Source organism: Myodes glareolus, chromosome 27 (genome assembly GCF_982192425.1).
Source record: "Myodes glareolus chromosome 27, mMyoGla1.1, whole genome shotgun sequence".
Taxonomy (NCBI): Eukaryota; Metazoa; Chordata; class Mammalia; order Rodentia; family Cricetidae; genus Myodes; species Myodes glareolus.
In genome coordinates this window covers 40,282,586-40,425,590 of record NC_142052.1, presented here as the reverse complement: position 1 = coordinate 40,425,590, position 143,005 = coordinate 40,282,586, and the positions used below count along the sequence as shown (strand labels likewise).

General features: G+C 45.1%; 3 protein-coding genes and 3 pseudogenes across 8 annotated transcripts in view; 3 read left to right on the top strand and 3 right to left on the bottom strand.

Moving 5' to 3' along the window:
• Positions 1-11,274, bottom strand: part of Coq10b (coenzyme Q10B) — a 12,038-nt gene extending 764 nt beyond the window's left edge. Inside the window, exons 1-5 of one of the 2 annotated variants that reach the window (XM_087902208.1) lie at positions 11,126-11,274; positions 5,653-5,802; positions 4,091-4,283; positions 1,589-1,690; positions 1-468 (exon numbers count right to left, since the gene is read on the bottom strand). The exon at positions 1-468 is cut by the window's left edge and continues 764 nt beyond it. In XM_087902208.1, coding sequence (XP_087758334.1) covers positions 301-468; positions 1,589-1,690; positions 4,091-4,283; positions 5,653-5,802; positions 11,126-11,235 — 723 coding nt within the window. In that variant the 5' untranslated portion in view covers positions 11,236-11,274 and the 3' untranslated portion in view covers positions 1-300. Of the gene's footprint in view, positions 469-1,588; positions 1,691-4,090; positions 4,284-5,652; positions 5,803-8,316; positions 8,499-11,125 lie in introns of those variants that run through there. The other variant, XM_087902209.1, reaches the window with a different exon arrangement.
• A 12,557-nt stretch (positions 11,275-23,831) lies between these two features.
• LOC148117703 (mitochondrial import receptor subunit TOM20 homolog pseudogene) lies at positions 23,832-25,445 on the top strand (annotated as a pseudogene).
• Positions 25,446-33,060: 7,615 nt separating this feature from the next.
• On the top strand, positions 33,061-80,633 carry Sf3b1 (splicing factor 3b subunit 1). 2 transcript variants are annotated; one of them, XM_048456084.3, is made up of 25 exons: positions 33,062-33,218; positions 44,923-45,089; positions 46,410-46,514; positions 47,091-47,205; positions 49,009-49,088; positions 50,753-50,923; positions 56,747-56,984; positions 58,155-58,367; positions 58,731-58,852; positions 63,152-63,349; positions 63,432-63,533; positions 65,343-65,522; positions 66,949-67,035; positions 67,126-67,396; positions 67,660-67,805; positions 67,907-68,053; positions 68,168-68,293; positions 69,614-69,835; positions 70,196-70,378; positions 70,467-70,578; positions 71,851-71,971; positions 72,704-72,835; positions 76,164-76,436; positions 77,794-78,010; positions 80,159-80,633. In XM_048456084.3, exons 1-25 carry the CDS (start codon positions 33,191-33,193, stop codon positions 80,315-80,317), a joined length of 3,915 nt encoding a protein of 1,304 aa, XP_048312041.2. In that variant the 5' UTR covers positions 33,062-33,190; the 3' UTR covers positions 80,318-80,633. The 2 variants fall into 2 exon arrangements, with proteins under 2 accessions (XP_048312043.2, XP_048312041.2); XM_048456086.3 differs by lacking the exons at positions 50,753-50,923; positions 56,747-56,984; positions 58,155-58,367; ... (15 more) ...; positions 77,794-78,010; positions 80,159-80,633 and adding an exon at positions 48,648-48,703 and having other exon boundaries at positions 33,061-33,218.
• A 13,990-nt stretch (positions 80,634-94,623) lies between these two features.
• Positions 94,624-95,293, bottom strand: LOC148117702 (mitochondrial import receptor subunit TOM20 homolog pseudogene; annotated as a pseudogene).
• Positions 95,294-96,012: 719 nt separating this feature from the next.
• LOC148117701 (translation machinery-associated protein 7 pseudogene) lies at positions 96,013-96,315 on the bottom strand (annotated as a pseudogene).
• A 25,016-nt stretch (positions 96,316-121,331) lies between these two features.
• The window catches only part of Ankrd44 (ankyrin repeat domain 44), a 239,073-nt gene continuing 217,399 nt past the window's right edge, over positions 121,332-143,005 (top strand). For all 4 annotated transcript variants that reach the window (XM_087902417.1, XM_087902416.1, XM_087902418.1 and 1 more), the window contains exon 1: positions 121,332-121,463. In XM_087902417.1, the coding sequence (XP_087758543.1) occupies positions 121,437-121,463 (27 nt within the window). In that variant the 5' untranslated portion in view covers positions 121,332-121,436. The remainder of the gene's footprint in view (positions 121,464-143,005) is intronic.

Here is a 143,005-nt window from a genome sequence, read left to right as displayed (position 1 = left end):
CTTTCATGTAAGGGGTTTTTTACTGCCCTCAAGTGAGGGATGTGGTATCCTAGCAACAGCGATGGCACCATTATTACAAAGGCAGAACCTGCAAATGTACACATTACTTTGAGTTGCACTTGATTGAAGAAATAATTCTATGTACAGGTGGGTCCGTATTCAATGTACAAATTTTCAGTGGAACAGGCTTAAGATCCAGGCAGGTTTAACAGATGCTTTCTGACTTCGGAACAGACAGTAAAGGGACTTCCTAAACAGAATAAACGAGTCAAAGGAGGTGGTGCCGGTTCGTATTTCATTTTAGGTATGGTGGATTTCATGAAGCATCAGCTCCCGAGGTATACTTGTTTCTGGACCGTACAATTTACACGCTCTTCTTTCAAAGGCGGCTACCATTTGTTTCACAACTTCATCAAAGAACAATGTAGCAAGCTGGGAATGCAGAAGTGAGCGGAATTCAAAAGAAATCTGTAAGGAAATGTGAGACATTATTTTACACATATCTGCCAGACACAGTGACACACCTCCACCCCTAGCATTCTGGAGACTGAGGCAAGAGTACTGGGAATTTAAAACTAGCCTGGTATATACAGCAAGTTCCAGGACAGCCTGGGCTGTAGAAATAAAGGGCTGGGTAAAGCTAGCCAAGGTGTTACAGGTCTGTAATTCCAGTTATTCGGGAGATCCAAGCTCAAGGCTTGCCTGGGCTACAGCGAGTGCAAGGCCTTTTTGAAAGGTCTGGGGATGTAGAAACATACTGTGTATCTAATGGCTTTTCAACTTTGGAATTTCTATTGCCCTAATGTTGAAAATTAAAATACACTTTGCTTCACTAAGAAAGTCATCCTGAAACATGATCATGACTTCATTCAAAATAAGTACTGGAGCCAGGAAGTGGTGGTGCATGCCTTTAATACCAGCACTCAGGACGTCTCCGTGAGCTTGATCCCTCGTCTACAAAGCAAGTTCTAGGGCAGCTAGAACACAACAAAACAATCAAACAACCAGAAAAGGGCATTATTAGCTTTGAGTGGCAATATCGGCTATAATCCTAGCATCTGCGAGGCCGAGAGATGATAGTGAAGTCGAGGCCAGTCCAGGCTGTGGAGCAAACTGTGGTCCAGCCACTCTAGTTGGCCATAGAGGCTAGGCGGTGTGGTGCATGACTTTAATCCCAGCACTAGAGAGAAATGTAAGACAGGAGGAGACAGGTCTCGGGTCAGTCTCAGTTCGAGGCTATGTAGAAGCACAGGATCGCCCATTTCGGGCTGAGGTAGAGGTAAGAGCCAGTGGCCGGCCACTTTGCTTTTCTGATCATCATCTGGAACCCCAGTATCTGTCTCTGGGTTTTTATTATCCATGCTACAGTCCAGCCCAGGTTACAGAGTAAAACCGTGCCTCAAACAATGCATAAACTGAGGCTGGCAAGATGGTCTGATGGCACTTACCACCAAGCCCGGTGATCGGAGTTTAATTCCCAGGACCCACAGAACAGGAGGATAGAACAGACCCCTGAAAGCTGCTCTCCAGCCTCTCCCTGCGTGCTGTGCCGCACACACTATAAACAAGAACCTTATAACAGACTTACTGAAAAATCCAAGGTACAAGTTCTCGGATAGCCAGGAAGACCTGGGCTAAAACGCCAAATCGTCTCCAAATGATTGAAAAGTTTCCCATCGGTACAAGATGCCTAAAACAAAATGGAAAGAAAAAATAAACATCTTTCATATGAGCAAGAATCTACCACGACTGGGGCTTATTTCCTTGAGAAATAATTATCTTTATCAGCTCAGAATACAAGAGATGAAGACGGCTAGTAGCTTGGAACAAGGAGTCACTTTCTCTTCCCGTGACTCCGCATTGCCGGCTGTTCCCTGGTGTGCGCTCACCCACTGTGCTACTCTATTGGACTATTGGCTCTCCTGGACCGCACTCCTTTACCGACAGATCAGTCTGCAGGGGGTAACTGCTCATGTGTGTTGACCATAGGTCCTCAGTCACTAGCCATCTTTCTGAGCCTGGGTCTCTGTGATGTAGACCAATCTCTGGTGTCTACACAGCATTAGGATGGGATGAGGTCCACAGGAAGGTCTACCCTAAATGTGGGCAGCATGACTCCTATAACCAGTGCCCTGGACTGAAGAAACAGGAAACGGTGACGCACCAGCATCTACCACCCTGACTCGAGTGTAGATGCAGTGTGGTCAGCGGACCAAAGCTTCCGCCCCCATGACCTCACCAGCTGCCATTTCTCTACCATAATTAAAGGCTCACTTGAACTGTGAGCCAGCATAGGCCCTGCTTCCTTATGCGGCTTCATGTCAGGTGCCTGGCCACAGCAACAAGTGTGGCAAACAGCCTCCCTGAACCTGGCCTCATCCATCTTGCTAGGCTGGCTGACCAAAGAGCTGCCCCTGCCCTCCAGGACTGGGGAGCCACACTCAGGGCCTTAAGCCTTAAGCAAGCACACAGTAAGTACTTTCCCAAATGGGCAATCCCCCAGCCCCGAGGAGTGCTTTTTTAAAAACCTCATTTCCAGTTCCGCTACTTACAGGCGACCCTGTACAAGTTAAATACTACACATTTCTTTCCTTTTCCAAGACAGGCTTTCTCTGTAGCTTTGGAGCCAGTCCTGGAACTAGCTCTGTAGACCAGACTGGCCTTGAACTCACAGAGATCGACCTGTCTCTGCTGGGATTAAAGGCGTGCGCCACCAACACTTGGCTTTACATCACATTTCTATAAGTTGTAAGGTAACATACTTTATACCATCACTCTGAAATGGTCAACATGTTCATAAGGTATCTGGTACATATTTCTAGGGCGAACTGGCTCGTCTGCCTCAATGATTATGCAGGACATGCATACCCTGTACCCACAGAAGTAAGCAGAGGTACCAGATCCCAGCTGCAAGCCATCATGTCGGTGCTGGGAACTGAACCAAGTCCTCTGAAAGAGCAGCTGGAGAGATGGCTCAGTGGCTAAGAGCATTGCCTGCTCTTCCAAAGGTCCTGAGTTCAATTCCCAGCAGCTGCATGATGGCTCACAACCATCTGTAAAGAGATCTGATGCCCTCTTCTGGCCTGCAGGCATACATGCAGACAGAATACTGAGAATACTGTATACATAATAAATAAATAAATCTTAAAAAAAGAAAAAAAGAAAAAAAGAAAAAAAAAAGAGCAGCTGAATCCCTGAGCCATCCACGCTTCTTTCAGCTTCCTGGACCCTCTCACTGTCTTACTACTTCTCCCAAAACTTCCAAAACAAGCGTGCCAGTGGTGGCGCACGCCTTTATTGACAGCACTCGGGAGCAGAGGCAGGCGGATCTCTGTGAGTTCGAGGCCAGCCTGGTCTGAGTTCTAGGACAGCCAGAGCTGTTACACAGAGAAATCCTGTCTCGGGAAGAAAAGAGAAGTGTGTGCACCTTAAACAATTTGATCTTTTTCCAGTGGTAAAGTTATACGCTGAAAATAGTAAATGTGTCAATTTTTCTTTCTTTTTTGTAAAGACAGGCTCACTTTGCAGCCCAGGTAGCCTCAAATTCATAGTCGGCTTGCCAAGCACCTTCACTGCCAGCGTGTGCTACAGTACCCTATCAGGACTGCAGCGTGTGCTACGGTACCCTATCTTAAGAGTGCAAAGATGAAAGTGTCTCCCACTTCTGCAGTTCTGTAGTTCTGTAGTCTTTAGAAGGGAAGCTCAAGGGGCTGGAGAGATGGCTCAGTGGTTAAGAGCATTGCCTGCTCTTCCAAAGGTCCTGAGTTCAATTCCCAGCAACCACATGGTGGCTCACAACCATCTGTAATGGGGTCTGGTGCCCTCTTCTGGCCTGCAGGCATACACACAAAAAGAATATTGTATACACAATAAATAAATAAATGTTTAAAAAAAAAGGGAGGGAAGCTCAAGCTTCCATTTGGAGAGAATGATGCTGATGCTGTGTAAATGAACACAATCAGGACACAATATACGGCTCCCCCTGGCTGACTACAAGGATCTTTTAAGCTATTACACGTGATTTAACTCATTTAGTATAATAAACATCTAGGGCATATTAAAAGAAAACCAAACACAACAACAAACTTACCTTTACTAAGTGTGGTTTGACCAAGGTTACGATTGATGTGTATCGCTCCAAAACGGGTGGAAACCCAATTTCTAATTGAGTTTTACAATACCCAGCTCTCCTAGATAGTATGTCTGATTTTTTACACCAAGGGACGAAATGCTTATAATCTTCCATTCCTGCTACCACATCATACATTTCTTGCATTGAGTATCTTAAAAAGAGAGATAAAGAAAATAAAGGACTGCAAACACACATGGGAGGTCACAGTGACTGCAGGGATTTAACACGAATGTCCCCATAGACTCATACTAGGCACTGAATGCCTAGTCATCAAGAAGTGGCACTGAGAAGGAATAGAACAATAAGGAGGTAAGGTGCCTTGTTAAGAGTAGGTGTGACCTTACTGGAGAAGTGTGTCACTGGGGCTAGGCACGGGCTCTCTCTCTCTACCTGCAGACTGGGATGTAGCTCTTGGCCACCTCTCCAGCACCATGCCCGCCATGATGATAATGGACTAATAACCCTCTGAAAATGTAAGCTGCCCCCCCACCCCATTAAATGCTTTCTTTTTTAAGAGCTGCCTTGGCCACAGCGACAGGACACTGACTAAGAAAAATGACCAAATAACAAAAATGAAACTCTCTGAATGTATGTAAAAGGCAACCTGTCTGAGAACCAGACAGTTACTAGTCTTTCTCATAAAGGCAAGGGAAGCATGGAGCACGTGCCTACAGCCCTAACACTCAAGAGACTCTGGGAGGAGGATCGCCAAGAGTTCACGCCCAGCTCGAGCTATTTAGCAAGTACCAGGCTAGTCAATGCTACAGAGTGAAACCCTGTCTCAAGACCCAATAAATAAATAGATCCTGAACACAGTTAAAATATAACCCACCATAAAATTATCATTAATCACAAATTACAAAAGGATATTTTGGGCGGAGTGAGGGTGGCACACCTTTACTAACCCCAGCACTCAGAAGGCAGAGGCAGGCAGATCTCCTATTCGAGGCCAGCCAGGGCTGCACAAAGAAACCCTGTCTTGAAATTCACCACCAAAAGAGGGAGGCATTTTTGGAGACAGTTGTAGCTGTCCTGGAACTAGCTCTGTAGACCAGGTTGGCCTTGAACTCACAGAGGTTCACCTGCCTCTGCCTCCCAAGTGCTGGTAAAGGTGTGCGCCACCACTGCCCGACACCTTCATGTTTTAATTAATCTTTATAATCACGAAAGAATAACAAACAAGGGCTGGAAAGATGGCTCAGTGGTTAAGAGCCTGCTTTTCCAAAGGTTCTGAGTTCAATTTCCAGCAACCACATGGTGGTTTACAACCACCTGTAACGAGATCTGGCATCCTCTTCTGGCCACCACTGCATATTTAATAAATAAATCTTACACGTTAATTATATCCTATACAGTTAATATAATATTACAGTCTTTCAAAAATATGTATAAATCAGTCAGGGTTGTAGACAGGTTAAAAGCAGTTTGATCTACAGGAAGACAATCCAGAGAGAAAGCTGCATGCCACTCCATAGAAAAGTAGAAGTATGCCTTTAATAAAACCACTATTCTATACAAACCCGATAATCCTTCTCTCTGAATACTCTTTCCGTTTATTTACTAGTGGCACAGTCATCTTGAAGAATGTTCTTGCGTGGATCTCTTTAGGCCGAGCTGAGGCATGCGGTGGAAGCGCTCTGTTCATCAGTATACCACAGGAAGCCAAGTGTCTAAAAACAACGGACAACAGCTAAGACAGAAATCAAACACAAACTATACAGGCATTATAAAAGGCAATCATATTTCAGAAGAGTTTGCAACTTTAGAGTAGTGCTGAAAACACAGCATAGATTCAGAAAGATAAACCAAGTGCATAGAGAAAACAAAAACATGCCAGAGAGATGGCTTGGCGGAAAAGCACCGGCTACTCTTCCAGAGGACCCAGGTTCAATTCCCAGCACCGCATGGCAGCTCATGACTGTAACTCCAGTTCTAGGTGATCTGACACACTCACACAGACTTACATGCAAGCAAAACACCAATGCATGAAATATAAATAAATGAAAACAAAAACTAAAATTAGAACAACAATTGACAGTGTGGTTAAGCTTCTGGCACCATTGCTCTCTTCACAGAGCTGGCTCTCAGCTGTTACTCTGGATCACAACACAGTCTGCCATAGGCTGGCTTCTATGTTCTCCATCCAGTACTCAGTTCACCTCAGACATCCAAGCTGTTCTCAGTGGGTCTCACCGAGCTGGCTGGATTCCTGCCCATATCAATAGCCCTGAGAGCAAGCCTGAGTCTCAGATCTGGAATCTGGCGTGTTAGAGCTGCTACTCCCGACCTCCTCCTCATTTATTTCAGCACACACGTGTTACAGCACGGCCCTGTTACAAAGGGATAGCTGTTTGAGGTGAGTCTATGTGCAGACTCCAGCTAGGCTCCTCGTCACCTTCTTAAACCATGTCTTCATGAGTGCCGTCTGCATGTTCACCTGCCTGCCAGAAGGGGGCAGCAGAGCCCACGATAGATGGTTGTGAGCCACCAATCACTGTGTGGTGGCTGGGAATTGAACTCAGGACCCCTAGGAGTAGTCAATGATCTTAACCACTGAACCATCTCCCCAGCCCTGTTCACCTTTATCTAACAAGCTGACTGAATAGCTATTTTCACTATCCCCGCCATTATTAGCCCACACACACACAAGCTGATCCGGTCTTGACTTTAATCACTACGGAGTACCACAGTGAATGGTATGCGAGCCTTACAGAGACGACACCGTAGCTAAGTCCCCACACACAGATACAGACACATGACTAAAATTAAAACTCTTCAAAACACTGTGTGGGCTGGAGAGATGGCTCGTCCTTTAAGAGTGCATACTGTTCCTACAGAGACCTGAGTTCAGTTTCCAGAACCCAAACTGGGCAGCTCACAACAATCACTAACTCTAGCTCTAGGGGATCGAAACCCTCTTCTGGACTCCGAGAGCACCTACATCCGTGTGTGCATACTCACCCACCCACCCACCCACATATATACACCAAGTTAAGAAAAGAACAAGGTGTCAGGGAACCAGAAAAACACTCCACAAGTAAAGGTTCAGCAAGTAACTCAACAGCCTGACAATCCCAAAGTCCTAAAGGCAAAGGGAGAGAGTCAACTCCACCACACTGCCCTCTGACCCCACACACTGCCCTCTGACCTCACACACTCACCAGACATCACAGACGCAAGCAGAGTACCACGTGGTTGTTTAGAGTGCTAAAAACAAATGGGCGTGGAGTTATGACCAAAATCTTCAGATAAGGTGTACCTGGAAACCTTGGAATTGTTTTAGTGGCCACGTAATAAGTAGGGCTGTGCTTAGTGTACAGGTCTGCAATCACAGGCACTAGGTAAGGCAAGATCTTGAGTTCAAGGCCAGACTGGGAAACTTAGTGAAAGTCTGTCTCAAAATAAAAATGTCTTGGGGCTATAGCTCGATGGTAAAATATATATACTTATGAATAGAGAAACACACTCACTTATATGTAAATAATGTAACTAAATGGGGCGGGGATTCCAGGCAGAGAGTTGAGCAATATCCCGAAACTGAAAGACAGCCGGGCACAGCAGAACACGCCCGCAATCCCAGCAGAGAGAGGCAGGAGGATGAACAAGACTTCAAAGACAGTCTGGTTTCCTCACAGTGAATTCCTGGAGGCCAGACACAGGCAGACTCTGTGTAGCCAACTAACAAGCACCCAGGTTCAGGGGCAGACACTTGGTAATTCCACCACCAGGGAGGATCAAGGACTTAAAGTCATCCAAGGCTACAGAGAGTCTGAGGTCTGCCTGGACGACATGAGAGTCTGTCTCAGACTAAACACACTTAGCAAAGACCAACGCTGTAGGAGCAGCGTAACAGGCCAGAGGACAGTATTAAATACTGTGGGCTGAGGAGATGGCCCAGTGGGTCAAGCTCCTGCAATGAAAACATGAGGACCTCAGTTCTCAAGAATCCGCATAGAAGTCAGATGCAGATAGCATGCTGTGTTCCTCCACACTTAAAGGGAAGCCCCAGGAGCTTGCTCACTCGCCCTCTCCTCCCCACACACGCCCCAGGAGCTTGCTCGGGTGCTCTTGCTTGCTTTCTTTCTCTCTCTCTCTCTCTCTCTCTCTCTCTCTCTCTCTTTCTCTCTCTCTCACACACACACACACACATACACGCACACACACCCCCCAAAGCAGGAAACTACCTGGTTGCAAGAAATAGAGAAATCAAGCCGGAACTGAGCTGGGAGCTTCCTCTCTCTGGTGGCAAGCTTCCACAGTCCAGGAGGCACTAAGGCAGGTTGCTATGGATCAGGTCCTTACAGCTTAGCAGGCGGGCTGAGCTCAATGGTGTACTACTGGTATGACTACTGCACGGGAAAGGGACTGTTTTCCTGGCTGGATTTGAGGCCCATGACCCAGGAAGACATTCACGCCTGTCCTGTGAATCTGGGAGGTCACAGGCCTTAGCATGGAGCCTGTTACTGTTGTTTTGTGAAATGGACATGTTAAGATATATTTATTTATTACGTATACACCATTCTTTCCATGTATGCTTGCAGGCCAGAAGAGGGCACCAGATCTCAATATAGATGGCTATGTACCATGTGGGTGCTGGGAATTGAACTCAGGACCTCTGGAAGAGCAGCCAGTGCTCTTAACCACTGAGCCATCTCTCCAGCCCTCTAGCCTCTTTTCTATGGGGGGGGTCACAGAGATGACTCAGCAAGTAAAGGTACTTGTCACCAAGCCTGGTGACCTGATTTGCTCCCAGTGACCCACGGTGAGAGAACTGGCTCCCAAAAGTTGTCCTGTGACTTCTCCAGGTACACACACCATACTGCAACATAATGTATACCCACACTAACACACACAGTAATTAATAAAAAGTTGACAAAGCTGTGGCATACACCCTCAATTCCAGCAATCAGGGGCAGAGGCAGTTGGATCTTTGTGAGTTCAAGGCCAGTCTGACCTACAAAGTTGAGTTCCAGGACAGTCAGAGAGAGATACATAGTAAGAACCTGTCTCAATAAATACATAAATAACAAATAAAATTTTGATAATGAAAACTTACAAAAATAACTTAAAATATGTACCAAATTAGTATATGGCCAAAAAAAGAGAACCAAAACCAACAACAACAAAAAGAACAACAACAAAAAAAAAAAACAACAAAAAACTAGTATGCAAGATGCCTAGTTGTTTATTTTCTCTACGTGGTCCTGACTAGCATGGAACTTCCATGTACACCAGGCTGGCCCTGAACTAGCAGAGATCCACCTGCCTCTGCCTCTTTCCTTGTGTTACTTTTGTTTCTGAGGCAGAGACTCACTCTGTGTAGACCAGGTTAGGCTTGAGCTCAAAATCCAGCGTGTGTGCTTAAAACAAGGAACAGATCTCCTGCCCAGTGTCCTGCCTTGGTTACAGCGTCCTGGACCACACATCTGTTTTCACACCCTGCTAAGGGCTGGGGATATAGAGGTAGAGCTGGTGAACATGTTCACAGCCCCAGGGCTGGCTCTAGCACCTCTCCCATTCACCTGACCATTACAAGATGGCAAGCCAAACAATTAGCTGTTTACGCAATTAAACCAATAAATGAATACTGAAACACGTGGCAAACACACGTTTTACCACTGACATTCCAAAGCCACGCTTTCATATAACCTATTATAACAAAGGGCGGCACAGAAGCTGATGTATTCTCAAGTCATTTCTGTTTTCTTTTTTGTTTTGTTTCTTTGTTTTTGAGATCCAGTCTCTTATTATTTTCCTGGCTGATTTGGACTTCCTGAGCACAAGCGTCAGACCACAGGGAGCAAACGGGCACCTAAGGAGTAATATAAGCAGGTCTCAAGTATGAAGAGATTACATCCCTCTCGGACAGCTACCTGTTGAGAAGAAGCTATCTGATTTCACTTTAGTTTGGAGGTGGAGCATTGTTCTTACTTTTTGTTTTGCACTTTTGTTTCTGTTTTTGTTTTTTCGAGACAGGGTCGCTCTGTGTAACAGTTCTAGCTGTCTTGGAACTCATTCTGTAGACCAGGATGGTCTCGAACTCACGGAGATCCGCCTGCCTCTGTCTCACGGGTGCTGGGAGCGCCACCATCGCCCGGCAGTTTTTGTTTTTGAGGCAGGATCTCACCCTGTAGCTCTGGCTGATCTGGAACTAGCTAGCTAGGCAGACCAGGGTGGCCTCTCAAGCACTAGGCCCCGCCTCTTTGTTGCTATTTTAAAGTCTTCATTCAACTTCAAAGTCCTGGAGCTCAGCAAGATTTGTGCTTCTCCTCTGTAACGTACACACTTAAATAATTCATTTCAAATACTAATTTTGCTTTGTGGTCTTGAGTCAGGGGCTCACTTTGTAGCTTAAGGTGGCCTCGAACTCACAGCATTCCTCCTACCTTTGCTTCGCGGCCAGGATTACAGGTTTGAGCCACCACGCCCAGCGAATTTTAATTCTTGAGACTAGTATTGCACTATCATTCGTAACAGAAAACTGCGTGCCAAACTTACACTACCCTTCACGTCTCGACATTCATCTCCACCCTGAGCTTCTTAAAGGGGCAAATCAGGAACCTGGAGGCCAAGCCATCTTCAAGGTTACAGGACCTCAGAGTGCAGTGAAAAGCAAAACACAACAGGTCCTCTGTGTTGGCTGCGTTTCATTCTGCGAGGGCCGAGTGGCTGGGGTCAAAGAACTCGGCGGCGAGTGAGACAGCGTCTGCCGGGCGGTTCACCGCCAGGACACGCACTCCCACGGCCCCGGGAATCGGTGGCCGCCCCGGGCCATCGCCCGCCAGGAGACCGGAAGGGCGGGAGCGGGCGGCCGAGCAGCAACTCGGCCGCTCCCACGGCCGCCTCGTCGCTGACTCACCCCGAAAACACGAGATGCACGCGGGCCGGCCGTCTGCGGGCTCCGCCGGAGCCCCGCGCCGAGCCTACGATCATCGCCCAGGCCACAGCCCCGCCTCGCGCCGGCCACCCGCCCAGAAAACCTCCGCTCGCTACCTGACATTGCGCGCAGGTCCCCGCGCCGGGGCTTCCGCCACGGTGGTCGACTTCGGACGGCACCCCGACGCCACCCTGGCCAGAGCCCTCTGACCGGTCCGAGCTGCCATGATCGTCTGGCTGAAGCCGGTAGGCGACGCCGGTACCGGGGCCTGAGGCACCGCCCTCAGGCCGGCCCGGCGGGAGGGCTTCTGCTCCTCTCAGCCAATCCGCAGGCCCTCTGGGCAACGGGATACGCCCCTTCTGCGCGTTTCCCCGCCCCCGCCCCATGACGCCAGGCTGACGCCAGACTGACGCACGCTCCCGCCAGCCAATCAGAGGGGCGTGAGTCGCCGGGACCTGCGCCGCCCCTGCCACGCGCCTGCGCATTTACGTATTCTGCGCGGCGACCTCCTCCTGAGTTCGCCCGCGGTCCTGGCTGTAATCTGGAGCAGGGAGAGAGAGCTCCGGAGCCGGCGTGTTATGTAATCTCCCCCCCCCCCCCTCCGTCCGTCCCCCCATGCTGAGCCCGGCACGTTCTCGTGCCTGCCGCCAAGCCTGGGGTTGTTCCGGGTCACGCTGTCCTGGCGGGACCAGGCCGTTCTAGCGGCCTTTTTGCAACGTTGGAAAAAAATTGTATTTATTTATGGGGGGGTCACACTTGCCAAGCGCGTATGTGGAGATCAGAGTGCATTCTCTTTCCATGTGGGTCCGAGGGAGAGAACTCACGTACCAGGCTTGCACAGCGAATGTTTTTAACCGCTTAGCCTCTTGCTGCTTCTATATAATTTAAAATGTTTAATTATGTTCTACTTTATGAGAGTGTGTTTGGGACTGCTGTGTGGGATGTGTCCGGCACATGGAGGTCAGAGGACAGATTTGTGGAGTCCCTTTCCTCCTTCCATCTTCGTGTGGGTTCTGGGGAAACAATTTGGTTAATAGAGTTTTGAGGAATAAACGAGATTGTCAGTTACACGTAGGCAACGAATGTTTATGAAGAACTTACTAGCTGCTGGAGAAGGGAATGAGTCTGTCTCCTCAGACAGCTTATATCCCAAAGCAGAAGAGGGATATTAATATATAATACAGTATCAGATCGTCTAGAATAAAAAAATAAAATGGAGAGTAGGGCATAATGGCACATGCCTGTAATCCTGGCACTGGAGAGACCGAAAGAAAAGGCACTCCGGGCTGGATTGAACTACTCAGTGAGTGGACTCAGGAGTCTGTGATCACGCAGGTCAAGCCCTCCTGCTGCCCGGCAGGAGTGACTAGCCAACAAGGTGTGACTCTTGACAGAGTGATACTGAATACAGTTATACACATATGCGTGTGTACACAAATATACACAAACAAATACATGTAAAAAAAACCCACAAAAGCATGTACTGGATTCCTTGTCCTCATTTCCTAGGCGGTCCAGTGTCTATCCTCCCCCCTAACCCTTTCACCTAAGCCCTCTTTGTCCTGTAAGGCTGGCCCAGTGTTAGGCTCCTCTGGTCATCTGTCTGTGTTGTCATAACAGAATATCTGGACTAGGGGTTGAAATCAGTGGTAAAGTACTTGTCAAGGGGGCATCCTGTCCCTCTCCCCCAGAATAACATCTGAGACTGGGGAATTTATGAAGGCAAGAGGTTTATCTGCTTCATTGTGGCAGCTGGCACCCACGTGGAGAAGCTGGCACAGGCAGAGAGGGATCTCACGTGGTAAGAGAAGCAGGAAGTCAGGTGTGGTTGGAATGAGAATGACCCCCACCCCATAGGCACGTAGGTTTGAATGAGCCCTGTTTTGTTCTTTTATGATAAATATGATGATGGAAAGTCCCGGGCGGCTCACGGAGTCCGGCAAGGATGGCCGTGAGTCCCTGCAGTGCCATGCGGCGGGGGAGTCAGGTGGGCGGTTAGGCGGATAAAAGGCTCATAGGACATAGCATTATTTAAAGAAGAGGGAGACATTTATTGCTTAAAGGAGAGAAAACAGAGAGAAAACAAAGACACAGGTACATGCGAGACGAATACACACACATACATACACACACACACACACACACACACACACACACACACACACACACACACGGGTGCGCACGCACCCACACCCACACACATACACGCACCAGAGAGAGAGAGAGAGAGAGAAAGATGGCGGCGGGGGGAGGTCCAAAGTGGCTAGGGTGGGCGTGGTTAGCTCTTAAAGTGAGCCAATGGAATAACACCCTGTCCATAGTTGGTGGAAACCTTTTGTAAGGATTAAAAGGTGTGGCATTGTCCTTAGATCTGGGCTTTGCAGTTTTAAAAGCCCACACTGGTCCAGTTAGTGTTCATTCTTTCGCTCTCTCTTCCTCTCTCTTCCTCTCTCTCTCCCTCTCTCTCTCTCTCCCTCTCCCTCTCTCCCTTTTACTTTTGGATCAGAGTGACAAGATATGAACTCTTAGCTACTGCTCCTGTGTCCTACCTGCCTGCTGCTGGACTGACCCGAAACTGTAAGCAGCTAAATGCTTGGCCGTGGTGTCTCTTCATAGCAATAGAACATTAACTACAATACAATAAAAAAGGTCAGGCTTTTTTTAAATTTTATTTTATTGGTTTTATTTTGTGGGTGTGTTTCATGTATATTTGAATGTTACCCGTAGAGGTCAAAGGACAACCTCAGGAGTCATCCCTCTGAAGCCATAGACCCTGGTTTGGTTTTGTTTATGTTTTTTTTATTGCTTTATATTATTTGTGGGTGTTTTGTCTACATCTGTGTCTGTACACCACCTATGTACAGTGTCTTTAGAGGCCAGAAAAAGGCTTCGGATCCCCTGGAACTGGGGTTACAGACAGTTGTGAGCTGTCATGTGCTGGGAATTGAACCTGGGTCCTCTGGAAGAGCAGCCAGCGCTCTTAAACTCTGAGCCACCTCTCCAGTTTTGTTTTTGCTTTTTGTTCTAAAATAAGTTCTCTTACTGATTTAGAGTTTTCCAAGGAGTCTAGGCTGGCCAGTGACGCCCCAGGAATCCACCTACACCTTCTTCCTTAGCACAGGGATTAGAAAGGCTACCATGCCTGGCTTTAAAAAACAAAATGTGAATTCTGGGAGTGTAACTTAGTTCCTCATGCTTGTGGGCCAAAAGCTTTTATCAATGGAGCTGTCTCCCCTTTGAATGTGTGTGGCTAAGGATGACCTGAATCCCTGATCCTCTCACTCCTATATCTTAAATTCTGGGATTTCAGGCATCAACCACCACATACTCAGTTTATATTGTGCTGGATTGAAGTCAGGACTTTCCTTCCTTCCTTCCTTCCTTCCTTCCTTCCTTCCTTCCTCCCTCCCTCCCTCCCTCCCTCCCTCCCTCCCTCCCCCCCTCTTTCTTTCTTGGTTTTTTGAGACAGGGTTTCTCTGTGTATCTCTGGCTGTCCTGGAGCTCACTCTATAGACCAGGCTGGCCTCAGACTCACAGAGATCTACCGAACTCAGGACTTCTTGCATGCTGTCAACATCCCTAGCCCAGTAACCCACCATAGCCTACTCTACCTCTCCAGCATTTGGGGAGGGAGAGCAGGTGGGCTAGGTGTTCAAGACTCGGCTTGTTTGGTTGGTTGTTTTTCAGGTGAGTCAGTGCAGTGACTCAGCAGGTGAGGGTGCTTGCTGTCAAGCCTGACAACCCAAGTTCAACCCTCTTTACCTCCACGGTGGGAGAAGAGAATCAGCTCCGCAAAGCTGTCCTGTGACCCCCAAAGGTTTGCCATGGCACATAGACATACGCACACACTCACAAACACAAACACACACACCCAATAAATAAATTTAAATTTAAATGTCAGTGGTGTGGTCATAGTTTCTCTTTGGAGTGATAGTTACAATGGTTACACGAAGTCTGAATACGGGCCGGGCATAGTGGCACACCCCTCTAATCCCAGCGTGGCAAGAGGCCAGCAGATCTCTGGGAGTTCAAGGCCAACCTGTTCTACAAAGAGAGCCCCCGGACAACCAGGACTACATGGTGAGACCTTGTCTATAAATAAAAATGATTAGAGTGAGGGTTCAGTCCCGATTGCAAAGAGAGAACACAAGCTCACTTGTCTAGCATGGATGATGGCCCCGGGTTTGGTTATCAGGGGGAAATGAAGATGTTTGGGAATGGGAACATACGCCTGCAATCACAGACCCGAGGAGCCCGAGGGAGGAGGCTTGCAGGGTGAAGACTAGCCGGAGTGATGTGGGAAGAAAGCAGCAACGACACAACAACTTCCAGAGTGTGTCGGATTCTCTGAGGAAGCCTGCATGCAAATTCTTGCAGATATGAGACTATAAAGGTCCTTTGCCTCTAAAGGGATCTCTCTCTCTCTCTCTCTCTCTCTCTCTCTCTCTCTCTCTCTCTCTCGTTTTTCGAAATAGTATTTTTATGTAGCCCTGTCTGTCCTGGAACTTACTCTGTAGACCAGGCTGTCCTCAAACTTAGAGATCTACCTGCCTCTGCCTCCTGCATGCTGGAATTAAAGGTGAGCACCACCACCTGACTTGGATATCTGTTGTTGACAGTCACCCTTAAAATAGGTTAAAGGGGGTTGGAGATTGGTTCAGCAGTCAAGAGTAGTTGTTCTTGCAGAGGATAGCTTGTTTTGTTTGGTTTTGGCTTTGGTTTTTCAAGAAAGGGTTCTCTGTGTAGCTTTGGAGTCTGTCCCAGAACTTGCCCTGTAGACCATACCGGCCTCGAACTCACAGAGATCCGTCTGCCTCTGCCTTCCGAGTGCTGGGATTAAGGTGTGGGCCACCACTGCCCGACTGAGAATCTGGTTGTGATTCCCAGCGGTGCACCAGGGGATCTGAAGAATTTGGGGATCTGAAGCCCTCTTCTGGCCTTCAGTGGCACCAAGCAAGCACATGATGCTCATATATACACATAAAATAATAAGGTAAGTAAATCTAAAACAAATCCTTTCTTTTTAAATGAAAATAAAAATGGACTGAAGGGGGGCTGGAGGTCCTTAAGAACTTCCTGCTCTTACCGAGGACTGGGATTCGGTTTCCACCCTCATATCAATCCCAGGGCACTTGATGCCCCCTCTTTATCCCAGTGTAGGCTGCCCTCACACCCACAGAGACATGCACACATACACACATGGTATTGAAGTGGCACACGCCTCTAATCCCAGTGCTCAGGAGGCAGAAGCAGGTGCATTTCTGTGAGCTCAAAGCTAGCCTGGTCTACACAGAAAGTTCCACACTATATAAGGCTCCATAGTGAGACCTCATCTTAAAATAAAAATAATAAAAAAGGGTTGAAGGTTGTTTGTTTCTATGGTCCCAGAGAGCAGACTTTGAGCTTTTTTTAGGCAAGGTGAGAACTACACCCGTCACCATGGTGAAAGTTTCAGCTACAGCCGGGTGACTGTTCAACTTCTCTGCCCAGTCCTGCTTCTGTGTTCACCAATATGGCTGGGAAGGGCATTCCCACAGACATCCTACATCCAAATTTTTTTTAAGGTTTATTTATTTATTATGTTTACAGTGTTCTGCCTGCAGGCCAGAAGAGGGTACCAGATCTTATCACAGATAGTTGTGAGCCACCATGTGGTTGCTGGGAATTGAACTCAGGACCTTTGGAAGAGCAGTCAGTGCTCTTTGCCGCTGAGCCATCTCTCCAGCCCCCCTACATCCAAATCTTGACGACAGAGACTAGTGCACAGGAAACCCAATATCAAATTACTGAGTTTCAGGAGTGACCCTAAAAAACAGGCTCTAAAATAAGGTTTTTGTTTTGTTTGTTTCGTTTTGTTTTGAGATGGGGCTCATGAAACACAGGCTAGCCTCCAACTCACTAGTTTTTCTCAGCCTGTGGGTCATGACCCCTTTGAGGTCATCTATCAGATATCCTACATATCAGATATTTACATTACAATTCATAACAGTAGCAAAATCACAGTTATGAAGTGGCAATGAAATAATGTTATGGTTTGGGGTCACCACAACGTGAGTAACTGTGTTAAAGGGTTACAGTATTAGGAAGGTTGAGAACCAGTGGGCTGGGTCGTGAAGCTGTTCATTATCCTGGTCTTCCTGCGTCCCATCTACCAAGTGCTGGGATCATGGGGCCTGGGCCACCACATCTGTTTAAAATGCGATTTTTAGGTCTGGCCGCTGGCCGTCTAGCTGGCAATGGCGGGTGAAGCACTAATAGCCTCTACAGAGATCCTGGAGAGAGACTTGAAAGGTTGGATGTGACTAACCGCTAATTAAAGCTTAAGTGGAGAGGCTGGAGGGCATCCCTGGCAGCTCAGAGTCTCATTTCCGGCACCGGGGACCAGAGGAGGCTGATGATCAGGTCTAGGGTTTGAGAGGCAAAGCTCCGTAATGGGGAAGTTTCCAGCTCAGCGTATCTATTAGACGCCATTGTCGTCCTGGAAAAGGACATGAACAGCCGAGGTCCCACATTCTCTGCACCAGCGGAAGCGGGCGAATCCTCTTTGTGAAAAATCTTGTGTTTTCCTCCTTAGCGTGAGGATGCAGAAACCTCTCTGTCTCCTAAGACGAGTGTCCCATTCAGAAACTCACTCCCCTTACTTCCCTCCTGGGCACCAGACCAACAGCCGGGGGTTAAGTCATCCACTAGGTAGCCAAGAAAGTCCTGCGTGTACTTGCCAGGAGGAGGGCAACTCAAAGACGAAAGACCTGGCCAACACGTACTGCTGTGGTGGAGTAAAGCCAGACGTAAATGACTGGGCAGTGGAGCAATAAGGGGTTAAACCCCCACTTGAAATAGTTTACATTTAGAGCTAGCAGCTCAGAGAGGGGAAACATTTTACCACCGTGGCTGTCAAGAATAAGGGTGTTTTTTTTTTTTAAGATTTATTTATTTACTTATTATGTATACAATATTCTGTCTGCAGACCAGAAGAGGGCACCAGACCTCATTACAGATGGTTGTGAGCCACCATGTGGTTGCCGAGAATTGAACTCAGAACCTTTGGAAGAACAGGCAATGCTCTTAACTGCTGAGCCATCTCTCCAGCCCCCAAGAATACGGGTGGTTTTTTTTTTCCTTTTTTTTTCAAGACTTATTTATTTATTTTGTTTACAGTGTTCTGTCTGCATGTGTGCCTGCAGGCCAGAAGAGGGCACCAGATTTCATTACAGATGGTTATGAGCCATCATGTGGTTGCTGGGAATTGAACTCAGGACCTCTGGAAGAACAATCAGTGCTCTTAACCTCCGAGCCATCTCTTCAGCCCCAAGAATACGGATGTTTTAACTGCTGGCACAGGAACTGCCTGGTGCTTCTCTAACAATGAATAGAAGAGCCTTTGGCCTTGGCTATGTAGGGAGTTTAATGCCGGCCCCGACTGCAGGAGAACCTGTCTCAGAAGCCGAAACAGGGCCGGAGAAACGGCTCAGTAGTTAAGAGCACTTGTTTTGTTTTTTGAGACAGGGTTTCTCCGTGTAGACTTGGCTATCCTGGAACTCACTCTGTAGACTGGGTTGACCTTGAACTCAGAGATCTGCCTGCCTCTGCCTCTGCCCCTTGAGTTCTAGACTTAAAAGTCTGAGCTACCACACCAGCCTGAACACCTATTATTCTTACATAGGATGTATTTTCTGTCCCCCAAACCCAAATAGGATAGGGAGCCAACACTTTTGTGACCCCTTGGGCCTTGCAAGGCACTATTCTCACAAACCCATACTCAACACACACACACCCCTACACACACACTCCCCCCCCCACACACACATAATTAAGAATTAAATCTTAAGTGTGGCAGTTGTGGCACACACCTCTAATCCCAGTACTCAGGAAGCAGAGGCATAAGATCTCTGAATTAAAGGACAGCCAGGTCTATAGAATGAGTTCAAGGATAGTCAGGGCTACTGAGAAACTCGGTCTCTAAAAAAAAATTAAATCTTAAAAACCAGCCATCTAGGGGTAGGTGGCTCAGTAGTTCAGATCTCTGGTTGTTCTAGAGGACCCTGGCTCAATTTCTGATACCCACATGGCTGCAGTCATTTCATCCCCAGGTGATCTGACTCCCTTTCTGGACTTTACGGGTGCTGCATGTTAGGGGTACATTGATATAGATTTGGAAAAAACATCCACACACACAAAATAATATTTAAATGAAGGAGAGGGGGTCATGATTTAAGTGTTACAGCCCTGAGGGGAGAGGTTTCCCCAGTGGAAGTGTTCCAGCATCATAAGTGTGAGATCCAATATGAGCTGTATTTCTTTTTCTAAAAAAAAATATTTATTTATTTATTATGTATACAATATTCTGTCTGTGTGTATCGAACCTGATTTTTCTTAACTCAGAATGAATCCACAGCTACTCATTTTCTGTGGAAACAAAAGCAAAATCTCTTCTCCAAAGTAACATACCTTTTGACTTCAGTTTTGAAGCCAAGGTATTTTCAAAATGCTTATCTTGGGTTAGTTCAGCTGCATTTATAAACAAAAGTCCTTTAGCAGCTGTTGCTCCTTCCTCAGCATTGAAACAATTCAAAGAGAGCATAATAACACACAGTATCAACATTCTCTGTTTATTTTCCATCTTTATGTGGCTTTATTTCAACCTCTATTTCTTTTATTTTTACTTTTAACTTTTGGCTTTTTGAGACAGGTTCTCTGTATATATCTTTGTCCTGGAATAATTCTGTGGACCAGGCTGTCCTTGAACTCACAGAGATCTCACCCTCTCAGCCTCCCCAGCACTGGGATTAAAGGTGTGTGCTACCTTTAAAGACAGAATAGCTTCAGATCTATACTGACAGTGGACTCTGATGTAAAATAATTTCTCATAGCAAAAATCCTTAACCTAATTGGCATACAAACAGACACATGAATCAATGGAATTGACTCAGAGGCATTAATCTACACACCTATGAACACCTGATTTTTGACAAAGAAGCCAAAACTGTACAATGGGAAAAAGAAAGCATCTTCAGCAGATGGTGCTGGCATACTGGAAGTCAACATGGAGAAGGATGCAAATGAGATCCATATCTATCGCCATGCACAAAACTCAAGTCCAAGAGGATCAAAGACCTCACATAAATCCAGCCACACTGAACTTCAAAGTGGGAAGCAGCCTTGAACACATGGACACAGGAGACCACTTCCCAACCATAACCCCAGTAGCACAGACCCCGAGAGCAACAATAAATAAATGAGACCTCCTGAAACTGAGAAGCTTCTGTAAGGCAAAGGACATGGCAAATAAGACAAAATGGAAGCCTACAGAATGGGAAAAGATCTTCACTAACCCCACATCTGACAGAGGGCTGATCTCCAATACATATATCAAGAAACTAGGCATCAAAATACCAAACAATCCAATTTAAAAATGGGGTGCAGATCTAAACAGAGAATTCTCAACAGAAGAATCTCAAATGACCAAAAGACGCTTAAGAAAATGCTCAACATCCTTAGCTCTCAGGGAAATGCAAATCAAAAAATGGGAGGGGTAACTGTAGTTGATATGTAAAATGAAAAAAAGAGATTTAAATAATCTTTTTAAATCTTTAGTGTAACAATAGACTCAGAGAGACCGAGTGGTGGTGATACACACCCTTGTTCCAGCACTTAGGAGGCAGAGGCAGGCGGATCTCTGAGTTTGTGACCAGCCTGGTCTACAGAGCAAGTTGTAGGACAGCCAGGAAAAAAGAAACAAAAAAAAAGACCCCGAGAAATTTTAAACTACTTACCAAATGTGGTAATACTTGATATTCTTGACATGTAAGGCAATAAACTTTGCTTTTTAGCATTGTGTTACATTGTGGTTTTTTAAAATGATGTTTAAACATATGTTCATTTTAGCAAGCTTCCATGAATCTTTGTGAATGTTTGCCACACAGCTATCATGGTTCCTCACTGGCTCGGAATGCTGGGTAGTCTTTCACAAAGTCTGTATATATAAACTATTATGTTGTGGAATATTATTTTAACTGTGTAATGCTTGATAGAGCCAGTGCCTGAGGGAACAGAATTCCCACCTTTCTGTGGTCCCTGCAACCCAACTGCGGCTGGTAGCTGCAAGAATTGCAACCGCTGGTTAGGTCAGCAATTGCTTCAGGGGCAGCTACTGTATTTAATGTAAAACAACACTACTATTTTAAAATTTGTTCTGAAAAGGGTATGAGCCTTTTGTTCTTGCAACTATAAGAAGATTCAACATCACGACCACTAAATTCATTCTGTGTGACCATCCACAGAGGTTAAGTAACACTTTAAGACCTCATGTGGAGCCCGGGCAGCCTCAGGGACTCATGGGTAGGATGCAGCTAAGGATGACCTGAAGAATATAAGATGTCTATCAGGTTATGTGGAAGGGCGTTTGGAGAAAGAGCTGAGGGGACTTGAGGTAGCAATGGGGCCAGGGTCCTGCATTTATGCGATACCAAAAACCCAAAGGTGGTTGAGGCCAGAGTGTTTCATGGCTCAGGACTTCTGTCTGTGAGTCCAGGCGACAAGCATTACCCTCAAAATGGCCAAGTTTAAAATTTTAAAAAAAAATCATTATTTTTCTTAGAGATAACTAAAACGTACTAAATTCTGGGAAGGCTGAGAAGAGAGGGATGGGAGAAGGTTTCTGATTGTCTAGGATGCCGTTGAATATGAGGAACAACATCTAACATTCTCTACAGAACAGGAGGATGGCAGACAACAGCCAATGAAATGTTTCACAAAAAGCTAGGAGACAGGCTATCAAACGTCCCTGCACAAAGAGATGGTAAGCAGCCGTTTCTTACCATCTTACCATAAATGGCCCAATGATTATTTTTAGATACTTTAAATCAATTTTCCTCAAGTTTTGAATTCTGGCCGATACCCAGGTATCCTCATGTGACCGTCAGGCACTATGCTTGTGAGTGGAGCTGCCACATTCTGTCCCACATACACATACAATTAGCACAACCAGGGATAGAGCCCTGGCCCCGTGGTGAAGGGTGCTCCCTGCCAAACCTACCAACTCGGGTTTGATCTCCAGAATCCACACAATGGACATAACCAACCCCCCCACAAGTTGTCCTCTGACCTCCACACATGCGCTGTGGCACGTGTGTGTATATACGATCCAACGGTTTTAGTTTGAATAAATCATTTTTTAATGCAATGGAAACAGATTGTGTCACGTGCCATCCGTTTCCCCTCGGTCGTCTAGATCAGCCACCCTGCTTAACTCTGTTATTCCTCCCTTCTTAGTCTATTGGCTAGCGAGCATCAGAAACCCAAGGTAACGAGAGATGCCTGCGCTTCCAGTTCTGTGGAAAGTTCGTTGTCTCCTGGCTGGAGCACTCTACCCTCTCTCCGTAACTGGAAAGAACAACTTTTCAAGTATACACGGATCCCCTGAATTTCCTCCTCACAACTTCACGCTCTTTGGCCACCATCTCCCTAGTGTCTCTCCTCACCCCGTTTTGACCTCTGCTTCCTGGTGAGCACTCCTGGTGGTCATTATAAAGCGAGGAGGCAGTTCAGGCACACACGTGGAAGAGCAAAGCAAGCCACCCTGCGCATGCTCACACTATCCGTGCCCACTGGACGGGTCTGTGGGTGAAGATAAACAGGGCAGGGACTCCGCACATCCCGCTCGCTGCTTACCCCAGATCTAGAGCAGGGCGCTGACCTGCTAAGTCCTGCGGGGCGGCGTAGTACTCTTTTCTAGAAATGGAGCCCCAGGTTCTATTTTTCCCACGAAGCAACTACAACAAAATGAGTTTCATTTTGCTTGAATTTAGCAGGAGGGGAAGGTTTGCACAGTAGGCAGACTTCCTGAAAAGATGTCCCAAGGCAGCGCTTTCCAGAAAGAGGTAAGTGGCTCTGGGACTCTGGGTGTAGCTCGGTGGTGGAGCGCGCAGTTAGGGTCAGAGACCCTGGGTTCTGCCCCCTAGTACCATAAACAACAAAGTGAAATAAATGGCCCAATGATTATTTTAGACACTTTAAATCAATTTTCCTCAAGTTTTGAATTCTGTCACTGTCCCTTAAAAAAATAAAATAAAATAAAATAAACTTTAAGTGGCTGGACGTTCTACATGTAAATGTATTTGTGGCTGTCTGGCCCATTCATGCTGCTATACACAAGTATCACTGACTGGGTTTTGTTTAATAAACTATAGAGCTTGATTTTTTTTTTCTTTGTTTTGGAGGTTGGGCAGTCAGTCCAACAGTAAGGTGATCATGGTCCTGGGTCTGGTGACTGCTGTCCGTAGATTCCAACATGGTAGCTGGTAGCTGCACCCTGCACCCCCAGCAGGAATAGCAGAGGGCAGAGGCCCAAGGCCTTTGAGCTCCTGGCGTGCTGGCTGGCATACATGGCATAACTACCCAAAGGTCTTGACTGTAATACTCTTAACACTGGGATTACACTGAACCTAACTTTTGAAGAGGGCACAGATATTTAAACTGCGCCTGTGACAAATTGACAGTCTTATCAGACCCATTTTTAATCAAAAACATGTTTCTGGGGGGCTGGAGAGATGGCTCAGCGGTTGAGAGCACTGACTGCTCTTCCAAAGCTTGGGAGTTCAATTCCCAGCAACCACATAGTGGCTCACAACCATCTGTAATGAGATCTGGTGCCCTCTTCTGGCCTGCAGGCGTACACACAGATAAAACATTGTATACATAGTAAATAAATAAATATTTAAAAAAAAACATGTTTCTGTACTTATACAGGTCACTCTAACTCTCAAATTTGGATTTGCATTTTAAAAAAATTGCTACACACACACAATGACAGTGAAAGCAAAGATGGTGGACCGCAACAGTACCATCGCCGCGGGCGTGTGCAGTGCCCTCTTCATCGGCTACTGCGTCTACTTCAATCGGCAAAAGGCGAAGCGACCCCAACTTCAAGAACAGGCTGCGAGAACGAAGAAAGAAACAGAAGCTCGCTTAGGAGAGAGCTGGGCTTTCAAAGTTAACTGCCTTAGAAGACGCTGAAGCTGTTCAGAGATTGTTCCCTGAAGAGATTCAGCTTGGTGAAGAGTTATTAGCACAAGGCCGTTACGAGAACGGTGTAGACCACTTGACAAATGCAATCGCTGTGTGTGGACAGCCTCAGCAGCTGCTGCGAGCGTTACAGCAGACTCTTCCACCACCAGGGTTCCAGAAGCTTCTGACCAAGCTTCCAGTCATTAGTCAAGAAGTGTTAGTGCTCAGAGCTTGGCTGAAGATGATGTGGAATGAGCCAGATAGCAACACTATAAATTCTGTTAAAAAATGATTTAACCATTAGCTTGGAAGCTGCTCGGCCCTGGGGGAATAAGGGCGAATGTGCCTGTCATGAACTGTCCCACACTGACGTCGACCAAAGCGAATGTGTGCTTCGAGTAGATCCATTGTCTGTTCTATTTAGCTTTTCCAGTGAAAAGTATTTTGGTAGGACTTTTCATTTTATAAATACACTGAGTTAACCAAAATGGATTTCGTTTATTCTGATGACATGGAGTTCAAATGTAAATACAGTAAGGAGAGTATTACTGAGATTAAAAACGCCTGGTGGTGAATTTTGAGAGATTGGAAGAGAGTATGAAGGGTAGTTGAATAATGCCCCTTTTTAAAGACTAGTACATTTTACTGTAAGTCCTAAAGTTGGATAGAAACATGTGTTTGCAGAGACCGTTAAAAAAATAGTTTCAAGGGCTGGAGAGATGGCTCAGAGGTTAAGAGCACTGGCTGCTCTTTACCAGAGGTCCTGAGTTCAATTCCCAGCAATCACATGGTGGCTCACAACCACCTGTAGTAAGAGATCTGGTGCCCTCTTCTGGCCTGCAAGTATAAATAAATAAATCTTTTAAAAAAATAGTTTCAAGCATCTCTTTTTGGCTTAAGACATAAACAATGGCATAAATAAATTGTAACACTTAATGCTTTAAGAGTCAGTGCAGCAAGGAGCACTACACATTTATGGAGATGGTGAAAGTCGGTGATAATCTCAGACCTATCATTTTCTCTTGAAAGACTATATTCTGAGATCCTTTCATTTTAAAAAAAGCCGGAGGCACCAGGATGCTACTTTATTGCAGGACTCTTCATTCTGAGAAACGCTGGAGTGACTCGCGGCAAAAAGAGAAATGACGTGTTCACGCAGAGAGGAAGGTCGCAGAGTGCGGGCCTCAGGTGAGGGCTGTAGAAACCCACAGCACCCGGGCAGCAGCTCTCTACCTCTAGGTGGGCTGGGAGATGAACAAGTAGCCTCCTACAACAAGGCAGGGCCTTTTGCTTCTGCTGTGCCTTTCCCTGTTTGCTGCGGCTCTCCTTCTCTGGTATCTAGCATGGTGTGAGTCGACGTGGGGAGATCTCCACTGCCTGTCCTGTAATATAACGTGTTCCTCTCTTGGAAACATCCCATTCTGTTGGGCATTTTTACCTGTGGATTATCAATAAAATGACCCCCAGGTGTTCTGTCTAATTTGGTAATAATACTGTTCGCTTATATAGAGTTTTGATAAATAAAATTAAATGCTAGGATATGTTTCACAACCAGGGTCTGTGAGTCTCACCTCAAAAGCTACACAGATTGTAGCTCAAGTTAATGAGTAACAATTGAGTCCCATTAGCCCAGCTAGCTTAAATTCTTTTGATCTTAATGTTGGGAGATGTACTCACAGGTTTCAGAGTGCATCATAGCTGAAACAAGGCTTTGAAAATAGCAAAGTTGGGCTAAGATGCTTTTGTTAAATAACTTTGAGATGAAAAACCCAAGAAGACAATCTAAAGTTTTAGATAAGGTCAGGGAACAAGAACAAAGCAGCCCAGTTACTACTGGCTGATGTACTCTCCTTGCTAGGTTTGGTTGATGACCAAAGGTGATGGTTGGTTCCTTATACCCATTTCTGCCCTCAATTTCCTGTCGGGATCTGATGCTCCAACAAGAAAATATGGGCCTACAATCTCTTGATAGAAAAAACTATTAATAAATGGATATGTACCCTAAAGATTTAAAGTAGAGCTGACTGATTCTTTTTCATATATAAACATTTAGGTTTGTGATTCCTTTAAGATTACATTTCAAGGGGGCTGGAGAGATGGCTCAGAGGGTAAGAGCACTGGCTGCTCTTCCAGAGGTCCTGAGTTCAATTCCCAGCACCCACATGGTGGCTCACAAACCACCTGTAATGAGACCTGTTGCCTTTCTTGCCAACAGTACATTGGATGCTTAATAAATAAATAAATAAATAAATAAGTCTTTAAAAAAAAGATTACATTTCAAGATAAGTAATAAAGTAATTCGTTCTTTCTTTGTAACTGCAAAATGCAGCCTGCCAGTAAAAGACCTGACAAAAACACCTTGCTTGCCACATGGTTGATCTGTAACACATTCACTCAGGTGGTGTCCCCTGTGCCAGATATGATACCCAGAGCAGATTAATATGACCTCGAATACGTGGTATTAAGCTGTCCTGTGAAGAGTCCTTCTGTGTTTTTGATTTTTTTTTGTTTGTTTGTTTGCTTTGAGACAGGATTTCACATGATCCAGGCTGGTCTCAGACTTAATATATAAGCAAGGTTGCCTTCTGCTTCCCAGGTGCCACTAAGGCCTGGCTAAGAGTTCATTCCCATTTTCAATAGTGAGGACTTAAGTCTACTGTGCACGTTCTCTTGAGCTGAAAAACAGTATACATGTTATTATTGTATTTCCTTTTCTCATTTTTTTCAGATATAATATCATGTAGCTTGACTTTTAAGATTTTCAAATTTTTAAAATTTTATTTGTATTGGTGTTTTGTCTGCATGTATATCTGTGTACCACGCCCATGCCCAGTGCCTACGGAGGCCAGAAGAGGGTTCCTGTACTTGGGTATCAAGACAGTTGTGAGCCACCATGGAGGTGCTGGTGTAACATGAGGGCCAGCTTGTTGGGGTTTCTATCCTGCCTGGTACCCCACAACCAGCAAGTTCCAAAGAAAATCAATCACACAGAGATCTCTATAAGTTATAAAGCTGATTGGCCCATTAGCTCAGGCTACTTATTAGTTCTTATGACTTATCTTAACCCATTATTCTGTTCTATGTTAGCCATATGGCTTGGTACCTTTTTCAGCTGTCAGCTTACATGTTGCCTCTTCAGTGGTCAGTGCAGGAATGGCGGAGGGAGCGTTCTCCTCCCTAGCCTTTTACTATTCTCATTGCCCTGCCTCTATTTCCTGTCTGGTTGATCCGCCTATACTTCCTGCCTGGCCAATCAGCATTTTATTAAAATACATGATTGACAGAATACAGACAACTCCCACACCATTTCCCTCTTTTTTTTTTTAAACAAAGGAAAATATCCATAGTCCATTTTGGGGGAATGTGGGCGTAGTATTTCAGGCTACTTTCTGCTGGTTGGGGCCGCTGATGATCTTATGGGGACCTAAAGAAAACTTAGAGTTATAATCAAGTCATGATTGGAGTATCCTGTGAGTCTCGATCATCTCAGGCGACAGCCTTGAATCTGTTCTGGATGTAGAATTTAGACATCTGGGCCATCTGTTCCTGTCAGAGATTTTTTAGGTGGCCTTCCTTGATCATACTGGATTTTTTTTTAACTCAGAATGAATCCACAACCTCTCATTTTCTGTGGAAACTAAAGCAAAATCTCTTCTCCAAAGTAACAAACCTTTTGACTTCAGTTTTGAAGCCAAGGTATTTTCAAAATACCTATCTTGGGTTAGTTCAGCAGCATTTATAAACAACAGTCTTTTAGCAGCTGTTGCTCCTTCCTCAGCATTCAAACAATTTAAACAGAGCATAATAGCATATAGTATCAAGATTTTTTGTTTATTTTTTATCTTTATGAAGCTTTATTTCAACCTCTATTTCTTTTATTTTTACTTTTACTTTTTGAGACAGGTTCTCTGTATATCTTTGTTCTGGAATAACTCTGTAGACCAGGCTGTCCTTGAACTCACAGAGATCCCTCTGTCTCTGCCTCCCCAGTGTTGGGCTCAAAGGTGCATGTTACCACACCTTGAATTTAGAGATCCTTTGGTCTCTGCCTCCCAGGCACTGGGTTTAAAGGTGTGTGCTATCACACCTTGAAGTCACAGAGGTCAATGTACCTCTGCCCCTTGAAGTCACAGAGGTCAACATGCCTCTGCCTCCCAGGCATTAGGATTAAAAGTGTGTACCACCACAGCCAACTACTTTCTTTTTTTTCTTTTAACTTTAAGAACTTTAACTTTTAGCCTGCATATACACACTGTAAACCATTTAGAGGTTTTTTTCAACTTTGAATCTTTTTTTTTACTATATATCTCTCTTTTTTTGACCACATGAGTTTTTAAGGAGAGGACTAAAACTGTGGCTTTTACGGCTGGAATGAATCCATTTTTTTGTTTTTCAGCCTCATGGCTGAGATATCAGCCAGAGCTGTAGTTTACTGCCACAACTCTATGGCATTTCAAGGTCCTTGCTAGCAAGCAAGCTGTAGTATTCTGCTCACAGACCACACTTAGTCGGACTGCCTACCTAAAAGAGTCAGAGTTTGCCCTGGCAGGACAGCCCAGAAAGTCGGCATTTTAAAACAGCGCAGCATTTTTCCTGCTACGGCTGAAAGCTGAAAAGTAGCCAAGTGCTCTTAACTACTGAGCCATCTCTCCATGTAGGAAGAAGGCCTCTAGTTAGTTCCCAGCCGCTTAGTCCCAAAATAATCACACAGAAACTGTATTAATTAAATCACTGGGGCTGGAGAGATGGCTCAATGGTTAAGAGCACTGATTGCTCTTCTGGAGGTCCTGAGTTCAATTCCCAGCAACCACATGGTGGCTCACAGCCATCTGTAATGAGATCTTGTGCCCTCTTCTGGCCTGCAGGCAGACACACAGACAGAATATTGTATACATAATAAATAAATAAATATTTAAAAAAAAATCACTGCTTGGCCCATTACCTCTAGCTTCTTATTGACTAACTCTTACATATTAATTTAACTCATTTCTATTAATCTGTATATTGCCACGTGGCTGTGGCTTACTGGGTAAAGTTTCCAGTGTCTGCCTCCAGCGGCAGCTCCATCACTTCTCTCTGATTCCACCTTCTCTCTCCCAGCATTCAGTTTAGTTTTCTCCACCTACCTAAGTTCTGCCCTGCTGCAGGTCCAAAGCAGTTTCTTTATTCATTAATGGTAATCACAGCACACAGAGGGGACTTCCACATCATCTCCAGCCTCTTTTTTAAATTTTATGTGAATAGGTATTATCCCGCATGTATGTCTCTGCACCACATGTATGTGCCTGGTTTCTTCATAGGAACTGACTTACAGTTGGTTGTGAGCTGCCGTGTGGGTGCTGGGGAATGGAACCCAGATCCCCCAGGAAAGCAGCCAGGGATCTGAGTCACTGGGTCATGAAACAGTTTATTCTGGTTTACGTTTCCAGAGACCTAAGAGTTCATCATGGCCACCACCTAAACATAAATTGTGACCTAGGAGTGGTGGCGTTGTCCCTAATCCCAGCACTCCAGAGGCAGAGGCAGATGGAACTCTGTGTTGGAGGCCAATTCCATTTTCAGTGAACTCACAGTTAACAGTTACAGAGAACTTTACACTCTCTCCTAAACTGGGGGTGGTGGTGGTTCCTCTTATTTCAGAGAGCTGTTAACTACCGTCCCCCCAAAGCTACTCCCCTGCCTCTGTACTCATTATTTGAGGCTCTTTTCCTAACCCATAGACTGGGGCGGGGGTTATGCTAGTATGAATCACTGAAGTCCCAGCCTATAGGACAAGGGGCAGGGATTTCTCTTTCCACCAGGAACTTTGAACACTCCCCTCCCCGGTTTTGCTGGGTGTGGTGGCACATGCCTTACATTCCATGACTAGGGAGGCAGAGGATGGCAGACTTCTGTGAATTAAGGGCCACCTTGGGACTCTTGGGACTCGTAGAGTTCCAGGAAAACCTCGGCTTCAAAGAGAGATCCAGGACAAAAAAAAAAAAAAAAAAAAAAACAACCCAAATAAATAAAAACAAAACAAAACAACAAACCCAAAACCACAAAAAACAACCACCCCCAAACAAAAAACAACCCACTGTCTTGCACCAAATCAGCATGCCAGCCAGGTTTGCTTTTTCTGTATGCTTACATCCCCTTTCTGCAGAATGAGTATGTAGTTGGCCCAGTGGTCAACTCGCTAGTCTAACAGAGAACCGGGGTTCAGTTCCCAGCACCCATATGGCAGTTCCCAAGCATTCCTAAGTTCAGTTCCAGGGGAGCTGAAGTCCTCTTCTGATCTCAGCATGATGCACATATATTCAGATGCGAAACATCCACACACATAGAATAAAATAAAAATAAAAATCTAAAAAAAAATTTTGGTTTTTTTTTTTTTTTTTTCAAGACTGGGTTTCTCTATAGCTTTGGAGTCTGTCCTAGAACTAGCTCTTGTAGACCAGGCTGGCCTAAAACTCAGAGAGATCCACCTGCCTCTGCCTCCTGAGTGGTGGGATTAAAGGCGTGTGCCTGGCATAAATGCACAAATGTTTAACACCAGGCATGGTAGCACATGCCTTTAATCCCGGCACTAGGGAGGTAGAGACAGGCTGATTTCTATGAGTTTAAGGTTAGCCTGGTCTATGTAATGAGTTCCAGTGAGGGAAGAAGAAATAGTAATTTTTTTCTTTTGATTTTTCGAGACAGGGCTTCTCTGTATAGTCCCGACTGTCCTGAAACTTGCTCTGTATACCAGGTTGGCCTCAAACTCACAGAGATCTATCTGCCTCTGCCTCCTGAGTGCTGGGATTAAAGGCGTGCGCCACCAGTGCCTGGCTGAAATAGTTAATTCTTAATGGGTAGATAGGTAAGGAGAGAGGCCCTGGATGGGACACAACAGCTTAAGCTCTGAGGGCCTCTACTTAAGAGTAGAGACCCATTCTCTTGTCACAAAGAAGCTCCCTCCTTACCCTGGGCCGTCACTGGGCTACCTTTCTCTGGAATTCCGGGGGATGGAAGGGGGCATGGATAACCCAGGAGTGGGCTTGGCTGAGTACCCCTCTGTCAGAAGGCTGATGCTCTCCCACCCTTGTGGGCCTGAGGACTTCGTTTGCATGGGAACTTTCTTTCTTTTTTTTTTTAAAAAGATTTATTTATTATGTATACAACATTCCTTCCATGTATGCTTGCATGTCAGAAGAGGGCACCAGATCTCATTATAGATGGCTGTGAGCCACCATGTGGTTTCTGGGAATTGAACTTAGGACCTTAGGAAGAGCAGCCAGTGCTCTTAACCTCTGAGCCATCTCTCAAGCCACCTCCATGGGAACTTTCAAAGGTTCCCCCAACCTGTGTTTCAGGCAAGCCCTTGCTGCCATTAAAAATGACCCTACCAGCTAAATTCATCTTACCCAGTCGAATTCAAGAAGGAGAAACAACCAGATTGGTGTAGCTCACGCCTTTCATCCCAGCACTCAGGAGGCAGAGGCGGGCAGATGCTGAGTTTGAGGCCAGCCTGGTATACAGAGAGAGTCCCTGGACAATCAGGACGACACAGCCAGACCCTGTCTTGGAAACAAACATAAACAAACAGAGCCACACTTTGCTCCAAACACTATTAAAAAGCATATAAACTCAGACTCCTCAGGCGGCAGATGGTGCGTTCCTCCATCCATCCTTCCTTGTGTTCTATAGGGAACTCCGGTTTGCGGGTTACTGTGCTTATAGACCATGCTTTTATACTGTCTTTGCTGCAAATGTCTCCATCCTGCAATTCTTTCACGTTTTAAAATTTTATGTGTATGAGTGTCTTTCCAGCATGTATATATGTGTACCATGTGTATACCCATTGCCCACGGAAACCAGAGAGGGCATTAGCTCCCTTTTGACTGGAAACTGAACCCGGGTCCTCTCGCTAAAGCAGTCAGTGCTCTTAACTGCTTTAAAAAGCATAAATGCTTTGCCTGTATTTCTGTATGCTCACCGCATTCTTGCAGTGCCCACAGAAGCCAGATAAGGGCATCAGACACCCTGGAACTGGATTTAAGAGGCCATGTGGGTGCTGGGAATTTGGGATTCTCTGGAAGAGCAAATAGTCTTTAACCTTTGGGTGATCTCTCTAACCTCTCCTAGGTTTCTCCTGGTGTCCCATCTGTCCTTTCTGTTTTCCACTGTCTGCAATATGCAAGTTTTTTTTTTTTCTTCCTCCCTCCAGACAGGGTCTCTCAGTGTAGCCTTGGCAGTCCTGGAACTCGCTTTGGCCTCAAATCTAGAGTTCTGCCGGTCTCTGTCTACCGAGTGCTGGGATTTAATAATGGTGTGCACCAGCCAGCCACTACACCTGGCTAATTTACTGTGTTTGTGTTCATGCTTGGGCCAAGATTTACAGCAATCTGACCTGATCTCCCCGGACATTCAACTTTCCAGAATCAAGTGGAAATTGGCTTTTGTAGGTTTATTTATACTTATTTATCTTTTTAAAAAATATTTATTTATTTATCATGTATACAATATTCTGTAGGCCAGAAGAAGGCACCTCATTACAGATGGTTGTAAGCCACCATGTGGTTGCCGGGAATTTAACTCAGGACCTTTGGAAGAGCAGGAATGCTCTTAACCACTGAGCCATCTCTCCATCCCCCCCCCCTTATTTATCTTTTTAAGGGAGGTTTCTGGGAGCCCAGGCTGCCTTTGTACTGGTTTCACAGCAGAGGCTGACCTTGAACTCTGGATCTCCCTGTCTCACTGCTGGTCCCAGCATTTGTGAACTGCCTGAGTAGAATCCAGTCATTTTCTCTTTCTTTCTTTTTTTGGATTTTTCCAGACAGGCTTTCTCTCTGTAGCCCTGGCTTTCTCGGAACTCGCGTTTACAGAACAGTCTGGCCTTGAACTCACGGAGGTCCAAAGCCGGCTGTTCCAGGCTGGAGTAGCCCTGTGGGGGCGGAGCAGTTCCGGGTATTCGCTCGCCCTTTAAGGAAGCCTCCGGGGGCGGGCCCTGGTCCCGCCCACTCCCGCCCGGCCCCGCCCACTCCCGCCATGCATCTCGTCGTTCCATCTAGGTGGCAGTCGGCTTTCGTGCCAGAGTGCGGCGCGAGTTCCGGAGCGCGCACGTCGGGCGCGCTGCTCCTCCGTCGGTGGGCGGCGGCGAGCGGAAGTGCCTGGGAGCGCCAGTTCCGTCTGTGAGTGTTCGAGTGGACAAGATGGCGAAGATCGCCAAGACTCACGAAGGTAAGCGGCGGCTGCCTACCCACGCGCGGCGTCGGCTCGCCAACCCCTCCGCGCATGGCCCTAGCCCTAGCGTCCTCTCGGCGGCTTCGCCTTTGGCCTCTCCGGTCCGGACCGGGTCCCGCACAGTGGGGCCCTTGCTCGGCTCCTCGGCGCAGGCCGCAGCCCGCGTAATGGCGTCCTCTGCCTCCCCGGGACCGGCGCTTTGTTCCGCCCTGTCTCCCGCCCCGACCCGATGGCCTCCCTCGGGGACTCGCCCTGGAGGACTGCGGGGGAGGCAGGCGGTGGGAGGGAGTCTCTCTCGCCTCCCCGGTCGCTGTCGTTGGCCGTCGGCAGCCGGGAAGCCGAGATCGGCGGCCGCTGTCGGGCCGCTCTTAACGGAGCCGGCTCCCACGCAGGCCTGTTAGTCCAGAGCTCGGCGTTCCGGGCGTCTCCGGTTGTGTGGTTCTTGCCCGAAACGATTCGGGCGTAAAACCCGGTAGCTTCCCCCTGGAGTCACTTTCAGGGTAGCGTTTTTGCTTCGAGGGCTGATTGGCGGAGGAAACAGACGGAAGAAAGAGAGGGCAGGTTTTAGCAGTTGCCGAAGCTTGCAGAATAGTTGATCATTTTATGGCACACAGAGGAAACACGACTAGGAGCGTCCTGGAACTAGTCCGAATTCCATAAGAAAGTCAGCGGGGAAGACAGGAAGGAATTGAAGTGTGCGAAGCTGAAACCGTATTTCTTGGTTCCGGCTTACCAACCAAAATTTGCGCTGACAACATGGCTTCTCGGAGCCGCTAAACACAGCCTTTCTAAGTGTGTGGTCCGGTGTTGGGAAACAACTAAGGAGGTCGGAAACTTGACGGCGTGATAGGGAGACAGATGTGGGGCTCTTAATTCTCTTAGAGAATCAAAGGCGAACGTACAGAGAAGTAAGGCCAGTACTTTCTGAGAAGCTTGGTAACGGAGCCATTAATTTATGCTTTAGTTACTTTGAGAGGCGGTGTCAAGGCGCTGATGTAAAAGGATCCATCAGTTTTAAATTAGGGGAGGACGTCTGAGCCCGAGGGAACATCTTGTCTCGAGGCAGGGAGTGAGTCGTGCAGGCTGTGAATGAATCGCTGCCGTGGTAGGAAGAGGCGGTGTGAGGAGAAATTCGGGTATGAATCCAGAGTGAGGAGGACCAAAAGGTGATAAGTTGGGTCATTGGAGGAACTGAAAGTACCAACACTTTAAAGCCAGAAATGTTCCGGCCTTACTCTTCTGTCTTTAAACCTGAAAGTACAAAAACGCCTTTTTGTTTTCGTTTTCTTTTTTGAGATGGTCTCACCATGTACCCTTGGTTGCCCTGAAACTTACCACATAGACAAGTCTGGCCTCGAGAGATCCATCAGCCTGCCTCTGCTTCCCTAGTCCTGGGTTAAAAGGCCCGTGTGCTACAATGCCGGCCTAGCCCGACACTTGAAAGCCAGAAATGTTTTTGGTCTTATTCTTCTTTCCCCCTCAGACATTGTTTGCAAAATAATTAGAAAATTAAAAATGGTTCTGTTTTTGTTCTGTCAGAGGCAGTTATTTTGTTTTTTTCATTCTGGGAACCAATGCGTTCATTGGGCTTACAGAGCGTGGGGTGAGGGGGAGCCGTTTACTGACAAGGAGCATGGTTGACCCCAAAGCAGCCAGCCCCACTGGAAAGTTTCCACAGCCCACGGTGGCTTCCCCTTGGCTGCACAGAGGGAGTCCCACCCCTAATATGTCATTTGTGTGTGGGCATTTGTAGCTTTGGTGGCTGACCAAAGCTTGATCTTTTGTGTTGCATACCCGTTGTTGTTTGACTTTGTAGATCAGCTAAACTTGTTGGTTGATTGTAGTTCATTAGCAAATTGGCTATTTCATTTGGGATTATTTTATCGCTAAATTAAGTAGATGCTATAAAAATGTACAAGTGCCGTTTGAACTGCAGGGTGGTGTACCCCACTGTTGGGTGCTAATCAGAGGTGATTCAGGGTTTCTCTCTGCCTCCGAAGGGCTGGAATTAAAGGTGAGCTCACCACTGCCCGGCTGAGACAGGCTTTATCTATGTAGCCTTGACTAACCCTGTTCTGTAGGCCAGCCTGGCTTCGAACTCAGAGAGATCTTCCTGCTTCTGCCTCCAGAGTCTGGGATTGAAGTTGTGTAAACTATAGATCAGGCTAGCCTTGAACTTTGTTTTGTGTTTTTTTTTCTTTTTTTCTTTCTTTCTTTTTTTAAAGACAGAATCACTTCTTTCTCTGTAGTTCTGGAATCCAAGAACTCTCTGGTAGACGAGGCTGGTTTCCAGGAGATTGACTCTGCTTCCCAAGCACTGGGATCAAAGGTGTGCACCACCATGCCTGGCTAAAATAGTTTTTTTGAATTTTTTTTACGTTTATATTTGCTTTGCAGAGTTCAGAGGATAACTTGAAAGTCTGTTCCCTCTTCCCATGATGTAGGTTCTGGGAGTTGAACTACTGTCAGGTGTGGCAGGAGCACATTCACCCTTAATCAGAATAATGTCTAAAATCTCTCTTCTCTAATACACAGGGATTATTTATCCCTCGATAGCTCTAGGGTCTGCTCCATAATAGGGAGTCAAGTGTTAGATCAACAGTTATTTGATACGTTGGATTTATTTTATTACTTTTGGGGAAAAAAGTCTCTGGTAGTCGAGGCTGGCCTTAACTCCTGATTTTCTGCCTTTTTAAGTGCTGGGATTGTAGGCTTGTGAATCCACACATAAACAGGATCATATTTATTCTTTATTTTAATGTTGTATTATTATTCATTGTGTGTTTATGTATTCTTGCCTCTGTAACCATGTGAAGTCAGGACTGTGTCTTGGGATGGACAGGTCATCAGGCTTGCTTCATGTGCCTTTAGATTCTGAGCCGTCTCTCAGGACTTCTCCTTTGTTTTGAAATGAAATTATTGTGTACCCCTAAGCTGGCTGGCTACTTGCTTTGAGTCTTTGGTTTTTTTTTTTTTGGTTTGTTTTTGTTTTTGTTTTTTTTTTTCCAAAACAGGATTTCTTTGTGTAACCCTGACTGTCCTGGAACTCTGGCCTCCGTCTCAGGGATCCGCCTTCCTCTGTGTTCCTAGCGCTGGCATTAATAAAGACATGGCTTGGCCTCATTTTGTGTCTTAAACTGGTCTCAAACTTGGAGGAATTCTTTGGCTCCTGAATGATAGGATTTTGGCCTGTACCACTATGTCTTTGAGATATCTCCCTCGCTCTTCTCTCTCTTTAAACTAGGGATTGATCCTCAGGATTCTGTAACTTCTGAAACAGAAGTGTTTGCCATTGTCCTATACCCCTCACTCTGAAAAGGAGCATTTTAAAACTCAGTTTTAATACATCTCTTTGGTCAGATAGGTAGGAAATGGCTTATTGCTTTGAGAACCTTCTTCATTAAGAGGAAAAGTTGGTTTAATATCAGATTTGGAAGGCTTGCAGCGCTGCAAGTTTTTGGTTTTGGTTTCCCAGTGAGTATAAAGTGCCACCTTCCTTCCCCCATGTAACAGTTACTGTGTGTGTGTTTGCATGTGTGTGTATATGCATCCATGCATGTATGTATGTTATATATGTGTGCTTAGGTACCCCCACCTGTGCACACAAGTGTATGCTCGCTCATGGAGGTCAAAGGAGGCAGATGGGTTTATTCCCGTGAGGCAGAGTATCTTACTGAGCCTGGAGCTGTGCTGTTGACGGCAAGCCCTAGCATCCCCCTTCCTTCTGCTTTGGAGTTACAGAGGTGCATGACTATTCTAGTCTTTTTAACACGGCTTTTGGGGATTTGAATTTAGATTCTCTGCAAGCATTCTTATTGGTTGAGCCATCTTTCCATCTCACAGATGATTTTTGTGTTTTAGCAAAGTCTTTGGATAATTTCATTGTATAGGCAGTCGTTCTTAGGTTATTGGGGTAATTGAGGATGGGACTTAAATTTGAATGTACTGGAATAATTTATTTCTCAATAATAATGGTTTCTGTATTCTTAAGCATTTGTTGTGTCTTGTTTATTTTGTTTTTGGTTTTTCGAGACAAGTTTCTATGTGTAGTCCTGGCTGTCCTGGAACTTGCTTTGTGGACCCAGCTGGCCTTAAATCTTCCTGAGATATGTTTGTCTCTGCTTCCCAGTGCTGGGATTAAAGGCATGCACCACCACCTATTTTATTTTTTTATATTTTGGTTTTTTTTTTTTTTTGAGACTAGTTTATTCTATGTGTACCTTTGGAGCCTGGCCTGGAAGTAGCTCGTGTAGATCAGACTGGGTTTGAGAAGAGTAATCTGCCTACCTCTATGTCCCGACTTTGGGGATTAAAGGCGTGAGCCACTGCCCAGTGGTCTTGTTTATTTTTAAAGTAATGGCTACCACTTGAATCTTGGAAGGTAAATTACTGTTTTTGTATAGAAATAGGTTATGATTATGTTTTCTTTCTGTGGAAGTGTTCTTTTTTTGTTGTGTTTTGTTTTGTTTTGGCCTTTTTTTCTGTTTTGTTTGAAGGGTCTCTCTCATTGTCCAGGTTGTCTTCAGTCAAACCTGCCATGTAGCTGAGTTTGTCCTTGGATTTCTGATCCTCCTGCCTCTGTCTCAGAAGTGCTGCCATCTCAGCTACTACCGTCAGGCCTCACTTGCTTGGTTCTCTTCTCAGTCTATTGATTCCTAGTATTGAACCAGACTGAAGATTTTTCTTGTTTCTTTTTTTTTTTTGGTCACCCCCCCCCAAACATTTCTGTCTCTTTGAGATATGAGGAATGTTGCCCAAGGTGACCTTTAATTTTCTTTTTCTTTCTGTGTTTTTCTTTTTGTCACATGGTTTCACTTTTGTGGCCTTGGCTGATCTGGAATTCATTATGAAGACCAGGTTTGTCTTGAACTGATAGAGGTTCACCTGCCTGTCTCCTGAGTGCTGGGACTTCGTGTGCTATCGTTACAAATGGCTGACCTTGAATTTTTGGTCTTCCCTAATGGGATTATAGGATGAACAACAATGCCTGGTTTATGTAGTGCTGTAGAGGAAATCTAGGATTTCATGTATGCTAGGCAGCTCAACAATAGCCCATACTGCTTTTCAAACATTTCTGCTAGAATCATCTCTCTTTAACCAAGTTGATTTTTTTTAAAGATGCATTTTATTCTTTATGTGCTTGTGTTATGTTTTTCTGTGTGTATGCATACGTGTGTTCGGTGGCCGTAAAGTCAAAGAATTGTGTCCAGTTCCGTAAAATTGACATGGGTGCTAGGAACTGGGCTCTGAGATTCTTAACTGCTGAGCCAGCTCATGTCCCCAAACTGATTATTTTCTTAATGTGCCTTCTGTTTTCCATGATTGAAAGGTAAGAACTAGACTTAGTCACACCAACTATGATCTTTTAGGCATTTTTGCATTAAATTCTGTATACTTATGAGTGAGCACAGTCTTACTGTCTAGCAGTTGTGAGATACGGCTGTCTCTAATTTTTTATGCAGTTATTGTTAATGTATGTGAGTGCAGTGCCTTTGGAGGCCAGACGGGGCATCATATCCCTTAGCTAGAGAAGAGGCATTGCCATTCCTGCCGTGAATGCTGGGAATGTCTGTCTGTCTGCTGCAGGAGCAGTACCTACTCCTAACTGCTGAACCTTCTGTGTAGCGCCTGTCGATAATTGCTTGAGTTAGAGTATCACAAAGCTGAGAAAGATTTCCCGTTTGTTTTGTCTGAGTAAATGGCTGAAAAAGAGATACTTCGATGTAATGTTTTCTTTGGTTGCTAGTCAAAATAAAAAGTTACACTAGTGTAATGATTTTGAATTTGTTTTTCTGTAGAATTATTTTGGAATTGATTAAGTAGTCTTCTGGTATTCAGTAAAAAATACATACACTATCTTTAAATTTTTTTTATTAGCCACTCGTAATGGTGTACACCTTTAATCCTATCACATGGGAGGCAGGCAGGTGGACCTCTGAATTTGAGACCACCTCAAATTTGAGACCAGCTTGGTCTCCATAGTGAGTTTCAGGACAGCCAGGGCAATATCGTAAAACCCTGACTAACCTGCCTCCACCATACCAATTTTTTTTCCTGTGCATGAATGTGCACGCATGTATGTCTTTGCACCACTTGTGTGCCTAGTGCCTGAGGAGGCCTGAAGAGGGTTTCAGATTCCCTGGTGCTGGAGTTACAAGTGGTTGTGAGCTGCCATGTGGGTGTTAGTAACCATAGAATGGAAGAACAGCCAGTGCTCTTAACTGCTGAGCCATCTCTCCAGGTAAATTTCTTTTCTTTTTTTTTTCTTTTATTGATTTTTATTGAGCTCTTCATTTTTCTCTGCTCCCCTCTCTGCCTCTTCCCTCCCTCTTCAATCTTCCCCCAAGGTCCCCATGCTCCCAGTTTACTCAAGAGATCTTGTCTTTTTCTACTTTCTACTTCCCATATAGATTATATCTATGTAAGTCTTTCTTAACGTCCTCATTGTTGTCTAAGTTCTCTGGGATTGTGGTTTGTAGGCTGGCTTTCTTTGCTTTATGTTTAAAAACCACCTATGAGTGAGTACATGTGATAATTGTCTTTCTGGGTCTGGGTTACCTTACTCAAAATAATGTTTTCTGGCTCCATCCATTTTCCTGCAGAATTCAAGATGTCATTTTTTTCTGCTGTGTAGTACTCCATTGTGTAAATGTACCACCTTTTCCTTATCCATTCTTCAGTCAAGGGGTATTTAGGTTGTTTCCAGGTTCTGGCTATGACAAGCTGCTATGAACATAGCACATGTCCTTGTGGCATGATTGAGCATCCTTTGGATATATACCCAAAAGTGGTATTACTGGGTCTTCAGGAAGGTTGTTTCCTAATTTTCTGAGAAATCGCTACACTGACATCCAAAGGGGCTGTACCAGCTTGCATTCCCACCAGCAATGCAGAAGTGTTCCCTTTCCCCACAATCTCTCCAGCATAAGCTGTCCTCAGTGTTATTTGGTCTTGGCCATTCTTACAGGTGTAAGATGGAATCTCAGGTTGTTTTGATTTGCATTTCTCTAATGACTAAGGATGTTGAGCATTTTCTTAAGTATCTTCTTGCTATCCTGGTCTCCCTTTTTTTGGAGACACTATGTATCTCTGGTTGACCTGTAACTCACAGAAATCTTCCTGCCTCTGTCTTTTGAGTGCTGGGATTAATAAAGGCATGCAACATCCTGTCTACCAAAGTGTACACTTGATCTGTAGGGACCTTGGTTAAAGAAAATGGTGAGAGTTTGCAGAACAGAGGAGCTCTCTCTGGGGTGCCTTTTCAGAGTTGAGAGATTCCATGCCTTACCAATTGCCTCCTTCTGGAAGAAAATAGCTGTTGTAGGTCAGACCAAAAGAAGTCAGTGAACAGCTATGGTAGTGGACACCTTTAATCTCAGCACTTGGTCATCCAGAAAAAAAAAAAGCCAGTGAAATTAGCACCTGGGGGCCTGTCTTTGTAAAAATGAAGAGGAGGCATCAAGGAGGGCCTGCTGCCAGTTGGAGTCAGCAGTGTTTCAGGTGTAGGAAATAGGAAAGCTTGGAAGGGCAGCCCAGTGAGGAGCTCTAGGTGTAACGGAAGAGTTTGCTCTCCTGTCTTGCTTGAAAGTTAGATGTTCCCGTCTTTTTTTTTTTTAATTTATTTAGATTTATTTATTTTCTGTGTACAGGCGGTTGCCTATGTGTGTGTGTGTACAACTGTAGTGAGGAGCTGCAGGCAGGCCTGCTTTTCGCCTCACCCGGCTCCCGCACGGCTAGCTTAGTCCCAGAAATAACAACACACAAATTGTATTCATTTAAGCACTGCCTGGCCCATTATCTCTAGAGAGTTAGTTACTGACTAACTCTCATATCTTGATATTAACCCATTTCTAATAATCTGTGTAGCACCACGAGGTGGTGGCTTACCGGGAAAGATTCAGCATGTCTGATCTGGTGGCTGGCTCCATGGCTTCTGCCTCACAGCCCTCTTCCCAGAATTCTGTTCTGTTTACTCTGCCTACCTAATTTTCTGTCCTATCAAGGGGCCAAGGCAGTCTCTTTATTGACCAATGAAAATAACACAATAGACAGATAACCCTCCTCCATCATACAACATATGTGCAGTGTCCAGAGTTCAGAAGAAAGCATCAGATTCCCTGGAACTGGCTGTCAGCCTTCATGTGGGTGCTGGGAACTGAACCAGGGTCCTCTGCTACAGCAGCAGGTGCTCCTAACCAGTGAGCATCTCACCAGCACAGATGTTTCCCATCTCTTGTTTGTTTCTCTGGTGCTGAGGATTGAACCCAGGGCTTCATGAATGCTAGACAAACCTGAGGCATATCCACAAAGTATATTTAGAATAAATTGTCAAATATTCCGGGCAGTGGTGGCGCACACCTTTGATCCCAGCACTAAGGAGGCAGAGGCAGGTGGATCTCTGTGAGTTCTTGGCCTGTGAGTTCTGGTTTTCAAAGCAAGTTCCAGAACAGCCAGAGCAACATAGAGAAACCCTGTCTAAAAGCAATGCCAACTATGTCAGTCACCCAGATAATTCACAGACTCATTAACACTGCTCACATCAGTCTTGTAATTTCTTGGGAAGGATGTGCTTCTAATAGGTATGTCAGGAATCAAAATTCCCCTCCAAACCAAAAAACATCTTGTTGGGGTTTCAGTTGAATGCCATTTCTTTGTACTTCATTGGAGCAGATCCTGCCTTTTAGACATTTGAAAAACATCTTCACTTGTAGAAAACTATTACCATCAAGGAGAAACCAGTCAACTGGGAAAAGTGATGGTAGAGGGGCAGAGGAACTGGAAGCTAAGGATGGCGGACCGTATCTTTAATATCGTTCTCAGGAGGCTGAGGCAAGAGGATTGCCAGGAGTTTGAGGTCAGTCTGGGCAACATTGAAAGGCTTTCTCAGAAATAAAAAAGCCACACATGTTAGTCCAAGGAACTTGACCTGTAAAAAGTAAAGGGACCGGGAGAAAGTTTTCCAGTGATTGTTAGTTAATTCAGGTCCTGAGCTTAATCTTAAAGGAGGTTCTGAGTTCCTGTGTGTGAACGTCAGGACACCAGTCTTTTTACAGGTGTGATGAGGTCATCTTGACTGAGGTCCTTCTACTGATGCTGTAGAACCTTCGCAAGCTGCTCAGCTGGCCTCGGCTGCCTGTGTCCTTCCTGAGTCCTGATAGAAGTGGTGGTTGTGATTCCTTCCGAGGCTTAAATCAGAGAGAGCCACACTCATCTTTGATTCTAGCACTTAAGAGACAGAGGCAGGCCAAACTCTTGAGTTCAAGGACAGCGAAGGCTACATAGTAAGACCCTGCCTCAAAATAACCCTTTTCTTCAGAAAAACCAACCAACCAAAGCAACAAAAACCTGGTGGTTCTGCTTGAAACCCTAGTATTCGTGAGGCAAGGGAAGGAGGATTACACACAAGTTGAGGCCCACAACCTGTCTACATTGAGAATTCCAGGTCAGCCAAGAGTTACCTGTCTCAAAACGTACACACAGAAGCAAGAACCACCACCCCACTAAAGTGTTAGATGCATATTGTAAGGGAGAAAAGCCTTAAATAGTTGAGAAAAGCGTGCTCACACGCTAACCAGTTCTAGCTACCAAGAGGCCTTCTAGTAACCCTCTAGGAGTAGAAGAGTGCCAGACATAAGAAATCTAAATATTCTCTGCTCTTCTGTACTTAACTACCCTCCCTGTTTTCTTTTTCTTCTCTCTCTTCCTCTCTCTATTCTCCTCACTCCTTCCCTTAAGTTTAGGGCTCTCTACATAGCTCTGGCTATCCTGGAACTCACTATGTAGACCTGGCTGCTGGCCCCACACTCAATAGAGCGGCAGCTGCTTCTGCTCCCGCCCCCCCCCCCCCCCCCCCCCCGCCCAAGTGCTGGAATTAAAGGCATACATCACTATGCCTGGCTCAGTTTTTTGAAATAAAACCTTAAACAGTTAAAAGATATAATAGCAAAAAATAAACCAGGAAAATGTAGCTGAAATTAGGGTTATTCTGACTGTGCTTATCTACAGTTTTAAAGGACATAATTGATACAGGGGGATTTTGAGGCGTAAAGAAAAAAAAATGGAGACAGCAAACCAATTACTTTTTTAAAGATTTGTTTATGTGTATGGGTGTTTTGCCTGCATGTATGTCTCTGCAACACATGTTGTGCCTGTGTAGGCCAGAAAAGGGTGTCAGATGCTCTTAGCTGGCGTGTGGGTGCTGGACCATACTTGGTCTTCTTAACCGCTGAACCATCTCTCCAGCCCCTCGTGGAGTCACAGATGCTCCTCTGTATATCTCTGTATATACAGCCTTGACTGTCCTGGAACTTGCTCTGTAAACCAGGCTGGCCTCAAACTCAAAGAAATCTACCTGCCTCAGCCTCCTCAGTGCTGGGGTTAAAGGTGTGTCCCACCACCTCCTGACTTTCTGGCTTTTGTTACCTCGTTATTTCCTCGGGCCTGCCCCTTTCTTACCGGGGTCCAGCTCTTCTTTGGACTACATAACTTGTGTCAATGGGATAATATGATAATTTATATCTACCTTTTGATTCCTGTAACTAGTGAAGGAGCGTGTCTCTGTTCATAGACTGTAAGACCTACCCATAAACTACCCAAGCCGGTCTTAAAATTATGATGTAGAAAGATGGTCTGGAATTCCTCTCTTCTTCTGGGTTTCTGGGGTTACATATTGGGAGTTATTATACTTGTCTGTACAATGCTGGGGAGTTTGTTTTCAGTACACCCAATATAGTATTGAAAAGAAAACTAAAGAGTGCTGGTCATGCTCACTGATACATGTAGTCTTAGCATTTGGAATTTGATCCCTGGAAGTCATGTAAAAGCTAGATGTGTAAAGAGTTAGGTGCATAAAACTGTAACTTCAGTACTCTGACTGCAAGATGGAAAATAAAGAAATGCCTAGAAGGTTTTGGGCCAGCTAGTGGACTCTGCTGTACAGTTGAGAAGCCGGAGAGGCCCTGACCTAGGAGGTAGAAGGAGGTGGCTCACCAACAGGTTCATTACCTGCTGGGCTCTTTTGCTGGCCCCACTGTGCCCAGTTCAGTCCTGTTTTATACTTGATCTTAGCCAAATTCAGGGAAGTGATTGATGTGTTGATTTTATATCTCTGACTGTGCTGTGATACACGAGGCTGGACATCAGATACACAGTGCTCAGCAGGTGATGCTCCACCTATTGTCTCTGGATCAGCTCTGTAGCGGCAGGTTTAGATAACTGAGGAAAGCCCTGGTTCCTGGTCATCAACAGTTTTATTTTTTCTGGCTGGTAGAGATGGCTCACCAAGTCACTTAAACTCAAACTTAGTGACCTCAGTCTGATCCCTGGAGCTATGTAAATGTAGAAGAGAGTTGTTTCCCGAGTTTTCTGACCTCTGCACGTGCGCCACACATGCAATAAATACATATTTTAAAGTGACTACTTTTTCAGTTGGGAAGGTTCAGTGTTTCTCAGTTAATTTTGATAACGCATTCTAACAGGATAAGTTGTAGTTGATGGCATAGTAAATCAGATCTTTGAGTTTCTGTCATTTGTGGAAGGAACTAAGGAGAGGAAATAGATGTGTAGATGTACAGCTCTTTTAACCTCCTCCATGGCGAAATTACATAAACTTTTCTATCATTAAGGTTATTTTGACAAGATCTAAGGGCATGCATTATATTGAGAGCTCTTTGGAATGTGAAATTGTATTCCTTTCTTACAGATATTGAAGCCCAGATTCGAGAAATTCAAGGCAAGAAGGCAGCTCTTGATGAAACCCAAGGAGTGGGCCTTGATTCCACAGGTTATTATGACCAAGAAATTTATGGTGGAAGTGATAGCAGATTTGCTGGATATGTGACATCAATTGCTGCAACTGAACTTGAAGATGTAAGTTGTAAGAGGGAAGGTTTTTTTTTTTTGAAAGTTAAATATAGGGGATTTTTTTTTGTTGTTGTTTGAATTGCATGGTCAAAAAAAAAACTATGTAAAATTTACCCATTGAGTCTGGTTTGTGTGCTCACATGCTCAGGGAAGACCATCCTTTGGAGTGTGCAGTCTACCAGGGCCATACCTGTAACACCCTCCCCCCAAGTCATCACCTGTCAGTGGCTCCTCAGCCAGGGGCTGGAGTTGACCGCGTGCGGGCAGCCAGAGCTGCTGTGAGTTGGTGGATCCAGCAGCCGTCTTTGTACAGAAGACACTGCTTCGCTCCCATCCTCCCCGCCTGCCTCGTAAAGCTTCCTTCCCTTCTGACATGGTTCCTGAACCTTGGGAGGAACGCGTGTATAGACGTCCGTTTTGGTGGAACAAAGTAGAACATCAATCTTTTTGTGGAAATTCCACATGACTTTTCTTTTCACCGTCTCCAAACATTCAAATTTGGTAAAATAGCTATTGAGTCAGTTATTGCATAGTTGCAATTAGACAAAATTTATATACATTATCAAACTTGTTGATGATTTTTTTTTAAGACAGGATCTCACTTTATAACCTTAGATGGCTTCCAACTCACCATGTAGATGAGATGATTGGTCTCATTCATAGAGATCCACCTGCTTCTGCCTCCCAAACACTGGGATTGAATGTGTGGCCCCACCCCATTCCTGGCTCAAACTGGTTATTTTTATAAAATTCAAACCACATATTTTGTCACTGACACGTTATCCCCTTTATAGAAAGGTGTTTATGTGATTGTCCCTAAGATGAGGTTCTAGAAGCTGGTCATAGACTAGTGTTTGCAGAGGGCATTCCTACCCTCTGTGTGCATGTGCATGCCTGTGTTCTGAGACGGGGTCTGATATGTTAGTTCACGCTGCCCTTAACTCAGAATTGTCCTGCTTCTGCCTGACCCAAGTGCTAGGCTTAGGAACTAAGTGTGGCCTGAGCACTAACCACGTTCTCACCTAGGACACGTGATAACTGTGTGTCTAGAAGTCAGGGAACAAGTTACTTCACCTGGGTGTCCTGGAACTCACTTTGTAGACCAGGCTGGCCTTAAGCTCACAGGGGTCTGCCAGCGTCTGCTTGGGATTAAGGTGTGCACCGGCTCTGGTACACTTCTTGTACTAGAAAAGGAGCCGTTTATGTTTGCCATGTAGACATGCTGTGAAGTCTACACAGTAGATAACTGAGGAGGTAGCTGCCAGACTGCAAATCTGTCCTGGTAATGCTCTGTCTGACGTGTGTGGCTCTGGTGTGTGATTGCAGGATGACGATGACTACTCATCATCTACCAGTCTGCTCGGTCAGAAGAAGCCTGGGTACCATGCCCCCGTGGCACTGCTTAACGACATACCACAGTCGACAGAGCAGGTGAGTTGAAGGTTTGCTCGGCTGAGGGAGCACAGAGCGACTTGGGGGAGCCAGCAATAACTGTTTTTAGAGGTGATCCTCTCAGGAGGCGTTGACTTCTGGAAACTGATCAGCCACAGGCACTTGTTTCTTTCTTTTTTTTAATTTTAATTAGATCACTTCATTTATTTATTTGGGTTTTTGAGTACAGGTTTCTCTGTGCCTTTGGAGCCTGTCTTGGAACTAGCTCTGTAGACCAGGCTGGGCTTGAATTCAGAGATCTGCTTCTCTCTGCCTCCTGAGTGCTGGGATTAAAGGTGTGTCATCACTGATTGGCTTTGTTTTTTTATTTTTATGTCCATTGGTGTTTGAGGGAGTTGGGTCCACTGGATCTTGGATCCAGCTTACAGTTGTGAGCTGCCATGTGGGTGCTGGGGATTGAACCAGAGTCCTCTGGAAGATCACCTAACTAACCGCTTGAGCTATCTCTCCAGCCTCTACACTTTTTTCTTAGACAGTGGTTTGTTTCTTTGATGTGTCTGGCAGGCGTTGGTTATAAAATAGAATGGGTATTAAATGAGACATGCCTTTTTCCAGTACGATCCATTTGCTGAACATCGTCCTCCGAAGATTGCAGACCGGGAAGATGAGTACAAAAAGCATAGGCGGACCATGATAATTTCCCCAGAGCGTCTTGATCCTTTTGCAGATGGTAATTCTTTCCCACTTTTCCATAAGTATTCAGAGATTTATTTTCATTAAGTTGTCTTTAGCCCTTTGATTTTTTTTGGCATGCTTATGAATTTGCTTTTCGTTTTTAAAGACCCCCTTATAGATTTGTATAGATTTGGTTGAAGTCACAGATACCATATTCTTCATCTTTATAATGCAAGTTTTCTTTCCAGGTAGAAGGACAAGAAAATAATGAGCCAATGCCATAGAAACGCAAAGGGTTAAAGGTTTTTCTTTTACTTTTGTTTTGGGTACTCTTGGTATACTTTGAACAAATGTATTTTTCTACTCAAAATACTTTCAAATTATTGCAAGTTTTTATTCCAAATTCTATAGTTTTGGATTGTTACTTTTGAGAAACTGTTTCTCACACTAGAGTCCCCTCAGATTGTTATAGCTTAGTAAATGCACCTACTTTGCTTTATGCAAGTTTGTAGTTAAAACAAAAGTTATATACAAAGACTTTGGTGTTTCTAATAGTTGGAGTCTGTTGTGCTAATTGTAGTGTGCAAGGGGCATAGTGAGCCTGATGGAAGCTCTCCTCGGGTGAGTGAGTCCCACCATCCAAACTAAGTGCCTGTTTGTAAAAATAGATTCTGCTGCAGGTTTACACATTAGATTTTCAGCCTGCATGAATTAATAGGGATATTCTTTTCTTTACTTGCATAATTGTAATTGATTTAAACATGTATGTCAGAATTCACAGGCCCATACTAACTGTCCTTAATTTCTCTCCTACAGCAGTACTGCTATATGCCAGTCCTGTCTGCATTCTTAAGGGTGCAGCTCAACACATCCTCTCTAGATTATGGTGAAAAAGTATTCCAAAGGAAGTCCTATCAGAGCTAGTGTCAGAAAGAATGGCACTACCAATTGGGCATGATCGTCAGCATAGGAGATGTCTTAGCGTTTTAATATTTTGTCCTAAATTTTAATGCTATACTACTCGTATAGCTAATTACCACATTTCTGAAGCATAGTGTGCCTTTGTTGGTCTTGTTATATACTGTTTGGGCTTCTTTAAGATATTTTGCAGTTTGAAAAGCAAATAACTGAAACTTAACAAGAGACTAACACATCTCTTTGTACACCACTTGTCTTTGTGTTCATTGTAATAACTGGTAGAAATAATATATCTGAAGTAGTATGTTTCCAGTTGTAATTGTACTTTCTCAGAAATAGAATTATATTTTGGGTCAAGAAAAAAAATCTCTTAAAAAGCATGAAGCCCTTTTTAGTAATGTGACTTGAGTAAGATTGTAGGTATATTAGATTTTCTCAGTTACTACTATTTAGATCATTGTATGGAGAACTTATGTAGTCAGTTACTGCAGTCAGGATTTTAACAGCTTGCAACAGGTAATGTTTTGAATATAAATATCTTTCCAAAGTGTTACTAATGGTAAAGAGATAATTTTCTAGGCTTCTATTCTGCTGCTTGAAGTCAGAACTGCTGATGGAGACAAAGGCACGAAAGTGTACGTATTCCGGATTAGCAACCCAGGAACCCATCACTTCTGAAGACTAAACTGTGCTGTCATTTTGCTTTATATATGCATTAAAATAATTGTTTTAAACTGCTGTAGATATGTTTGTGTTCAAACAGGTTAAAATTGATCAGCAAACTCAATAAAAAGTAAGATGTATAATTATCAAAGTTTTCCACCAAAAAATAAATTAAATGATTATGGAATAATGTAATATTAGAGCAGGGCAGAGAAATCAGCTGACCCTAATACCTTTTATTTATTGTGCTCTTTCCTGTTGCTGTTCTTTTCTGCAGGAGGGAAGACCCCTGACCCTAAAATGAATGCCAGAACTTACATGGATGTTATGCGGGAACAGCATTTGACCAAGGAAGAGGTACGTAATGGTCGTGCGACGATGTCAGAAAACTTAAAAGAATTTTATATTTCAGTTTTTATTGTATAGCCCTGGCTATATTAGAACACACCCTGTAGATCAGGCTGGTTTTGAACTTACAGAAATTTGCTTGCCTTAACCTCCTGAGTGCTGAGTTTAAAGATATGTGCCACTGCCAAGCATTTTTTTTCCGTGGGGTGGTTAATGTGGAGCTCCACCTAGCCTGCTTTGGCCTCCTAAGGGCTAGAGTGCCAGGATTAAAGCATGTGTAACCATTGCCAGGCATTTATTTTTTTAAAGATGGTTTCGTGTAGTCCCGGCTGGCCTAAAGCTCGGATCTGCCTGCTTCTGCCTCTAAAGTTCTGGCACGGTGGCAACAAGCATGATTGGACTGTAGTATTTCAGTTGTAAAATTTAATTACCCCAGAATTGTATCACCTGTAAAACTTGACGTTTTGAGTTTTTGGAGCTCTTTGTAGGTGCAAGCCCGTGGAGGAATCTAGTGGTCACATTAGTTCTTAATCCCTGCTGCACATTTGGTTTGATTGTAGGTGGAGATTCTGAGTAGTTCTTTAGCCTTACAGAGGTAATTCTGTTAGCATGGATGCAGTGCTAGGAAGCCAAACCTCAGCTGTTTCTTTGTAGTTTTTGTTTTTATTACATTTGTGTATCTTCCTGCCATGGTATATGCCGTGTTGTGCCTGTGGAGGGCAGAGGGACAGCTGGCAGGAGTCGGTCTGTTCTGCCCAGGAACTAAATGTAGGTCATAGGCTTGGTGACAACTGCTTTTACCAGCTGAGCCATTTTGCTGTTTCTGGTCCTGGTCTTTTGATTGTTCTTTGTAAGTAGGGTCTTTCTCTGGCCCAATCTAACCTAGAACTATTCTGTAGCTCCACAGTCACAGACTGGTCTCTAACTCACTGGAATCCTCCTGCCTCAGCTTCCTGAGGATTAAAGGTGCACACCATCATATCTTTATTAATAGTGTAATTAAGTTTGTTAGATGAACCTTATTTTAAGATGAAACCCTAAATTAAATGCATTTTTATGACACTTAAGTTTTATTTTTACTTTTCTTGTTCCTTTTTGGTTTTGAGACGAGTCTTACTATGTATTTCTGGATGGCATGGAAGTCACTCATTGATCTTGAATTCAAAGCAATATTCCCGCCTTAGACTATGGGTCACAGGCATGTGCCACTGCCTGTGGCTTATTTTGTGTCAGTGAGTTTTAAAAGCTTTCATTTGCATATTTTCAGTTCTCTGCTGTTAAGTGGAGACTTTATTTACAACTAGAGATTGTACTTTCCAGTAAGATCTGTTTCACTAGCTTCAAACTGTAGGCTGTCAAACCTCTAGAGCCGCTTCTCCGCTGTCTAGAAAGAAGACGATGCTGTAGAACTGCAGGTGCATAATAGCAGAGAGAAGGGACAGGCCGGGCCTAGGGACAGAAAATAAAGAAAACAAAAATTAAATAACTCACTCAATAGAAATGAGTATACTAGGGCATAAAAGCTTAACAAAGAGTTTTTCTCCTTCCCATTTTCTGATGCTGGGCATTCACTAGGGATGCAGGCGTGTTTGGTAGGCATAAGCTACCCGTGAGTTCCTTCTGTTTGTGAAGTGATGTGAGAGATAAGTGTTCTGCTCTTTCGTGTTTTCCAGAGAGAAATTAGGCAACAGCTAGCAGAAAAAGCTAAAGCTGGGGAGCTTAAAGTCGTGAATGGAGCAGCAGCGTCCCAGCCCCCCTCAAAACGAAAACGGCGCTGGGATCAAACCGCCGACCAGACTCCTGGTGCCACTCCCAAAAAGCTGTCAAGTTGGGATCAGGCAGAGGTAACTTTATTTTTATTGCTCTTTTTATATTTTCCTCTATGGAGCGTGTTTGTATTGGGTTTCTAAAACAAGTTACCATTGACTGGTAGCTCAAGTGACAGTATTTTCTCATTCATGCGGCTCAGAGTCCAGATCTCACCAGCTAGCAGGTGCTGTCTGCTGAGAACACTCCTCACTGTTTTCTCATAGCGTCTCCTCATTCATTCATTCATTCATTCATTCATTCATTCATGCGGCTCAGAGTCCAGATCTCAGCAGCTGGCAGGTGCTGTCTGCTGAGAACACTTCTCACTGTTTTCTCATAGCGTCTCCTCCCTTCCTTCCTTCCTTCCTTCCTTCCTCATTCATTCATTCATTCATTCATTCATTCATGACAAGGTTGTGCCTTCCTGGCCAGCCTAGAACTTGTTATATAGGCCAGGGTAGCATCAAACTCTGGGATTGACCCACCAAATGCTGGGGTTAAAGGATTGCATCATGCCACCACTCAGGGGTGGAATAATAACTTATTAGCATATTGTATGTTTAATAGTGGAGATTGAGTACAATATCGTAGTCTTCCTTCCTTTCTTCTTGGATAGCCTTTGTCCACAGTTAGTGATCGAGTGACACCGTTATATTTTTGGCTACCTTATACTCTGTTGATCTCTCTCTCTCTATTGACATAAGGTTTCTGTCCTGCCTGGTCCCAAAGAAACACACAGGGGTCTACATTAATTATAAACTAGTTGGCTTATTAGTTCAGCCTTCTTATTAACTCTTACATCCTACATTAACCCATAATTCTTATCTGTGTTAGCCTTGTGGCTTGTATCAGTGAGGCATTCTCATTTTGCTTTCTCTGTGATGACTGTCAACTGAATCTTTTCTCTTCCTAGAATTCTGCTCTGGTTGCCCTGCCTATACTTCCTGCCTGGCTACTGGCCAATCAGCATTTTACTAAAACAATACAACTGGCAAATCTTTACAGAGTACAAGACCATTGTGCAACAGCCCACCCCTTTTCAAAACAAGAACTCTGAATCTAATTTTTGTTTAGCTTTCTTCCTGACCATTATTCCTAACAACTTGAGCCAACACTCTAAACAAAGAAACAACCATAATCCATTTTTTGGGGAATGCAGGTGTAGTTTTCCAGGCTACTTACTGCTGATTGGGAGGTGCTAATAATCTTATGGGAACCTAAAGAAAATTTTGAATTATGGTCAAGTCCTGACTGGAGTATTATTGTACGAGGCTTGATCATCTCAGGCAGCAGTCTTGAGGCTGTTCTGCATGTAGAACTCAGACATTTGGGCCATCTGTTCCTACCAGAGATTTTTCAGGGGGTCTTCCTTGATCAAACCTGATTTTTCTTAACCCAGAATGAATCTACAGCCTCTCATTTCCTGTGGAAACAAAAGCAAAACCTCTTCTCCAAAGTAACATATGTTTTGACTTAAATTTTGAAGTCAGGACATTTTCAAAATACATATGTTGGATGAATCCAGCAGCACTTATAATCAAATGTCTTTTAGGAGCTGTTGCTCCTTCCTCAGCAGTCAAACAGTTCCAAGACAGCACAATAATAAACAGTATCCAGATTCTGTATTATCCATCTTTACTTGGTTTTATTTTAAACTCTATTTTTATTTTGAAATTTTGGTTTTTTTGAGACAAGGTTTCTCTGTGTATCTTTGGCTGTCCTGGAACTCATTTTGTCGACCAGGCTGGCCTTGAACTCACAAGAGATCTGTCTGCCTCTGCCTCCCAAGTACTGGGGTTAAGGGCGTGTGTCACCACTGCAGGGCTTGAACATATTTGCAAAAATCTGTGCAACAGGATTGACCGTTTTAACCATTTTAAAAGCTTATGTTTAGTGGAATTAAGTGTTGTTGTATAGCCGTCAGTCACCAGTACTTGTCGGACATTTAGCCAGACAGAAATCCGATCCTACAGTGTTGCATCTCTGTCCTTTCCCACAGGAGATTCTCTGCCTCTGTCTGTTTCCTTCATATGAGTTATTACTGTCAGCAAGCATGCTTTACCACCCATTGTCCTAAAAATAAACTTGTAGAGAAACCCTCTATTGACCTTCAGACTCCATCACTGTGCTCACTCTGAATGCTTTCAGTGAATGTCTGTCTCCTATTTCATCGTCTCCTGACCATATGTGTTTGTCCAGATAACCCCATTGTTACTAAAGCCAAGTTCTGTCTTCATTGATCACACTAGTTAACTAGTTTATCAGAAGGCTCAAGCCTCTTCTCTTAGATTCTGACTTGGGTCTTTCCAGTCTCTGTCCATGGTTGCTGTTTCTTGTTTGTGTGCCCGATCCTCGGTACCGAGAACAACGACAGTCTCTGTAGTGCTTCTGCTTCTGCTCTCTTCCCAGCATCCACTGTCTACAGGGCCACACAGAGAAACCCTGTCTAGGAAATGGAAAAAAAAAAGATTAATTTTTTTTTGGGGGGGGTGAGATTCATTTTGTTCCTGCATATATGTCTGTATACCACATGTGTGACTGGTGCTTGAAGGGTGTGGGATTCCCCTGGAACTTGAGCTGTGGATGGTTTTAAGCTGCCATGTGGTGCTGGGGCTTCACCAGGTCCTCTGGAACAGCGGTTAGTGCTTGTTTTGGTGGTTTGGTTTGGTTTGTTTTTTCTTTTTTTTCAAGACAGAGTTTTCTTGTGTAGCCCTGACTGTCCTGGAACTCATTGTTGATCTTTAAAACAAATTTTAAATGAGGTTTATTGGTTCAGAGGTAAAGAGCACTGGATCTTTCAGAGATCCTGAGTTCAATTCCCAGCAACCACACAGTGACTCACAGCCATCTGTAATAAGATCTGGTACCCTCTTCTGGCATGCAGGCAGAACATACATGCAACAGTAAACGTAACAAATTTTAAAAAAGATAACCAAGATTTATTGTGTGTGTGTGTGTGTGTGTGTCTGTCTGTCTGTCTGTGCATGTGTGAGTAGAAGTGCCAGAAGAGGGTGTTGGATCCTCTGCAGCTGGAGTTACAGTTGTGAGGCCCCCATTTCAGCTCTGGGCACTGAACTTGGATCACCTCTTAAAGACAAGGTTTCACTGTGTATCCCTTTCTAGCCTTCCTTGAGCTTGTGTAGACCAAGTTGGCCTCAGACTCAGGTTCTTTCTTGCTTCCTGAGGGCTGAGATTAAAGTCTTGTGCCACCATGCATACCCAGAGCTGTTATTTTTAAAAATATTTATTTATTAATTAATTTATTTATACAGTATCCTGCTTATATGCCAGAAGAGGGCACCCGATCTCATTATAGGTGGTTGTGAGCCACCACCACATGGTTGCTGGGAATTGAACTCAGGACCTATAGGAAGAGCAGTCAGTGCTCTTAACCGCTGAGCCATTTCTCCAGCCCCCCAGAGCTAAGTTTTAAAAGCCAAGATAAACTTATTTTACTTAGCACAGCTTAGCTGTGTGCTTATAATTGGATAGAATAATAAATTTTAAAAAAGCTTTATTTAATGTAGTGGCATGCATGTCTGTGAGTGCACACCACATGTGTGCAGGTTCTGTGAGGCCAGGAGAAGGTGTCAGATCCATTGGGATTGGAGTGACAGGTTATGAGCCTCTCTGTGAACCATACTCAGGTTCTCTGTGAAAGCAGCTAAACACTCTTTTTGTTTTGCTTCTTTTTGCTTTTTTTTTTTTTCCCTAAAATCACAACAGGGTTTCTCTGTGTAGCTTTGGCTGTCCTGGAACTTACTTTGTAGATCAAGTTGGCTCTAACTCAGAGATCTGCCTGCCTCCTGAGTGCTGGGATTAAAGGTGCAACACCCCCCCCCCCCCCCCCCCCGCAGTTAAACATGCTGAGCCATCCATCCTCAGCTGGGTTTAATTTTAATGTGTTTTTCACTACTTAACTTATCTAGAGTTTTTTTCCGCTGAATAGCAGTCTTTTTAGCTGAGTGTGGTGGTACATCCCTTATAGTCCCTCACTAGGGTAGGTGAGGCAGGATTCTGAGTTCCAAGCCAGTTTCTGGGCTACCTAATTTCAGAAAAACAACATGTACCTCACACCACTTCCATCCCCTACCAAGACATTGTGTGTTTTGAGCTGTTGTGCATAGTCTCGGATGTTACTTAAATCCACCTCGAGTCTTCTCTTCCCACTGATGTTGGCAGCATCACAGTAGGTGAAGGCATTTGCGTGGATTCACGTGGTGGAAAGAGACAACAGACTCATGGGTTATCTTCTGCTTTCCACACTTGCTCTGTGGTGTGCGTGTACTCACACATACACACAAATAAGTAAAGATGGGGGCCCCACTGTGTAGCTCTGGGTTGCCTGAAACCATGTAAACCAGATTGGCTTTGAACTCAAAGAAATGTACTTTCCTTTGGCTTATAACATGTTATAAAAAGTATTTCTTATAGTATGTGGATTCTTTCTTCCCTAGAAGTTCTGTCTCAGAGATCCAGTTTGGGATGCACTGGTTTAAATTAGAGTTGAAAGTCTTCTATTGGAGATGTAGATAGACAAACTTCCATGAATTTCCTAAAGCCATAGCATTCTTAGTTGTATATTTTAAGACACTTTGTATAGCGACGGGAGCGATGGCTCAGAGGTTAAGAGCACTGGCTGCTCCTCCAGAGGTCCTGAGTTCAATTCCCAGCAACCACATGGTGGCTCACAGCCATCTATAATGAGATCTGGCGCCCTCTTCTGATGTGTAGGCATACACACTGGCAGAACACTGTATCCATAATAAATAAGTTTTAGAAAAAAGAAAAAAAAATTAAAAAAAAAAGCTGTGTGGTGGTGGCGCATGCCTTTAATCCCAGCACTCTGGAGGCAGAGGCAGGTGGATCTCTGTGAGTTCAAGGACAGTCTTGAACTTACAGAGGGAGTTCCAGGACAGCCAGGGAAAGATACTTTTTATGTTTTAGAGATGATTATAATAGCCTTGCTTTCGATTTTGAATGAGTTTAAGTGTACAGCATAGAAGAGTAAAAGCTACATAGCTTCCATTATAAATGGCTGTTCCAACTGTACAGGCTGGTTAGGGCTGGTAATTTTGGTGTGTGTGTTTTTCTATTTACAAGTTTTTCTGTAAAAATCGTTTTTGAAAGAAAAGTAAAAGAACAATAGCAAATAGAGAGGTAGGTAGAGCATGTAAATGAAACTTGATTGAATCAGCGTTTACAACGCCCAGAAGAGACAGCTGGAGCAGTCTGAATAAGAACAGAAAGGTGACATCGATCAAGAGCACACCAACTTCCAGCAAATACCAGCTGGGGAAACTGAGGCATTTAGCTCAGTTCCTTGGGTAGCTTTTCCTCCGTGGACGCCGTTTCTTCCCTGCTGTCGCGCAGGCATGTCTATCATGTGTAAACCCCAGGTGACTCTGCTAGACACGGTTTACCTTCCAGCTGTTCTCAGGACAGCTTTTACTCTTGGACTCTTGCCCTTCCTTCTTCCCGTTGTATGTCTGTGTGAGGGTATTTGTTAAATCCCCTGGAACTAGGGTTATAGACATTTAGTTGTGAGCTGCCATGTAGGTGCTGGGAATTGAAACCTGTGTACGTTGGAAGAGCAGTCAGTACTGAGCTGAGCTGTCTTGCAGTTCTGTGTTTTATGGCTTAATCTCAGGCTTTTTATTATCCCAAATGAAAGCTTTACATTGGTTTTGATCATAGGCATTTATTTGTAAGACAGTAAACAGAATAACAGTCTAATTAACTGAGTATAGGAAACACGTAAAGGATGCATTTATTTGCATTTTGTTTGAGAAATGTTTTGGTTATTTTTCTAAAGTATTGAGGTATGTGAAATAAATTTTTTGTTTTGCTTTCTTAAGACCCCTGGACATACCCCTTCTTTAAGATGGGATGAGACACCAGGTCGTGCAAAAGGAAGTGAAACTCCTGGAGCAACCCCAGGTTCAAAAATATGGGATCCTACACCTAGTCACACACCTGCGGGAGCTGCTACTCCTGGACGAGGCGATACCCCAGGCCATGCAACCCCAGGCCACGGCGGTGCAACTTCCAGCGCTCGTAAGAACAGATGGGATGAGACCCCCAAAACAGAAAGAGGTAGGTCCTTTCAGTGGCGTGTAGACGAGTCTTTGGATGAGGTGGTGACTTGAGTGTTGTGTTTCAGGCTGAGGTCCGTACTTCCTAGTATAAATATAAATACAATATAAATTTCTGTGTAACTAACCAGGTCCTACAGAGGTTTAGCAGGTTGATTCTCTTGAGAAGTCGGACCCCCACCGAGTGTGTCTTTTTCTCTTACTGTTTGTCTCAATACTCAAGCATAAACACATACAATAGGTAAAATCTTTTCTTAATAAACTTCCAACTATGGGCTGGTGACATTGCTCAGCGGTGACATTGCCACTAACCAAGCCTGAGGACATGCTTCCCTGGGGCCCACATGCTAGGAGGAGAGCCCCAGCTGCACAGGTAACCTTGGACCTCCGTCTGTGCATAGTTGCCTGTGCTCCTCAGCATACACAGTAAATAAGGAAATGAAGCACTCTTCAACTTTAAGTTAACTCAGCAAATGGAGTGTCCAGTTCTTTCCCCTCTTATGAAGAGGCTGGGGAATTTAGGAAGAACCATAGAAGATAAATTTTGTATTTTTATAAAATAGAAGGAAAATAATTTTGTGATTTTTTTTTAACTTTGAAAAATGTTTTGAAAACCATATCACTAACCTTCAACTGCTGATTCTTTTGCCTCAGCCTTCTCTGTTTAAATACACCTGCTTTAATTAATCATTTTTTTAAGTACACAATTTAGTGACTTTAAACATATTCCTAGTATTGCACAGCTATGATTATAACTCATTTCTGAATCTTTTTTCAGTGACCCAAACAGAAACTGCATCCTTTAAACACAAACACGTCTCCTTTCCCTACCGTCGTGTGTCCTGCTAGCCTCTGTTTTATGTGCTCTCTCAGAAATTTGCCTAAACCGAGTATTGGATACATAGCGAGATTAACTTGACTCAAGATAAACAGTGGATGGCTTCATATAGTGATTTGTGTGGATGAAAAAATTTGCTTTTTAGTTTCTTAGTAGTTGTTGTGTGTGCCTTTGTAGTCAGTGGAAAGGAAACCTACAAATACTGAACAAAACTTTTAGGTATATCTTGTTTTGGGATTATGTTCCTTTTGAACGTAATCATACTGAACGTTGGGGAAACAATATTTTGAAAGTGGTTAGTAGTGTGATCTTACTGACCCTTTGTTTTTGCAGATACCCCTGGGCATGGAAGCGGATGGGCTGAGACGCCTCGAACAGATCGAGGTGGAGACTCTATTGGTGAAACACCAACTCCTGGAGCAAGCAAAAGAAAGTCTCGTTGGGATGAAACGCCAGCTAGTCAGATGGGTGGAAGCACTCCTGTTCTGACCCCAGGAAAGACACCAATTGGCACGCCAGCCATGAACATGGCCACTCCCACGCCAGGTAAAACTCTTACTGGAAATAAGATCTTTCTTTCTTTCTTTCTTTCTTTCTTTCTTTCTTTCTTTCTTTCTTTCTTTCTTTCTTTTCCCTGGTTTTTCTGGATTGCCTTTAATGCTAGCTTTTCTATTAAGAATAAGAATATAGAAATGGCCAGCCTGTGGTGGTACACGCCTTTAACCTCAGCACTTAGAAGGTGGAGGCAGGTGAGTCTCTGTGAGTTGGAGGCCAGCCTGGTCTACAGAGCGAGTTCCAGAATAGGCTCCAAAGCTACAGAGAATCCTGTCTTGAAAAACAAACAAACAAACAAACAAAAAAGATCAAGTCTGGCACTGTGGCTCACTAAGAATTTTGCTGTTTTGATAGGTCACATAATGAGTATGACTCCTGAGCAGCTGCAGGCATGGCGGTGGGAGAGAGAAATTGATGAGCGGAACCGCCCACTTTCTGATGAAGAATTAGATGCTATGTTTCCAGAAGGATATAAGGTACCAGTGATAAATGTGTTTATTTAGAATATGAGTTTTAAGAATTTGGTTGGAAAAAAAAACTGCCTAGCAAATTGCCAAATTTACTAGTCAGTTCCTTCCTTCTCCAGTTCCTTCCTTCTCCCTCCCTCCCCACCTCTCTCTCTCCCTTCCTCTCTCCCTCCTTTTCCCTTCCTTCCCTTTCCCTCCTTCCCTCCCTCCCTCCCTCCCGGTACTACTAAGTATATTTCAGTTGAAAAACTAATGGAAAATGAGTAACATGGAGCTTTTATTATTTTGCCTGCTGTGGTGATGCCTGTCTTTAATTCTAGTGATTGATGGGAGTCAGAGGCAGGCAGCTCTCTTGAATTTGAAGCCAGTCTTGTCCATAAGTTCCAGGCCAGCCAAGGCTGCCTGCATAGAGAGACCCTGTCTTAACCCCCGTCCCTCCCAAAAACCAAAAAACCAAACGCCCTTTTATTTTGTGGGCTGGAGAAGTGGCTCAGTGGTTAAGGGTATGTACTGCTCTTGTGGGGGACTGAAGTTCATTTCCCAGCACCCACATAAAGGGACTGACAGCCACCTGTGAATCTATGAGAACCCAGTGCTTTCTGCTGGCCTTCTCAGGCACTATGCTCAAGTGGACAAACTTAAATCCAGGCACACGGTTATATACAGTTTTTAAAAATCTTTAAAAGATATTATTTCATTTTTAATTATTTGTATTATCATTTGGATGTAAGCTCAGGTGTTTGCAGAAGCCATTGCAATTCCTCCAGTGGAATTACAGTGTAACATGAGGGGCCGGCTTGTTGGGATTTCCGTCCTGCCCGGTACCCCAACAGCCGACAAATCCCAAAGAGAAATTACACACAGGACTCCATAAAGTTATAAACTGATTGGCTCATTAGGTCAGGCTTCTTGTTAACTCTTACAACATATATTACCCCATTATCCTTATCTATGTTAGCCACATGGGCTCAGTACCTTTCTCAGTGTGACAGCTTACATGTTGCCTCTTTGGTGGTCTGTGCAGGAATGGCAGAGAGAGAGCTTCTGCTTCCAGAATACTCCCAGTCTCTTTGCTCCACCCCTACTTCCTGTCTGGCTTTCCCGCCTATACTGCCTGCCTGGCCAATCAGCGTTTTATTAAAATATGATTGACAGAATACAGATAATTCTCCCGCACCATTTCCCTCTCTTTTTTTTTTTAAACAAAGGAAAATACCCATAATCCATTTGTTGGGAATGTGGGCGTAGTATTTCAGGCTACTTCCTGCTGGTTGGGGGCGCTGATAGTCTTAAGGGGACCTAAAGAAAATTTAGAGTTATAATCAAGTCATGATTGGAGTATCCTGTGAGTCTCGATCATCTCAGGCAGCAGTCTTGGATCAGTTCTGGATGTAGACCTCTGTCATCTGGGCCATCTGTTCCTATCGGAGATTTTTCAGGTGGCCTCCCTTGGTCAAAGGTGATTATTCTTAACTCTGAATAAATCCAGAGTCTCTCGTTTTCTGTGGAAACAAAAGCAAAATCTCTTCTCCAAAGTAACATACCTTTTGACTTCAGTTTTGATGCCAAGGTATTTTCAAAATGCCTATCTTGGGTTAGTTCAGCAGCATTTATAAACAAAAGTCTTTTAGCAGCTGTTGTTCCTTCCTCAGCATTCAAACAATTTAAAGAGAGCATAATAGCATACAGTATCAAGATTCTCTGTGTATTTTCCATCATTATGTGGCTTTATTTTAACCTCTATTTCTTTTATTTTTACTTTTACTTTTTGAGACAGGATCTTTGTATATCTTTGTCCTGGAATAACTCTGTAGACCAGGCTGTCCTTGAACTCACAGAGATCCTCCTGTCTCTGCCTCCCTAGTACTGGGATTAAAGGTGTATGCTACCACACCTTGAACTCACAGAGATCCTCCTGTCTCTGCCTCCCCAGTGCTGGGATTAAAGGTGTATGCTACCACACCTTGAACTCACAGAGATCTGTCTCTGCCTCCCAGGCTTTGGGATTAAAGGCGTGTACTACCACACCTTGAGGTCACAGAGGTCAATATGCCTCTGCCTCCCAGGCATTGGGATTAAAGGTGTGTACCACCACACCCAACTACTCTCTTTCTTTCCTTTTTTATTTTTAATGACTTTAACCTTTAGCCTGCATATATTTTTAACACACTGTAAACTCTTTAGAGGTTTTCTTCATCTTTGAACATCTCTTTACTGTATCTCTCTCTCTTCTTTGACCACATGAGTCTTTAAGGAGAGGACTAAAACTGTGGCTTTTACGGCTGGAATTAGCCCATTCCTTAGCTTTCCAGCCCCGTGGCTGAGATACCAGCCAGAGCTGTGTTCACTGCCACAACTCTATGGTGTTTCAAGGTCCTTGCTAGCAAGCAAGCTGCAGCATTCTGCTCACAGACCACACTCAGTTGGACTGCCTGCCTGAAAGAGTCAGAGTTTGCCCTGGCAGGACGGCCCAGAAAACCGGCATTTTAAAACAGCGCAGCTTTTTTCCTGCTACAGCTGAAAACCCGAAAAGCATGCGTTCAGCTTTTCATCAACACCGTTTAAGTGTTTCGTGGCAGGACCTCTTAATGAGCTGCAAGGTTTTGCAGCTAAAGCTGAGTCAGGAAGCCTCTCTTAGATGAGAGCCTTGCTTGCCTCTAGCAAGCAAAGTAGACCCGAGAAATTGCTGCTACCAACAAAACATGCTTTACTCTATTCTTTCCCAAGCTTTCTCAGGCTTTCTGTGGATTCTGTTATCCACACGTTGGCACCATATGTAGTATGAGAGCTGGCTTGTTGGGGTTTCTGTCCCTCCCAGTACCCCAACAGTCGGCAAGCAACAAAGAAAATCACACACAGGACTCCATAAGGTTATAAACTGATTGGCTCATTAGGTCAGGCTACTTATTAGTTCTTATAACTTATGTTACCCCATTATCCTTATCTACGTTAGCACACAGCTCAGTACCTTTTTCGGTGTGACAGCTTACATGTTGCCTCTTCGGTGGTTTGCGCAGGAGTGGCTGAGAGAGAGCTTCTGCTTCCAGAATACTCCCAGTCTCTTTGCTCCACCCTACTTCCTGTCTGGCTTTCCCGCCTATACTGCCTGCCTGGCCAATCAGCGTTTTATTAAAATATGATTGACAGAATACAGATAATTCTCCCACACCATTACAGGTTGTTGTGAGTTTCCCAACATGGGTTCTGGGGTCTGAACTCTGGTCTCATGACTTGAGGTGCAAGTGTTGTAGGTGACTGAGACCTTTCTCTAGTACCTGCTTTAAAACCATTATTAGATTTTGAGACAGTGTCTCACTGTGTAACTATGGCTAGCCTGGAACTTGAGATGTACCAGACTGACCTGAAAATCAGAGATCTGTCTAGATGGTATTCTACCACGCCTGGCTTTTATTACTTTTCAGTAAGGGATCGTAAGACTTATTGTCCTACCCAGCAAATCGTAATTCTCTGCAAAAAAAGAGTCTCATTGCTTTAAAAACCAAATTTTGCTGTTTTTAACTCATTTTTAGACATTGTATGGGTTTTGCAGGGGCTTTAGTTGGTCATTTCTTTCAGAGGGTCTTGGCAGTTTCTCTAGTTTTACTTTTCTGTATTTAAGTCAGTTTTGTAGAGTTGGTTCGTTCGTTCATTCACTCATTCATTTCATTCATGCAGTGTTTTACCTGCATGTGTTCCTGTCGGCCAGAAGGCACCAGATTTCATTACAGGTTGTGATTGCTGAGACTTGAACTCAGGACCTCTGGAAGAGCAGTCGGTGCTCTTAACCAATGAATGACTTATCATCTCTGTAGCCCCTAGAGTTGGTTCTTAAAATACACTTTTCTAGCTTTGGGTTGTGTGGATGCTCACTCACTGTATTTCTAAAATAAACGAATGCGCGACTTTATCTCTTATGCAAAGCCACCCACGTTTATTCCTGTTCCAGTGAGTGGTTGTGGGTGTCGCTCTGAGAGGGTTTAGAGATTCCAAGTTTTGTCAGTTTCACGTGTTGGCTTGACAACATGTTGATATTTCAAGCATGTCAATGTTTGAAGGTGACCAGAATTTATAGAGTGCTTCACGTATTCCTTTCTCACTTAAATTTTAATTAACAAATTAGAAATGAAGTATTTTTCATAAACATCTTCTTAACTGTTAATTAACATTGAACAGTGGGCTATGTTTTCTTCTTCAGGGAAATTAACCTGCTAGCTAGTAAGTTGTACCATCTCTAGTGTAAATGCTCCTGTGCTGTCTCTGGGTATGGACAGCCGAGGCAGCCCTGTTAAGTGTGTTGTCCTCTCTCAGGTCCTTCCCCCTCCAGCCGGTTATGTCCCTATCCGGACCCCAGCTCGGAAGCTGACCGCAACCCCCACGCCTTTGGGCGGCATGACTGGGTTCCACATGCAGACGGAAGACAGAACTATGAAGAGTGTCAGTGACCAGCCGTCCGGGAATCTTCCGTTCCTGAAACCTGATGACATCCAGTACTTTGATAAGCTGTTGGTGAGTGATGCTAGCAACCGTGAAGTGTTCTTGGTTCGGGAGTTAGAGACCACTGGCTTCATCCACCTTTCAATTATTGTAGGTTGATGTCGACGAGTCAACCCTTAGTCCAGAAGAGCAAAAGGAGAGAAAAATAATGAAGTTGCTTTTAAAAATTAAGAATGGTACACCTCCAATGAGAAAGGTAAGTTCTATTTTTATTTCTTTGGCTTTTTGAGACAAGGTCTTTGCACACAGTCATGATTGCCTTGGAATTCACTATGTAGACCTGGCTGGCCTGGAATTTTCAGAAATCCACCTGCCTCTGGCACTCAAGTGCGGCAGTTAAAAGTATATACCACCCATGATAAACAATAAAGGTGTGTATCCATCTGACTCCTAGTTCTAGTTTATCAAATTGTTTATTATTTTTGTTTGTTTTGAGATAGGTTTTCAAACTGTATCAAGCTGGCCTGAAACTCATAGCCCATTTTGGATTTAGTCTGATAGCAATCCTTTTTGTTCAGACACCTGAGTGCTGGATTAACAGAATAAGACGTGGGGCTCTCTTCCGGTTCAGACACCTGAGTGCTGGGTTAACAGAATAAGACGTGGGGCTCTCTTCTGGTTCAGACACCTGAGTGCTGGGTTAACAGAATGAGACGTGGGGCTCTCTTCCGGTTCAGACACCTGAGTGCTGGATTAACAGAATGAGACGTGGGGCTCTCTTCCGGTTCAGACACCTGAGTGCTGGGTTAACAGAATGAGACGTGGGGCTCTCTTCCGGTTCAGACACCTGAGTGCTGGGTTAACAGATAAGACGTGGGGCTCTCTTCCGGTTCAGACACCTGAGTGCTGGGTTAACAGATAAGACGTGGGGCTCTCTTCCGGTTCAGACACCTGAGTGCTGGGTTAACAGAATGAGACGTGGGGCTCTCTTCTGGTTCAGACACCTGAGTGCTGGGTTAACAGATAAGACGTGGGGCTCTCTTCCGGTTCAGACACCTGAGTGCTGGGTTAACAGAATGAGACGTGGGGCTCTCTTCCGGTTCAGACACCTGAGTGCTGGGTTAACAGAATGAGACGTGGGGCTCTCTTCCGGTTCCTTATATGGTTTCTGATGAATTGCTTAGCTGGGCCTTCAGCTTCTTCTGGGAGGCCGTGAGCTTTGGATCCTCTTACTCTCTAGAGTGGCTGCTTGGGGTCACAGTCCTCGCTCCAGGCTCAGGGCGTTTGGTTCTTGTTGTGATCAGGATATGAGAAGCTAAATTCTGTCTTTGACAGCTTTAAAGTGTTCAGAACTAGGGTGATCAGTGGAAATTGTGTGAGCTGTGACTGAAATAGAAGGCTCTTTAGGCACAGCTAAGGCATATGGTGTATACTTGTATGGTTCTCTAGGTCCACTAAGTTACCCTTTTTTTTATATAACATTTATAGGCATGTACACATGGCAATAACTTGCAGGAATCAGTTCTTTCCTTCTGTTATGTAGGTTCTGAGGATTGAGCTCAGATAATCGTCAGGCTTGGTGGCCAGCCAGCCTTTTACCCTCTGAGGAATGTTCTTCCTATGAATTACCCTTTATTCTTTTCTGTCCATTTATTCATTTATTTAGTGCACACATACATGCATGTTTTTGTGCATTGTGTGTGGGTGTGTGCGCATGCAGGCAGGTGGGTGATACTCTAGGTATCACCTGTAGAGAGCTCAGAGGACAGCCTTTGGAAGTTTCTCCTCCCGTTGTTTAGATCCCAGGGGTTGGTGATAAACACCCTTGCCTCTTATTCTGCTCACTGCCACTAAATTAATTACCCTTTTTGGCTGAGTTGAGAACATTGAACTTGGGTCATGTGAATTTAAACATTAAAACAGTTTATGGCAAAATTCTTATGACTATATGTAGATTGTCTGCATAAGTATACATCAAAATATTATTCCTGGTGAAATTCACTTCTTCTGAATGTTTGCTCATAAACGAAAATAAATATTTTCATTTTCTTCTGCTTTTCCCTAGGCTGCTTTACGTCAGATTACTGATAAAGCTCGAGAATTTGGGGCTGGACCTTTGTTTAACCAGATTCTTCCTTTGTTGATGTCTCCTACACTTGAGGATCAAGAGCGTCATTTACTTGTGAAAGTCATTGATAGAATACTGTATAAACTTGATGACTTGGTGCGGCCGTATGTGCACAAGGTTGGTTGTTCTCTTAGAGTTTAATGGTTTTAATTTTTATTTTTTTGGGTTGGATTCTATTTTCCACTGTCTGGAATCAGATTTTTTTTTGTTGTTGTTGTTGCGGGGAGGGGGTTGAGGCCGGGCGCTTTGCTCAAGACAAGGTTTTTCTGTGTAGCCTTGTAGACCAGATCAGCCTCAGATCACCTACCTTTGCCTCCTGAATGCTGGGTTTAAAGGTGTTTGCCACCACTGCCCAGCCATTTAATATTTTTATAAATTTCAATAAAGAGTCAAGGGTTTATTTTACCAGTTTGTTGTCCTCGTATTTATAAAGACTTACTTCATGTGTCTGGCTGTTTTGCCTGCATCACTTACATGTTTGCTGCCCTTAGAAGCCAGAAGAGGGCATTGGATCCCCTGGAACTGGAGTTACAGATGTTCTGGTTGCCATGTGGGTGCTGGGTATTGAACCTGCGTCCTCAAGAAGAGCGGCTATTGCCATTTAACTACCGAGCCAGTCCCTTTCCCTGTATTCTTAAAATTTTAAAGTTCAAAACTTTAGTTTATTGTATACAAGCGTAGACTAGAAAAGTTTACCAATTTATAGCCTCTTCAGAGAAATGAGTGTTGAATGTTGTCCTCTGATCTTTTGGAGTTTCTTTAAAAAAAAAAAAAGATTTGATTGATTGATTGATTTATTGATTTATTTTGTTTGCAATGTTTTGCCTGCATGTGTCCCTGCAGTCTAGAATTGGCACCAGATCTCAATTCAGATGGCTGTGAGCCACCATGTGGTTGCTGGGAATTGAACTCAGGACCTCTGAAAGAACAACCAGTGCTTTTATCTTCTGAGCCATCTCTTCAGCCCCTCTTTTAGGGGTTTTGAAAAAGTGTCTCACCATGTTATTGAGGCTGACCTTGTGTCTATGGGTGCAGGTGTCTGCTAACTCATTCTATTCCAGGATTTCCTGCTTAGGCAATGGTCTACCCACAATTTAGATGGAACTTTGCAAGACAGTTGCCTGTGTGTTCCCAGAGTCTCATTTCCCAGGTAGTTTTAGATCCTGCCAGAATCACAATATTAATTATCACAACTACCAGGTCTTTTTTTCCTCCCAGAAGCAAGCATCAATATACAAGTGTTTTTATGCCATCTTTACTCTTGGGAATTACCGCTCTTTTTTTCCTCTCTCTCTTTTTTTTATTTACTGATCAGAATGAGAATAGGTATTTTATTTTGTATTAGAATAAAGACTTGTCTTAATTAAGATATTTTTAATATATTTTTTAATATAAAATGTTATTTTACCTTTAATTTTCACCTATATCTTGGACTTGACAGTATGGAGTTAAAATTCTTTAAATTACCCCTTGATTAGCAAAGTTCTTTGATAACTGTAAATTGATGTGGAAATGTAATTCCTCTTTTTTTTTTCTGTTTCAGATTCTTGTGGTTATTGAACCACTGCTGATTGATGAAGATTACTATGCTAGAGTGGAAGGCAGAGAAATTATTTCTAATTTGGCAAAGGTATTTACTTAAATTCCTAGAAAGGCAGTTTGTCTTTGGCTGGCCTGGCGATGGACGGTGACTAACGCTGCTCTTGCACCTCCTCTGCAGGCCGCTGGTCTGGCTACTATGATCTCTACCATGAGACCCGACATAGATAACATGGATGAGTATGTCCGGAACACAACGGCTAGAGCTTTTGCTGTTGTAGCCTCTGCCCTGGGCATTCCTTCTCTATTGCCCTTCTTAAAAGCGGTGTGCAAAAGCAAGAAGTCCTGGCAAGCGCGGCACACGGGCATTAAGATTGTGCAGCAGATAGCTATTCTCATGGGCTGCGCCATCCTGCCGCATCTCAGAAGCCTAGTGGAGATCATCGAACATGGTAAGTGCCGGTAGACCTTGACCTGCGAAAGATCACGGTCCTCAGTGTGTGGTTACTGAAGGGCTTCCCCACGTGAACGCACTATACTTTGAAAAGCAGTTTGCTGTATTTTCTGTTAAGACACTGCTCTTGCCGAAATTTTGTCTACTGTAGAATGTTTTGAGGTTGGGATCCATGGTTAGATACACTGCTGAAGTTTGGTTTGCACTGTGAAAATGAGCGATTGGTGCCTTGCCTGCTCACACCTGTGTTTGGTTGTATAGGGCTTGTGGATGAGCAGCAGAAAGTCCGGACCATCAGTGCTTTGGCCATTGCTGCTTTGGCTGAAGCAGCCACTCCTTATGGTATCGAGTCTTTTGATTCTGTGCTCAAACCTCTATGGAAGGGCATCCGCCAACACAGAGGAAAGGTAAATCCACTCTTGAGATTCTGTTTGTTGCTGTCCAGTAAGGCCATCTAAAGTTAATTGACTGATTTGTGTGTCTATTTATATATTTTATTTTTAAATAGGGTTTGGCCGCTTTCTTAAAGGCTATTGGGTATCTTATTCCTCTTATGGATGCAGAATATGCCAACTACTATACTAGAGAAGTGATGTTGATCCTTATTCGAGAATTCCAGTCTCCAGATGAAGAAATGAAGAAAATTGTATTGAAGGTAATTAGTTGTTCTAGTTTGTAGGTGCATATTCACTAACATAATGTGCATATCTGAAAGTTGGAAGAGGTCTTCATAGCATATAAACAACAAACCTGTGTTGTCACCCGGTAGGTGGTGAAGCAGTGCTGTGGGACGGACGGTGTGGAAGCGAACTACATTAAAACAGAGATTCTCCCTCCTTTCTTCAAACACTTTTGGCAGCACAGAATGGCTTTGGATAGAAGAAATTACCGACAGGTAACCTTTCGTTCTTAAAATTTGAGTCGCAAAAGTCTTTTTGTCTATTTATTTTCTTATTTTGAGATAAGGTTTTACTGTGTAGTCTGGAAATTGTTATGTAGACCTTAAACTCATGGATCCCCTGCCTCTGCCTTCCAAGTGCTGCTATTAAAGGCTTGCTCCACCACACCTGACTTTTTTTTTTTTAAATGCATTTAATGTAAAATTTCCATGAAACTGGTGCATTTAAAATTTAAAAATGTTGGCCTGGAGAGATGGCTCAGTGGTTAAGAGCATTGCCTGCTCTTCCAAAGGTCCTGAGTTCAATTCCCAGCAACCACATGGTGGCTCACAACCCTCTGTAATGAGGTCTGGTGCCCTCTTCTGGCCTGCAGGCATACACACAGACAGAATATTGTGTACATAACAAATAAATAAATATTAAAAATTTTTTTTAAATGTTTATTTTTCATGTGTTTGGTTTGGGTGTTTTGTCTGTGTGCGCTGTCTCCACCATTGTGTGATTTGTCTCATGCCTACTGAGGCTGTGTCATTGAGTTACAGATAGTTGTGAGCCAGATATCTCATGGTAGTAAAGTTACAGACAGTTGTGAACCACCTTATGGGTGTTGGGAATTGAACTTGGGTCTTCTGGAAGAAAAACCAATATTTCTAACTGCTGAAGTCTTCTTCAGCCCAGTCTGCAGCCCAGTAATAAAAGGCATGCACGCACGCACACACATACCCTATTTGTGCACATGGCGTGTGTGTTTAGTGGTTGATTGTGTTTAAATTACATTTATTTGATGTGTGCATGTGCTCCCAGTGCATGCGTGTTAGGGAGGTGGGAGAGCAGTTGGCTGGTGGGCCCTCTTTGAGCTGTATCTTGGGTCTCAGACTCAGATTGTCCACTGTGCCTGTGACCTGTTGAACCCTGTCTCTGCACCCCTCTTTTTCTCTTTTCTTATTGATAAAAAAAATCTCACTTAGTAGCCCAGGCTGGTCTCAAAATTTTGGTCCTTCTGCCTCCCAGCTCACCAGTACTAAATTATGAGTTGATGTTTTTGTCTGGTAAATTTGGGGCTTTTTCTTCCTCGCTGAAACATAAGTATAATTTTACTTAGAATGCCTTTTGGTTTGGAGATAGGGTCTCATTTTTCTGGGCTTGCCTGGACCTTGCTGTACAGCTAGATTAGATTCAGTCTTGGAAGATGTCAGGTTTATGTATGGCAGGGCGCTGTGCTGCAGCTGCTCTCAATTGAGTGTTTACTAGTAAGCTTTACTTCCTTGGAAAAGTAGTAGTTTTAAAATGGTTTTGTTTTTGTTTTGTCTTTTTAGCTAGTTGATACGACTGTGGAGTTGGCAAACAAAGTAGGAGCAGCAGAAATTATATCTAGGATTGTGGATGATCTGAAAGATGAAGCCGAACAGTACAGGAAAATGGTGATGGAAACAATTGAGAAAATCATGGGCAACCTGGGCGCAGCAGACATTGACCACAAGCTCGAGGAGCAGCTGATCGACGGCATTCTCTACGCGTTCCAGGAGCAGACGACAGAGGTAATGGCAGCTAATCATTTACGTGTGGTTTTAGATTTTATTGTGTGTTCGTGTGTGTGGGTGGGAATTAGAACTGTTGTGGCAACGCTGCTGTTGGCCTTCGTGTGTGAGAAGACCGATGTTTACAGCAGATGCCCCTTAAAAGTGATTGAAGTTTGACGTTTCAAGTACTAGTTTTCCTCAGTTTTAACAAACGTTCTTTTACCTCAGATTTTTGGATTTGATTTAAGAACAAACAGGATGTTTGGGTGTTAGGAAAAGATTGAATGTTATTCAACAATCAACTTTCAGTTAATACTCAATTCTGTATTTTTAGTGAGTTTGTTTTTTTAAAAATGTAACTTTGGTTTTCTCTTTTAGGATTCAGTAATGTTGAATGGCTTTGGCACAGTAGTTAATGCTCTTGGCAAACGAGTCAAACCGTACTTGCCTCAGATCTGTGGTACCGTTTTGTGGCGTTTAAATAACAAATCAGCAAAAGTCAGGCAACAGGCAGCTGACTTGATCTCCCGCACTGCTGTTGTTATGAAGACTTGTCAAGAGGTAATCTGTCTGTTCTACCAGCTTTATATTGTTGTTTGCAGGGAGTTTAATGTAGAAAGTAACGTTTTAAACATTTCTTTTATTACAGGAAAAACTGATGGGGCATTTGGGTGTGGTGCTGTATGAATATTTGGGTGAAGAATACCCTGAAGTATTGGGCAGCATCCTTGGAGCGCTGAAGGCTATTGTTAATGTAATAGGTATGCAATTGCCTGGTTATATGAGAATTTGGCCTTGTAATTTTCTTTTATTTTGAAAGCAAAATATAAAGTCCTAGTTAGGAATTTGTTGGTTTTTGTTGTCTTATTTTGAGCACTTCAGGGTTGTCAGAGTATGTCACAATGTCTTCTTTTCCTATTGTCCATTTACTTAAATATGTTAAAAGGGAAATTTATGACATTCGAGGCATGGAAACAGTTACACCTCAAAACGTTGTGAGTTACTGGGAGAGAGGACCCTGATAGAACTTATGGAGAGAGAACTTTTAAGAAAGAAAAGAAAGAAGAAGTAATGATAAAGCAAACAGAGGCATACCCATGTTTAAGATCTCATTGTAGTTGGGCAGTGCTGGCACACAACTTTAATCCTAGCACTTGGTGGGCAGGTTGATCTCTGCAGTCTGAGGCTGGCCTGGTCTACAGCGCTGGAACAACCAGGGATGCACAGAGAAACCCTGTCTTGGAAGGCCCCCAAAAATCTTGTATTTAAACATTGTGCTGAAAGTAACTCCTTTAAGGCTGAAAGGGTTTGAAAAAAGGCCAAGAGTTCATAACTCCTGGCCCGTGGTAACCACTGTTTTCCCTGTTGCAGTGTAGATCTGTGAAAGGTTGTGTTTACATACAATCCTCAGTTCAGCCCAGTCTTGGTGTGCTCTAGAGACGCTGACTTGCCAGCGGTCATTTAGCTGCTTCCCTCGTGGGTTTCTGGCTTGTCAGAGTTGTAAACAGTATTACCTGGGAAACATGAGAAAAACGACGGAAAATCAGAGCCAGCAGTTTTAGTTAGAGCAAGAGCCCCTGTTAGATGGTTCTTTTTAACCCCCCTTTCTTCCTTCCTAGGTTTGAACACCATCCAGACATGCCCTGAATTTCAGGGAGACTGGAGATCTGTTTTGTTTTGCAGTTCAAGGGTGTGGGGCCATTTCTGATTTGGTTTACGTGTCTACTTTTGCTTATATTGTTGTATTTGACCAGAACGTAGGATGTCCCCATATTTAAATGTCAGTGTACAAATAGCATTTCAAAACCAAATAAATCTTTCTGTTATTAAGTAATCCTCATTCTTTAAATCACTGATTTCTTTCATTTTTACATGTAATTAGAAGCTATTAATAGTTTAAAAAATCAAAGTCTACTTAGAATCTGGGGCTTTTATCCATAGACGGCTGGTTTATGCGTTGCATTGCACAGTAAACGGAGAAATGAAAAGAGGCTGTAGTTCAGGGTTTAACGGGTCCTTGATCCTGTCACTAGGAATGCATAAGATGACACCACCCATCAAAGACCTGCTGCCTAGACTCACCCCCATCTTAAAGAACAGGCATGAAAAAGTACAGGAGAATTGTATCGATCTTGTTGGACGCATTGCTGACAGGTAAGCAGATTACTCTGCCATTTTTGTAGGTAGTAACATCCTCTTACTTAGTTTAAGTAGATTGCTTAAACATTCTTTTAGGCAGTATTTCTTCTCAGATTTAGTGGATTTGTATTCAGCAAGCAAGTTTTCCTTGACTCTGATTATCTAAGTATATATGGTCAGGTTATCCAAGATTAATATTTTCAGACAAATTTCACTTTGGCTGGTAATAAGTAGCAGTGTACTACTACTTTGTTGTTTGAGACAGGGTTTCCCTGTGTATCCCTGACTGTACTGGAATTTGTTCTGTAGACCAGGCTGGCCTTGAACTCAGATCAACCTGCCTCTCTGCCTCCTCAGTGCTGGGATTAAAGGCCCGCGCCACCCCGGCCAGCCTTAGAAGTGTAGTTTTAAAACTGAGCCAAACTTTCTTTCTTTCTGTTTTATTTTGTTTTGAGGCAAGATCTGACTATATCCCTGACTGGCCTGGAACTCCATAGATCAGTTAGACCACCACTTAACGAGTCAGGTTAGCCTTCATTTAGTGTTGACATGAGTTAGTGGTGTTTTCAGAACTGAGTATGTACATTTACTTTGTAACCTTCGAGTAAGGGGTGCAGATCAGTTACCTTATTTGGCATGATGGAGGCTCTGGACTTCATCCCCAGCACCGCAGAAACAAACAAAGCACCTTGATAGCAAAGCAGTAGTAACCTTTTAGTTAATTTTCTTTTTTGTTTGTTTAATTAGGGGAGCTGAATATGTATCTGCAAGAGAGTGGATGAGGATTTGCTTTGAACTCTTAGAGCTCCTGAAAGCACACAAAAAGGCCATTCGAAGAGCTACTGTCAACACTTTCGGGTACATTGCTAAGGCCATTGGGTGAGTAGTTGCATTGTTTTTAGTAGCTTATAATAAACCCGTTGTGTTGTAAAGTACTTTCATGTAGGCATATCTTTTGAGGCATGGTATAGTTAATCATCTGAAAAAAAAAGCTTCACATTTAATCACTGACCTGCCCTTGTCTATTTTAAGTATTTTTTTAACTTTTAAATTGAGCTAAAATAGATGGAATGCTTTAAAAATTTCCCCTACTGTAGTATAGACATTTTTAGAGAGGGAAATAGTTCCATTTTTAAGGTACATTCACATTTTTGTTGGTCTTTTTAGGAGATTGGGTATTGCCCCCCCCCCCCCCCCCCTTTTGAGACAGGGTAGCTTCTCATTTAATCACTGCCCTGGCTATCCTGGAACTCACCATGTAGATCAGGCTGGCCTTGAACTCAGATCGTCTCTCTTCTGGTCTTACTATTAAGAGCATGCACCCCCATACCTGACTAGGATATTTCTTACAATATTAAGGAATGAGTGAGCACCCCAGTTTTTTCATCTCCATACGGTTCTGGGCCTCTATTTTAATTGCTCTTAACAATAAAAAGAACCTTCTTTGGCTGGAAAGATGGCTCAGCAGTTAAGGACACAGGTCTGCTATAGACGAGCCAACTTTGGTTTCCATCTCTCACATGCCTCCGCAGTTCATGGCTGTAACTCCAGTGTTGATCTGATGCCTTCTGCAGGCATTGGACACATGTGGTGTAGACACACATGCAGGCACAGATAACAATAAGTTCATGGCTGTAACTCCAGTGTTGATCTGATGCCTTCTGCAGGCATTGGACACATGTGGTGTAGACACACATGCAGGCACAGATAACAATAAGTTCATGGCTGTAACTCCAGTGTTGATCTGATGCCTTCTGCAGGCATTGGACACCTGTGGTGTAGACACACATGCAGGCACAGATAACAATAAGTTCATGGCTGTAACTCCAGTGTTGATCTGATGCCTTCTGCAGGCATTGGACACCTGTGGTGTAGACACACATGCAGGCACAGATAACAATGAGCGAACGTACTCAGTAGTTAGAGCTGCTCTGATAGCACTGACTTATGGGTGTAAAGATAGAAGTCTGGGCAGTGTTTTGTTGTCTCCATTTAACATGATGGGCAGTTATCTCTTACCCCTGACCTTCAGGATGTGGTGATGACTTAGGAAGAGTGGGGCGTCAAGGCAGCGAGTGCCAGAGGGGTAGACGTCTGCACCTGCACACATGAGCTTCCATGACCACCACAGGATCAGCCAGCCAAGGCACTGGCATGAACGGGGAGGGGTTCAAGTTTCTCCCCTGCCTGAGGAGCTATTGGGCATTGATGAGTGCTGGGGAGAGCCAGTGTTTTGAAGTGTGGCCCCTGTGAGGCTGCACGTGCTTCAGTAGGATGTCTGCACTCATGCACATACTAATAGTTGTTTGTGGGCTTAGAGGACTTCTTTGTTTTCTTTAGATTTATTTATTTTTATTGAGTGTTTTGCTTATATGTATGTATGTATGTACACATGTACATGCCTGATGCCTGTGGTGACCATAAGTGGGTGTTGAATCTCCTAGAACTGAAGGTATGGATGATTGTGAGCCACCGCATGAGGGCTGAGAATCAAACTTGGATTCTCTGGAAGAGCAGCTGGTGCCCTTACTGCTGAGCTGACTCTAGCCCTGACTCAGTGGACGTATAAAAAGAGCACATAAGATTGTGGAGGGAGAGATGAGAGAGACATTGGAAAGACGAGGAAAGGGGGTGGGTTTGACCAAGACTCATTATGTAGGTATGAAACTCTTGACAATAAGAGATTTTTTTTTATATTAAACTTAAACTCTTTTATTGTTGTAACTTATACGGATGTATGTAAGCGCTTTGCCTGCTCACGTCTGTGCCACTTGTATGCCTGTTACCCTCAAGGGACCAGAAGAAGGCAGCATTAGATTCATGGCATCTCAGAGTGAGAGAAGGTTGTTAGCTGCCGTGTGGGTGCTGGAGAGCACACCTAGACCGAAGAGCAACGGTGCTCTTAGCCCTGTTCTACCTCCCCGTCCGGCTCCTTCTTTATTTTATCTCACAGGTTTTAGTGGGGAGGGGGTGCAGAGTCTCACTGTGTATTCCTGACTGGTCTTAACTCCAGAGTTAGTCTATCCTGTCTTCCAAGGTGTGGGCCAACATACAATATTTATATATAATTCATATCTTAATGTTCACTTTATGTGTTTTTAAGAACACATTGTTCCAAGGGCAATCCACAGATTCATCTGCCTTATGAATTCACTTATGGTTCATTTCTTCTTCATCAGAACCCAGCTGTTAGTTGTCGAAAATGAAATTATGAAGGTATCATTTTCCAAGCTGTAAGCTTGACACCGCCCAGAGTCGTCATAGGGAGATAGGGAATTGCACAGATGAGATGGCCTGTGACCATGTCTGTGAGGGATTGTTTTGATTCTTGACTTTTGGGGGAGGGCCCATTCATTCCCTTGTGGGTAGTACTTTATTTGAGCATGTGGTCTTGGGCTATATAAGAGAGTAAGTTGAGCGTGATCCTAGGTGCCAGCTAGTAAGCAACATTCCTGCACTCTTTGTGCTTCGGTTCCCGTTCCTGCCCTGACTTCCTCAGACTAGGACCTGGGTATGGAAGCTGAAACAAACCCTTTCTTCCCGAGTTTCTTTTGGTCATAGTGCTTTATCACAGGAGCAGAGAAAAAACTGGAACAACTGGAAGGTGCTTTGGGAAACCATACAGAAGACTTGAGATTTCGATGGTTCTGCTTTTAGGGTAGACACGGTGCAAAATTGATTAGCCCGGTGTCTCTCTGAGCTTTAGCAAAGGAAGTATGTAAAGCTTGGTGGGGGCAGCCACCAACTAGGGGGAGCCTGCTGAAGATAAACATGGGAGGGGGGGGGTAGCAGGGAAGGTGAGGAAGAGCTGGTGTGTGGGAGAGCATGGGAGGCAGCGTTTTGGGTACTCTTGGGATGTTCTGCCTGTCTGTGGAGGCTTATCCTTTAAATTTCTTTACATTTCAAAAAGTTTAAGCTTATATTTGAAAATGAATCTACCTGAATTAACATTAAGAAAAATCTGACAATTCATATGAACCTTTTAAAACCTTTTTATTTTATTTTGTGAGGTTATAATTATATCATTTCCTTCTTCTGTATGAAGCACTTGAGTCAAAAGCCACAATCCTAGTGGTGAGAAGAGTACTGCATTTTATCAGAAATTATTAGTGTCCACTGATAACCCCATCCCATTGCAGGTTTCTTTTCTCTGAGAAGAGGTTTAATAGGTGTGATAACTTCTGATGCATTTCTTGTTTCTTTCCAGCCCTCATGACGTATTGGCTACGCTTTTAAACAACCTCAAAGTTCAGGAAAGGCAGAACAGAGTCTGTACCACTGTAGCCATTGCTATTGTCGCTGAGACGTGCTCCCCCTTCACAGTGCTCCCCGCCCTGATGAACGAGTACAGAGTTCCCGAACTGAACGTTCAGAACGGCGTGCTGAAGTCCCTGTCCTTCCTGTTTGAGTACATCGGGGAGATGGGGAAAGACTACATCTACGCCGTAACGCCTCTACTTGAGGATGCGTTAATGGACAGGTAAGTGACTGCAACCAATGCAGGATCCAGTGTTTTGTTTTTAGAGTTTATTAAAGTACCTTTTAAATGCCTATTTGTTGAAGAAACATTACTATGGATTATTTCATATAATTTCTTACTTTAATATTTGTTGTAATGGGTTAGTCTTTGATATCTTAAGCTAGATTTTGATTCACTCTTGTTTTTAAAACAGTTAGGGGGTAGAAGATGAACAGGAGTTGATCTACATGACAGAGAAACCTGTAGTTTTATTCTCAGACAGTGTCTCAGATCATTCAGGGCAGCTGAGTGGTCCTCCAGTGCGCAGGGATTGTGGACGTGGACCTCTGTGTATGACCGCGGGGCTTCACACATGCTCAGCCAAGCATCTGCCAAGTGAGCCCCATCCTCAGCGGTTCATCTTATTGCCAGAGCCAGCTTCCCTTTGCAGCCTCCGATGATCTGTGACTTAGTTTTCACTTCATATATTGATTGCAAGTAAAGTTGTTTGTTCATAACAAAAACACTTGAATATTGCATTACAAATAATATTTGAATTTTATATTCTCAGTTATATCAAATTCATTTGGAAATAAATTTCAGACTTCTAGCAGATGTACTTCTTGTAATTTTTATGTAATGTCAGGATAATTTGCTGTTCCTGTTATATTCTTTTCTGTGATCTCAACTCTTTTAGAATTTTTTTCTTTTCTTTATTTTTTTCCCTCCAAGACAGTAGCCCTGATTGTCCTGGAACTCACTTTGTAGACCAGGTTGGCCTCCAACTTGGCAATCCACCTGCCTCTGCCTCCTAAGTGCTAGGTTTAAAGGTGTGCCACCACTGCCTGGCTAAATTTTTCATTTTTTTTTTTTTAATTTTAGAGATCATCATATTTGTTGTGTCATTATTTTAAAAATGTGCTTTGGGGATTGATATGTTCAAGATACACTGTACATAATTCTCAGGGAATTAATAGAAATTAAAAAGATTTATCTTTGCAGGTTGAGGTAGTAGTAACTCAATTGAGGATTACTAATAATACTTGGTTGAAAACTTAGAACTTCATTGCTTCATTGTGGTGAATAAGTTAGATAGCAAATAAATTGAAGGTGTTATATAGTTCATGTTTTTTTATGCTTTTGAAAGGTTGTTAATAGCTTGGCAGACTGGTGAGCACTTTTTTGAATGAAAAATTAGTAAATTTAATTTTGATTTATATCCTGATATCAACTTAGTGTCATATTTGTTACAGAGTTTAAAATGAGATATTGACTGTTACTCATGAGAGTCATATGTTTAGTAGTAATTCAGTCCCTAATAATGCAAATGAATATTTCTTACAAATTAACTTAAAGAGACCGTTTCTCTCCATTCCAGGGACCTGGTGCACAGACAGACAGCTAGCGCAGTGGTACAACACATGTCACTTGGTGTCTATGGCTTTGGCTGTGAAGACTCTCTGAATCACTTATTGAACTATGTATGGCCTAATGTGTTTGAGACATCGCCCCACGTAATCCAGGCCGTCATGGGAGCCCTGGAGGGCCTGAGGGTTGCTATTGGACCTTGCAGAATGTTGCAGTATTGCTTACAGGTGGGCTAAATGTGGTTTTTGTTTTTGTTCGTTCTTTTTATACAAGATCACTCAAAAAGGTGATTTAGTTTATTGTGTTGAAGTCAGTCACTACCCAGTTGAAGGAGATCCCTGCATAGACCTGGATCAGGTACAAACTATGCACAAACACCTATTTTCACAGAGACCCTTTATTAAGTAGCTAAAGTGGCTGCTTTGTGACTCAGGCAGAAAAAAGCAGCAAATGATTCTGCAGGGGGTTTTGGATATTTGGTTTTTAGAGACAAGACTTCTCTGTGTAGCCTTGGCTGTCCTGGAACTCACTCTGAAGAGCAGGCTGACCTCGAACTCAGAGATCCACTTGCCTCTGCCTCCCAAGTGCTGGGATTAAAACTATGTGCCATTGCTCAGCACCAGGTGTAATTTTTAAAAAATAACTTGTATTCTATGTTCACTGCTGTTTTGCCTGTACGTATGTCTGTGTAAGGGTGTCAGAAGCCCTGGTACCAGAGTTACAGACAGCTGTGAATTGCCATGTGGCTGCTGGGAATTGAACTCTGGAAAAGTAGCCAGTGCTCTTAACCACTGAACCATGAACCACCTTTCCAGCCCAGCATGTGTAACTTGTTTTTCGTTTTTTGAGATAGGGTTTTTCTGTAGCTTTGGAGCCTGTCCAAAACTCACACTTGTGAGCTCTAAGATTGTGGCTTTTGACTCAAGTGCTTCATATAGGAAGAAGGAAATGATATAACCTCAAAAAATAAAATGAAAAGATCCACCTGCCTCTGTCTCCCAGTGCTGGGATTAAAGGCGTGCACCATCATTACCTGGCAAGAAGAGAAAAAGGGAGGTCTGTGGTAGAATGGGCTAGGTCAGGTGGTGCATTTTGATTGGGTATGTTAATTAGTTGAGCTAAAGAGGGGGCTTTTGTTTAATGGACTTGGGCAAGACCTACCAGAGCCGTAGGCTAGTGTCCTTCACTGATTAGCATGTGGGAGAAAGTTCTGTGTTGAGATAGAAATTAGATTTTGTGTTTACCTATCACAGTTTTGTGCAGTTTCCAGAGTTTTTTCCTTCACTTCAAAGGAACTACTTAGTTTTTTGAGACAGGGCCTCACTGTGTAGACCTGGTTGACTTGGAACTCACTATGTGGATCAGGTCAGCTTTGAGCTGCTAGAGAGACCACCCCTGCCTCCTGAGTGCCAGGCTTAAAGGTGTGTCCCACCATGCCAGCTAAAAGGAAATATTTTTTTTTGTAATTTTTTAAAATTGTTTTTATTGAGCTATATATTTTTCTCCATTCCACTCCCTTCTTCGTCTCTCTCCTTCTACCTTCTCCCATGGTCTCCATGCTCCCAATTTACTCAGGAGATCTTGTCTTTTTCTACTTCCCATGTACATTAGATCCATGTATGTCTCTCTTAGGGTCCTCTTTGTTGTCTAGGTTCTCTAGGAATGTGAGAGGCTGGTTTTCTTTGGTTTATGTCTAAAAATGACATGTTCTTATGAATGAGCACATGTATGTTTGTCTTTCTGGGTCTGGATTACCTCTCTCAATGTGATGTTTTCTAGATCCATCCATTTGCCTGCAGATTTCAGGCTGTTGTTTTTCCCCCACTGTGTAGTACTCCACTGTGTAAATGTACCACATTTTCCTTATCCATTCTTTGGTCAAGGGACATTTAGGCTGTTTCCAGGTTCTGGCTATGACAAACAAAGCTGCTATGAACATAGTTGAGCACATGTTCTTGTGGTACAATTGAGCATCCTTTGGGTATATACCCAAAAGTGGTATTACTGAGTCTTAATTTCCTGAGAAATCGCCACACTGCCATCCAAAGGGGCTGTACCAGCTTGCATTCCCACCAGCAATGCAGAAGTGTCCCTTTTCCCCACAACCTCTCCAGCATAAGTTGTCCTCAGTGTTTTTGATCTTGGCCATTCTTCCAGGTGTAAGATGGAATCTCAGGTTGTTTTGATTTGTATTTCTCTGATGGTTAAGGATGTTGAGCATTTCCTGAAGTATCCTTCAGCCATTTTAGATTCCTCTGTTGAGAATTCTCTGTAAAACGAAATATTCCTAACCCTGTCTTCATAGTCCGCAGTTGCATTAGATATATGTGGTCTTGAAAATAAATAGAAATAACTGTATGTTTTGCTTATTCTAGGGTCTGTTTCACCCAGCTCGGAAAGTCAGAGATGTGTACTGGAAAATCTACAACTCCATCTACATCGGCTCCCAGGACGCTCTCATAGCACATTACCCGAGGATCTACAACGACGATAAGAACACCTACATTCGCTACGAGCTTGACTATATCTTGTAATTTTATCTTGTGTCTAGTACACAGCTGTTTCACACCTTAAACTTGCTTCTATCTGATATAAACTTGTAAAACATTGCAGATCAGTGTAGAGCTGGTCATAGAGGAAGGGTAGAAATCCAGTAGCATGATTTTGAAATAACTTTTGTTTTTGATGTTAAACAGTAAACGCCAGTAGTGACCAAGGACGCAGTGATTACACACACTATACTGGAGGGATTGTCATTTTTTATTCATCTTTATGAAGATTTAGAATTCATTCCTTGTGTTTAAAGGGAATGTTTAATTGAGAAATAAACATTCGTGTACAAAATGCTAATTTGTGTGTGTTTTTTGAATATACTTGTAAAATGAAGAACTTTGGTAAAGTTGGTTTGTGTAAAATAAGTGGTTTAACTTCATTTTCTGTCACCTGGTTTATTATGGAAGTAGTTAGCGGGACAGACTCACTGTACAGTGATGACCTCTTTGTCAAAGTCCATTGTTTGTTGATGAGAAGAGTCCCTTTGGGGTGCTCCCCCCAGTGCGGCCTGAGCATCCACCACCATAGAAGAGCAGCGCTTTGGCCGAGCTGTCTTGAATATTTTGTACTAACATAGCACCTTTCACCTCGTGATGTCTCCCTGCTTTACGATGGGCAGAGAGTATATATTTTAGGTCGTGTCCAGCTCCTGGTGGGCCCGTGTGCAGACCGTGGGAAAGCTGTCTATCCTTCAGAACTCTTCTTCCTGTTGGGAACAACGCTGTCTGAGGAATGCTCGTGTAGTAGCAGTCTTTGGACTTTTATCTGTTCAGTAAGCAGCTGTCCAGTACCTGCTGCATGCCAGCCACTGTCCTTAGGTGCAGGGACTGCACAGGTGCACCTGACCTGGCTTTTGCCTTTGGAACCAGTGTAATGGAAGGGGCCATATGCAGAATCCTTTATCGCAGGATGCTGTATAGTGGGAGAAGTAAAAAGTTAAAAAAAAAATGCCTGGATTTGATTGGTTTGTAGCAGTCAGATATAATACAGTGGTTTAAGTGTGCAGCGTGAGCCAAACTGCCCCTCAGTTCTAGAAGAACCAAGCTTTAAGGCTCTCTTAATGTTTGGGGGCAACAAATGAATCAGTTTTATACCCCAAATTTCTTGTTTTTTTTTTTAACCTTTTCTCCCCATCACTGTTTTGTCTTCCCCCGTTTGTATTTCTGTTGACTCTAGAGGGAAATGATTCTGCCATCAGTGGGACTAGCCTGTGACTTCGCTCTTCAGAACTTCTAGGATTTGACTAACGGAGAAGTCTCCCCACTGGACGCCGAGGAACAGCTTCTGCTCTGCTTCTACAATCCATACCGAGCAGTCAATGTTCCTAGGCAGGACATGTAGCTTCTTGTTTTTCCTTGTGTGTAGTAAGGTCAAACAAATTCCCAGACCATTTTCCTGTTCTTAGAAATTTTCTAGCCATGCCCTATGCACTTTTAAATATTGCTGTTTTGTATAGTTGATTTCAAATAACCCTTGGGAATTAGTAATCTTGGGAATTGGATATAGTTCTCAAAGTTAAAATTTGATTTTAAGTCATTCTTAGGAAAGTTTAATTATCGGTTAAAATACTTAGTATAGCTTAAGTTTGTGTCGCTCCTGGGTATTTATGGGAAATAAGCTCTGCAGTAGACGTGCAGCTGACAGACGGCTGTCTGCTCGAGTGACATTTTGCGGATGGAGTTAATTGCAGGATGGATAAGGGAAAGAAATGCTAAAGGCTGTAACATCAAGATTTTTGACCAAATAGATACTCAAAGGTGTTTGGATTGTTTCATGCTCTTAATAAGGAAAGCATTTTGTGATACACCCTTGTGAAAGATGTTACGTGACGTTTGAACTTCTCAGAGACCGTTCGCACTTTGTGAAAGATGTTACGTGATGTTTGAACTTCTCAAAGACCGCACTTTGTTTCGATGTTTCTTAAGGCAAAGCTTCGGCGGGAAGAATTAATGTTCTTCAGGGGCAGACGGTGGTCTTTTCTCTGGCCCTTTCCCGTCCTCAAATCCCCCCACCCCCGCCCCATGGGCCATTGCCCTCTGATGGAATTCATTTCTTTGGCTGTTTGATTTTTTTTTTATATTGTATTTTTAAAATTTGCTCTATGATGCCCTGTGAGCATCATGTACCACCAGATAAATAAAATTTATTATATTTAAAGTCTTAGTATACCAGTTCTTAATCTTAGTTGACTCTGTATGGTATGGTACTGTGCACGCTCTGTTGTTGTTTGCCATGCTAATTATGTTCTCTGGGTTGCTGGCCATAGTAAGTGAAGCTAAATATTAGGAAATGTGTTTTCTTCAGGAACTAAGAAGCTGAGGTGGGCGTGGTGGTCCAGGTCTAGAATCCTAGCACTTGAGGCAGAAGCTTATATATAAGAAGCTGTCTTATATATACTCCCGACTTTTACCTGTCGGGAGTATATATAAGACACTGCCAAAAAGCCAACACAACAAAACCAAAATAAGTTGAAAAAAGATAATTCCAGTTGTACCATGTAAGTAGTCTGGCTCAGGTTTCCAGCCAAAGATCCAAGAAGATGTAATACAGCAATCCCAGAATCACTCTACAGTAACATTTCAGGCCGGATGAAGCCTCTGTCGGGGGGGGGGATGCTCTATAAATACACCCCCAACTTCTGACTTAGGTGCCAGGGATACCCATTTCCTATGCGACCACACAAAAGCCTCCAGATACCAACTTTATCTTTTGGGGGAGTAAAAATCTTCCAAGGTTGAGAGACACTCTTCTACCTTCATTCAGACTTGGGGGTGTTTGAAAGGGTGGCTGGGAACTTGTAGCTCAGTCTGACTTTCAATTCCTCTACCCTCCAAGGGCTGGGACCACACTGCAGGGTCGTGCCACCATGCCTGTCTGGCCTCAGACGTTAAGTAGAACTCATGTCTGATAAGTGTGGGATATGTGGAAAGCATTCTGCCTGGAAAGCAGAGGGGATATTTAGCAAATACTTAAGACACCTGCTTTGGGTCAATGGCCATATAAGTCCTGTGCAAAGTAAGTGCCGAAGATGTGTCCAGGGGTCTGTCCTCAGAGCGTCTGTATGGTAGGTACACTTGGTCGGGTGCGAGATCCAGGGCCAGCAGCACCCAAGCCTTGTTGCACCCTTGTTGCGCTCTCAGACCTGAGGGGTAACATAGGTGAGTTTGGCAGACCTCCCAGCCAACTTAGAGCTCTTGAGGTCCTTTAAGGCTGCGTTTAGCCTGCTGTCTTGCTGTGTGCTCGGCTTCTTTAAGCTTCCTTTAAGAGGACAAGTGTCATTGATCTTACAATGCTGTGGGCATCTCATGTAATCAGCAATGACTCCTGACTGGCAAATGCCATGTCCGCTACCTTGGCTTTGACCATCTTTATAGCCCACTCTAACAGAGTGATCACTGACCCTTCGGGGAAGGGGGTGGGTGGCGGTTTGAGTTAAAAATGTCGGCTATAGTTTTGGGCATTTGACTATTTGGTCCCCAGTTGGTGGTGATCTGGGGATGTTTTAGGAGGGGTGGCCTTGTTGGAAGTGTGTCCCTGGAGGTGGGCTTTGGGATGTGAAAGATCCGTGCCATTTCTAGTCTAGTTGTTGCTTGCTTGTGAATCAAGATGGGAGCTTCCTGCTGCCATGATTCTTGAAGTTTGTTGCCACGCCTCCCTGCCGTGACTGACTCTTGTCCTTTTGGATCCATAAGCCCACTAAACCCTTTCTTCTTGCCTTGGCCATGGTGTTTGTCATAGTGACAGAGAACTGGCTAATGTGACAGGGGTCCCATTTGGATCTGAGTACCCCACTGTCTCCTCTCTCCTTGGCCAGCCACGCCTCTCTGTTAGTTGTTACCCACTACAAAAGGAAGCTTCCCCGATGAAGGTGGAGGGACACATTAATTTATGGGGTATAAAGATAACTTAGAGCAGTGGTTATTATTATTATTATTATTCCTAATGCTCCTACCTTTTAATACAGTCCCTCTTGTGCTGACCCCCAACCATGGCATTATTTTCATTGCTGCTTCATAACAGATTTTGCTACTGTTAGAAATTGTAGTGTAAATATCTGATATGCATGAAATATGATATACAACCTCCGTGAAGGGATCATTTGACCCCCCCCCCAAAGGGGTTGCAACCCACAGGTTGAGAAACACGGACTTAGCAGGCCAATTTATTACTGTTTATTTAGCAGAATAATAACGGCAGGTTCTCCTAGAACCTAAGCCCTAGCTAGGTATAGGCTTTTGATCCAGATGAATGGGCTAGTTCCATCTTGTGAATCAGGCTCTAAATCTAACTAGACAATGATTGGTTGCTCTAAATCTAACTAGACAATGATTGGTTGCTCTAAATCTAACTAGACAATGATTGGTTGCTCTAAATCTAACTAGACAATGATTGGTTGCTCTAAATCTAACTAGACAAGGATTGGTTGCTCTAAATCTAACTAGACAAGGATTGGTTGCTCTAAATCTAACTAGACAAGGATTGGTTGCTCTAAATCTAACTAGACAATGGTTGGTTGCTCCCATAACATTCATGCCACTGTTGCACCAACATAACAGACTTTTCCAAGGCAGTCTTCAATGCACAGTGTGCACAGTTGGGTAAGGCTGTTGGTGACTTTACTCCACTGCTAGTGAGCACAGACCAGTTCTGGGTAGGAAGAGAAAAGCCCAGTCCTGATTCCATTGGGAAGAAAATATGGTGGGATGTGAGCACATAGTTTGTCCATGCCCTATTATTATATTATTGTTCTGCTGCAACTCTAGCTCCAAGTGAGCCAGTGCCCCTTCTGGACTCTCAGGACATACAAACACTCATGGGCACACATCCACACATAGGCATACATAAAATAAATCTAAAAATATCAAATATGACATCATCATGGGGAGCTGGGGAGTGTAGCTTGGTTGGCAAAAGGCTTGCTTGGCATGCACAAGCACTGGGTTCAGTCCTCATCACTATGTAAGCCTGTGGTAGCAGATGTTAGTAATTTTAGCATTCAGGACACGGAGATGGGGCCAGGAGTTCAAAGCCACACTTGGCTACTTAGGTGGTTAAAAAAAAAACTTACATTATTTTATGCTTATGTTTTCTATGCACATATATATACATACATATATACATATATATATATATATACATACATATATACACACACACATATGTATGTGTGTGTGTGCCCCATAAGTGTGCCTGGTGTCTGTGGTCAGAAGGGTCTGGAACTGAAGTTGCAGGTGGAACTTCAACATGGTAAGCCACCATGTTGGTGCTGGGACTCAAACCCAGGTCCTCCGCAAGAGCAGCCAGTGCTCTTAGCCATGGAATCATCTGTCCAGCACCGACAGAAGTAGGTTTAAAGCTACGCTCTGATACATGAAATCCTTTCTTAAAGAAACGAGGCCAAGAAGGTCATCATTGTTACAACATTTCGTTGAAAGGAAGAATTGAAAGCCTGCATTTAGTAAGTAACAGGACGGCTTCCATCTGCTGATGCTGTCTGCTTGGCAAACAGACACCCGCCTCACACTTATTTTTCACAAGAAGTAGACAGTGTGTGGGAACCTGTCCTCCCTGATCCTTGAGGCCAAAATACTGGATGCAAATAATGTTTACGCTAACCAGCTAAGCTTCCTGCTAGTTCTGTCCTTGGTTCTGCTACAGCCTGGTATATTAGCCTGAGGGATCTATTTTACTTTAAAATGGTAATTTCTCAACCTGCCTCAAAGAAGCTCAGGCGCCAAGGCCCATCTAACCTGACTGACATTGCCTTGAACCCTCGACCACCTGCCTGGGGAAAAACTCCCACAGAGGCCAGTTTCCCCAGCTCCCTCTGGGTGGGAGGAGTTTTCCTTTACTGGGGCCAAAGGTATTTTAACCCTGGATTTAGTTGAATAAAGAGGCATTCTCTTCTTGAGGATGACTGGAACTCTGTATCTGTGTGTGTGCGTCTTATGCTTTAACCCCTAGGACAATATGGAACTCGTGGGATGTGGGTGGCGTGGAAGGACGACCCCTACAACAGTGATGTCTGTTGTGTGGAGGAGAGGGTTCTGAAGGTTGAGCCGTAGCACATGTTCGGCAGACCCGGGTTTAACTGCAGGCTGATACTTTCCACCAATGGATAACTTTAGTATTATTCTATACTCCCTTAACTGTTAAAATTGATTTTTTTGACCCTTGATATTGTGGAGGAATAATAATAATAATAATAATAATAATAATAATAATAATAATAATAATAAAATCTTTTTGTGGTACCACGAGCTGAAACAATGGCCTCACCCATGTCAGGCATGCTCTCTACCAGCAGAAATACATCTTCTGTGTTTTATTTTGAGATGAGGTTTCACCCAGTAACCTCAACGGACTGCGTGTTGGAGAACCTTCCACCGCCGCCTAGTTCTGGAATTATAGGCCTGTGTCACCGTGCCCAGCTCAGTTCCTCCCCTGCTGTCGTCTGAACTGGCTGCTCTGCGTGATACATCCAAATGGTGCTTTTCAGAAAGATCCATGACTTCCTCTTCACCTGACTGGCTCCAGCCAGTCTTTAAAGCACCGGCTCCTTTGAAGGTATGGGGTCTGGCTCTCAAAGGGCGGCGGTACCTCGGATCCACACAGCTCCCCACTCAGGGTTCCCGTCACTTGAGTGTCCACCCTGGTGGTCTGTGTATGCCATGGAAGCATGGACTGGACCCCCTCCTCATCCACCCGTCCCCGGCACCTGCTTGCTGTAAGGGGACGTACGCCCAGGGACTTGGTGTGAAAGCTGCCCCCTGGATTATTTCAGACAGGTTATTGATGCCGAGAGTTGTATGGGAAGTTCGAAGCACGGAAATAAGTAGGGTTTCAGGCAAATACTTTTTTGCAGTAACTCAAGGTGGTGAGAGCTCGTCCCCAGGTTGAGGCAAATGTTTGTTGAAAGGCTTTGTTCAAAACGGTCTGATTTCTGTAGTATGTTTAGTTTCCGACAGGGGGCAGCAACACCCAAGAAAACAAAGGCTGGGTCCTTCTAAATGGAAAGCCTTGGGATTTGAGACAAAACCCCTGGAAAGGCTGCCAGGAAGGGTGTATTTTTATTAATTGAATACTAATGTGCAATATTCTTCGAGTATGTTTTTAAAAGAAAAAAGGCATTTAAAATAATATAATCATCTATCTTATTACAAAGTTATTAAAAATTGAGTGCTTTTTTTTTTTTTTTTGGCCAGCATCTGACCATACATAATTTAAAACCTTCAAACTCTGCTGAGCAATAATAGTCTGTGCTTAGTACCAACGAGAGTGAAGCTGCCAAGAACCACACAGTGTCTGCTGCTTTTAGGTGAGGGAGCCCAGATTAACGTGTGAGCTGTTTGGCTTCAAGAGCCTGTGTGGTTAGTACTACTTCATCTCCTCCTCCCAAGACACGGACACTTTTCTGCTGTAGGCTGATTTAAAAAAAATTAAAGACAGTTATTTATTCTTATTTTACATGCATGAGTATTTTGACAGCATGTGTGCAGATGCACCACATGTACGCAGTGCCCACAGAAGACAAAAGGCCATTGGAACCCCCAGGAAAGGAGTTACCAGACAACTATAAACCACTCAATGGATGCTGGGAACTGAACCCGGGTCTTCTGCGCCTCCTCTCCAGTTCCTACATTAATTTTTTCCAATTTTTAAATTTTTTTTCCAATTTTGAACTTAATTTATTGTTCAAAAATAATGGGTTGGGGCTGGAGAGATGGCTCAGAGGTTAAGAGCACTGGCTGCTCTTCCAGAGGTCCTGAGTTCAATTCCCAGCAACCACATGGTGGCTCACAACCCTCTGTAATGAGATCTGGTGCCCTCTTCCGGCCTGCAGGCAGGCATGCAGACAGAATGCTGTATACAAAATTAATAAATAAATCTTTAAATAAATAACGGGTTTTATTATGACATTTTCATACACACATTACTTATTTTCCACCCTACACACTGCCAGCTTCAAACTCTGCCATCCACAACCGTGACCTTCCTGTAGGCTAGACTGGTTCAGTAGTGGTGCAAATGTTACGGGAGGAACCAACTACTTTTTGATTGAACTTAAGATACTCCATGAGATGGAACCTGTACCCAACACTGCTGAAGTGGTTAAGATGGTGAGGGACCTTGAGTCACTGACATCAGCCACTAGAATCCATACGGAACACTCTCGCCCCGGGCTTTCGCCTGCTGATGGCACACAGAATCACCTTTAAAGTGCAGAAGCTTGCACTATCCCAGCGCCCGTTTCTTTACCTCCGTCCCACAGCCCTTAGAGTTTCCGCACAGTCTTCTTCGGAACCTTAGAGTTTCGCACAATCTTCTTCGGTGCCTCTGCGCTCTTAAAAGACGCCTTGTTCAGACTCGCCGCAGCTGTTCGCCTCCAGGGTTCGCTTCCCCGCGCGCCTATCTTCAGGAACAGCTGGAAGCAATTTTCAACCTCAGCGTTTCACATTTCACGGACGGCTGAGCTTTACAATAACGTTGGAAGCGACGGCTGGAAGGCGCGTGCAGCTTTGGTGGGACACGTGACGGATCGCATCCTTGCCATTGGTGCCGAAAGACTCAGCGTCTCTAAGAGGGTCCTTGCCGGAGCAGTAAAGGAGATGCCAGGAAGACACGGAGAAGAATACATCACGTCAATACGCTGAATCTGCTCCCTGCGTGACAGCCGAAGTGATCCCCTCGAAAGAAAGGCAGGCCACCTCATGCTCCTCCCTGTCTTCAGTCTTCCCCGGGGCTTCCAGTCATTCTGGACAAAATCGAAGATTTTCAAAATGGCTTTCCTGGCCCCTGGCGGTCTGGTTTCTGCCTTCCCCCTTGGTGTATTCCTCCTCCTCCTCCTCCTCCTCCTCCTCCTCCTCCTCCTCCTCCTCCTTCTCCTCCTCCTCCTCCTCCTTCTCTTCCTCATCCTCACTCTGAGGTGGCCTTTTTTGCTCTCAAGCCACCCGTGAGTTCTCTCAGGCCCTAGCTCTTCGCGCCCTCCTGGCTGTGACATTCCATCCCCAGGTGTCTGTGTAGGACACACTTACTTCTATTCGTATTTCCGCTCTAATGCCATCATCCGAAGCAGTGTTCCTGTCTCCTTTGTCCTAAGTACCGCCCTGCCCCCGCCGCTGGCTAGCCCCAACCTGCTCTGTTTTCCTTCCGGGCCTTTGTTGTGAACTCACATCATACAGGGCGTACTATGCCATCTCTACAGCGGTGTGGGAGCCTGCTAAACAGCAGGCTCTGTGTTCCGCGTGCCCAGACCTTTGTGTATCCAGCCAATGTTAAAAAATGTTAGTTGGATGCCAGCATAAGAGGTTTTGCTATTTGAGGAAGAGCCTTACCCTGTAGCCCAGGCTAGCTTGTGTGTATAGCCCAGACCAGCTTCTGTACTCCCAGCCAGACAGCTCCTTGCTCTGCCTCCTGAATGCTTGGATTACAGGAAGGTAGCCTGTCGCTTGGCTGAAAAGAACATTTTTGAATTGTTTTGGGAGGCTGTTTGGGACAGGGTTTCACTATGTAGCTCAGGCTGGCCTCAAACTCACAGAGATCCACCTGCCTCTGGCTGCTGAGTGCTGGGGTTAAAGGTGTGCGCCACCACACTCTACTGGGCTGAGAAGAGTTTTAAGAAATGGGTCCTTAAACCACCTATGCAGAAGACTAATGAATTCACTGGAGCGTATTGGGTGATTTCTCTATTTCTTTTTCTCAGGAGTAGGCTGGTAATTAATTTGCAAAACGGAAATGATAAAATGTTCAATGAAACCAAACATTGTTACATCATTGAAAAGTGGGTGAGATTGTCTTCTGAATTATGCATGGAGAGACTGCTGTTTTCATCCTAGTGACATGCCCTGCCTTTCCATAATTAGTGCATTCCTTCCCATGCCCTGCAGAGTTAGGCCACAGTCACTTCTAAAAAAGATGCTTCGATAGTAAGTGAAAAGTTCCTGTACCCCATAAGCCTCTCCGCCAACAAAATAATCCGAATCAGACCAAATCAAACCATATTCGAAAAAGCCCAGGTCTAATGGATACCAACGCTACTGGATGGCTGTCCAGCCTGGCAGAGAGGAACCAGGGAAGGAAGAACAGAAAAACCACCTGTATGTGCTCTGGGGGGGGGGGCAGTTTAAATACCCTGTGGGCGTGGTCTTGAGCATCTCTGGGGAGTGGTCATCATTTGGTGGGCTTTCTCGAGGGTGGAGTCTGGGCTGAGGCAACTCCCAGCGGAGGGGGTTTGAGATGGAACCTCCACCTGAACATTCCAGACTCTTCAGCTGTGTGGATGCCAGGGGCAGTGGTGGTATGGTCTTAACTCAAACAATAAGTTCCTGAAGAAAAGCCAATGGAAACAAGTTGACCTTTCCCCCAGTAGGCGGGCAAAGACCGAGTGTTGAGGATAAGAGAAAGGACTCCTCCTCACGTTGGTTAAATTTACAAGTTTTTAAAAAGTTTTCTAAAAAGCAACATTTATTTCTTTTCTAAAAAGTAAAGTCTGAGCCGGGCAATGGTGGCACATGCCTTTAAATTAATCCCGGCACTCGGGAGGCAGAGGCAGGTGGAGCTCTTGAGTTGGAAGCCAGCCGGGGCTACAGAGTTACAGGACAGTCAGGGCTACCCAGAGAAACCCTGTCTCGAAAGACAAAAACCGAAAAACAACAACAAAAAGTCTGTATACTACATATCCTCGTCATTTTATTTGTAATACTCTCTCAAGACATCATTAGATAAAGGACAGCGACTAACTATAAAGGTGCTTGATGGGATGGTTTCTGTTTCTGTTTTGTTTTGTTGTCTGAGTCAGGGTTTCTCTGTGTAACAGCTCTGGCTGTCCTGGAACTCACATTGTAGCTAGGGCTGGCCTTGAACCCAGAGATCTGCCTGCCTCCGCCTCCCGAGTGCTGGGATTAAAGACACAGTGCTCAGCACTCCACTAGCTATGAGCTGTGTCAGTATTTTCTATCAAGGCTTTGCTGTGCGGTAAGTAACTGGGGCCACAAAGGTCAGATGTCTCAAGAACTTTCCCAAGGTGACTGCCTGGAGTCTGCACTTAACGGAAGGGCTCAGCCGGTTCCAAGCTGAGCCCTGGCCAATGGCGTTTTGTTTTAAACAATGGACATTTCCAACCCATTTAGAAACTGTAAATTTAGTATAAAGCTTTGGATTGTTTGGTAGAGGGAAAATCTTGAGCTGATTCAAAGGACATAAGGATAGACCCCCTAATTAAAACCAGATGTTGTTATTGTGGTTGGTTATCTTGCAATGACTATCAGCGGTGAAACCCTAACGCTCACATCTTCAGGCCCGTGAGTTGTGCCCTGATGGCTGCACAGGCTACCTGGCTGTCTCCTTCATGAGAGGCAGACGGTTCCCTGGGTACATGATAGTTCCCTAAGAACATGTGCCGGCCCCATAAGTAAGTACGAGCCCTCCGTATCTCTCGTAACTTGAAGAAACTTGCAGAGTGAGTTTGCCCTCATTGTTTAAATGGAAACATTAAGGAGCTGAGAACTTAAATGACTCACGGAAGGGCATTGTGGAGAGAGAGATGCCCACTCACGCCGGACTGTGCTGTAGGAAGTCTTACAGCCAGTGGTTACCCGCCCACTGGGGCGTGGCTCCTTATACTATCTATGCTGATGTAGCGCATGCGTCCTGCCTCTCTTATCCCGCTGCAGAATTCGGTTTCTAATCTCCGGTCCAGCAGAGGATTCTGATTTGTGAGTCTACCCCTAAATAAATAACTGTCTATTTCTAGATTCTGAGCTAGTGTGGGATTTCTTTTAAGCATCCTTCAAGACTGCGTAGTTGTCCCCACACCGTCACCTTTTCCTTGTTATCTGGAGCACAGAGCTGATAGTTGCTTGACTAATCCCAGGGGGACCATGATGACTTTCTAAAAATGAGGGTGTTTCCTCACTAACTGGGACCTCGCTGCCGCCCTGGGCCTCTCCCCACCCAGTGCTCTTCTGTAAGTTTCTTCTGAGTGCCAGGAATGCCCCTGCATCAGCTAGAAGCTCCGCCTGGCCCACAGGGGCCTCAAGAGTCCGACTATGAGGCCTTGTGATTGGGCAGTGCATGGTTTTGGAAGCCTTGGCACGCCGTCTCGGATTATCCCAGCACAGAGGCGGCTCAACAGGTTCCATCTCTCGGTTAAAGATCTCCTCAAACCGGCCAGTTCTAAGATGGTCCCATTTCTACCAGGGCTGCAGGCCTCAGGTCTGGCTCCTGCCAGTTCGTCCCGGGAGACTCACTTCCTTCCCTGTGGCTTCAGGACAGACAGACCTGGCCGTGCCACTTGGAATCCAGGCTAAGACATTATTAACTGTCATTTGTATTATGACAAAGATGTTCCCTTTACTTTAAGTTTTCCACAGGAAAGATCGCCTAAGGTTAGTTAACTCCACATTGTCCTGTGCTTCTGTCCCCGAACACTATTGGGCAGCCTAGAGCACTCTTGAAGGTGCAAGACAGCGTCAAACCTGCATGAAGCCTGCATGGTACTTCAGCTCTCTTTAGCTTTTACTGTGTAAGCAGCATCCACCCCCACGCAGCACAGAGGACCCCCTATTCTAGCTCATGCAATGCCATCTTGCCTGATTCTAGAATTGAATGCAAATTAAGTTCTAATTGTTGCAGTTTTGTCTTTTGGCGGCCTAATTCCAGTTATAGATCATCTAGCTTACCTTTTCATTGAGTTGGTTTTGCTGATGTACTTTTTTTCCTAATCATTTATGCTTTTAATTTCCATCTTAGTCATTTTGGGTGCTATCAGAGGGTGCCATGGACCTTCTAAGGGCCGGGATATTTTTTTTTTTCTGTTCTGGTGGCCATGGGGTCTAAGATGACAGTGTTAGTGGGCTCACTGTGTAGCGAGGGTTGTCATCTTCCTTCATCGTGTGCTCCTATGAGGGAAAATGTGAGCGGACACCACTCTTATTTGTGAAGTCTTCATCCTCATGACCTAATGACCTCCCCGAACCCCCATGCTGCTGAAATTCCTCCCCACAAGGAAACGGAGCAACATCTACCCTTCCTCCCTAGGTCGCACCAACACACTGAGCGTTGTTTCCAAAGTTAACTGTGGAAAGCCAGTGGTGAATTGGGTTTTCTACAGAGCCCAGGTGAGGAATTACTTACAGGGCTTGGACACTCCTGCCCTGGCTGACCACACTCAAAGAGCCTCCACGCCTTCTCCCTGGGTTATAGAATCTAGTCCTCCCAGAGGCTGCAGGAATTAAGGTAAAGTTGTGGCAGGGAGAGACTGGATGCTTAGGTGAGCTTAGGTGAGGGTCTTGTGACCCTCTGCACCCCACAAATCCAGCTGGGATAATTCTTTTGCAAAGGGGCACCGTTGAACTCCCCAAGATGGTGGGTGGTTGCTTGGCTTGGAGACAGTCACTCAACAGACCCATAATCCTAAAGTACTGGTGGGTCCCATGGATTGTGGAAATTCCAGGGTTAATGCCAGTCTTAAAAGGCCCCTTACGCCCCTCACTTTTTACTCTGTTCTGCAGTTAGTACCTAGTCATTCGTTTGCACCCTTTTGGTTTCTCCTGAAGCTCAGAGACAGAAGCCGACACACTTGAAAGAATGAGGATGGTGTGCATGGGTCTTTGCACAAGTGTGCAGATCCGTGAACAAGTGTGCAGATCCGTGAACAAGTGGGAGAGGGCGGCAGCCTGAGCGAGAGGCTGGGAGGGAGGGAAGCGAGGAGAGAGCTGCTGCCCGGGTGCTGTGGGTTTCTACAGCCCCCACCTGAGGCCGGCACTCAGTGACTTTCCTCTCTGTGTGAACACGTCATTTCTCCTTTTTGGTGCCAGCCACTCCAGTGTTTCTCAGAATGAAGAGTCCGGCAATAAAGTAGCATCCTGGTGCCTGCGGCTTTTTCTAAAATGAAAGGATCTCAGGATATAGTCTTTCAAGAGAAAATGATAGGTCTGAGATTATCACCGACTTTCACCATCTCCAGAAATGTGTAGGGCTGCTTGCTGCATTGACTCTTACAAGTATTAAGTGTTACAATTTATTTATGCCATTGTTTATGTCTTAAGCCAAAAAGAGATGCTTGAAACTATTTTTTTAACAGTCTCTGCAAACACATGTTCCTATCCAACTTTAGGACTTACAGTAAAATGTACTAGTCTTTAGAAAGGGGCATTATTCAACTACCCTTCATACTCTCTTCCAATCTTTCAAAATTCACCACCAGGCGTTTTTAATCTCAGTAATACTCTCCTTACTGTATTTACATTTGAATTCCATGTCATCAGAATAAACGAAATTCATGGTATTTTGGTTAACTCAGTGTATTTATAAAATGAAAAGTCCTACCAAAATACTTTTCACTGGGAAAAATAAATAGAACAGACAATGGATCTACTCGAAGCACACATTCGCTTTGGTCGACGTCAGTGTGGGACAGTTCATGACAGGCACATTCGCCCTTATTCCCCCAGGGCCGAGCAGCTTCCAAGCTAAAGGTTAAATCATTTTTAACAGATTTTATAGTGTTGCTATCTGGCTCATTCCACATCATCTTCAGCCAAGCTCTGAGCACTAACACTTCTTGACTAATGGCTGGAAGCTTGGTCAGAAGCTTCTGGAACCCTGGTGGTGGAAGAGTCTGCGGTAACGCTTGCAGCAGCTGCTGAGGCTGTCCACACACAGCGATTGCATTTGTCAAGTGGTCTACACCGTTCTCGTAACGGCCTTGTGCTAATAACTCTTCACCAAGCTGAATCTCTTCAGGGAACAATCTCTGAACAGCTTCAGCGTCTTCTAAGGCAGTTAACTTTGAAAGCACAGCTCTCTCCTAAGCAAGCTTCTGTTTCTTTCTTCGTTCTCGCAGCCTGTTCTTGAAGTTGGGGTTGCTTCGCCTTTTGCCGATTGAAGTAGATGCAGGAGCCGATGAAGAGGGCACCGCACACGCCCGCGGCGATGGTACTGTTGCGGCCCACCATCTTTGCTTTCACTGTCATTGTGTGTGTGTAGCAATTTTTTTAAAATGCAAATCCAAATTTGAGAGTTAGAGTGACCTGCGTAAGTACAGAAACATGTTTTTGATTAAAAATGGGTCTGATAAGATTGTCAGTTTGTCACAGGTGCAGTTTAAATATCTGTGCCCTCTTCAAAAGTCAGGTTCAGTATAATCCCAGTGTTAAGAGTGTTACAGTCAAGGCCTTTGGGTAGTTGTGCCATGTGTGCCAGCCAGCACGCCAGGAGCTCAAAGGCCTTGGGCCTCTGCCCTCTGCTGTTTCTGCTGGGGGTGCAGGGTGCAGCTACCAGCTACCATGTTGGAATCTACGGACAGCCGTCACCAGACCCAGGACCATGATCACCTTGCTGTTGGACTGACTGCCCAACCTCCAAAACAAAGAAAAAGAATCAAGCTCTATAGTTTATTAAATAAAACCCAGCCAGTGGTACTTGTGTATAGCAGCATGAATGGGCCAGACAGCCACAAATACATTTACATGTCGAACGCCCAGCCACTTAATGTTTATTTTATTTTATATATATTTTTTTGAGCCATTTGTATTATTTATTTTATTATTATTATTATTTTTTTTTTTTACAAAAGTTTATTACAATGTACAACAGGCTCCAGGATAACACTTCATTCTAACTATAGGTGGCAATGATGTTGTAGTAGGGAATCCAGATGTTTAACAGGCTCCAGGATAACACTTCGTTCTAGCTGTAGATGGCAAAGATGTTATGGCAGGGAATCCAGATGTTTAAATAGGAATGGAAGAGGGTCACCATCATCTCAGATATGAGGAACAACTTACTTTTTGCCAGATTTCTTAATTCCACCTGTGGCCAGGTGTCCCTTCCCCGCGGCCTTGGCTTTTAGCTCCTCGAGTTTCTTCTGTTCCTCTTTTTGTTTCTGCTGGAAAGCCGTATCTTCCTCGTCCATTTCCCCGGCCTGCTTCTTGGGCTGTTTCAGGGGCTTCTTTTTGCCACCTTCTCGGCCCGACATGGCACTTCCAAACACGCCCTTCTCCAGACCCTCTTTATTTTATATTTTTAAGGGACAGTGACAGAATCCAAAACTCGAGGAAAATTGATTTAAAGTGTCTAAAATAATCATTGGGCCATTTATTTCACTTTGTTGTTTATGGTACTAGGGGGCAGAACCCAGGGTCTCTGACCCTAACTGCGCGCTCCACCACCGAGCTACACCCAGAGTCCCAGAGCGACTTACCTCTTCCTGGAAAGCGCTGCCTTGGGACATCTTTTCAGGAAGTCTGCCTACTGTGCAAACCTTGGGTTTCTGATGCTCGCTAGCCAATAGGCTAAGAAGGGAGGAATAACAGTGTTAGAGGGGTGGTTGATCTAGACGACCGAGGGGAAACGGATGGCACGTGACACAATCTGTTTCCATTGCATTAAAAAATCATTTATTGAAACTAAAACCGTTGGATCGGACATACACACACGTGCCACAGCGCATGTGTGGAGGTCAGAGGACAACTTGTGGGGGTGTTGGTTATGTCCATTGTGTGGATTCTGGAGATCAAACCCGAGTTGGTAGGTTTGGCAGGGAGCACCCTTCACCACGGGGCCAGGGCTCTAGCCATGGTCGTGCTAATTGTATGTGTTTGTGGGACAGAATGCGGCAGCTCCACTCACGAGCGTAGTGCCTGACGGTCACATGAGGATACCTGGGTATCGGCCACTTTGGCTGCTTACCATCTTTTTGTGCAGGGACATTTGATAGCCTGTCTTCTAGCTATTTGTGAAACATTTCATTGGCTGTTGTCTGCCATCCTTCTCCTGTTCTGTAGAGAACGTTAGACGTTATTCCTCATATTCAATGGCATCCTAGTCAATCGGGAACCTTCTCCCATCCCATCTTCAGCCTTCCCAGAATCTAGTACGTTTTCATTATCTTTTTTTTTTTAAAAAAAAACATTTTTTTTTTTTTTAAAATTTAAGCTTGGGGGCTGGAGAGATGGCTCAGTGGTTAAGAGCATTGCCTGCTCTTCCAAAGGTCCCGAGTTCAATTCCCAGCAACCACATGGTGGCTCACAGCCATCTGTAATGAGGTCTGGTGCCCTCTTCTGGCCTTCAGGCATACACACAGAAAGAATATCGTATACACAATAAATAAATAAATATTAAAAAAAATTTAAGCTTGGCCATTTTGAGGGTAATGCTTGTCACCTGGACTCACAGACAGAAATCCTGAGCCATGAAACACTCTGGCCTCAACCACCTTTGGATTTCTGGTATCGCATAAATGCAGGACCCTGGCCCCATCCCTACCTCAAGTCCCCTCAGCTCTTTCTTCAGACACCCTTCCACATATATAGATGTCCTGATAGACGTCTTATATTCCTCAGGTCATCCTTAGTTGTATCCTACCCATGAGTCCCTGAGGCTGCCTGGGCTCCACATGAGGTCTTAAAGTGTTACTTAACCTCTGTGGATGGTCACACAGAATGAATTTAGTGGTCGTGATGTTGAATCTCCTTATAGTTGCAAGAACAAAAGGCTCATACCCTTTTCAGAACGAATTTTAAAATAGTAGTGTTGTTTTACATTAAATACAGTGGCTGCCCCTGAAGCAATTGCCGACCTAACCAGCGGTTGCAATTCTTGCAGCTACCAGCCGCAGTTGGGTTGCAGGGACCACAGAAAGGTGGGAATTCTGTTCCCTCAGGCACTGGCTCTATCAAGCGTGACATAGTTAAAATAATATTCTGCAATATAATAGTTTATATATACAGACTTTGTGAAAGACTACCCAGCATTCCGAGCCAGTGAGGAACCGTGATAGCTGTGTGGCAAACATTCACAAAGATTCATGGAAACTTGCTAAAATGAACATATGTTTAAACATCGTTTAAAAAAACCGCAATGTAACACAATGCTAAAAAGCAAAGTTTATTGCCTTACATGCCAAGAATATCAAGTATTACCACATTTGGTAAGTAATTTAAAATTTCTCTGGTTTTTTTTTGTTGTTGTTTCTTTTCTCCTGGCTGTCCTACAACTTGCTCTGTAGACCAGGCTGGTCACAAACTCAGAGATCCGCCTGCCTCTGCCTTCTAAGTGCTGGAACAAGGGTGTGTATCACCACCACTCGGTCTCTCTGAGTCTATTGTTACGCTAAGGATTTAAAAAAAATTTATTTAAATCTTTTTTTTTCATTTTACATACCAACTACAGTTACCCCTCCCATTTTTTGATTTGCATTTCCCTCAGAGGTAAGGATGTTGAGCATTTTCTTTTAATTAATTAATTAATTAATTAAAAATTTCCACCTCCTTCCCGCCTCCCTTCTCCCTCCCCCTCCCCAACTTCCCCTCCCTTTCTAGTCCTAAGAGCAGTCAGGGTTCCCTGCCCCGTGGGAAGTCCAAGGTCCTCCCCCCTCCATACAGGTCTATAAAGGTGAGCATCCGAACAAACCAGGCTCCCACAAAGTCAGTCCATGCAGTAGAATAAAAACCCAGTGCCATTGTCCTTGGCTTCTCAGTCAGCCTTCATTGCCAGCCACGTTCAGAGTGTCCGGTTTGATCACATGCTCCATCACTCCCAGTCCAGCTGGCCTTGGTGAGCTCCCATTAGATCAGTACCACCGTCTCAGTGGGTGGACACAACCCTTGTGATCCTGACTTCCTTGCTCACGTTCTCCCTCCTTCTGCTCCTCATTTGAACCTTGGGAGCTAAGTCCAGTGCTCCAGTGTGGGTCTCTGTCTCTATCTCCATCCATCGCCAGATGAAGGTTCTATGGTGATATGCAAGATATTCATCAGTGTGGCTATGGGACAAGGCCAGTTCAGGCACCCTCTCCTCTGCTGCCCAAGGAACAATCTGGGGACCTCTCCTTGGACCTGGGAACCCCTCTAGAGACAAGTCTCTTGCAAACCCTAAAATGGCTCCCTTAATTAAGGTATTTACTTCCCTGCTCTCATATCCACCCTTCCTCCATCCCACACATCCCATTCCCCCAAGCTCTCCTGAATCCTCCCCTTCTCCCTTCTCTCTACCTATCTCCGCTTACATCCCCTTCCCCTCACCCCCGTGCAACCAAGTTTTGCCTGGCAATCTTGTCTACTTCCAATATCCAGGAGGATAACTATATGATTTTCTTTGGGTTCACCTTATTTAGCTTCTCTAGGATCACTATTTATAGGTTCAATGTCCTTTAATTATGGCTAGAATCCAGTTATGAGGAGCATTTTCTTAAGTGTCTTTTGATCATTTGAGATTCTTCTGTTGAGAATTCTCTGTTTAGATCTGTACCCCATTTTTAAATTGGATTATTTGGTATTTTGATGCCTAATTTGTTGAGTGAGTTTATATATATATATATATATATATATATATATATATATATATATATATATATATATATGTTGGAGATCAGCCCTCTGTCAGATGTGGGGTTGGTGAAGATCTTTTCCCATTCTGTAGGCTGCCATTTTGTCTTATTTGCCATGTCCTTTGCCTTACAGAAGCTTCTCAGTTTCAAGAGGTCTCATTTATTCATTGTTGCTCTCAGGGTCTGTGATACTGGGGTTATGGTTGGGAAGTGGTCTCCTGTGTCCATGTGTTCAAGGCTGCTTCCCACTTTGAAGTTCAGTGTGGCTGGATTTATGTGAGGTCTTTGATCCTCTTGGACTTGAGTTTTGTGCATGGCGATAGATATGGATCTCATTTGCATTCTTCTCCATGTTGACTTCCAGTATGCCAGCACCATCTGCTGAAGATGCTTTCTTTTTCCCATTGTATGGTTTTGACTTCTTTGTCAAAAATCAGGTGTTCATAGGTGTGTAGATTAATGCCTCTGAGTCAATTCCATTGATCCATGTGTCTGTTTGTATGCCAATTAGGTTAAGGATTTTTGCTATGAGAAATTATTTTACATCAGAGTCAACTGTCAGTATAGATCTGAAGCTATTCTGTCTTTAAAGACATTCTTTTTTTTAAATTATTTATGTTACTGTATGTGTGTGGATGTTTTCCCTGCAGGTATGTATGTGTATGTTCACCATGTATGTGCACTATGTTAGTGCCTGATGCCCACAGAGGCATTGGCTTTCCTTGGAACTGGAATTATAGATGGTTGTTAGCTGCAAGGTGGGTGCTGAGAATCAAACCTGGTTCTTCTGAAGAGCAGGCAGTTCTCGAAACCAGTGAGACATCTCTGCGGCTCCCTAAAGATATTCTCGATGATTAAATCTTCCTTTTGAGGGGAAAGGATACCGTAGTCGTGGAAATGATCTCAAGACATTTTCATGATAGTTTAATAAGGTGAAAGTTTTGATTAAACGCTAGATAGTGCTTTGAGAAATCGCAGTTTGAACAAAGCCCTCTCAAACTTCAGTTGAAAAATGAGCTTGGCTTACCATCCCACCACTGTACTGAAATGGCTCTCCAGGGGATCCTTCAATGACCTGACCTATTGTCGTGATCATTTTCATGAGACATTACAATTGTCGTTCAGCCTGCAAACAAAGAAAGGAGAGAGGAAGAGAGGGAGGGAGAGGGAGGAAGAGACTGAGCGAGCGAGAGATTTGAAAGACATATCACAGCTGAGTAAACCCATTGAAAAATAAATTAACAAATGATTGGAAGATTTAGCAATGCCTGTTTGATGGTGTTAAGGAGCCAATTGGGGTTTTGGTTGCTGTTTCGAAGGTCTGATAACGACCATATGTTTCATGTTAGAAAAGTGTTGTTTTCTTTCCTAGATCCACACTGAGTGTTTGCTGATGGAATGATGTACCCCATTGCTTCAGGAAAGGGGTGCTAGAATGGTTAGGTCAGTGTAACCTTGCTTAGCAGGGTTTGAGGGGTTAGAACTCCATGGTCTACCGGGGTGCTCTAAGGACCTACTTCAGCAGTGATTCTGTGCATCCTTGAGAGCTGTAAGGGCACTGATCCTATAAACTTGTCAATGAGCTTGTGGGATTTCATGCTTCCTGGGAGTCTATTGCCCTCCGAGCTGTGCACTGGCAATTCCGTGGCAGAGAAATAGGAGATTCTAGACATGAAGTCACATTTTGGATTTCGTTGCTTTGTTTTTGCTTTCCTTTTTAAATGTTGCATGCGGCCCTTCCAACGCTAGTCAGTAAATCTTATTTCTTTCTCATTTCTGTAAAAAGGGAGGGACTTTCCTACGGGGTGGATCATCATGGTTGATATCTGCCGGATGGAAAATCCCGACCGTATCTCTTTGTCTCTGGATGTCATCAACTTCTTTTCAAGTTCTCACTGAAACCACAGTTAGAACTGGCAGAGTACTTCCCGCTGATTTTTGAGAATATGTTTTTCTTTCTTTTTTTTTTAAACTTTATTTATTTAGTGTCCAGTGCTCTGCCTACATGTGTGCCTGCAGGCCAGAAGAGGGCACCGGATCTCATTACAGATGGTTGTGAGCCATCATGTGGGTGCTTGGAATTGAACTCAGGACCTCTGGAAGAGCAGTCAATGCTCTTAACCGCTGAGCCATCTCTCCAGCCTGATTTTTGAGACTGTGTTTGTCTTAAGGTGTGTGTCACAAATGCTCCTTCTTCAGTTATTACCAAGTCTTCTAACTCTCGTGTTGCAGAAGTTAGACACTTTCCAAACAGCTTATCGAACCATCTTGAAAAGGTTCCACCACCAGGCGGTGGTGGCGCAGGCCTTTAAACCCCGCACTCAGGAGGCAGAGGCAGGGGGATCTCTGTGAGTTCAAGGCCAGCCTGGTCTACAGAGTGAGTTTCAGGACAGCCAAGGCTACACAGAGAAACCTTGTCTCAAGAAGAAAAGAGAAGATTCTACCAGAGAATGAAAGTCCGATGTGTTCCAAATCAGGGGAACTTGAACTTGAGTGGAGTTGGATGGATTTCAAGGCTGTTGCATCCAGCTACTGAATTTGGCTGGGCCTGAATCAGGACGATGGATATATGCATACCTATAATCACGCATACTTTATGCACTACGGGACAGTGCACTGGAAAGGAGCTCCCCTTACATGAGTTTAGGGAGGGAAGACAAACAATCCCATGGCTTTCGACTTGGGAATCCAGTATCCATGACATTTGATATCCTGCAAGCAAGCACAGTATGGGGGTGTCCTGCTCTTTGTCACTTGTAAAAATCACTAAAGTAGAAGACGTGTAGACCCAGTGGTTCACTTTAGAGATAATTTAGCATATTACCTTTTAAAATGATTATTTTTCCGTTTATCAGTGTGTGCATGCGGGTGTGTGTGCAGGTGTGTGTGTTTGTGTGTTTGTGTGTTTGTGTGTGCAGGTGTGTATATGTATGTGTTTGTGTGTCTGTGTGTGCGGGTATGTGTATCTGTGTGTTTGTGTGTATGTGCATGTTTATATGTGTATGAATGTATGTCTATGTGTGTGCATGTGTGTTTGTGTGTATGTGTGCATGCATTTGTGTGTATGTATGTATGCGTGTGTGTATGTGTTTGTGTGTGTATATATGTGTGTGTATGTTTATATGTGTGTATATATATGTGTGTGTATGTATGTGTGTGTGTGAGAGAGTGCACATGTGAACATGTGGAACTAAGAGGTTGATACCAGAGGATTTCTTTGATTACCTTAGATATTGAGCCAGGGTCTCTCATTTGAACCCAGACCTGGAGATTCCGCTAGCTGGCCTAGCCTGCTGGCTCTGGGGTCTCCTGGACCCTCCACTTTGGCACTGCCAGGTACAGGGTTTGACAGCTTCACCTTTTAAAACTAATCTTTAGGGGCCAGGGAGGGGTCTCAGTGGGAAACGCACCTGCTAACAAGCGTGGAGAACCAGTTCAAATCCTCCGCCCTCACTTGAAATCTAGGCACAGTGTCACCTGTCCGTAATCTCAGCACCTGTGGGGGGCGGGCAGGCAGGTGGATCCTGGGAGATTGCTGGACAGCTAGCCTGCCCCAGAGCACAAACTCGGGGTTCAGAAGAGACGCTATCATATAAGAATAAGGTAGAGAGGTGATTGAGGAAGACACCTGGCAGCAACCTCTGGTCTCCATCATTGCCTGCGGAGTGAACACTGCCCCACCCCCGTGTGCGCAGACATGTGATCGAGTTACTGTAACATGAGGGGCCGGCTTGTTGGGTATCTGTTCCTGCCCGGTACCCCACAGATGGCAAGTCCCAGAGAAAATCAATCACACAGAGATCTCTATAAGTTATAAAGCTGATTGGCCCATTACGTCAGGCTTCTTATTAGTCCTTGTTACTTATATTAATCCATTATCATTATCTATGTTAGCCACACGGCTCAGTACCTTTCTCAGCTGGGCAAGTTACATGCTGCCTCTTCGGTGGTCTGCGCAGGAATGGCGGAGGGAGCTTCCTGCTTCCCAGAATATTCCTGTTCTCCTCGCCCTGCCTCTACTTCCTGTCTGGTTGACCCATCTATACTTCCTGCCTGGCCAATCAGCGTTTTATTAAAATACATGATTGACAGAATACAGACAATTCTCCTGCACCACACCCTGAAAAGTTCTACCCCTTCCCAAGAAACTCAGTATAAGCCCTGTATCCTGTTCATTTTGTAATGGCAAATCAATCCCACACCAGTTATGTTTTAAAGGGGCATTTATTTTGGGGGGTAAACTTACATGCACATAAACCGTCAGGAAAGGAGCCTAGTCGCTGGAGCAGGAGCCGGAACCAAGCACCGGAGCCGGAACCAAGCCGGAGCGGAGGCTTGCTGCTCTTCTTTTAAAGAGAAATATACCACGCCCCAGTGGGCTGGTATTTCAGCGGCTATTGGCTGACAGAGTGGAAGGTGCTCCCGCAGCAAGTTACCTTACGAAGTAATTATCTTAGGGTTTCTAGTGAAATTAGCACAGGAACTGAAGGAACATGGAGGAAGGAACCAAAGCAGAGGCCTTTGAGGATCGCTTCTTGCTGGCTTGCTTCTCAGGCTTGCTCAGCCCTACTTTCTTGTACAACTAAGGATTGCTTGCCTAGGACTGGCCCTACCCGCCCCCCCCCCACCCCTGTGAGGACAATCTAATAGAGGCATTGTCTCAACCAAGATTCCTTCTCATATATGTCTCGGTTTGTGTCAAGTTGACAAAAGACAACCAGTATACTAATGGACTTCATTGCAACAGTTAATATATTCACACATTATTTAAAGGGGAGTTTTAAGCAGAATGAGAGCACATATGTTATTCACTATATCTAGACCTATACAATACAGATTCATCTCATGACCTGGGAGAGGGTTAGGAATCAGAAGGGAGAGTTGAAAACGTCCCTGTTTGAGTAAAGCAAAGGATAACCAGACACTATAATCTACAGCTCCAGAGAAGCTAGGTGACAAGGAGGACCCTGGGAGGGACACATGGATTCCCCTGGGAAGGGGAAGTAGAGGAGATCTCCTGGGTAAACCGGGGCAAGTGGGAGGAGTGGGAAAGGGAAGGGGATGGAGGATGAGAACACGAGAGGACAGGGTGATCGAGGGGCTGAGAGGGAGAGAAATAAAGGAGAATCTTAATAGAGGGAGCCACTGTGGGGTTAGGGGGAAACCTGATACTAGGGAAATGCCGACAATCCATAAGGATGCCCCCAGCTAAGACTCCTTGCAATAGTGGAGAGGGTGCCGGAGCTGGCATTTGCTTGTGATCAGATTGGTGAATACCCCAACCATCATCATAGAGCCTGCGTCCAGTAACTGACAGAGCCAGAGGCAGAGATCCACAGCCAAGCTCCGGGAATCCAATCAAAGAGAGGGAGGAGGGACTATGTGAGCAAGGGGGATCAAGGTCATGAGGGAGAAATCCACAGAGACGGCTGAACCAAACTTGTGGGAATTCAGGAACACAGACCGACAGCTGTGGAGCCTCCATGGGACCAAATTAGATCCTCCATATGTGGGAGATGGTGGCGAAGTTTGGACTGTCTGAGGGACTCCTGGCAGCAGGACCAGGATTTATCCCTGGTCATGAACTGGCTGGTTGGAACCCATTCCCCATGGTGGGATGCCATGCTCAGCCTAATGCAGAGGCCAGAGGCTTGATCCTGCCCCAACTTAATGTGCCAGACTTTGTTGACTCCCCATGGGAGCCTTATTGGTCGGAAGGAGTGGATGGAGGGTGGGCTGAAGGGGAGGCAGGGATGGGGGGAGAGGTGGGAGAACTGTGGTTGGTATGTAAAATGAAATTAAAAAAAAAAAGGAAAATGGACCCGTTTGAAAATAGCCCAAACCTTCCAGCTACTGTGTGCCGTGCTGATTCAGTGGATGCTGAAACCGTGCACCGTGGCGCCTGCTCACACTGAGGGGGGCACTCAATTTGCCCAGTCATAGACTCTTCCTTATAGAAACACGCAGGGGTTGTTTCTTGCCCGTCCTAAATGCCGTTGTTAAATCGGCCATCAAGAACAATTGTCACAGGGCCTACCTATTAGGAGGACTGCAGCCGTGTTATGTGATCGTGTGTTCTTGGGATGAAAATGACAACTTTGAAACAGGTCACAGCCTGAAGGGGCTTTGAGGTGAGGGCCAGAAGAATAATTGACCGTAACTTAGAACAAAAGCCCAAATGCTGAACCAAGGAGAGCAGAATTAACTGTGTCGGGAGGAACTTTCAGGCCAGGTGTTGTGCCTGGAACAGAATAGGGGACAGGAAACACTGGTTCTCCCCGCCTTCTCTTTGATGTATGTGAACCGTTGCTTTCCGTTTCCAAATTGCATTTCGTTATTTTTGTGTGTATGGGTGTTTTACCTGCCTGTACGTGTGTCCCGAATTCATGCCATACCTGTAGACACCAGAAGAGGGCATCATATCCCTTGGAACTGGAGCCACAGAGGGATTTTTTTTTTTGCCACCACGTGTGTGCTGGGCACTCTGAGAGAGCAGTCAGTGCTCTTAACTGCGGAGCCATCCGTAACACTTGACATGCGAAGCTTTATATACAAAAATTATAACGCCATGGGTCAGACACCAAGGCAGATATGGATTTAGAGACCTTTCCTGCAGAGTGGTAAGTCAGAATGGGTCATTTGCACTAAAACATGTTTGACCAGCATTTACAGAACTGCTTATCGGTCTAGTGGGCAAGCTAGTTATTAAGAACAGATCCACACATCAATGCTAAACTGTAAACCTAACTCCCCAATGCTCCCCGGTAGTAGTGCAACAGCCACATCTCCTGAAGGTTCTTAGGTTCTGTTTCTGTCTTTGTTTCACTTGGCAAGATAAAGTCCTACCAGACTTTTGGTTTGTTTGTTTTTTGGAAACAGGGTTTTTCTGTGTAGCCCTGGCTGTCCTGGAACTCACTCTGTAGACCAGGCTGGCACCTAACTAAACTCATAGAGATCCACCTGCCTCTGCCTTCCGAGTGTTGGGGGTTCAAGGCGTGCGCCGCCACCACGGGGCTCCTATCAAATTTAAATGCAGTACTTAATCAAATGTCTCTTACACTTCTAAAGAGCATGAGGCAGGGGATGCATTTCCAGAACTCGAGACGGTGGAGGCTTCCGGGTGGTGAAGGGAACGAAAGTCCTGGGGAGGAGTTCACTGAAATACGAAACGTTTTAAGTCAATGCTTGGTTTAAAAGGTGAACATGACCTGAGTTCAGGTCCTGCTATCCCACAAGGTTCTATAAATATGGGAACACTGCTGCATCTTAAATGTTTACCACCTGAAATGACCTTAACTTCCTGACTGGAAAGACAGACATCTTTAGCAGAGCCGACTCACCCTTCCGGCTCCCCAAGCCACAGCCATCGACACAGCCCTTTGTTTTCCTTTTCTTTAAAGTTGATAACTAGCCGGCGCAGACATGAGGGGCTTCGGCCTGGATTCAGGCCATTCTCTGGGGCCTGGGAGTTCAGTCGCTGCTGCAGGCTGAGAAGCAGGCCACAGAGAAGCTGTCGCAGGCCCAGAAGTCAAAGAACCAGAGGCTGAAGCAGGTCACGGTTGAGCTGGGTAGTACCACCTACAGAGGACCAGAAGAGGTCACGGCCAAGGAAACCACAGCGCTGGGGTCCCAGGCAGAGGACACTCAGGAAAAGATTACCATCCTCCAGACGCAGAACGGGATGACCTCCTGGATAATCTAGGCTTTCCTATGTGTGCGCGTGCGTGCGTGTGCATGTGTGTGTGCGTGCGTGTGTGTGTGTGAGATCTGTCCAGAAATCCACGAAAACTACCTCTAAATGGGTAGAGGGTGAAAGCGACTGTTCTGGGGGTTGGCACTGGAGACACCCCATGCCGCAGGAGGTGCCCACCAGGCACTGAACTACTGCTTTATGTCATCCAGTTCCTGAAGAGCGGCAAATCTAGTACCTTTGTGTAGACTTGGTACTCACCTAAGGTCTGTCTTCTTACCTTGTGTGTCTCTTGTTTTGTTTTATTGTTTGTTTTTCAAGATAGGGTTTCCTTGTGTGGCCCCCGGCTGTCCTGGAACACACTCTGTAGACCAGGCTGGTCTTGAACTCAGCGTTCCACCTGCCTCTGCCTCCTGAGTGCTGGGGTGAAAAGCATGCATCATCTGCACCTGGCACCTTATGTGTCTTTAACAAGTATGGTTGTCTGTTTTTCTGTGTGTCTAGGAAAGCAACACGTTCTAATGTGGCCTTTTTCACTCTTAGTCTAGCAGGGAAAAGATTTTAAAAGTAAGCCTTGAGGGACTAGAGAGATGGCTCGGCTGTTGAGTGCCTACTGCCTTTGCAGAGGGCCCAACTCTGCCTTCTTTTTCTGTATCTCTGCTTGGTTTTCCTGCCTGGCTTCACACTGCTAAGCCATTGGCAAAACAGCTTTATTTATTAGTCAATATAAGCAGCATACATACAGAAGGATATCCCACATCATTTTCCCCTTTCTGTCTAAATAAAAAGGAAGGTTTTAACTTTAACATAGTAAAATTACATATAACAAAACAGGTTTTAAATAATAATCAGCTACGATATTTAGTCTATTTGTGTTAGGCAATTATTTCCTCTATTTTCAGCACTTGAGATTCTCTCTTCTGTCTCTTTTATTCTGCATTTATTCTCTTTTATACTCGCTTCTGTGGCTCCTGATCATTTTCTCATAATTTCCATAATCTCCTCATTTTTCATTTTCTTTATTGTCTCAATTTTAGTTTTCATGTCCTGATCAGTTTCTTTCATCTGTTTGATTGCTTTTTTTTTTTTTTTTTGGTTTTTGTTAAGGGATTTGTTGATTTCTTCCAATTTTTTTTGTTTGTCTTTTCCTTTATTTCTTTGAGGGGATGTTTAATTTCCTCTTTAAGGGCCACAAGCATCCTCCTAAAATTAATTTTTAGGTCATTTTTTTCTTGCCTCATCCGTATTTGGGATTTCAAGTCTTGCTGTTGTAGGGCTACTAGTTTCTGTTGGTGTCATGTTGCTCTTTGTGGTGTTGAGTGTGTTCTTACCTTTGTCTACCCATCTTTTTCTCTGATTGGTGTCATTGGGACCCTATCTTTGGTGATCACTCTTCCAAGTGCCAGTGAATCCAAGGATCAGATGGTTGCCCCTTTGGTGCAGTCAGGGCCATGGTTTCAGTCGCCCTGGAGGTCACTCAGAGATTGCTCAGTGCTCCTGGGGGTCGCTCTTCAATCCTGGGGGTCATTTGGGTCTCCTTGCACAGATGTTACTTGCTTGGGGCTGTTTCTGTTGAGGTTGATGCCTTGGGCTTGCTCGAGCAGAAGTCCCTGGCTCAGGCCTTCTCCCTCAGTGGTGGCTCCCTTGTACCTGTTCCTGAGGTGGTCGCTGCCTCAGGCCTGTTCCTGCAGATGTCCCTGGCTTGTGCCTGCACCAGCAGACATCACTGGCTCAGTCCTTCTCTTGTGGAGATAGCTGCCTCGGGCCTGCTCCAGCTGAGGTTACTGGCTCAGGCCTGTTCCCACAGATGTCCTTGGCTTGGGCCTGCTCCCATGGAGGTCCCTGGCTTGTGTCTGGTTCCACAAATGTCTCTGGCTTGGTCCTGCTCCCACAGAGGTCCCTGACTTGTGTCCAGTCCTGCAGAGGTCTCTGGCTCTGTAATAGATTTCTGTATAGTCTTTCCAAACATCCTTGGTGGTAGTTATCCTTCTCACCCCCCACCTTCCCTATCCTTTCAAACATTTCATTCTTATTTTTTATCTTATGTGTCTGGGTGTTTTGTCTGCATGTGTGTAGTGTTCCCTGGTGCCTACAGAGGCTGAAAGAGAGTGTCCGATCCCTTGGAACTGGAGTTACAGAGAGTTACGAGCCACCATCTGAGTGCTGGGTGTGAAACGCAGATCCTTTAGAAATGATGCTTTTAACCACCGGGCTATCCCTCCAGCCCCAGTTTCACCATTTGAAACATGCTGTGTGCTGAATGAAGATGGGGACTGGGAGCACAGCAGCCTCCACTACAATAATTCATATCCGTGTTCATTTCCTATGTATAAACACATATGTATTAAATAAATGGATATATAGACACATTTTAATATTTATAAAATTCAGAGATTTGAAATTAAGTTAACAACGCAATTTAGTAAAACGAGATATTGTATGCTGAGTAGACATTAAAAGCATAGGCTCTGGTTACTCTGGTGCTAGTATAGTGTCTCAGGATTGGAGAGGGTTCAAGCATTTGCTAGACAGGAATAAGAGGGCTAAGGCATTTTGAAACAGGGACCTTAAAATGTACCATTGGCTGTTTATGTAGGGAAAAAAAATCTGTTTAATGGTCTGACCCTGAAACAGCCCATTTTGTGTAAAAAAAAATCTAATGTTTTTGTTTTAAAGCTTTAATATACAGGTAGCAATGTTGTGTTAGCCAGGATTGAGTCGAGAAAAGGGAAAACAGACATGTACCAGGCCTTTTCTTTTTGGGTCACCAACCTGCTCCCAAATCATGATGCAGAGGCTTATTATTAGTTTTGAATGTTTGACCTAGGCTTGGGATGTTTCTGACTAGCTTTTTTTTTTTTTAACTTAAATTACCCTGTTTCTCTTTATCTACCGTTTGCCTCGGTGCTTATTATCTTTCTAACCTCTGCAAATTTTACTTTCTCTGCTTCTCTATGTCTGGCTGGCTTAGTGGCTGCCTGACTGCCTGTCCCTGTGTCTCTCTCTTTGTCTCCTTCTTCTTCTCTCGTTCTTATATCTTCTGAGCCTAGATTTCTCCTTGTATTTATTTTCTCTGTCTGCTAACCCTGCCTATCCTTTCTCCTGCCTCGCTATTAGCGGTTCAGCTCTTTATTAGACCAATCAGGTGCCTTGGGCGGACAAGGTGAAGTAAACGCAACACATTTTTACATTGTTAAACAAATGCAACACAAACAAATGTAACACACCTTTACATAGTTAAATAGTCCACAATACAAACAAATGTAATACATCTTTACATTGTTAAACAAATGCAACACAAACAAATGTAACACACCTTTACATAGTTAAATAGTCCCACAATATAAACAAATGTAACACATCTTTACATAGTTAAATAGTCCCACAATATAAACAAATGTAACACACCTTTACATAGTTAAATTGTCCCACAATATAAACAAATGTAACACACCTTTATGTAGTTAAATAGTCCACAATATAAACAAATGTAACACACCTTTACATAGTTATAGTCCACAATATAAACAAATGTAACACACCTTTACATAGTTAAATAGTCCCACAATAGAAACAAATGTAACACACCTTTACATAGTTAAATAGTCCCACAATAGAAACAAATGTAACACACCTTTACATAGTTAAATAGTCCCACAATATAAACAAATGTAACACATCTTTACATAGTTGAAATAATATTCTACAACAAAGACCACATTCTTTTTTTTTTTTAACACAATAATGTTGAGAATCACTTATTAGTGTTAGAGAGCTGAAGAAAGCAGTGGGTAGAGACACAGTTGTAGTGATAATTTGTGTTTTAACAAAGCTTGCCTGAAGATCAGAGTGCAGAGCTAAGCCACTAGGCACCAGGTGGTGGTGGCATGCACCTCTTTAATCCCAGTATTTGGGACCTCATGCCTTGAATCCCAGCACTAGGAGGGAGGTAGAGACAGGAAGGGATAAGACCGGGCAGAGAGGGAATATGAGATGGGAGGAGACAGGAGCTCTGGTGCAGTCTGAGGTTAGTGGAGACAGTTGCAGTCCAAGGATGCATTCCGAGGATGCAGTCTGAGGATGCAATTCAAGGATGCAGTCTGAGGGCAGGATCGCCCTTTCAGGCTGAGCATTGGTAGAGGCAAAAGGCTCTCTAGTGGCTGGCTGCTCTGCTTCTCCAATCTCTCAGCTTTCACCTTTTTATTATTAAGAACAATTAGAATATGTGCTATATTTGGCACCCAGCTTTTGGAGTACAAATTTACAAAAAAGCAGCTTGACTGTGGCTTTACAGCCACTGGCATAGGTCGGAGCTACACACAGCTGGAGTCACCACTGTGTCCGCTAGGTTTCCCCCTCTTCTCTCCTGTTTTACGACAACGAGACATGTCTGCTCCTAGCAGCACCAATCTACTTCAGAGAAGACAATGGGCATTGAAGAAACTTCACATGGAGTTCACTTTCCTTGTGGCAAAAGTCAGCCACTGGGCAAGAAAATGCCCTTGCCTGGACTGCTAACAGTATGCTGTCCTAATTGGACAATCAGGACACAAGAGAGTGACTGCCAGACATTGTCAAGACAAGGCAGGACAGCTCTTCAGAACATCTTTTTCACAGAAAAGTCTGTCAGATACTCCTGTTCTGTAGGCTGAAGATGGATGTCCCAATGTTGCAGAGGAACCCTGGGCGACTGTCCAGGCAGCCAGCTGTTTCTCCATTTCTCACAGTTCTTGGAAATCATTTACTTGCATTTCCTGCTTATTTAGTTAAAAAATTATTTCCTTCTTGGGTCTCTGAGGGAGCTGAAGACTAGATCATTAGAGTTTTCCTTGTTTGCCAGACTCAGAAAAGAAATTCACTAAGGAAATATAAAGGTTGAGAGATATAAAATGATAATTTTGAGTTTAATAATTCAAGTTAGAATAGAAAGTGAATTAGGTACAAGACTTTGGACTCATCAAGATAGGATAAATACTGGAGTATTTTCTCTGAATTTGTCAAATGCAAACGGACTAGACATTTGTTGATATACTTATTGCCTGTATATAGTTAATGTAATTATTATATGCAGTTTTTCTTATATTAGTTATAACCTTTTTTATTTTAGACAAAAGGGGAAATGTAGTGATACTTTGTGTTTTAACAAATAAAACTTACCTTAAGATCAGAGTGCAGAGCTAAGCCACTAGAGGCCAGGTGGTAATGGCTCACACCTTTAATCCCAGTACTTGGGAGTCCCATGCTTTTAATCCCAGCACTAGGGAGGTGGAGACAGGAAGGGATGCGGCTGGGTGGAAAGAGGAATATAAGGCAGGAGGAGATAGGAGCTCACTGCAGTCTGAGGTTTGGTATAGACAGTTGCAGTCTGAGGATGCGGTCTGAGGTGCAGTCTGAAGCAGTTCTGCCACCACAGAGCTTGGAGGAGAGGCCTCTTTCCTAGTCACCTATACTCTTCTACCTAAGAAGTCTGAATCCAGTTTTGAGTTCTTTGTCTATCTCTCTTACTTTAGTCATTTTAAAAAGTATGTTTTTAATAGAATAGAATCACTTCACTTCCCCCTTTCCTCCCTCCAACCTGTCCCATGCCTCAAGCTGATAGGCTTTTATTTTGAGTATTATTTTTACATACATATGTATACAAAATATATAAGCACAACCTATTGAGTCCATTTTTTTATTTGTGTATATGGTTTCAGGGCTGGACATTTAAAATTATAGGTATCCATAAGATAGGCGTGAAGGTTCACACCGTAACCCTCAGGGGCCAGTGCAGAGAATTGTCATGAGTTAGGGGCCAGCTTGAACTCCAGAGTGAGCTTCTTTCTCAAAAACCCAAAACAGATAAAGTCGCTTCTGTAAATTTCTACAATGCTAAGACATGCTGCAGAAACTCTAGAACAGACAGTCCTCTCTGTACCCACAATGCTCTCCTTGTGGAAGTCAACCAATTTCCTGTTGGTAGCTGGAATCCGCTACCCACCCAGACCAGGAACCTCTTCTTTGTTGCTCCCACAGCCTGAGGAAGTTGATGTGGCTGAGTATTGGTCTTGACTTACAAATCAACAAAGCCATACCTTTGATCCCTGCTAGAAACACCCATTTGTTGGGAATTAAGACCTCTGACCCCACAGACCTCAAGTTACAGGCACTAGAAATGACAGCAGCATGAAAAAACTCTCAGTTAATGACGAGGTGAGACACTTCTATCCCCACCACCACTGTTCTTAATCCCACACTTGATTCTTGGATCTGTGCATTTTGGGATAAACATTGCTATATGAGGTATGTTGACTTAAAGTATGCACAAGACCCTCTACTTTTAAGAGGGAATGCGAATGTTTATTGGGCTTTTTTTTTATTTGGCACCAGAACTCAGTCTTAGAGGCCATTCTATCATGTGTCCAGGTCAGCTCTATCTATCTGGTCTGAGGTCAAGGATAAGACTGGCAAATCCTATTTGTGTGACTCCACTCCTGTATTTGCTTTGCTGTATGCAGATGGAAGTTTCTGTCCTGCCTAGTTCTACAGCCATTCAGTCCCAAAAAACACACAGAGGCTTATTTTAATTATAAACTGTTTCGCCGATTGCTCAGGCTTATTGCTAACTAGCTCTTACAACTTAAATTAACTCATAATTCTTATCTATGTTTAGTCATGTGGCTTGGTACCTTTCTTAGTAAGGCATTCTCATCTTGCTTCCTCTGTGTCTGCCTTGTGACTGCATCTCTTCCTTTCCTCTTCCCAGAATTCTTCTAGTCTGGTTGCCCTGCCTATACTTCCTGCCTGGTTACTGGCCAATCAGCATTTTATAAAACGAATATGAGTGACAAATCTTTATAGTGTACAAGAACATTATCCCACAGCAACTGTAAAATGGGTTCCTTGCAAGGGAATAATATTATGGAGACTATCATAGGTCTAAACTATGTTCATAGGTGGAGGTACTGTCAGAAACATTTGAGCCTAGAAAGGGAATCAATATCTACACTATATACCTACTTTATTGAAGATGAATAACTGTCCCTCTATGATATTAAGGTGGCAAGTTCAGTATAACCAACTGGCACCAGGAAACTAGTTTCTTTTGGAAATAAGAACTCATTGATTGATTTATGGTGTCAGATGTTGGCCTTATTACACAGAAGCCCATGACATTGAACTTGTGCATGGACTCCAGTTCTGAGTCTATGATTCTGTTTATTTTAATTTATTAATTTCATATTGGTAGAGTATGAGTTTCCCAGACTGTCCTTAAGTTTCTGATCCTCTTGTCTCAGCATCCCGAGCATCCAGGACCACAGGCACCCACCACCACTGCCTCAGCATCCCGAGTATCCAGGACTGCAGGCATCTACTACCACTGTCTCAGCATCCCAAGTGTCCAGGACCACAGGCACCCACCACCACTGTCTCAGCATCCCGAGTGTCCAGGACCACAGGCACCCACCACCACTGCCTCAGCATCCTGAGTATCTAGGACTGCAGGCATCTACTACCACTGTCTCAGTATCCCGAGTGTCCAGGACCACAGACACCCACCACTTCTGGCCACTATGGTTACTTTGAGACTGGCACATTTGAGTCGGTGGAGAAGAGGCCAGTCTCAGACCTTCTGAGCAGTGAACATTGCTGTGGGATACAGACACCCTCACAAGAAGGATGGACGTTTTTACCCACGTAGCTATCTAGCCTCCAGGTCTCCTTTTCTCCCATCTCTGCTGTTTTTGTAGGCTGCTGACAATTTCCTAAAATAACCCTCAGTCATCGGTGAACAAATCCAAATGGATGCCTCTGCCCACCCCTCGAGCCAGCCAATGATGCTCAGTTTGCCAGCCAGAAATTACCTGCCCTGGAAGCTCTCCTTCACCCCCTCATCAGGAGCACTCCTCACTGGCACGGTACGGGTGGAATTGCCAGCTTGTGCGCACACACGGAGAACTGGCTACAATTTAAAACCCTTCCACTGGGTTCTTCCAGGAGACAGAGTGCCGGGAGTAATTACCAAGTGAAGCTGAGCTACCTGCTAAGGCAATCTGCACTTTTTGAATCTGCTCAGTCGCTTCTGGGTTTGTACTTAGTCTCGTGGCTGGGTGGGCCAGACATACCCCGTTCATGAAGAGCAGCCAAGGCTGCAAACTTGATACTTCATGATTAGCCAGTCAGACTCAGTAAGCCAGGCTCCTTTTCTCAAACGGATTAGTTATCTGCAGAGGAGGGGATGGCTTGCTTTGGAACTAAAGTCTTCTTGATAGTTCTTTTGACCAAGTTCACCAGAGTCTTCATATAGTATTCTTATTTGCTACAGATCTTTCAAATATTCCAGTATTTGCTTACTCTGAGTTAAAAGGTCCTTCTGTAGCACCATTTTCTTTCTTTCATTCCAAAGAGCCTGCTTTATGGGTTTCTTGGTAAATAGGTCAAAGCATACATTTTGATGTAATATGTATTGCTTTCAAAATCCAAAGGGATACATACAGCAAGCATAACATCGCTTTTGTTAGTGGTGTGCTCTCATTATTTATTTATTTATTTATTGGTTGCTAATAATGCAGTACCACAGATATGCTATGTTACAGAGAAAGGAGGTTTCATTTTGGCCCAGGGTTCTGGAGGAGCTGCCTCTAGTGACAGCCTTCTTGCTGGCAGAAGCAGGCGAAGGGTGTCACCCAGCAAGACACGGGGAGTCTGCTGTGTCTAGGGATCTGTCTGGTCCCCTCCCACTTCTTAGACAGGCACTAATAATCCAACCACGAGGCCCCAGCCTAATGGTCTTCTCTTCCTCCAGTCCCCTTGAGATATCACAGGAGGATCAAGTTTCCACCCTCTCAGAGGGAAGCAAAATTTAACAGGCAGAGCCATAGGGAACACTCAAACTGACAGGGAGCAACAATTTGTTTTTAGTTCTCAAAGGACAGCCTGACAGTGGCCAAATCCCTGGACCGCCAGAGACTCGAATAAAGCGGCCGATTCCCTGGGGTGTATAGCCCACACTCTGGCACACATGGGTCTTACTAAGGCATCTCAAACCCTCGCTTCCCGTTGTCCGATCCAAACGGCTGAGGTGTCTTTAGCACACCGACCGTAGCGAGCTTCTGTTATATAAGCAAGACTGTGAAGGTGAACTCGTGGGCGCAGGCCATACAAGTTGGAATGACTTAAAACGATTTGCTCTCCCGATAGACATACGCTAGGCACCTAGCTCCGTGTCCATTTGTTGGAGTAAAACAGCACTCGCTGCAACCGGCGCTGCTCTGGCTCAACTTCACAACAATTTGTCGTGAAATTCGGCAGTCCCTCTGCCAGCAGCACCGGCCAAAGGTGAGTTAAATGGGGCGTACATTGTGCTACCCCGCCCCCTGCATCTCCCACACGTTTTTATGGCGGTGCTAATGGCTAAATGCTGCAGGATTCAGTATTACCTCCTTTCTTCGAGACTCTGTAGCTATCGAGTCTGCATCTTCCCGTTATATACTCAAGAAGAGACCACGTGTGTAATTATATTATAGGCCTGGGGTGATTGATACCTGCATAAAAACTCCACGTGTCCCCGCTGCCATCCGCCTCGATTTGATTGGTGGGTGGGGGTGGGGTAGGTGGGTCCTTGGAATCTCAGGAACTAGCGGGAGTTTAGAAAGTGTCTAATAATTACAGAAACAGGCCGGCGTCTTCCTTTCCCTAGTGCTAGGCCACCCTAGAAAATGCAATCACGTTCCTTTGAGGAGAATTTGTAGGATATATTTACAGCAGTATTTAGGGCTCCCCGAAGCGGACTAACGTCTTCACTCTAGCGGTTCTGTGTCTATGACCTGGCTTCGTGTGGAGACTGACTGGGACACTCTATCGTGAAGACACAGCCAGGTTTCAGGGGCCAGGCCTAGGGGTTTGCCTGCTCTAAAAATCAGGGGGCGTTTCAAAGTCTCCCCACATATTCTAGGTTTGCCCAGGGCACTGCCAAAGAGCAAACTTTATTGCGTTGTCTCCACTGCGCATGGTCATGGGGTCACGTATGGCTGACGTCACCCCAGCATCCCACTGTAGCAGGATCCAGGGGCCAGCTCAATGGAAGCGCCCCCCCATCTCTACCCACCCCAGCATCCCACTGTAGCAGGATCCAGGGGCCAGCTCAATGGAAGCCTCCCTCTCCCTCTCCACCTGTTACAGAGTTTTTCTGCTGTTGCCCTCACTAACATATTACACAGCATCTTCATGTAAAGATACACATATAAAGACGCCTTGACAAGGAAGTCCAGACTCTCTGGATAGGCACTAATGCTAGTGTAGCCAATATTTTTCTTTTTATTAGGTACACGAGCAGTCCAAATTTTGCAACATCTCGCCTATGACGGCACCATTAATTGTGTGTGTGTGTGTGTGTGTGTGTACACATGTATGTCAAGGTACACATGAAGTTGAAGGATAGCTTTAGGCAGTTGGTTCTTCCCTTCACCTTGTTTTTTGCGCTGTGTGTTTCAGGCTAGCTGGCCTGTTCTCCTTGTCCTCACCTGGGATTACAGATGCCTGCTGCCCTCACATCTGGTTTATATGGGTTCTGGGGCTCAAGCCCGAGAGTTGCCAGGCTTGCAAGGCAAGTGTTTCTAACCAGAGAGCCATTTCCACGGCTGTTTTTTGTGGTTTTGTTTTGAGTCAGCGGTCAGGTTAGCTTTAAACTTGATGTAGCTCAGGATGACCTTGAACTCCTGACCTAGTGTACAGTTCTGAGATTCCGGACTCTCTGCTCTAGACCTTTGCGTTGCTGAAACTACCCATTCAGATTGCTCTGCCTAGGTGGTGCTCTCAGCCACAATGTATCTGCAATGTTACTGCTTTGTCTTCTAGCAGGGCTGTGCTGTATGTATTATTTACCTGTTGAAACGCGCGGCAACTGTATCTTTCCATTTGTTTTACATTTATTATCTAATTAGGGCAGGATATTGAATTCTAAAATAAATTTGTGTAAGTAGATAGTATTATGTTTGAATTTCAATTCAGGACAGAGACGGCAATGTTAAAAGGACTACCTACTATTTCTTTGACAGAAAGCGTCTTCTAGGATTATGATCCTCTCCCTTCCAATGGCAGCCTGCTGTGACAGCACACGCCTGGGAAGAAGAAATAGCGAGACAGAGAGTTCAAGGCCAGATTGCCAGCAACTTAGCAAGACACCATGGGGGGGGGGGGAGATGGGGGGGGAGGTGGGTGGGCGGGGCATCGAGTCTGACTCAGAACTCATGTGTGTGCTTATCCATGGTGACCCAAAGCAGATCTGGAGCGAGTCTGTCACATTACAGAATTTCTTCTCTCTCTTTTGGAAATACGATCATATTTAGTTGGAGAATTTCCTGTCCTATTTACTTATAAACCTATGCAAGTTATTAGCAAACAGTTTACTGAATAACGGCATGGAGTGGCCACGCACACACACACACACACACACGCGTGCGCGCACACACACACACACACACACAGACATACACACAGTCTGTAGAACAGCAGCATGGAGGGACCACACACACATACATACAGAGAGAGAGACACCACATTCACTCTGTGGAATAGCAGCATGGAGGGGCCACACACACACACACACACACACACACACACACACACATTCTGCGTAATAACAGCATGGAGGGGACACACACACACACACACACACACACATTCTGCGGAATAACAGCATGGAGGGGACACACACACACACACTCTGCGGAACAGCAGAATGGAGAAGCCTCACATCAGACAACCTGTGTTGTGTTTGAGAAGAGTCTTGGGAGCAATGGCTTCATGGGGTGTGTGTGTCTGCTTATCCCTGGTCGCCGAGGAGGGGGACCCCAGAGGGTGCTTCCTCAGGCCCCCTTTCTGTACGAATTGAACCACGACCTGAGGGGTGAAGCAGAGTAGCATTGGGATGTCCCTGTTGACCAGGCAGAGCGGGTGGATGACACCCAAGGGTGTCGAACAACTGCCGTCACTCCCTTCTCCCATGAAATCTTCGGGGAGGCCCTGCCAATGGGGAGGAAGAACCAGAACTGGTTTGTGAGGGAACTGTAGAGGAAAGCGTTTTAGCTTCACCCGGGCACTCCAGCTCGGATTTGTTGTTCAACCGTTCTGAAGACTTGCTCCATAGTCTACTAAGGTGCCTATGGCTGCCAGGGAGTGCCCTGCCTCTTGTTTGCCTGCTTAACTCTTCCCTCTGGATCTTAGCTTCCCCCCCTCTCACAGACGCCTGTCCGGTCTGGTCTCTTCCTTCTTAAGTGCCCCACCTTGTGGCCCCTTATTTCAGTTCGAAATTATATGAATCAGCAGTGACCATCTGGTTTATGGGAATGTCTTACTTGAGGTTTCTATTGTTGGGATAAAAAAATGGTCAAGCTGGGCAGTTGTGGCGCATGCCTTTAGTCCTAGCACTCGGGAGGCAGAGGCAGGGGGATCTCTGTGAGTTCGAGGCCAGCCTGGTCTACAAGAGCTAGTTTGAGGACCGACTTCAAAGTTACAAGAGAAAACCTGTCTTGAAAAACCAAAAAGAGATAAAAAACCAGCTGGGCGGTGGTGGTGCACGCCTTTAATCCCTGCACTCAGGAGGCAGAGGCAGGCGGATCTCTGTGAGTTCGAGACCAGCCTGGTCTACAAAAGTTACAGAGAAACCCTGTCTCGAAAAACCAGAGAGAGAGAGAGAGAGAGAGAGAGAGAGAGAGAGAGATAAAAAACAACTTATACTTCCGCTATCACATCACTGAAGGAAGCCAGGGCAGGAACTCGAGGCGGCAGGAACATGGAGGCAGGAACTGCAGGCCATGAGGGAAACGCTATTTACAGGCTTGCTTCTCATGCTCAGCTTGCTTTCTTACACATCCAGGACCACTCAGCCAGGGGTGGCACCACTCACAAAGAGCCGAGCCTTCTCACACTGAGCATCAGCCAAGAAAATGCCCCATCAGCTTGCCCCTAGGTCAATATCTGGGGCGGGCATTTTCTTAACGGAGGTTCCCTCTTCTCAAATAGCTAGAGTCTGTATCCAGTTGAGGTAAAAACTAGCCAGCACAGTATCTTACTTGCTTATGGCCCGTTTTCCCCACGCCCAGCCACTGCCTGGATTAATAAGTATTTCCCCACATCTCAGAAGTACTTCCTATGAATTGCCACCCCTGGATTAGAAACCCCTGCGGCTGGACAGCAGTCTTCTATCTGTCGGGGAAGCAAGACAATTTACAAACTTGTAGGAATGATTCAGCCAGGATTGTGCAGCAATTTAGAACTGCTTTTTTTTTTCTTTTTTCTTTTCAGTACCACCTCCAGCCCCAAACCCAGGCTACCAATTTAGGGTAATGTGTGGCTTAGCTAGGAGGTGGCTGCAGAAGTTGAAATGAAGGGCCAGAGCCCCTGTTCCTCCCGCCCCTGTGTGTTAAGAGAAACACTGGAATCGTGAGCCCAGGGCCTCCTTATGTTAAACAAAGGGACGGTCTGCAAGGCGGCCAGGTGGCAGAAATTTGGAGCTTTGGAGCAATATGATTAGGGTAGAGTTTTAGGGAAAAAGGGGGTGTGACGCAGTCTCCAGGGTGAAAGTTGGTGGCCCGCTAGTCGCAAGCTTTCTGGGCCCCCGGGGTGTGTCTGCGAGGGTTTGCCCAGCAGTCGCGCGCGCGTGGGTGGGATCGCCGGGGAGGGTCGCCGTTGTCAGCTCCCCCCTACGCCCCCTACCCATCCCGGGGCTTCTGGCCGAGCGGGGTGCAGGTGCGGGAGGGCGCCGGGGCCGCGGGCTGCGAGGAGCGGCTGCGGGCGGCAGGAGGCAGCGTCGGCCCGGGCGGCGCGAGGGAGGCAGCGCGCGGTGATGTCAGTGGCGGCCCAGCTGGCAGCGGCCGGCACTTCCTGTATAAAGGCGGGCGGGCCGGGCTGCGACTCCCGCGAGCCGGGGTTGGGCTCCGGGCGGTTGGCGGCGGCGGCCGAGCAGCGGGAGGGCTGTCACATCGGGGAACCGGGCTCCCGGCGCGATCCCCGGGCTGTCCCTTCCGTCGCCCCGGCGCCCGGCGGCGTGACATCTGCGGAGCGGAGACCTGGATGCGCGCGCGCGCGCGGGAGCGGAAGAATGGCAGTGCTCAAACTCTGCGACCAGGTAGGGGCGCAGGGCGCGGAGAAGGGGGCGCGGCGGGCGCCGAGCGAGCGGAGCGCGCCCGGAGCTGTTTACGCGCAGGGCTGGAGCGTGCACGGCCGGCCGCGGGGCTCGGCTCCCGCGCAGTCTCCGCCCTGGGCCGTCGCAAGTGCGCGTTCGCGGCTGGAGAGGGTCGGCGGGCTGCGGGAGTGGCCGCCGTGATGAGACTGGGTCGGGGGGGGGGGGCGGGATGCGGGCGGTCACCGCACCGATCGGGGGAGGGGAGCCCCGGGCCGTGCTGCGCAGTCGGGAGCACTCAGCCTGGGGCTGTCCCGGGGAAGGCTGCCCACGGGGTCAGGAGGAGGAAGGTGGACGTCGGCAGAGAGGCTCGCGGCTCCTGAGCTCTCCTGTGCCAGGCAAGAGTCTGGCCCGGATCCCCGCTCCGGTGGGGTCGGTTGTCTTCATCCGTTGGTTAGGACATCTCGACTTCCTCTTTAGTTGCCCAGAGGCTGGGTGTGGGTGCGGGATGGGGGTGCTGAGAGCTGAGAGACGCGCGCTCAGTTCGGATCTCCCCGGAGGAGGTGAAGTCAGGTCCCAGGGTGAGCTTGCAGAGGCTAGTTCCTCCATCAGCTTTGTTGCTTTTCTGACCGAGATGTCACACCGGGCAGCCCTGGAGTTCTGCTTGAAGTCATGGGATTTTTTTGTTGAATCCCATTGACAGTCCTTGCTACACGTCTGGGTCTTTGACACTCATGGAAGCCCAAGCAAGTTGCGAGACAAAACAAAACAAAAAAACCCAAAACCCCCAAACCTCTTTGTAACTCTTTCCATGGGAGAGGGGAGCGAGGGGAGACCATGTTCCTCCAGGCCCGGGTCTACTCATCCTCAGTGAAACTGTTTTGGGGTCTTGGTAACAGAGAGGCAGTCTTGACTCTGACACATGATGCCAGACAGGCCAATCCTCGCTATTGAACATCTCAAACTTCTTTGGAGGTGTCTTGCGAGTTAGTACCCCGGCCAGAAGGTCCTGCAACTTCAATACAGCCCAACCCACTGCAGGAGTGATCCCCAGTGATTTGTTATGCCCTTTGGATTGAATTTGCTTCAGCTTCTTGTCGTCCTTACAGAGTTACTGCCCCCTCTCCCTTCCCCTCCCCCACCCCATTCAGAACTCACTGAGTTGAAAAACGCTGTTAAATTTAGCAGGGAGAGCAACTGCTAATTGGGGGCGAACCTGCCCCTCCTCATTGGCTCCTGAGCAGCCAACGCGCTTGTAAACTGATATTAGGATTTTCCCCTAGCCTTCGTTCACGATTTTCCGCCAACTGTTAAGACAGTTGCTTGCTTTAAGTCTTACATTGTTTTGAGTCTGGGTCCTGTCAACGTGGACGGTACGCATACTTCCCTTCTGTTAATTTCTAAACAACGTGGTTCTAGTAGGCATGGTTACGTTATATATAGTAAAGGATTTCGTGCAGAATTTTCCTTCTAGCGATGCAAATCACCTATCCTGAATGCCTTAGCTTCTAAGTGACCGAGAGAAGAAACAAGGCTGCCTCAAGACCCTCTGCTGTTGGCTGGTGGTGGTGTCGCCTCCCAAGCTCGGCTTGCAGCAGAGATCTGAGGCCTAGAGACACCTCCTTCCTTTGGGCAGCTGTGTTGAAGTCGGGTAGGGGAAGGCACGCTCTTCTAAATCACATCAGCCCTGGTGAAGCTTGTGCTGCTGGGTTCACCCCCACAGGATGTTAGTCTCAGGCTTCAAAGATGTCTATCTGTGGAAACGCTTCTAAGTCCATACCCTCTGTTTCCCCAGTAAACTACAATTGCCGCCAGGGAGAAGAGATAGAACTTCCATTGGCTTCTGTCTCCTGACAGATAGAAAGAGCCCAGGAGTTCCGTGACCCCAGAACACCTGAACCCACCAGGCTGTTTAGGGACCAGGCCAGAGGAAGACTGGGTGGGGTGGTGGTAGGGCGGGGCGGGGTGTCAGTGGTGAGCCAAGATGGTTTCTGTGTTTCTTTGGGTCCAGGAAGTGTGTTCTCTCTTACCTTATATAGTCTTGCTTTTTGTTTTGAGGTGTGCTTCTTAGCTGTTGCTTCTGATCTTCATCCACTCCTGCTAACGACCCTTTGATTAAGCTTCTTCTAGAAGAGCTTTGCCCTGGCACTGTGGAGAGAAAGACACCGGCACGGAATCCTACTTCAGTTGGTGGTGGAGCGGCTTGCTCTCTACCTAGGGATGGCATACAACCCTCTCGGCCTCCCTCTTCCTGGTCTGCTCAAGGCCTACTTGCAAGGCAAATCTTTTATTTTTTTTTTAATATTTATTTATTTATTATGGATACAATATTTTTGTCTCTGTGTCTGCCTGCAGGCCAGAAACGGGCACCAGATCTCATTCCAGATGGTTGGGAGCCACCATGTGGTTGCTGGGAATTGAACTCAGGACCTTTGGAAGAGCAGACAATGTTCTTAACTGCTGAGCCATCTCTCCAGCCCTTGCAAGGCAAATCTTGACTTTTGGCGACAGCTCTGGGGCTTTTGGTTTGAGAACACATTCTTGCCACTGATAACTTCCAGTTCTCTCGCTGTGATTTTGGATGTCCTTGAGGTGAGAGGTGATCACCGGTGACAGTTTCTGGCCTACCAACCCCAAGGCTGGAACTGGCTGGGTGGTGGTGGTCGCTACTTCAACAGCCAATCCTGCAGTGGCCTCTGAGTCAAGCAGGGGAAGCGATGTGTCTTTTCTAACTGTTTTGGGAAAGCTGAAAAGAAACGGGGGAAGGGAGAGGCTGCTGTGGTTTTTAGTCTTCTGCTGTGAAAAGGAACTGGGAGCCACTGCTGCAAACATGCTCCACTTAGCACTTCTGCATTTGAAAGTCTGCCCTTCCGTCATTCCCCCCCCCCCCCCCATTCTGATAGTGTTTTGGGACCATTTTAGTTTGCCCAGGACTGAGGGGGTTTCCCAGCTTTTGGTGGTAAAACCAAGACAGTCCATAGCAACTGGAGGCATTGGTTGCTTCTCCTCCGCCACATTGTTATTCAACTATGTAATTAATACAGTCCTAGGCCCATTTCCGCCTAGGTGGACATGAAGGCATTTGTTTACATCTTGGGAGAACCGAGATAATCATAAGGTTGGAGTGGCTTTCATCATGTCCAAATAGCAATGTGCTTAGCTGAAAATAAGCATTCACGCGGCCTTTTTGCAATTGGATTTAATACTTTTCTACGGAACTTGTAGGGCGAATTCCTTATGCAGAGAGGGATAAAGGGCTGTAGAGATTTCAGCTTACGGCAGCATCAGCTTGGCTCTTTCCTTCAGTTTTTTTCCCCTTTCAAAGTTCCATAGCCAGGCTGGCGGACAGTGTCCTTGCCCATGAAAGGTTTGCTTTTCTGCCGTGAGTTTGCTAACGACAGCAGAACCGCTCTCTGGTTTGGAGAGCCTGGTAGATACATGCTTCAGCACTTGGCCCTTTCCGAGCGTCCCGCCTGGAGGCCTTCTGATTTAGCTTCTCCTCGCCAAGTCCTAGCTCACCCACCTCCTTGCCAAAGGCACCGTCTGGCAGCTGTGGCCAGAGACTAGAAATCCTGAACCTTTGAAAACAGGATTTCTGGCCACAGCGTGGGGTATTTGGACACATTTTTATCAGACTGTCCTAGATTTTTCCAGCCACCCTGGATGCACGGGTCTGCGAGCCAACACTGCCCGTGCTACAGGAGCGAAGGAGGAAAAGAACAAATTTAACTTTTGGACTCTGTTCTGGTCACCCGTGACCCAGTGGTACGGTTTTGGGAGTGTACCTGCTGGCCGGCCTTTCATGCCCTGCGCCTAATCATGGCATGTACCCTGGGCCTTTGCGGTGGTGAATCATCTCTTAATCCTCAGTCACCCTAGGTGGATGGTGCGGCTGTCAATCCTGCTGGATGGGCGAGGACACAGGAACAGGGAGGGAGGTTGATGGACTTGTTCAGGTCACACACCCAGAGAGCAGTTGAGGGCAGTGACCTCCCCTGCCCGTCTGATTGCATAAGTGGGGTTCTGATACAGGTCATACTTTTCATAGCTGACCGGGGAGCAGCAGGTACGGAGCTGCGGGGTGGGGGAGCTCTGCAGAGCATTTGCGGGTGGGGGTCAGAGTGAGGACCTGCTCTGAGGCCTCTGTCCCTGACTTCCCGTCCCTGGCTTGTCCCATTAACCTTACCACCCCTGCACCCACCGAGTGATGTGTTAGAACACGTTGATTCTTTTCTTGATTGTTTATTTTTGTACAACGTGGGAACTTTTAATCATCAACACTGGGCCACCTTAGGAAACCAGAGAGCTGGACCAGCAAATGGCGAGTTTGAAGCCTCCGTAGTCAGTTGAAATAACTGCCCTTGACATCTTAGATACGCTTCCTTTAAGGGTCCCTTTAGCCAGGTACGGACCTAACACTTCTGTGTGATAGCAGCAGTATCTCTCGTTGTGGATGTCTGTTTTCTAGACCAAGGACTTTTCGAAATAAAGAAATGCGTCCCTTAAATCCCTTACTGCCTGCTTCGGGATAAATGAAAGTCCGGCCCAGAATAGATGGAGCCTCCTTTCTGAAAAGAATGCGCTAAGTTTCACTTCTCCTATTCTCAGAGGAGAGTGAACAGAAGCCCAGAGAGACACGGTTCTTATGCAAGACGCAGAACTGACACATCCTGAGAAGGTTTCTATCTCAGCAACATAAATACGTAGATGTATTAACTTACGGTGCTTAATGGCTAGTATATTTCCAATGGAATGTTAAATTATTTTAAACATGTGTAATTCTTTAATTTTTTTGCATTTAAAAAATTTAAGGCTTGTATATGTGTGTGTGTGTGTGTGTGTATGTGTGTGTGTGTGTATCATGTTCCTGCATATGTGGAGGTCAGAGAACAACCTGTGGGCATCTATTCTTCCACCGTGTGGGTTTTGCATCACGCTTAAGTTGCCAGGCTTGGTGATGGGTGGTTTTATACCTCTGCAGCCACCCGGCCAGCTCTGCACAACTTCCTATAAGCCAGACATCTGATAATGCTGTGCTTTTCGAAGTTAAGACATGGCTCTTATAGAGGGCGACGGAGGTGGCCCAGTGGGGAAAGCTTCTGCTGTAGAAGGCTGACAGCTTGGCTTAGATCACAGGATCCCATGCCATGCAAAGACAGAAGGACACCAGCTCCACAGAGGTGTTCTCTGTTGGCCACATACATGTTCATCATGGTTCATGTGCACTTGGGTCAGCCCCCCATAAAACAGCAGAAATCTGATGCAATAGATTTCCACCCCCCCCCCCCCCCCAGGAAAATTTGATTTTGAAGCTAATATCTTAAAAATGGTACCGGAAGGATGGCTCACTGGATAAGGCATTTGCCACCAAGCCGAAAGACCTGAGATCAATCCCTGGGACTCACGTGGTGTGAGAGAACTGACTCCCACAAGTTGCCCTCTGACTCCCGTGCTTGCATCACGGCCCACGTGCCCCTCCTCTCTGTCAAGAAACAAAGTTAGGAAGAATGACAGCGGTGGGCGTAGCTGTTTTAAGAGTTACTGGTCTGTTTGTGGGGCCCCTGGCAGTGGTTCAGGACCTGGCCCTGATGCATGAGCTGGATTTTTGGAACCTATTCCCAGGGCCTTGCCCAGCCTTGGTGCCATAGGGAGGAGCTTGGTCCTGCCTCAAGCTTTGTTGACTCCCATGGGAGGCCTTATCCTTTCTGAATGGAGATGGAGGAAGAGGAAGAGTGGATGGGGGGGATGGGGACATGAGGTGGGGGGAGGGGACGGGAGGAGAGGAGGGAGGGAAACTCTTGATGGTATGTAAAATCAATCAATAAATAAATACATAAATAATAAAAAAAAACTCTTGGTATTTAGCATCATTTGGAAGTCTCTTTATGCATGAAAACTCCCGGCGACTGACTCACTCACTGACTTGCCTTTTTCTTCCTGACCCACCATTTACTCAAACATTTAAAAATTCTCATAGATGGTCACAGACTTTGGTGACCGTGTTATTTTCCCCTACCCCGTGGTCCTTTGAGAACCATAATGGTGCTATTAAATATTGACGGCCACACACGCAGACTCCTATCTTGCCCCTGTTTGCTCGCCTGAGGTTTGACAGCGACAGGTTAGGCTTCTGTGAGTTCGGTTTACACTGGAGCCTGCTGGCCACGTGTCAGCCCGAGGTTAGAACAAGGTTTTTACCTCACGCGTTGGCTCTGGCAGGTAACGGCGGGTTGCAAGAACCAAGAATTCTGATTCTTCTTGTCCAAGATGTGGGAGGCTGTGGTGACCGAGGCTGTGTTGCTGTGGGCTAAGTTGAGGGGATGGCGGACGTGTGTAAGGCTGATCTCTGGGCGCTAGGTTCCTCTTTGTCAAGTGAAGACGCGCCGGACTGGATGTCTTGGTGGAGCTTGAGCTCTGCCTTGCTCCTCCCACACGCAGTCCTTCTAATGGAGTCTGCTTTACAGTGTCTCCCCCGCGTGTGGCTGACGTGTGCGTCTGCACGTCAGTTAAATGGTCTCAGATTCCCGAAGAGGTTTATTCAACATTAACGGTTTAGAGACTGAGTCTTGTTCTTTCCCTACTTCAGTTTATGAGGAATCTGAGCGCCTATTTTATAGGTGGTTTCTTTTATTACACGACGCTTGTCTGCCTCTGGTCTTTCAGAGGTTGATGGCGGACAGTTTTCCTGGCCAGTGTTTGTGTTTGTGGAGAGCTTGGGGACCTGAAAGGTGAAATTAATGGCTCACAAGCCTACCTTCAAATCGCGATAGTCATTCTGCCTGCACACGGAGCACATGTCTGTAATCCTAGTATCAGAGGTGGAGGCGGGAGGATCGGGAGTTCAGATCCATCACCGGCTATCCTTGGCTATATAGTGAGTTCAAGGCCAACCTGGGTTCTGTAAAGACCTGTCTCAAAACCAAAACCAAACCAAACCAAACCAAACCAAAAACCTTTCACTTGTCTCCCCTTTTGAAAACTAGCTATCTTTAATACTGGAAGACCATTTGCCCCAAGGAAGCTTCCAGAGCTTTTAGTAAAATTAATTAGATTTGTAGAGACACTGTGACACTGGTGTTGCCCTGACATGGAAATTTAGTGGCAGTTCTAACTTGTCTCTGGAAGTTTCAATATTAAATTACTTTGGTTTTCGTTTGATTTATTTAAAAAATAGCATCAGATTGGGAATAAATGTCCTAGGATTCCACTTAGAGAGCTTCTAGTACTTACATGTTTTTTTGCAGTCCCCGGCATTGGATTTTCTTGCCTATGCAGTGAGGCTGACGGGTACAGATTCTCCTTAAGTATTCAGCCTCTCCCACTGTGAGGAAGCGTCCTCCCTCTTTGTGGTGACGAAAGCTTTAGCCTTTCCCCCAGCCTGATAAATGTACTTTGAGTCTCGCTGAGGGACCATGGATCCGTTCTCCAAGAAGGTCTTCTGAGATGTCCAGGAACCAGGAGCGGAAACACAGGACCCCTGAGGCTGCTCTTAGTGTGGTCCTTTGAGAATGGTCTTGAGTTGTTTTCATTTAGGGGAAGCTTTTCTTCCAGACCCTGGATCTCTCATGAGCCCTGGTGAGCTGGGCCAGCATGGGCCAGCGAGGCCCAGCGAGGCCCAGCGAGGCCCAGCGAGGCCCAGCGAGGCCCAGCGAGGCCCAGCGAGGTCCAACGTGGCGAGAACCCAGAGACTGAGGAGTTTATTTAGGACCCGTGAGTCTGGGAATCATGGCATGGTGGGCTCGACCCCAGACTATATAGTCTTAGTCATTCTGGCCTCTGAGACCCTCAACACTGTTTGGCCTCGCCTGGATATCTGGAGAAGTCAGTCTGAATCATTGCAATGCTCACTGCATCCGCTGAATCCATAGGCATGGTATTGTACAAGTTAACGCATACCTGCCTCATCCCAGGAAGAAAACTGGTATGTAGGCTGAAGAAGACCTTCTGGGGTCTTCCGTATTCATGATACCCCTGCTTTGGTGGAACGGTTTGCCTGTCCTGGCAGTTTTCAGGAGACAGATGTGCGTCCGGGAATAGCAAGGACTTCATAGAAGGGAGCTGGATGGTTTCGGTGGCACAGGACATGGGTAAAAGAATAGTGACGGTCTGAGATGCTCTGTGTTTTAAAGTAAAAAGTTAAAATATACGGGCTCTAAGAAAACTATAGGAAGCAAATGGCCCTGTTTCTCAAAGAACACACCAGTCATGGGGCGGGGGCGGGGAGAGTTGAGAGTGAGCGGATTAAAGAGAAGAGCTCTCACGTGACCAGTCAGGACTGGTGTGATCTGGATTCTGATGTAAAGAAACAAAAATTCATCTCCATAGGATGGTGTAAACTAAACAGGACTGGTTATGTAGTGGTTAGTGTGGGCACTGCAGCTTTTTCTAGGAAGACAGTCCTCTGGAAAATTAACAGACAAAGCCACAAAACTTTACCATCTGCCAAGGTGAACCTAACAATAGCCTCAGCACTTCTGGAAGCAACTCCACCCTCCACTCCTTCCTGTTCCCTCTGTGCGCTGTCAGAGATGTCCCCTCTCATCTGACAGCTTGTCTTCAAGGCTCTCTTTGTCTTTGATTGATTGACAGAAAAATCACAGTCTGAGCAGGGTATGGTGGTGCTCACCTTGAACCCATCACTTGGGGAGTAGGGTCAGGTGGGTGTCCTTTCCTGCCCCCACCCCTTTGGATAGGGTCTCTCTGTATAATCCTGACTTGTTCTGTAGCTTGCTGGATAGTCCAGGCTGGCCTCAAACTCACAGAGATCCTCCTGCCTCAGTTTACTGAGTACTGGTGCTGGGACAAAAGGCATGTGCCACCATCCCTAGTCCCCCCCGCCTTGTTCTCTCTCTCTCTCTCTCTCTCTCTCTCTCTCTCTCTCTCTCTCTTTGACAAGGCCTTATGTAGCCCAGGCTAGCCTTGAACTTGCTATATAGCTGAGGATGACCTATCATTTCTGAGCATCTTTGCTTCCTGAGTGCTGGGATTACATGCCTGTACTACCACGGGATTTCTGTGGTGTTCAGGATCCAATCCAAGGTCATGTTCATGCTATGCCAGGCAAGCAGCCTACCCAGTGGGCTCCCAAGAATCCCGTCTTGACCGTTTTTTAAGAGAACTTGGATTCGGCTTCTCCCTGTTTGATACTTCAGTTCAGATATTTGGAAGGGAGTTTAGGTATTAGAGCTGTCCTAAGTGACTATGTTGAAAGTGGCCTTTAAAGTGGGTTTTTGTTTCACCTGCAAGGCATGATGGGACAGGGAGAATCTACAAGGCCAGGGTGACTAAATGGTGTGTCTGTCTTCACGGCGGGTGGAACTGGTTGCCCTGGGCAGTGGTTTTAGGCATCAAGATCCTGTCATTTTTATTTCTACCCCTGTGAAACTTTTTTCATAGCTTTTTTTCTTTTTTAAACAGAGCCCAGATGTAAGGGTACCGAAGGCCACAAGGCTAAGACGTGACCCCCTGCAATCTGAGTAAATAGTACGGTCACTGGCAGTGTAGGGGTGCGAAGATTCTAGGCACTTTGGAGCCTGGAGGCATTTATCTCTTTGGGCCACCAGATGAGCACAGCACTTAGTTCTAATTAGGGACATAGGGACAGCCTTCTTCTGAGCTCCGCTTTTTAGCAAAAGGTCTCAGGTCAGGTTCCCTGGCTCTGAACTTCTGCATACAATACTTTAAATATGGCGTCTCATTTGAACAGTGTTGAGAAGTGCGCTGTGGGGGGAACACTGAGGTTGATGTTTAGGAGTCTGGGCTGTACACAGAGCTTTGACCTTAGCTGCCGTCCTAGTCTTTCTGGGCCACAGTTGTCCTTGGCTGTAAAATTGGTGCAGTGGTATCTGCTTGTGGGAAATGTCTAAGTACAGCAAGCGGACATTTGTGGTGCTTTGCCAATAGTCCCTGGATCTTGGCTCCCCGTTGGTCAAATTAAGGAGCTGAGTATTTGAGGGTCAACTTCAGCTCTCTCAGAATAGGTTTAAGTGATAGTTTTTGTTTGTTTAATTTATAATCTTTACTCTTGTCTTATTTCTCTCTAACATAACAACTGTGACACACAGATACTTGATTTTTGTATGAAATCTCTTTATCAGGTATCCTACAATTAAAACAATGTTCTTTCTTTTTGTTTTGGGTTTTATCTTGTCAATTGGCTTCGCCACTTAACCCTCAGAATTTACATTTAGATGGATTCACCCGGATAAGTGTGCGTGGAAAAGACCGGAGTTTGTGGACGTTCTTGAGCTAAGCTGGCGAAAAGGACTTTGGGAATGCTAGAACGCTGCCTCCTCTCCACACGGAGTCAGACGGCCTTTTTGAGGCCGTGTCTGAGAGCAAAATAGTTTGCTAAAGCCGTCATCATAAAGAGTCATTAAGAAAAGTGTTATGAGAGAATGTTCAAGAACTTGCGTGTAGAATTTCAGGCCTTGGGGTGGAGATTTATGGGGTAAAAGGAAAACCGTACATGTAGACGGGGCTGTAGCTCAGTGCTAGAGGGAAGGACTGGCATCCAGGAGGCCCTAGGTCTGGTCTATGGTCCTATTAACAGGAACAAAGGAAACCGTTATAAAGGCAATAAGAAAACACCTGATCCATGAGGTCTCTGAAGAAAAAATTTCAAAGTATCAGACAGACAGGAAGGATACATTGTAAAATGTCATTTTAGTTTTGACTCTTTCTTTTAGAGTGGCAGGATACATCGCTTAAAGAGAATGGAGCCCATGCATCATTGGATACATATGTGTGTTTAAATTTAAAACATACTTGTTCTACCCCTAGAAACTTAGGGCACAATATAGCAAGGTAATAGGAAAACGAAAGGGCAGAACAAACATAGCAAAAACAGAGCAAAGAAAGAAAGATGTGGGGGAGGGGAAGAAGGCTAGGAAAGGTTTTTCTTCTTCTTTTTTTTTATAGTGGAGGAAGTGTGGCTGGGTACACCTGTAATTGCAGCACTGGGGGTTATAAACACGAGGGGCAGGAGTCCACCGCCAGCCTCAGCTACATGAGTGAGTTTAAGGCTGGGGGCTGTGTGGGATGAGCTCTCAAAAAAATCTAAAAAGAAGATGAGGAGGCAAAGGAGGCGGAAGAAAAAAGCAATCGAGGAAAGGACCAGCTAGGGCCTGGCAGGAGGTGGATTGTGTGGGTTTCTGCCGGGCAGGGCTCTGTCTGAGGTGCACTTGTGAAGCCCCCAGATTCTGCGCTAAACCAATCACTTAGCTTCTCCCCGAAACAATTAACGTGTGCCTCAGCTTCTTAGGTTGGAGATATTCACCGTGGAGGTTGTTAGTTAAGCCAAAAGGGAAACACAGCCAGAGGCTGCATCTCAGAGGCCGGATAGGTTCTGCGGCCCAGCAGAAGGTCTTGAGAACAGGGTGTGGCCAGTGACAGAAGAGAAATGATTTTGCATAGCGGAAGGAAGTCTTGGGGCTCCTGCACCTAGGAAATGGTCCCTGTGGCACCTCTGCTGTTACAGGGCCCCATCTGAGCTCTGTGCAGAACTTGTTTTTAGAAATGACGTCTTCACTGTTCTCACCCATGTTTTTTTGGCTCCATTCCCACCACAAATTGTTTATCTGACCCTGGCTGGTCATTTTATCTCCCTGGGTCTCCGTTTCCCCTTGCATGGCCTCCAGAGGAACGTACCCATCCCCATTTCAATGGCTGACATCATGGTCTAAGGTCACTGAATTGCCAGCCTGGGATGGCACATCCTGCCTCATCCCAAGGTCTGTTTAAAGATGACCATTCCCAAGGCCTACAGATGTGGGACTTTGGGGTTTGAGACCAAGCTGGCCCTGGCTGGGTCTGGTGGCTGTATTAAGAGGTAGAGAGGCCACTTTGGGCCGCTGCTGTCCGTTGCTGATGGTGTTGAAACACCAACCAGCAACCATCTTTTCCCATCGTCTGTAATTAGCAGCCCCACCAATGAGCCAGGCCTGCTCCCTGCCTAGAAAATAGAGGCTGGGGTTTGTTGTCTCAAGGTCTGCCTTAAAGGAATCCTAGGGTTTCTGCTGCTTCAGCCGTGATCACACAGCACCCTGTGGGGCTAGTGTTGCTCCCAGGTCTTAGCAAACCCCCATGGAGCCTGCCTGGGCCTTTCCGTGTGTGTGTGTGTGTGTGTGGGGGGGGGTACCAGGCAGTATCAGGTGATGCTAATGAAGAGGAGCTGGTTTTGCTATAGCCTTCTGCTGAAGAGGCTAGGGGTAGCCCAGAGCATAGATGGCTGTGCCTTGGGGGCAGATTCTTTTCCAGGCTGCTGTATCTTTAAGGCTGGCTCTCAGAGTAGAGACCAGGCCTAATACATCAGGGACAGGAGGAGGAGGAGGAGGAGGAGGAGGAGGAGGATGCTCTTGGTCCCTGAAACTCTAGCTACCGCAGGGAAATGGGCTGGACAGGGGCCGGGGGATGGAATAATGTTTTCTGCTGTGGCTTCCATCTTTGCAGCCATGACCAGGGTCCCAGATGTGACCAAGGCCATCAGGCTGCTGCTGACGCTGGCTTAAAAGACCGTCCCTGAACCCAAGCTGATAAGTACCAGCCACCCTCACACACAGAACAGTCCATGGATTTGGATTTTTTTTTCCCCCCTCTCTCGTAAGGACAAAATGTTACCTAAAATCCTTCAGCCACCAGTGAAGTCATCAGGCAGAATAAAAACTTTAGGATGGGGTTGGGAAGAAATACAGTTGTTGGTTTTCAGCATCGTACAGGGACGCGAGCCATCGGTGACTCTAAGGGTTGGCGGATTTCTGTTTCCTGGCTGAATCCTGCTGACCACCTGCATTTCTCAATGCCTATGAGCTAAGAACAATCTTCACATTATTAGATAGTTAAGAAGGATCAAAAGGATTGCACTTTACGACACACACAATTCTAATAAAGCTCATATTTTGGTGTCTACAATGAAGAGTTGGGTGGAGCGTATCGTATCCTTCTTTGGTTGGCTTGCATTGTTGGTGCCACTTTGAGGTGAGGACAGAGACGCAGGGCCAACAGGGTAAAGATATTTACTATCTAACCCTTGGCAGACCAAGCTTTTGGGGCCTGGGTGTCACCTCAGGGTAGATTCAGGCCTGCAGGCTTCAGAAGGTGCAAAACTCATTACCTGGGCTGCACTTTGATGTAGGTTTAATTAGATCTTGGTGAGGATTCTTGCTCCAGGGGAATACAGAAGCTCGGCTACCTTCTCTGGGTCCAGTTCTCATGTTAAAAAAAAAATCCTCTTTGAAACGGTAGTTCGTTTGCCCTCCAAGTTTTTCTCCCTCTAGGAGCTTGGTAGAGGAGACCATGTGTTTATACTTTAAACTGGATGTTTAGACTCTTGGTGTGGACCCAGGGAAAATTAATACGTACTTTTAATGCATTCAAAGAGGCCGGATGGGGAGGTGTGTCTATGTTTGGGAGCAAGACAGAAATCCCATTTTCTGCTGAAAGTACTGTTTCTAGTTTGCGTAGAGACTAGATCGGGAGACGACTTTAATTTTGTGGAAAAGGGTAACTTCAGGCAGATCTTTTGACTGGACAGCCCGCTATTTAAAAAAAAAAAGTATTTGAGCTGTCAGTTTATCTGTGTTCCTCACCGATCTGGAGGGTTCTTGAAGGAGCTGTTTGGGAGTTTTCATGGGAGCTATGCATCCGGGTAAGCGTGTGTGCCTGTGTGAGTCCATGTGTCCGGTGCGCATTTGTTTCATCATAATCGTAAGAAGCCTCCCCCGCATTATTTTCCTGGTCTTTGTTGCTTAGCCTATCAGCCTATCGCGACGCTTCCAGGCCTAGCATTGCAGGTGTTCTTGGATCAGCAAACCTCGGGGTCCTCCTGTCTCCACATCCCCCTCCCAGTGCTGAGATTGGCAAACCTCGGGGTCCTCCTGTCTCCACATCCCCCTCCCAGTGCTGAGATTGGCAAACCTCGGGGTCCTCCTGTCTCCACATCCCCCTCCCAGTGCTGAGATTGGCAAACCTCGGGGTTCTCCTATCTCCACCCACCCCCCTCAGCGCTGAGATCAGCAAACCTTGGGGTCCCACTGTCTCCACCTACCCCAGCGCTGAGATCAGCAAACCTTGGGGTCCCACTGTCTCCACCTACCCCAGCGCTGAGATCAGCAAACCCTGGGGTCCCACTGTCTCCACCTACCCCAGTGCAGAGATCACAGGCTGTGTTTTCATGCCTGATTTTTCACCTGGGTTCCGAGGAGCCGCCCTCAGGTCCTTCCATTGCTTGCCCAGCAAGCACGCCATCCACTGAGCCATCTTCCTAGCTCCAGAGGAATTAACATTTTAATTTTTTAAGAATTTTTATATGTATGGGTGTTCTGCCTGCATGTATGTCTGGACCCTACATGTATGCCTGATGAGTGAGGAGGTCCTAAAAGGTTGTCATGGCCCCTGGAAGTGGTTGTGGGCTGCCGTGCGGATGGACCCGGGAGTCAACACCGGATCCTCTGGAAGAGTAGACAGAGCTCTCAGCCACTAAGCCATTTATTTCTCCAGCTCCTGGAAATGCTATTTTGTGCATCACTTTCTGTGTTCTGAGGATTTTGTCTCTGTGTATGTTTGTATGTATTCATATGTGTGTAGGTGTGGGTATGCACAGACAACCAGAAGTTGATATTGGGTCTTCCTTATTGTGATATCGTGTCTTCACCTTCTCTCTCTCTTTCTTTCTCTCTCTCTCTCTCTCTTTCTTTCTCATGTGCAGTTTGTGTGCAAGATGCATGTGTGCGGGCACACATGTCACAGTACACATGTGATGGGGAAACTATCAACTGATAGTTTCAACCAATCACATCTAGTTAGGGCGTGGCCACCTAGAGCCCAGGTAGAAAAACCTGGGAATGCAGGTGCATGCTGTCTCTTCATGGTGCCTGCCGGACCTATCGGATTTCAGAACTCTCATTCTTATAGTGTAAGTTTCCCCTCTTTAACCATTAAAGTGTTCCTGTTACTTTTGAGTTAGCCAGGTTACGTATCATACCGACCTAATTCGCGACACACATCTGGAGGGCAGAGGATAACTTTGTGGGATTTGTTCTCTCCTTCCATCTTGGACTCCAGGGATCCAACTCAATTGCCAGACCTGTGTAGCAAAGGTCTATTATTATTGTTATTATTATTATTATTTTATTTCTGTGACAGGATCTCTCTATGAAGCCCTGGCTAGTGTGACGCTTACTATGTAGTCCAGGCTGGTGTTGAACTGAAATCCTTCTGCCTCTGCCTCCCATGTGTTGGGATTAAAAGCCTATGCAGTCATGCTTGGCTTGAGTGTTCGGGGCGTCCCGCTGAACCTAGATCAAGGACTGGCTAGGCTAGTGGTCGACCAGTAGTCCCTAGAGACCTTGCTTTCTCCCTGCCTCACCCAGCACCAGGATTAGAGGTGTGCTCTGCCGTGCAGCCTTTTTAGGTAAGCGCTAGAGATCTGACTTCCGGTCTGTGCTTGCTCAGCAAGCACGCTTTGGACTGAGCCACCTCCCCAGCTCTTCTTCTGAGGGTTTCAGTCAGGCTCTCACCAAGACAGCTTTTAAAAGACCCCCGCAGGAAGTCACGGTCCCTGTGCGCACACTCTCAGTTTCAAGCTTTTAGCTTGATTGCTCTCTAGGGAGCCTGTCCTGGGTAGACTGAGGAGCCCAGGCCAAGAACATCTCAGTGGGGCATTTTCACCTCTATCTTCAATCTCTACAAGATTTTTAAAAAAATATAAACCGTGTATCCCCTGCAATTTTTAGTTGGATGCCTAAAGATTTTTTTCGCAAAGTTAGAAAGATACAAAGGATGTAATTTCTGGCATAATGTAAATATTGATTTTTAAAGTGAAAACATTGTATCACTGTTTAAATTGTATTGAGTGGAATTTAAACACTATTGTGATCTGATGTACCTGTCAGCAGTCCAAATTTTATAGTGTTTCTTTTTCCCCTTGAAATTTATTCAAGTGTAGTGCCTTTTTTGGATGGGTGGGGGGCAAGGTTCCAGCCCAGGCTGGCCTGGAACCCGTCATCTCCCTGTCTTAGTGTTGGGATTGAAAGCACTGCACCACAATGCTGGCTGTGATGCAGTTTTGCAAAAAATCATTTTTATTTTTTTTTAGATTATAATTGCATCATGTTTCCCTTCTTTTTCTTTCCTCCAGACTCTTGCCTGCCCTTGACCATTGCTGTGATGCATTTAAAATGATTTCATCTATGACAAATTTTGGGGTTGAGTTTGGAATGATTATTAGCAACGTTTCAACACATAGCTTAAAAACTGGATTAAATATTAATAAAGCATGCAAATTAAGTTTCTTATTGAAGTATATTTCTTTTTTCTAAAGATTTATTTATTTATTATATATACAATATTTTGTCTGTGTGTATGCCTGCAGGCCAGAGAGGGCACTAGATCTCATTACAGATGGTTGTGAGCCACCATGTGGTTGCTGGGAATTGAATTCAGGACCTTTGGAAGAGCAGGCAGGGCTCTTAACCACTGAGCCACCTCTCCAGCCCCCTGAAATACATTTCTTGGTCTCAGAGTAGGAAGCTATTTATTTTAACACTATTCACTGGTGTTTAAGATAAAATAGACAATATAAGTTGGATAGCAGTCCCATACTACGAAATTATTTTCTTGACTTCTTTTGAACTAGTAACCCAAATACTGAAAAAAACTGTAAGCAATGAGTTGACGTAAATAAAAAGCATGGAGGTCAATAATTTATATTACCACGTTTTGATAATTTATATCACCAGCTTGGGCCAGAAGGTCCTAAATTGCCAGCATCTCTAGCCATTTGATCTGTTTCCATGAGTGACCTTGATAATCCTTGCATCGTGACTTTTTGTGCACAAACCTCAGCTTTCTGCTTTGAAGGGCTCCCGAGAGGAGCCTTTTGCGTGTATTCAAGTCTTGCTTAGGTAATTAAAGCTGACTGGGATTGCCCAGCTTCCTTGTCTTGACCCCACCCATTCTTAAAGGCGAGCTCATGTGTTTGTGGAGAACTTCCTTCTGAGAGGCTGGCATGGGGCTCAAAGGATGGTCTCCCAACTTTGGGTGACTTTGAACGGACTATTTCTCAGGCGCTGTGGTCTTTCTGTGCCTGAAGGGCAGCTGGAATCTCAGAGGGTGAGGAGGGCTTCTACCTTGGATCCAGAAGGAGAAGGAAGCCACTGAAGAGGGAAATAAAAGGGTGGTGGTATCTGGAAGGTGTTCACGCGGAAGCTTATTCCCGCAAATGCTCCAATCCTGCAAACTTTCTACAGGGCTACTCTACTCATGGGAGACAGAGCCTCAACATGGTGGAGCTTGTGCAAACTTGGGGGGCAATCTTTATCACCTCAGTCCCTGGATTTGCATCAAGTTGCCATGTGGCGTCACCAAGCATGCATGAGAGACACATAACTCTCACAGGAAGTGCGGTTGACCTTTTTGCAAACCCGTGTTGCAATTGTGTGTCATGCACTAGGTACTGCAAATCTGTGTTGCAACTGTATGCCGTGCATTAGGTACTGAAACTTTAACATTTGAAGGCGAAGGAGGGAGAAAATGTAACGGCTCTTGGCACATTCAGGTTAACGAACTCAAATGGAGTCTTCACAACTTTTCTGTAGCACGGTTCCAGCGAGTGATGATGAATAACTGGCTTTGTATTGTGGGTTTGGGGAAGCAGTCCCCTCGACATTTGAATCTCTATTGATGGAGACTCACTTTCAGACCTGTTGAATGTGGCCATCATGGCTCCTCCTTATGCTTTACGTAAGTGATTGTCTTAACAGCAGGATACAAGTAGTAGTATCTGAATTATGGGTTCTGCGGCTGTGAAGAGACACCCTGGCCACAGCAATTCTTCTAAAGGAGAACATTTAATTGGGGGGTGATTTACAGGTTCAGAGGTTTAGTTCGTTCTTGGCATGGTGGGAAGCATGGTGTCAGGCAGGCAGACACGGTCCTGGAGATGTAGCTGAGTGTTTTACATCTGGGTTTGCAGGCAACAGCGAGAGAGAGAGAGAGAGAGAGAGAGAGAGAGAGAGAGAGAGAGAGAGAGAGAGTGACAGTGGGAGTAGCTTGATCGTCGGAAACCTCCAAGTCCACCCCCTGCCCCCCCCACTTCCTCCAACAAGGCCACACCCCCAGAAATGCCACCCCGTGGGTCTATGGGTACCGTTTGTTTTCGCTTAAACCCACCACAAATGGGTTGTAAATGTGGTTGAAGACCAGAATATTTGAAGGCTAAGTTCGAATATTGATACATCCAGGTGTTGCTTTATAATGAAAGACTGGTATGCCTTGCCTGAGGGGGTGCATCTGATGGCTAGCTACTTCAGCTGGCTTGTTACTTTCTGAATTAACCATACTCTCCTGATGTCCTACTAGATTGAAGTTAGATTATGGGACTGGTTACCTTATACTAAATCTATTACTGAGGTTCAAAATGATGCATATTCGCTTGTGGATGCCGAATGGATTTGCCTGGCGTTTCTGTGAAGTGTTCTCTAGCATCAAGAATGGATTTTCAACCCGGACTGTCAATCTGGACAGTGGTGGTGCTTGCTCTTAATCCAAATCCTCAGGAGGCCGAGGCAGGCAGATCTCTGAGTTCAAGGCCAGCCTGGCCTCCAGGGTGAGTTTCGGAGAAACTGTGTCTCAAAAGAACAAAAGACAAAACAAATAGACAAAAGCAAAAATCCCCAAAGCAAGAACAGATTTTAAAAGATAACACTGGTGTCTGATGGCTGGTGCTGGCTGGCTTCTCTTGCTTTTTTCTCTTGCCAAACAGAAACACACACATCCTCTCTGCCAAGTTCTCAGTGATGTCACAGGCAGGCCCTACAACACAGCTGCTTTCCTGCTTCTCCTTTTCTGCTTGCTGGAGAATTAACCTCGCCAATGACTTAGCTCACTTTTTTAAAGATTTATTTACATATCATGTATACAATGTTCCTCTTGCCTGTATACCTCCATACCAGAAGAGGGCGCCGGATCTCATTACAGATGGATGTGAGCCACCATGTGGTTGCTGGGGATTGAACTCAGGACCTCTGGAAGAGTAGCTGGTGCTCCTAATCTCTGAGCCATCTCTCTAACCCCAGCTTAACTTAGTTTTAAAGAGGGATAATATATACTGTTATTTTTTTCTGTAACATTTGAAGGTTAAACTCTTTTAAAAAAATGGACTTGAGAGCTTAGCAGGGAGGGATGGGCACAATTGTTGCAGAGGATCCAAGTTCAGTTCCCAGCACCCTCAGCAGGTGACTCACCACCACTTCCGGTGACTTTATGGGCATGGGCTCTGTGGATTTTAACAACTGTCAAGGACACGAATTCACTTCAGTCTTCCACTGAGTAGTTTCCCTGTGCTGGAAACTTCTGGGTGCTGTGTGTTCGTTCCTCTCCTCCCAACCCATGGTGGCCTGGGGCTTTCTACCGTCTCCATGGATTTTCCAGGCTATCACAGAGCTGGATGACTTTTGTTTATTAGCGGTAGGATAAACCTTCTAGAACTTTAAGGGACGCTTAGAGATTTTTCATTCCGTGGCTTGAGACGTAACCAAAGTTACACACTTTCCCAAACTGAAAACGTTATCTAGTATTGTTTAAAGTAAAATTAAATATTCTAGGGAGTAAAGAGATGCATTCACGAAAAGGTCAAGGTGGACGGAGAAATCCTCGCAGGGTTTAGGAATTCCTTAAAGAATCTTCAGGCCTAGTCAAGGGGTGTGGTGGCGCATGTCTTTAATCCCAGCATCCTGGAAGCAAAATCAGGCAGATCTCCGAGCCAGCCTGGTCCACAGTGAGATCCTAATTAAAAAAAAATTGCCTATTTTGATAGCATTTAGAAAATAAAAGAAGACTGTTTTTAAATTTAGACAAATGCTCTTGCATAGAAATATGCCCTGTTTTATTTTATTGCCCGGTAGGACTGGAATCTATCCAGTCCAAGATGTTGAGAAAGAATCAGGTGATCACAGCCGGGGGTCATGGGGAATCCTGATAGTGCAGCAGGACTCTATTGGCCGACCACTGCAGTGGTCAGCTGGACAGACTTTCTTCCCTTTACTTTACAGATTGGGGTGGTTGCGCTATTGGCCGCACCCAGAGTTAGCTGCGGGGTGAGACCTCTTCTGTGGGTGAGGGAATGGTTGATTATTTCTACTGGTACAACGTAAAGCTGGAAAACTGATTGTCCCGAGGATCCCCAGAAGCGGTCACATTGAACACGCTGATGTTGGGTGCATTCAGCAAAAAAGAACCTGGTGCTGTATGATTGCGTCAATTTATTGATCTTACCAGTTCATTGATCTCTTTAAGCCTTATTCAAGTTATTTGTCGGCCAGAATGGAGTCTCACAGTTTCCTCCCTTTCGATTCTTCTGCAGCTTGCTTAGCCGAGGTATATTTTGCAGGAGTTTACGATCAGAGCGTGCCGGAGAGATACAGAAGGGCGGCTGGCTTTATAGCTCTCGCTGGCTAGCGATAGCTTAAGAAACTCCTGGGGGTGAAGGGTCGTCGCTAAGACACAGAAAAGGGGTTAGTGTCTATGACAATCTGCTTGGTGTGTTTACCGGAAGTCAGTGAGTCTCATTCACCCTTTAGAGCTAATTCCTGGGCTCAGGGGATCCACTGCCCCCGTTTCTCAAGTGACTGGGGCTACAGGTGCCACAGTCCCTGTCTCACAGTTGGCCCCATGGTTCACCAGGAGCCCCAAACACTGCGTAATTTAAATCCCTTGGCTTCTGGTGAGTTCCTGAAGAATACGCTGTGGGATTCTAGTCCAACTCATGCCAAAGAGCGGCACTAGAACGAGCATGCGACCCTTGGGCTTACACAGAGGGCACGACTTCTGGGTAGCCTCCAAAGTGTCCAGTATCCAAGGTGCCACGAAATTGTGATTGCATTATTTCTCTTGCGTAAAAAAGGCCTGGCTTGGCCAGTAGAAGATAAATTTTATTGGAATAATGGAAGTTTTATATCTTAAAATTTAATATGTAAGACTGTTTTTTTAAAGATTTTTTTTATTTTGCCTATGTGTATGAGTGTTTGGCTGCAGGTATGTCTCTACACCATGTAAGTGCCTTTGTTTTATGTGCATGAATGTAATGCTTCATGTATGCAGGTGCACCATGCATGTACCTGGTGCCCAAGGAGGTCAGAAGAGGGCATTGTATCACCTGGAACTGGAGCTATGGATGGCTCTGGTGTTGGGAACTGAACCTGGGTCCTCTCCAAGAGCAGCAAGTGCTCTTAACTGCTGAGCCATCTCTTTGGCCTCCACAATGTGTTTTTGACTATATGTTATTTTAAACTCGTATTTGATCATGTGGTGATCGGTACTAAGATTTGGGGGAATTAAGTGGAAACATTTGAAAAGGGTATGTGTAATATAAATGTTTACACGTTTTCCCCCCAAAATTGGGGAAAGGCCTCTGTTTGGTTTTCACGGAGAGCCAACTTACCTGATTACAGAACCTGAGTGACCTGAGGGACGGGTGCTGGAGACCTCTAGAATCAAAGCTCAGGGAACACCCAGGGAATTCTGTTGGCATAGCAGAGGCCAGCATGGCCCTC

Coding starts and splice junctions, on each gene's coding strand:
- Sf3b1 (XM_048456084.3), top strand. CDS start 33,191: ATGGCGAAGATCGCCAAGACTCACGAAG. Junction 49,089..50,752: donor AGCATTTGACCAAGGAAGAG/GTACGTAATGGT, acceptor CGTGTTTTCCAG/AGAGAAATTAGGCAACAGCT. Junction 67,397..67,659: donor AGTGGAGATCATCGAACATG/GTAAGTGCCGGT, acceptor TTGGTTGTATAG/GGCTTGTGGATGAGCAGCAG.